The following is a 144179-nucleotide window of genomic DNA, read 5'->3' as shown; positions in this document are numbered from 1 at the left end:
ATAGTTAGAGTGTCTTGAAAAAATGTTCTTTTCATTATGTTGGGCAGATTTAGATAATCCTACTCCTGAATAGAACAGGAGATAGGGAGGCAGGTGGGCTTCATTTTTCAACTAGTAAAATAGGTTAAAGGAAGGTCAGCTTCTATAGTTCTGGAAAAGTCAGATATCATAGACTAATTTCTTTTGGCTTTGAAATGCAGGAGTTAGATCAGAGGGGATTTTAGCCTGGCTTAGATACCCTGCCCAAGTAGATGCAAGTTGTCTGAGTGTCTGTCTGTCTGGGTTTAAAAAAACAAAAGCAAAAACACCCTGAAAACTTGATTTGTCACTTCAAGTGAATACAAAGAAAACTATAAAACAAAATAAATGCACTCTTGAAAGAATAAAACAATAAAGCTAACTAAAATCACAGAATAAAATGGGGGTAAAAAGGTAAATAATCTTGCAATGTTACAATTCAGCTGTCAATTATAAACTAGAATTCTTTCATTATATAGTTATCACCTTCTTGAAAATGTCTAATTCCATGACAATTGCTGTACTTATTATAATCAGTAATACTTATATCAGAGGCCACTTCTGCACATGGAAGGTCTAGTTTCATTTTGGGGATCTCTCATTTCTCTGAATTGTTGCCCCCATAATTCATAGAAATGAGAAATTCCCAAAATGAACCCAGGCCCTTCATGTAGGTAGAACCTAAGAACAGTGCTATCCAGGTTCTTCTCTTAAGCATTTGAGCTCACAGGGCTTCAAACTTAACACAATTTTCTTCTTAAAAAATTAATAGTTCTAGAAAAAATTCAAACCAAAGATCAAAGAATGAAGAGACCTCTTTATATATCCATCTCAATGACTAATAGGATTGCTCTAGGTAGAGCTCTAATTTGGGAAAGTGATATATAATGTATTCTCCCTTGCTTTCTACTCTTTACCTCATATAGGTCCTCTAAACTCGCAGAAAAGGGTCACTCTGCAAGTCTTGCTCAATGTCTTCTATAGCTCTGCTTCCTTTAGATTAATTCCCACTATCACTGTACTTCTGCTTTTTGTAGACCCATTCTTTAAGCATTGTGAGAACTGCTCAATGAAAGGACCAAAGAGATTAGATAGAGTACAAAGGGTGCAGAATTTTGAACCAGGAGATAAGGAATAAAATGCTTGCTTAGCCACTGTCAAGGACACTTCTATGATCTTAGGCTCCCTAACCCTAATTCTTTTATCTGTAAGGTGAGGAAATTGAATGAAGGGATCTGTAGGGTTTTTCTAAAATTCTGTGTTCCATTCAGGTACCAAATACGTAACAGCTATTTTTGTCAATGGTTTTCCCACTCCAAGAGTTGACCCCCTTTTTCCCTTACTCAAATGAATTCTTGCTTTCAAGTCCCAGTGAGCTAAGGGTGTCATTCCCATTTACCTCCTTGCCAACCCAGAACCTAGGCAGCATACCTCCTTTTTTATAAGAGGACCTCTCCCTACTTCTTGAAGTCTAGACATGTACCCCACCAATGGTGGTATGGAATAAGCAGCTCACAAGGTGCCCACTGATAGATTTCAAGGTGAGACTTTATAGTTCGGAAATTGGAAAAGCAACAAATTAGGATTTGATCTATTATTTTCTTGAGTGTCAAGACTTAAGAAAATGATGGAGAAAATGTTATTAATGCAGACTAAACTTAAAAATGTGTCATGGCTACATTTTTTTCTTCCAAAGAGCCAGTTGTTAAACCTTTATCAGAACTTTTTTGTACCCTACCTACTCTCTTCCTCCATGTCTATCTATATCTTATCTAGGACAGCTGGACTGCTTTATTCAAAGTACCCCAATATTGTTTCAGCAAAGATCTCTAAAAGGAGAAGAAATGGTGGTGGTCAGTTGCTCTCTGAATAACAAGATAAAACAGTAACAATAATAATTAACAAGTATATGGTATTTACATTGTGCTAGGTACTTTACAATTATTATCTCATTTGATCCCCACAAAAACTGTGGGATGTAGGCACTACTATTATCCTCACTTTAAAGATGAGGAAACTGAAACAGACAGAAGTTAAAAGGACTAAACTGCTCATTAAGTTTCTGAAGTTACATTGGAATTCAAGTCTTTCAAATCTGGAGTCAGGAATATTCACCTTCCTGAATTCAAATCTGGCCTCAGACATTTACTAGCTATGTGATCCTGAACAAGTCATTTAACCATGTTTGCCTCAGTTTCCTCATCTGTAATGAGCTAGAGAAGCAAGCAACAAACTACTCCAGTATCTTTGTTAAGAAAATCCCAAATGGGGTCACAAAGAGTTGGACCCAATTAAAAAATTACTGTGTATGCACATACATACACAAACATACATACATCATTTTGCTAACTAGCTGCTATATCAAGAGAAAAGGAGATTTTTGAAGTTCTCACTATATATCTTTGAAATGAATATTTTCCAAAGAACCATAGGATTTTAGATCTGAAAGGGATTTTAGAGGTCATTTATTGCAAATTCCTTATCCTACAGATAAAAATACTAAAACCTAAAAAGATTTAGTGTTTGATCCAATGAGATCTTTCTAAAAAAAAACAAAAACATAGCACAATGCCTGGTACCTAGAAGGTTAATAAATGTTTATTCCCTTCTCCAGATTAGCATTATGTAAATCAGAGTAAGTAGTCAAGAGACCTAGAATTCAAATCTAGGTCTTCTGATTTAAAATCCATTATTCTTTTCACAGTATCACATAGACACTTGGTTCATTGTATGTCATTGAAACTTTAGCAATATACTAAATAATGAGCATTTTAAAACACATTGCAAAAGTTTAAATTTGTCCCTTTCCAATAAATCAAAGAAAAAGCATGTTTTTACCCTTAAGTTAAAAATACCGTATTTATAAAATGCTAACAAAATTGAACCAAGAACCAGTTTACCAAGGTCAATTGCCAAGTAGCATATAACAAATACATAAACTTGTAATTCTAGTAGCAGTATGATGTAGTAGAAAGAATACTTGATTTGAATTCAGAACCTGGGTTCAAATTCCAGGTCTTCTTCCTGGAGCCTATATAATCTTGAGAAAGTCACAACCTGCCTGATTCAGTTCCCTCATTTATAAAATAAGGAATTTAAATTAAAACATCTCTAACTTGTTCTCTGATTTATTATCTCTCATTCTTTTTTGAAAAGAAGTATTTAAAATAAATAAATGGAATAAATGGAATATGCATATATATATATATATACATTCTACTGTTTTGTAATGAAAAATTATACATGTATAATATGGATTTTATGCTCACACATGCACACAGTACTAATATGCTGCAGAGCTGCCCAGCATCAAACCCTCAAGGCATAAAGCAATTAGTCCATCAACATATCATTAAGACTTCCTAAGCAGGAAGAAATTTGAAGAGAAAGGGGAGGTGAGGAATGGGGAAAGGGGATGGCAGAGAAGAAATATGACCTGAAGCCAAAAGCACATTGAAATACACAGGAAATCCTGGGCTTTGTAGGGGGTTGTCGCTCAGAGCAAAAAAGGTCCGCATTCTCTTCAGAAAGAACCTACAAGCTGTGGAAATGGGTTCCTTTTAGTAGCTGGGTGGGCTTACCTACCTTTGCCTGTTTCTCAGTGTTGTGGGAAATATGTTTTGTGATCTTAAATCATTATATAAATGACAGTTATTATTATTTGCTGTTCTAAACATAGGACAAGAAAGTCTGAAACACTTTTTTTTTAAATAGTAGGTTATGATCAGTTATGAACTAAATATTGGGGCATATATCCCCATCAAAGCAGCCAGTTTTCCTATTTTCTCTCATTTAATCCAATGCACTCTCCCTTCCCTTAACTATTCAATCTTAATTCAGATTTCTTCTCCAAGGTAATTAAAAACTTATTAGTTTCTTGGAGTTGGAAACTGCTATTGAATTTGGCGTCCTTTGGCTAGTGTGTCTTAATCTGTACCCTCTGGAAGTTCCAAAGTCTTCTCCCAATGTAAGCACTCATGGCTATTTTCTACCATATGGTTAGCTGTTTGAGCCATGATTCATCTTTACTTCCTCCATTCATACCCACAAGCCTATTATTGTTCACTCAATATTGACCCTCTGTTTTCCTTTTTTTTTTTTTTCAGACCAGAACTATGATGTTATTGGCATAGGGAATTTCTGGTAAGGAAATTCCTGCTACCAATGAAGACTAATAATTTATAATCTTAGTTGCATGAGAACTCACAGTGTAAATAATTTGCTCAGAGTCCTACAGTCAAAATATGTCAAATGGGGAAATTGAACCCAAATACTTCTAATTCATAAGTATTATACTATCAGATATACCTCATCCATGTCTCTATTGTGATATAAGCAAAATTCTTTATCATCAATCCAGTCAATGACATTCATTGTTTGCTAGTTTATAAGCCCAATACTAAAGTGTATAGAGTACAGTATACACTGTATTCTTTCTTTAAAAAACACAATAAAGTAGTGATCATTGTACCAAAATTAACAAAAGTTAATAACTTGGAATATGAATGGCAAAGAGAAAGAGAAAGAAGATTAGTTAGGTACTAAGGTTTTGAAAGGGGATAGCTATGCAATTAAAGATTTCAAGCACAATCTTATTAAAATTAAAGCTCCCTTCTTTTTCTTTCTAGCATAATGGCTAACTAAATTGAGACCACAGGGGCTGAATATCTGCACCAATACTTTGTATTTTACTTGCAATTGAAGTATACCTATAATCAGTTCTGGATAAGCCTGACCTCTAATCATGGGAATTGAACTCCCTAGTCTCATATTCATTAGTTTATCAACTTATCTCAGCTTTCCAAGAAAAATGTCTAATTATAGTAATTAGCCAAAAAAGAAAGTTGCGAATTATGGTATCTTTCATTCTATTCTACTATTTCTCCAAAGAAGGGGTAAAGTGAAAAAAAAATGTTCTCAATGTACAAATATGAATTAGATGTAGTACAGGTATACTACTGTCTAGAAAAGGAATTACTATGCATAAAAGAATCATTGTGTGCATTATAGAATGATTAACTTATCACTACTAGTATAATCATTTGGAAAGCTGATATTCAGGCCTCAAAAGGACATGAACAGTTTTGCTTTGTTTTTGAAAGGCTGTTAATTAGCCATTTCACATTTCACCTCTGCTGAGCACAGTGCAACCAAATGCCAGAAGGGATCTTCTTTAGGGTGGTATCTGTCTCTCCAATGTCAATTCTTCCCTTGATGAAAGGCTGCTGCTCCTGCTGCTGTTTCAACTGCAATGGCTCTATGAGACCTGCTGCTTCTTACCACCATTCACAGGCCTTCCAAGACATTTTAAAGACTTACAAGATCTGTGCTAAAGGAAAGAAATACTTAAGAAAGACAAAGGACAGCCAGAAGAATGGCCTAATTAATTACTCCATTAATACTCCATGTGGGGGACTTCTATCACCATTGTTGGGGAAACATTCATTCCAGAATTCACTGAAATTACATTCTGTCATCTGGAAAGTTACAGCCAAAAGAAAACTACCAGCTTTCTTGTTTATCACATAAAGCAACCATCCCTTTTTTTGGCAGAGAGAGACAACTAAAGGACCACTTGGATTTATCACATCTTCCCCAAACACCAAAATGTACTTTCCAAATTGGGCCATCACATACCTGACTCTGGTCAGGAAGTTCATCATACTTAAAGGTCCAAGCAAGAAAACACTTTGTCCTTAGAGTTCCCAGAAATTTCCAAGGGGAATTCTTTTTTCTTTTTTCTCTCTATTTTCCTTTAGTCACTTTATTCATTTCCACGGAATATTCCATTATTCCATTTATCATCTCCATTTATATATCTAACCCTAATCTCTTCATCGAGCTCCGTTTGAGCATAAAAGTTATACATCAAGTTATAAGTCTCATGGGCAAATCAAACAACATATTCAAAGCAGAACTTTTAATTTTTCCCCAAAACTCATCCCTCTTCTGAGCTATTTCTATTTGAGGACACTACCATTCTTCCAATCATCCATCTTCTTAACCTTGTCATTATCCTTTACTCTTTCCTTCACCCTACATATCCAAGTAGTTGCTAAATTTTGTTAGTTCTTTCCCTTACATTTTTCTTCTCATCTCCACTCACTAGGGCAGTTAAATGATAACATGCACAAAGTTCCAAGCCTGGAGTCAAAAGGATTTATTTTTCTGAATTCAAAGCCAGCTTCAGATACTTACCAGCTGTGTCACTCTGGGCAAGTCACTTTACACTGTTTGCCTAAGTTTTCTTATCTGTCAAATGAAGTAGAGAAAGAAATGCCAAATTTCTCCAATATCTTTACTAAGAAAAACCTAAATGTGATCACAAAGGGTCAGACACAACTGAAACAATTGAACAAGTTCATTTACACAAAAACTATCATCATTTAAGAGCCTTCTCACTAGATAGATTGCAATAGCCTCCTTAAAAATCTCCTTGCCTTGATTCTCCTCTCTCTCAAATCTATTCTCTATACATCTATTAAAATAGTTCTGTAAAGTACAATTCTAAATATGCCACTTGCTTATTCAATAAACTATTGATCTTAAGATCAAACACTATTTCACTTTTATTTCATTCTTTTAAAATTTTTATTTTGTATTTATTTTATATGTAAATAAGTATTATTGGAGTGAGTATGCAAAGTTTTTTAGTGCTAGGGTTGTTCAATCAAAATAATTTGAATACCACTGAGAACTGAGTGATTTGATTTTGGGATATAAACAGAGAGGAGTAAACATTCCTTCTTAAACCTACATCTAGCTTCTCTCATTGAATGAATAAACAAGAGCACTTGAAGGAGTAAAGGCAGTATCAATTATAGTAGAGTATAACAAAAAGGAAAAAAAATTGAAAGAAATTAGCATCTTTGAATTGTTCCTTTCCGGGAATCTGTCAAAAGCAAAAAAGAATCATTTACAGATTTAAAGTTTCACATTTCAACCCCAGATTCAATGTGAACAGGTGTGTGGAAAATGATTGCCAAATGAGTCTTTTTTTTTTTTTTTTGAAAGAGAAAACCATCTCCATGGGAAGCATAAGGAGGAACCTAAAAAGCTCACAGCTTTTTTTATCTGAGTGTCAGCTCCTGGACAGCTGCTATATTTTAGGGAATGGGGGCAGTGGTTGATGGCAGCTCCTGCATCATAAGCCCAAGGACAAAGTAGAAAAACTGAGGAAAATCAGTTTTTCTGACCTCAGAGTTCAACAGAGAGCTACTCCTCAAGGGAATTTCATGAGGACTCCACAAAGGAAAAGAAGAACTTCCATCCCACACAAAGTTGTGAGTTAACACCATTGTTATCTGTGTATTCTAAGTTTGAGGCATTCTCCACTGTATTCTATATGTACTTATGGAAACATGTATCTTGAATTTTGGAGGGAAGATTGTTATATTTTTGTCCTTGCTATATGTATTTCAGATATAAGTATCCTTATATAAAAAAACTGATTGATATTAATTAAGTAATTTTGGAGAGATATCAACTGCTAATTCTATTGTGGAACAAATCAGATGGGGGGGGGGGTTGTGAAAAATAGTTTTAGAACTCCACCCTTTAGGGTTACTACTAGAACTCTAAGGAATGGCAGTCCCCACTCTGGGGACTTTCATGTGTTCCCTTCCCTTTCTTAAACAGAAAAATCATTGGACTAATGTCCTTCTTGTCCTGGTTAACAATCTGAGTTTCTATATTCCTACGAAAGGAATCCTCTTTCTTCTATCTTTCTTTCTAAAATCTTTTGGATTAAAACCTGTAATAATTTCACTCTCTTGTTAGGACACTTCATAAATCCTAACTAAATAAATGTGGGCCATTGGGATGCTAATTTTATGATGAGCCAAAAGCTGAAGATAGTTTTGACAGACATCTTGTAGGCAGAGAAGTTTAGAGCAGGAAATATGAACCAGAAGAAGATATAATCAGGAGAGAGAATTAAAATAACAAGGACAGAACAAAGTGGTAAAAATTAAATAAAGACTGAATTTAAAAGGAAGTGAATTAAATCAGAAATATTAGATTGTAGAAGCTGGACCTAGCTGGGTGAGTAGAGAAAGGTAAGTAGAATCTGGCACCAAATATAGTACCTGGAACATAGAGCTTAATCAATGCTTGTTGATTAATTGGCTGATCAAAAGAGCCACAGCAGATAGAAACTAGTTTAGGATTATCAAAGTGTTTCTGGGGAAGACAACTTGATTTGTACTTGGAATGCAGACAATAAGGATCTTATTTTTCTCAAGGATTCAAAGTGATAGCCTATAATGAAGAAGTTGGAAATGAGAATCCATACTTATATGGACAAAATTGACTAACTAACTAAGCTGTGTGCCCATCAAATATGAGGATTTTACATTTCTATAGTGCTTTAAAGTTTATTAAGTTTTTTTTCCTCCTAAAAACCCTCTGAGATAAGTACTGAAATTATTATAAAATATTTTTGGCTATAAAGAAACTTTGGCTCTAAAGTGATAATGTGACTTATCCGTATCAAACAGCTATTTAATTCTAATGCCTTTCTTCTGTTAATTTAGTTCCTATTTATCCTACATTTGCTAGCATGCCTATCCATATTTGCTTCCATGTTGTCTCCCTTATTAAATTGCAAACTCTTAGGGCAGAGACTAATTTTTGTCTCTTTTTTTTTTTTTTATCCCCTTGCTTAGTCCAGTGCCTGACATATAACACTTAATGTTCATTGATTGATAGATTAAAGTGAGAAAACCAGAACTTAACCCTGTCTTTTCACTCTAAAATAACACTTTTCTTCACTGTTGTACAGTCACTCATTCATGGATTTCTTATACATCAAGTTTTTTCTTGATGTAATAGTTCATGAATCTTAAGTAGATGAATGAGATGTTATGCTTTGGATAGTGAGTCTGGGGAAATGAAAGGAAGAAGTTTAGAGAGATCAAAAGAGGAGGGCTCAAGCCCAGAAAACAGGTTCTAAAGAAATGAATTCCCCTTTATCCAGTGAAGGGTGGTGGAGAATGAATGCAGTGGTGAATATTATGAACCTTTGTTTCACTTAGCATCTCCTAGCATCTCCATAACAAAACCAGCAAAAGTTTAAAACTTTTCTTTATATTATATGAGACCCAATTCCATCTAAATATTACTAAAAGAGCACTAGCAATTTCAATGGGAAATTATTTTATATAGACATTTCTGCTTTTTAAGCAAATGAGTACCTTAAGTGGTAGAACTAAGGTCATCCTGGGCAACTGGGTGTACAACCTATTCTAATGAGCCTTGTCACTATTACAAATCACTCTGTTTTATACTACCATGTCCTTTGGCATAGGTTTCATGGAATACCAGCTTCGTTACCACCAACAAATTTTATTTTGAATTGCAATATACTCAAAGATTTCTTCTAATGACTGCCATATGCCCTCAGTCTCATAATTTGGGTGTTATTAGTGGAAGTAGATAGATACTGTACTTTGTTGGATCAAGATAATAGACCTATTTTTGTTAAGCTGGAATAGCTGAAATAATGATGAGATCTGGAAATTACCTGACACCTTTCACCTTGGTCATACAGTTTCACAACAAATTTCTGAGTAGGCAGAAGTCCCCAAGATAGTGAAAGGCAGTGATGGAGTAGAAAGATGAAGTCAGGAGACAGGGCTTTTTTCTCCCACTTGTACTGGTACATTACCAGAAAGGTCTCCCTCCTCATCTCTGCCTGCTAATTTCTTCAAGATTCAACACAAATCAAACCTTCTATAAGAAGGTTTCCTGTTACCTTCCCTGTTACCATTGCTGCTAGTGTAGTCTTCAAGGTCACCTTCCATGTACTTTACATAACTATTATTAAGTACCTTGCTATTTTATATGATCTGCTCTATCAGAATGTAAGATCCTTGGGCAGAATTGTTCCCTTTCTTCATATCCTTAGTGCTTACAGAGCTCCTGACACATAGTAAGTGCTTAATAAATGCTTATTGACTGACTGCTTCCTTAACATAGTCCTAGGCAAACACTTAATTTTTTTTAATCCAAATATTTTTTGCTATCAATGTCAAGCATCCCAGCTCACAGTGACTAGATTGACTGAGGAAGAAACAAAACAAAAAAAGCATTGTGACCAATAAAGAAATTAGTTATGAAGGGGGCTTGGGAGGGAGGGATTATAGTTGAATAATCAAAGAAATAAGCAGCAGAATAGCTAACCAAGGCTTTCAGATTGGTGAATCTCTTGAGCTCTAGAATTACAAGCTGCTATAGACTAAGTCAGTTGGGTGTTAGGAGAAAATTCAGCATCAGTATAGGGAATCTGAGAGTGTGGGCTTGGTGGAGTCACCAGGTTGCCTAAGGAAAATGAACTAATCCATGTTAGACATACAGTCGGTCAAAACTCTTATGATAGTCAGAATGAGATTGGATCAGTGAGTGACCCCTGTACCTGGAAGAGTTAGGAAGACCCACTCTTTTAAAAAAAAATTTAAGTGAGAATCAGAGATTGAGTTTCCATATTATACCAAAATATCTTTTTGTTGATAAATTTTTGGTCATGTATGATTCTTCACGACCCTTTTTGGGGGGGCTTTCTTGGTACAAATACTGGAATAGTTTGCCACTTCCTTCTCCAGGTCATTTTACAGACGAGGAAACTAAGGCAAACAGGGTTAAATGACTTGCCACACAGCTAGATAGTGTCTGCAATCATATTTTAATTTCAGTCTTCTTGACTCCTGATCTGATTCTCTATCTACTGTACTACCTAGCTTCCCTGACATGATATAAGGAATTGACATTTCTAAGTTTTAAATTTTAATAGGAAATATCTTCTTTAGGTTCTGTTAATTTCCCCAAAAAATGCCTAACACAGGACCAAGCACATAATGTCCAATAATTTTTTTTTTTAAATGGTAAGCTAAAGAAGCATGGATTAAGTACAAAACTAGGGAGAGGGAGCTAATCAGAAGCTCCTGGATATTAGTTGCCCTGTATAACACACTGGCAGTTGAGTTGCCCTGTTTTTCATTCAGATGCTGCCTTATAGCCTCTTTAACTGCTGAGACCTCCCTTTAATTATTACACTGCCCAAAGTAAGGGAATATGATATTTATAGGTTGGTAAGTCAGAAGGCCCTCAAGGTCATTTACTTTTAGGGTGGAGTAGATAAAATACAAAATCATACTTTTAAAGTTCTTTTACTTCCCTCAAAAGAGACAACAATTTTCAGTGTCAAGGAAAATACTGTCACCCTCCAAAACTTTTAAGACTCCCATGATTGACATCTTCCCCCTTCACAAAGGTCCTCAAAGAAAGCTATCTGACCTATAAAAATTTTGAAAAGTTGTAAAATGTATAGACATCATAAATAAAAGGTGATGGAAATTTCACTCTAGGAAGTCTAACTATGAGCTCATTTAGAACATTTTGCATATCTAGGAATGTCTGCCATCACCATCACCAAGTACCTACTGAATGTACATAGACATCTCAAACTCAACATGTTTAAAACACAATTCATTATCTTTCTTTTTAAACCTGTCTCTTCCTCTAACTTGCACTAACTCCCCTTTCAGTCACTGAGCTTCATAACCTTGAAATCATCCTTGGTTCTTTCCCTTTGCTCACTATCACTATCCCATAGCCAAGTCTTTCTGATTCCATACTCACAGTTTATGTTTCTTTTCCCCAGTTACAGTCACCAGGCTAATATAGGCTTTTATCACTTCTCAGTGAAATTTTTACAACAGCTTCCTACTTGGACTCTCAGTTTCCAGCTTCTTCCCTTTCCCACTCCATTCCCCTCTCAGTGGCCAAAATAATTTTGGCCTTGGTTTAAAAACTTACTTTCAAAAAGCTCCTATTACCTCTAATTATAAACCTTCAGCATTTGAAGCTTTTCACACTCTAGTTCCAGCCTGTCTTTCCAAGGTTAAATCATATATCCTTCTTGTTATTGTTGTTTGGTTGCTTCAGTCTTGTCCAACTCTTTGTGACCCCATTTTGGGTGTTTTTTGATCAAAGATTAAATGGTTAGCCATTTCCTTCTCCAGCTCATTTTACAGATGAGAAAACCGAGGCAGACAAAGTTAAGTGACTTGCCCATGGGTCATACAGCTAGTAAGTGTCTGAGATGAGATTTGAACTCCCAAAGATGAATCTTCCTGACTTCAAGCTCAGAACTCTGTGCACCACAGTACCACCTAGCAGCTCTATACTGTATAGCAGCCTGAATTGGGGATTATATCTCTTCCTTTTGCCCTTTTGCATAGGCTTTATTTTCCATATCTGCAATGCACTCCTACCTCTTAGAACTCATGTCTAATTTCATTTTAGGCTTAGCACTTGTGCCATATCCTTTCTTTATCCACTTATTGTCAGCGAAATCTCTTAATCAAATGATCCTGTAAATATTTACCTCTTAATATACCGTTTTGACTCAGTAAAATGTAAGCTCCCTGTGGATCCACATTGCTTTTCATTTTGTCTCTGTAGCTTTAGTGCCTAGGGCAGTGCTGTGCACATAGCTGATGCTAAATAAATGATGGATTTGGATTCATTTCCTCTAAATAACGTCAGAGATTATGTAGTGGCTAGAGAGCCTGAGTCAGAAAAGACCTGGGTGTGATTTTTGACAAGCTAGCTATGCTAACTGGACAAGTCACTTAACTTCTGAATATCCCAAGGCAATTCTCTAAGACCATAAATTGCCTTTGCTGTTTAGTTGCTTCAGTCCTGTCTAACTTTTCAATGCCCCATTTGGATTTTTGTTTTGTTTGTTTTAGCAAAGTTACTGGACTGATTTACCATTTCCTTCTCCAGCTCTTTGACAGATGAGAAAACTGAGGCAAACAGAGTTAAGTGACTTGCCTGGGGTCACATAGCTAGTATGTATTTGAGGCCAAACTTGAACTCAGGAAGATGAATCTTTCTGCTTCAGGCCTGGTATTCATTCGATCCACTTCACCACCTAACTAACTGCCTAACAGTTGCCAATCTGCCTTGACAGAGAGATTTTCTCCATAGGAAGTTACCTATATCAGCGAAATCACAGGGAAGAGGGAGTGGAGGGATGTTAAGATATATTATGGGAACAATCTTGTGATATAATTTTTATTTTTTTAAATTGGAATGGGGGTAGTCACAAAATTTTAAATATACATTAACTATAATGACCTTTTTATATAGTGATGGAATAACTACAACCTGGAAAACAAAGTGAATTTGAAGAATCTAAATTTTAGTCTGTCTCTTCTGCAGTGAATGTGTTAAATGCATACAGAAATGAAATGTATTTTCAGAAGCAGTGTTCTAGTGCCACCCCCAGGTTCACTTTTCTCTGAATTTTAATGTAGAGTAGCAAATAGGGTCATTTACATATCAGAAGGGATCTCCATTGGAAATGCATTTATAAAATACACAAGGGAAAAACAGTCCTAAAATTTTCTACCAGTTAAGTGGTTTTATAGCCTAAAATGAGATAAATATGTAAAGAAGATGCTCTGCAACCTTTAAGTATGGTACGAATGCTAACTCTTATTGTTATAAGTAAATCAGTACCCATACTAGATATAGTAAATATAATTGTTCCTAATGGAAACCCAACTTGCCTTTAAGTCTTCTGACTCATTTTCATATTTCTGAGAAATAATTTTGTTGGGTTTTTTTTTTCCGGAGGGGAGGGCTACAATGAGATAGAGAAGGACTCTTGGCTTAGAGTAATAGAAACCAAGACTAGGAAGAAATTTGTTTAAATTACAAAATCACAGAACCTCAGAGAGGTGATACAAGACATGGGCAGCCTATTATATCCAAAAGTATTAAGTGTTGGGGGGGAAGGGGACGGTTCTTGACATCAAAGCAAAAATTCATCCTTTTGCAGCTTCTATCCATTGCTCCTATTTCTGCTTTCTGAGGCCAAGCAGAACAACTCTAAAATGTTTTCAATATTTGAAAATAGCTATCTTATACCCACATTCCCAGAAGTCTTCTCTTCTCCAGGCTAAATGTCTCCAGTTCCTTTAACCAGTCCACATAGAGAATGATCTCTTATCACCTCACCATCCTGCTCACCCTCATCTGGATGCTCCCTAGCTTCTCGATGTCCTTCCTAAGATGTGGTATGCGAAGATCAAGTATTTTAAAATCAGTCGGAGTCAGGAATTCAGATTAGGGGAAAATCGTCAGTCTTTATTCTCAGTGAAGAAAGATCAGAGGTGGAAGGGAATTGGCGATAGCAATGTGTGCAGCTGAGTCAAGAAGCTAGCTAGACCATCAGCCACACGACCAGCAGCTAGGAGTATGGAACCCAGGCCCAATCTCTCCCAGCTTCTCTTCCTGTCTTTCTCTGCCTCCACCCACCAAAATCGTCATTTCCTATACAACACATCAGGACTTGCACAGAGAGTGGGCACGGACCATTCTTTATCCAATCATGTATATTAATAGAGTATAGCCCAATTACTATTTAGCCTCACGTACTTGGGACCTCAGTGCATCAACTCAAACCTCAGCCCATTACAGTGGTACCCAGAAATGAACAAAATTTTCCAGATGTGATCTGACCAGAGAGTATAGAGGAGCATCACCCTCCTAGTCCTGGTTACTGTGCCTGCCTCAAAACAGCCTAATTATCATAGGAAGTCAGTGTTAAGAGTTCAAATGAAAAATTGTCAATGATAATACTAGTAATAACTTACACTCATATATACATATATAATTATCTCATTTGACTTCACAATAATCCTACAATTGCTACAATTATTATTATGCCTATTTTATAGATGAGCAAACTACAACTTAATAAGGTAAAGAGATTTGACCATAGTCTCACAGTTAATAAGTAGCATAGCAGAGACCAGAATTTACTAATTGATTTTACATCTGGCAAATTCTTCCACTATGCATTCCTTAGTTAACAAGCTCCTGTCTTTGTATTTTCCTGAAATATGGAACAGAGAAATATTGTGTTCTAGGGAAATGTGTCCTGGGTTCCACATTTTAGGAAGAACACTGACAAACTGGAAGATGGTTAGGGAAAAGGGGCCAGAATGGTGAAAGGCTACGAGGCCCATAAGGTTTAGTTGAATGAACAGGGAAGATTTAACAGAAAAAAGAAAAGACTTAGAGGGGACATGATAACTGTCTCCAAATATCTGAAAAGCTGCCAGTGAAAGTTGAATTGGAATTGTTCTGATCATTATCAGGTGTAAAAATTAGAGAAATGGGTTAATATATGGAGAGATTTTTAAAAAATTTTTCTAACATTTCTAACTATCCACAAATGAAAAACAGTCTGTTTTGTTCCCCATCACTGTAAATCTCCTAGTAGATGCTGATCTGGTCACTTTCAGGGGAATATTGTTAGGGGGATTTTGTCATATCTCATCCTGGAAAGAAAAGAGTCTAACTGGTGACTCTCAAGCATTGGGCTGGGAGGTCTTACCTGAGGAAACAGATGGAATTCAAGCCAAGGGTCGAACAGTCAACAAAAGACTAGAATGGGTAGGAACCCAGACCTGTCAAAACTATAAAATTCAACAGGCTAGGACAAATAGGAAATCAACTGCAAGAGTATAAATATAGAAAAGAATGTCACTGCCAAGTATGTAGGCAACATATAAGACATGTTGGAAAAGCCTTTACCAATTATAGGATGTGCACATTATGGAAATCAATCTTGTTAATCAATAAATGTTTATTAAGCACCACTATGTTCTAGGCAGTGCACTGAGGACCAGATATACAAATATGGAGGGGGAAAAAACAGACCTTGTCCTCAAGGAACTTACAATCTAATAGGAGAATACAAAACACAAAAGGAAGTTGAAAAGAAGGGGTGAGAAGGTACATTGGTCAGTGAATTCTATGAGAAATAAGCTTCATCATCAGTCTTCTAGAGTCATTACTAGTCCTTGCATTGATCAGTTTGTAAGCCTTTCAAAGTTTCTTTTGCAATGTAGTAACCAATATATAAATCATTCCCCTGGCTCTGATCATTTCACTCTGGATTAGATCATGCAAATCTTCCTAATTTTCTCTTATTCTATCCCTTTTGCCATTTATTATGATGTGATAATATTCCATTAGACTATCATGATTTGTTCAGTCATTCCCCAATGGATGGGCACTTGCATTTACTTCCAGTTCTTTACTATAACAAAAAGTGTTGCTATGAATATGTTGGTAAATACTGTTTCTTTCTCTGTTTTTGATCTCTTTGGGACAAGCTCCCAGGAAGAGTGGTTTGATGATTGGTTACAAAAAGATATCTACACCTGACCCCTGCACTCAAGAACTCTCCAAAGGGATAGCATCATTTAGGGCCCTATTTAATAACCTTTTGGCTGACTATAGAATGTACCTCAAGTCATGTTGGGAGCTCTCCAATTCATTAAGATAGTCATTATTTACATAATTGTAGGGTATGGGATGAGTACAGGAAGACAATGAATAAAAGCTATAATTTGGATAGAAAAACATTTTCTGGGGGGATAAGTAGATTGAATTATAGTAAAATGTCACAATGGGCAGGAGGGCAGTGTATTTATTCTGATTTTAGGAAGAGTAGCACTAGAAGTACTTACTGTTCTTGGATCCAGTTCATGTTCTTTTGTTTGCATATTCAACCTGGGGGTCTACAACCCTGAAGCCACATTGACTGGTAAGGACTCACTTCAGCTAACCACCTCCAGCCATTGTATCCTACTATTACACTATTGTATGATTGGCCACCAATTGCCATGCAAAAATGTAGCTTTTCCTGGAAAGTCCTGAATAGCTCAGTCCAGAAATCAATCAAGTGATGGAAGACAAATGGGAGACCCTTTATAAATGATATGAGCAGGAATTTTAGAGTCAGAAAATTTCCTTCAGGAATAAGCAGGCAGGCTCCACCACAGCACAAATTCCAGAATAAGGGAAGAAGTGAGGTTTTTCAATCATAATCCTGTAATAGGGGCAAGTATAAGACACCACAACCTGAAGGTAGAAGGTTGCAACAAGCCTATTGGCTGCGCCACTGTGTCCTTGGCCCAGGCCCCTGCTTCATCAGACTGGGCATATCAGTAAATATGGCTAAATCATGGCCAAGTCACAAGTGACAGATTGTTAGGTCTGAACAGAAAGGCCCTTGTGGCCTTCTGCCAAACTCTTATGGCAGAGACAGAGCAATATCCATCAAGCCTTGACAAGAAGGATTGAAAGGGGTCCATCAAGAATGACCTTCCTTTAGGTACTGGCATCATACCAACCTGGTGCACAGACAAATAGACCTGAGAATGGGTGAACTCAGTCTGCCTCCAATGGATTTACTTTACAAAATTTTGGAATATAAGTGATAATAAACTTAACCTATCAAAAAAAGCATACATTTACTGGACTGCCAGATGTTCCTCCCAAAGGTATGTTTTTAGAGTTGGGACAGACAATGACAGGGACCAGTTTCCCTAGAAAAGAAGTTTCCATGCTTTAAATGAAGCTCCAGCTGTGAACAGTACCTTCTCCCAGATCAGGCGATTCTTTGGAAAAGCACAGGCAGGGTAGGCGCATGGAGAAGATTGGTGTAGCCTGAATAATTAGCTACTATGACAATATTGGTTTTGCTCAGTTAGAGGCAAGGTCAGAATTTAACTAATTTAACCCATCCTGTTCTATAAAACACCTAACAAATAATCATCAATCTTTTCCCAAAAACTTCCATAAAGGAGAACTCATTAATGCCAAAGACAGTACATCCCACTTTTGGACACATGATTAATATTTTTTTTTTTTACTAAATCTACTTCCCTGCAAATTTTACCAATTGTATTAATTCTGTCATCTGGGGTAAGAAATACAAACCTCATCTTTCTTGATAGTTTTCAAATATTTTAAAACAATTATTGTTTTCTCTTATCCAGGCTAACCATCCCTAATTTCATCAATTAATTTTCATATGGCATTATCTTCAAATCCCTCACCCTCCTGGTCTCCCTCCTCTAGATATTAATCAATATTTATTAAGTATCTACTAAAGTGCTAAGGACAACTAGGCGATACTGCAGATTGGAGAATCAGGAAAACTCATTTTCCTGAGTTCAAATCTAGCTTCAGATACTTATTAGCTGTGTGACCCTGGGCAAGTCACTTAATTCTGTTTGCCTCAGTTTCCTCATCTGTAAAAGAAGCTGGAGAAGGAATTGGCAAACCACTCCAATACCTTTGCCAAGAAACTCCCAAATGGGGTTACAGAAGAATCAAATATGATTGAAATGACTAAATAATGATAGGAGATAAAAAAAGATGCCAAAGAGACTTCCTTTCCTCACAATCAAATGAATTGTCCTTCTACATATATAGATATAGATAAAGATATATATATAGATATAAAACATGTTTTATATCTATATATATATTAAAGTCAGACTATATTTAGTTTAAAATTATACATATATATGGAATAATATTTATCACATTCTTTGTTGTAGTCACTTTGATATTTTAATAAATCCATGTTCTTTTCAATGTGGATACATTCCCAAATGCTGCAGATTTCAATCCATTTGCACCTTCTCCATCAGCATAACTCTTGTCCATGTCCACAAGTCATCCAAAGAAGAACAAGACAATATATAGTGGGAGGGAGACATGGAGGGTTGCAGAACTCTTCAGATATCTTGATGTCATTTGAGTTACATGTATATATAATGAAGCATATGGATGGGCAATCTGCTATCCTTTACAACATGAATGTATTGCCTCCCCTTCTAGGCACAAATTTCTTTCATACAATTTATGCTACTTCTGTTCAATTCTCCATTTATAATATATTGCAGCATACTCATCTTCATGATCGTTTAGGAGACCTGCAACATTAATTTTTCAGATACCATATATTCCATGATTCATATTCATGTCACACTGGGAAGTCATTTAATTTTTCACTGTCCTGGGCAACTCTTTACAAAATAAAAGAATCAAAGATGATACCAAATGAAAAGAGCAAAGTGGAAGAATTCTGAACCAAGATGAGAGCTATGGAATTAAAAAGCAAGGAAAAATGAGGCACAGAACTGTAATTCAACCTGGTCCTTCACTAATAATGTGTATATATTTGGAATATGCAAGTCTAAAGAAAGCATCCAGTGTGTTTTCCTGTTATAGTAGAGACATCACTCAGAATAGCATTTTGCAATACAATTAACCCAAAAGACTCTATAAATCCCAGGGGAAAGTAAAGCTGACCAAAAATGCTGGTTAGTTGACTGTACAGGTCCCTAGGGGAAGGTGAACTCATCAAAGGGAAAGATATTTTAACTCTCTAAGAACCAAAAGTGCTATTCCCACACCAGAACAGTGCTATAACTCTGAAAAATTGTATAAGTGAAATGGATAGAGCTCATCCACAAAAGAAAGGAGAAGATTTTTCACTCAGGAAACCCGAAAGCTGGGGCAGCCATCATAGGAGTCTGAAGGTTGTATAAAACTCACCAAAGAGGTAAGGAGAATTGTTTTAACTGTCTTAAAATCCAAGGTATATCTGTGTGTTTATGTATGTGTGTTATCAAATTAAGTAAAAATTTTCTATATTCATTGTCTTATTAGTTTGAATGATACATGGTAGCCGAGGACCCCTTTTTTCATTAGTTTTGTTTGTACAAAAACTTTTTAACTTAATATAATCGAAATTATCTATATTGTGATTCTTCTTTGGTCACCAATTCCTTCCTCCTCCACAGATCTGAGAGGTAAACTATCCTATGTTATTTTAATTTGTTTATAATATCATTCTTGATGTCTATTTCATGAACCCATTGAGGACCCCTTTTTATGGCACACATAGCAGTAAAATGTACCTATCATGCCAGAGAAACAGTAAATGTTTGTTAATTGATTGACTGGAGACCTAAAAATTACATAGGCAAGGGAAGATAATTCCTGTATCTTCCCTTTTTTTTAGCATGATTAATTCCTTCTTGGAAATTATACTCCATTTAATCCAAATTGAAGAGGCTCTTTCAAGGTACTTAAAAACTTTCCATCCTTGGTTTTGCTACTAGACTAAAATAACTATTTTTATTTTGAGTCTAGACAATGATTAATTTCTATAAAAAGACTAAAATGTTGATTAGTCTACTTATAAGGACAATTATACAAGAAATTAGTTACTGTTCCTACAAGGCAAATTCTAATAGAAATTAGTTATTATTCCATAAGTTTATAAATCTTCAATCTATTTAAAAAAAAAAAGCTGTTTTCTTAAAGGAGACTGGCTATTTGTGATTCTGTGGTGCTTTAATAAACCTCTTCTGCTTGGGGGAAAAAAGTAATCTCTTTGCTATGATAACATGGACTAAATTTTGAACCTTTGCCATCTTCCTGCCATGCTATTCTTGCCTTCTGCTATACACACTTCAAATTTAATCTCCAGTTACCATCTGGGGCTATGCTATCTAGTGAGAGCTCACTCCATCTAGACAACTTCAGACCTTGTACCATGACATCTGCCTGCTAGGCTTCCCAGGGCTGCCACTTATATCATTTTATCCCCAGTAAGACAGCAGACCTTTCTATTGTTCATGTCAGATCAATAACTGGCTCCTCAGAAAAGGAAGCACTAGTCACCACCATGCACCTCTTCTTCTACCCATTACTAATTTTTAACTTCTCTTCTGATTTTACCTGTAGTTCTTCATCATTTCTTAGATCATAAGGGAAAACTCTCCTCAAAGGGTCAATCTCTGCACACCAAAAAGTCTGACACTTTATTAGTATAAGATATCTAATGGCCTTTCTTCCATCTTACCACTTTCTTTGATCTTTCAACACAGGTTAATATTCTCTTCTGCCTATCTTTTTGCCATACCCCTTTTCTTCCTTTTCTTTTAAGTCTCTGCTTCCTTTTTTTCCATGAATGGAAATCCAGGAACACTTCATGCATCCTGATATAATTCAAGAGTGAAGAAGAATTCATTCCAAAAGTTCTTTCAGTTATACATTCATAAGTGCTACTTGCCAATGGCAATCAATCAACCAAGAAGCATTTATTAAGTGCCTGCCTAGCACAATGTTAAACAAGAATAGAAAAATAAGCAATTTCCCTTCCTTCAAGGAGTTTTCATATTGTTGGGGAATACAACATGCACAAATATAAATATATACAAAATACTTATACAATGTATATTATTAAATATACATATAGAATTTGTAAAATTCTATATATATAACTATCAATATACATAGAAATACATATTATATAATACAGTAGAAATATACACATGTATTTTGTAAATATATATCTACGTACATATATCATTTGTAAAATTTTATATATACATATATAGCTATAGATATACATACAAATACACAATATTATATAATACAGTAGAAATAGTATTGATTCTGGAGTCACACGCCAAGGTTCAAATTCTACTCCTGAGGTATACTCAGTGACTTTGGGCAACTGAGCTCTCGGTTTCTTCATCTGTAAAATGAAGGGTTGATCTTGATAATCTCTGGAGTGCCTTCTGGTTTTAAAACTGTGATCTGAGTAGCAAGATAACTGCAACGAGATACCAGCAGCAGCCTGATAGTTCAGAAAAAGCATCATCATATAGGAGATGGTGTTTGAACTGAAGAGAAACTAGAGCTTCTAAAAATTGCATTGAGAGAGTACTATGGAGAGTTAGTGTTGTTGGAAGCATAATATTTGTTTAAAAAGATTGCACATATTTAATCTATCAGATTGCTATATCTTGGGGAGGGGAGAGAAAAAATTTTTTTACAAAATTGAATGTTGAAAACGATCTCTACATTTCCCTAAAAACCTGCACCTGCTCCACCCCATGTTCCTCAGGCTACCAGTCCTTTGGGGATACTATGGCAATCACTTGTTAGCAGGTATGGTCCATCCCTGAATACTTCTTTGGACCTCAGTTTCCACAGCTACCTTTCAGTTCCCTTCAAGTCTTTAATACCCCCCAGATCTGTAGTCCTCTTATTAACCTTATTACCTTCTCTGCAAAGCCCAAGCAGACAGTAGTGTAGCAAATAAAGGCCCAGAAGGCAGAAAGTCAAATGGAAGGGGGAGCATTCTAGGCATGGTGATGGCAAAAAGGTCGCTTTGGCTCAAAGCAGAGTGTGTAAAGGACAGTAGGTAGGTGGGCACCAGCGAACAAAGGGCTTTAAGTGTTAAACAGGAATTTGTGATTGACCCCAGAGGTAAAAGAGAAACATTTGACCAGTTAATAATGCATTTCCCACATTTTTTTCATATTGTGTTGAGATAGTTGACATTGTGCAGAAATTAATAGATTGTTTTCAATGTCTCAATTCAAATAAGTTTCCCACAGCTGCTGTTCATGAGAAACCAGTTCACAGCACATAATCATCTCTTGCTACTCCTTCCCTTTTCATCACCCTCAAAGTCTTCGGGCACTGTCTCCTGACTCTGTTTCTCTCTTCTCAATATTTCTACGGATCTAGGTATATACACACAGGAGCTGAAGTGATTTGGCTCTTCAGATCAGGTTCCATTAGGAAACCTTTCAAGAGAAAGAACTGAGGAATAAAGTATAAATAATCGCCCTAGAACTTGAGCAAGCACAAGGCAGGTCTTCTGTGGGGAAGAGGGTCTCCCATTGCACTATCGCCTCAACAATGCAAGAGGGCATAGGGACCTACTACCATCTGTTACGTGCCTTAGGAGCTCCATCTCTTCCATCTCAAATTAACATTTTTCCAATTTGTTAAAAAGCTGGTCCTTGTAGAGGGGCCAAAGGATGGCTTGGGCCAATTCTGTAATATTAGCAGGATCCTAAGAATAGATGAGGATATTATCAAAATAAACTATCACCCTCTGGCCAACAGAAACACTAAATTAATTAATTGTGGAAACACCAGGGGAATTGCATACTCCAAATATATTCATATAGACCAGACGAAGTCTGGAAGGCTATTTCCCATTCAAAAATTCTTCTTTTCCAGACCAAGTTAAATGTGCACCAGAAGTCCAATTTGGAAAATACTATCCTGAACTTTCATTGCCAAACAATACCAGTACCCTCACAACCTAGCTACTACCAGTGCTTAAGTTCTTTTAGAAAGTCACTTCTCCTTACCAGATTGAATTTTTTTTTTATGAAAAAAGCAAGATTTTTAAACAAAGATTTAATTTTGTCATGCTGACTGACACATCTTTTAAGAATAAAACATTTTAACTCATATTAATGCATGCAAGGTTATTCTATCTGTTCTGTTTGCCAACAGTTGATTGTGACAGCTGACATATGAAGGTGGCATGTTGATAAGAAGCATATTATTTTTAGTGTCTTCCACATGAAAAGCAACTAAAAAGGATTTATTTGAAAACCATTAAATTTCTTATAGGCCTACCAACTGTTTTTTAGGCCTTTTTTAAAAGGTTCTGTAAGATATATAGGCATCTATTTGTTTTTACTTCTAAGTTTTGCTGAGTAAAACTTAAAAAAGAAAGCCAGAATTAGATTTTAGGGTTTTACATTTCTAAGTTGTACTTGATATAAGTGATCTTTAAAATAAATAAAGCAAAATACTTATACAATATATATTATTAAATATACATATATAATTTGTAAAATTTTATATCTATAACTATTGATATACATATTATATAATACAGTTGAAATATACATATTTTGTAAATATATATACAAATACATGTATATATACATACATATATAGTTTGTAAAAATTTATATATACATATATATCTATAGATGTAACATATAAATATACAATATTATATAATACAGTAGAAATAGTATTGATTCTGGAGTCACATGCCAAGGTTCAAATTCTACTCCTGAGGTATACTACCTCTGTGACTTTGGGCAACTGAGCTCTCAGTTTCTTCATCTGTAAAATGAAGTGGTTGATCTTGATAATCTCTGGTGTGCTTTCCAGTTTTTGAACTTGATCTGAGTAACAAAATAACTGCAAAGAGATACCAGCAGCAGCCAGGCAGTTCAGAAAAGGCATCATCATATAGGAGATGGTGTTTGAACTGAAGAGAAACTAGGGCTTCTAAAAGGAAGAGGTAAAAGAAAGAGCATTCTAGGAATAGTGATGGCAAAAAAGAGAGGGAAAGAAAGCAAGAGATAGAAAGAAAGAGAAAAAGGAAGAAAGGTTGGTTAGAAAGGGAGAGAGAGAGAGAAAGAGAGAGAGAGAGAGAGAGAGAGAGAGAGAGAGAGAGAGAGAGAGAGAGAGAGAAAGAGAAAGAAAGAAAGAAAGAAAGAAAGAAAGAAAGAAAGAAAGAAAGAAAGAAAGAAAGAAAAAGAAAGAAAGAAAGAAAGAAAGAAAAAGAAAGAAGAAAAGAAAGAGGAAGGAAGGAAGAGAGGGAGGAAAAAGAGAAAGAGAAAGAAAGAAATCTGTCTAGCCCTGGAGTTTTTTCATATAGTAAGTCTGGAGTCCCTTCTTCACTGCTAGGGGTGCTTTCTAGTTCTTCTTCTATGTATGGGTCTATGATTTGCTTTCAATACTCCTGCATATCTCTCTGGTGAGTTAATAGGTTTTACTGTATGAAATGGATAACTTTGATATTCCCAAAAGATTTCGTTAGTTTTAGGCTCATTTGTTTTCATAACGCTAGCTCTAATAATGGCTGTGGAATTTTTCCATCTAATTAAATATGCCAATAACAGTTCAATTTTATTACCATTCTCATAAATGTTTTTGCTTCATTAAGAAGGGAGCAAACTGTTTTAAATTCCTTTCTAGTTTCCAAGGGAACTTTGCATTTTAAAGAAAAGTTGGCTTTTTTTTTTTTGGAATTATGAATTATACAAATCTTCCAACTTAATTTTATAAAAAAAAAAATTCCAACCTATTTATTTTATAGGCAATGACATTTTAAAAAAACTACCACATTACATGGGTCATGTTATTAAGACATTATATTATGGAAATGGATCATTATGAAGTGTTTTTTCCATGTATCACAAAATCTCTCTCTTTCTCTCTCTTTCTCATAGATACACAAACACACATATTGGTATATAGCATATGGTAACCCCATACCCAATCTGGTGTAATTGCAAGATTTCTATGTAAATAAGAAGTCTTAAATATTTTTAAATGTTTTCAACAGAGATCATTGGAGAAGTCTTAAAGCTAAAAAGGAATTATCTTTTCTTTTTTAAAAACACACATATATTTATTGTGCATCTCCACCAAAAAGATTTATTTTTTTAAAAAGATATGATGGTTATCATATGTAGATATATCATATCTATCATATCAAAAAGGGTCCTTTCTGATAGGTAAGTAGTCAATGATACTCATGAAGGAATTGTAAAAAGCTAGAAGGTATTTATTACAAAGCTGTAGGAAGAGAGAAAAGAAAAATTGGATGGCAGAATCCATACAGAATAAGGATAGCCTTTATAATAACTGATCAGATATTAATAGAAGATAGGAAAAACACATAAAAGAGCTTACACTGAATGATGGAAAGAAAAGATAGAATATACTATTTACTTCAAATAGCCAAAGAAACACTAGTAGAAGTGAGGTCATGTGATATATTGGCAAGAATTGATAGAGACCTTTGACTTTCTTTGCTTTAGTCAGAAGAGACCTGGATTTTTATGCCACTTCTGAAATTTACTAGTCACAAGACCTTTGTCATGACAATTAAATTCCTTGGGTCTCATTTTCTTCATCTGAAAAATAAGAATACCTATCTTACAATACCTATCATCTCACAGGGTTGGAAGGAAAGGGAGAGAATAGTTTGCCCTTAAAACATTAGAACAAGAAGTTATTATTATTGTTGCCTTGGAATAGGTTATCTATAAAGTCAGATCATTTATGCCAGAAAATGCAAGGGATCTGCCTAGAACCCAAACTAAAAAGGACCTTCAATGACAAAAAGGGGAGGATAAAAGGTAGGAACTTGCCCTAAGATTAGAGAGTAGATAAAATATAGATACAAAGCTGAGAGGATCTTAGAAGCCATCTGAAACAAAACCCTCTTTTACTTTTTAATTCAATTTTATTTTATTGTCATTTCCAAGTTCTCTCTACTTCTTATCTCTCTCCTCCTACCTATTGAGTAGATAGAAAAAAAAAAAAAAAAAAACAATTACAAATATGCATAGGCAAGCAAAATAAATTCTTACATTAGCCATACCCAAAGGAAAAGATAGGCTAACTAGGAAAATGAGAAGAGAAATTAAAGAAAAAGGAAGGAAAAAAAGAACATATTTTAACTTGCAGTCTGAGTCATCAGTTACCTATCTGGAGGAAGTTAGCATATTTCTTCACTAGTCCTTTGGATCTGGGTTGTTCATTGTGTTGATTAGAGTTCCTATATCTTTTAAAGTTGTTTATCTTTATAACAGTATTGTTATTATATGAATCATTCTATTGATCTGCTGATTTAATTCTGCATTAGTTCATACAAGTCTTCCAGATTTTTCTTTTTTTATTCTTTCTTAAATTTTTTTTTTATTTTTTGCTTTTTGCTGAAGCATTTGGGGTTAACTACTTGCCCAGAGTCAAATGGCTAGGTGTCTGAGGTCAAATTTGAACTCATGTCCTCCTGACTTCAGAGCTGGTGCTCTATCCACTGTGCCACCTAGCTGCCCCCAGGTTTGTTTGTTTTTTAATTCTTTTTTTATTTAATATTTTTCCTCCAGTTATATATAAAACTATTTTTAACATTTGTTTTTTAAACTGTGAGTTCTAAAATCTTTCTCTTCCTCCCTTCCCATCCTCACCCCTAATTGAGAAGGCACATGAAGTTATGCAAAATATTTCCATAAAAATCATGTTGCAAAAGAAAATATCTATCCCTCAACGAAAAAGCTCACCAACAAAATTAAAATGTTTTTAAAAGTATGCTTCAATTTGTATTCAGACACAATCAGTCTTTCTCTGGGTATGGATAGCATTTTTCATCATAAGTTCTTCAGAGTTGTCCTGGATCATTATATTGCTGAGATTAGCAAAGTCACTCATATATGATCATATTACAGAATTGCTATTACTTTGTATACATTACATTTCGCTTTGCCCAACCTCATCAAAGTCTTTCCAGGTTTTTCTGAAAGTATCCTGCTCATCATTTCTATATACCATAATTAATTCAGTCATTCCCCAATTGATGGACATTCCTTCAGTTTCCAATTCTTACACTGAGAAAAGAGCTGCTATAAATATTTTTGTATATTATATACAAAAATATTTATAGCAACTTCTTCCTTTTTTTCCCCAATTATCACTTTGGAGATACATGCCTAGTAGTGCCATTGTTAGGCCAAAAGGTATGCATGGTTTTATAGTCCTCTGGGCATCATTCCAAATTGCTCTATGAACAACTGAATTAATTCACAATTCTATTAACAATTCTTTTCTGTTCTATTGGCCAATCTAATAAGTATGAAGATTGTTTTAATTTGCATTTTTCCATTCAGTAGTGAGTTAGACTATTTTTTTCATATGGCTATAAATAGCTTGTTACTTCATCTAAAAACTATTCATATCTTTTGAACATTTATCAATTGGGAAATGACTCATTTTTTACAAATTTGACTCACTTCCCTATGTTTGAGAAATGAAATCTTTATCAGATAAACTTGTTTCAAAAATTTTTTTACAATTATTGTATTTCCTCTCATTTATTCTATTCTCTCTCTCCTTTCACCCTGTCCTCAAATGTATTTTGCTTCTGATTATACTTTCCCCAATATGCCCTCCCTATTATCACCTCCCCACTTTTTGAATCACCTTCCTCTCTTACGTTCCTGTAGGATAAAATAGATTTCTATACTCAATTGAATATGTATGTTATTCCCTCTCTGAGCCAATTCTGTTGAGAGTAAGATTCACTTATTCCCCCTTCCCTTTCCCTCTTCCCCTTCATTATAAAAGCTTTTTGTTGCCTCTTGTATGGCAAATAATTTACAACAGGTTTTTCTTAAACCATCTTCCTAAGCATCATACAGCACAATTCCATCACTTTCATATGCCATAATTTATTCAGCCGTTCCCCAACTGATGGATATCACCTCAGTTTCTAATTCTTTGCCACAATGAAAAGAAGTGCTATATTTTGGTACATAGGAGCACATTTCCTATTTCTCTGATCTCTTTTAACATTACTGGTTAAAGGGTATGCACAGTTTAATAGGTTTGAGACTTAGTTCGAAATTGCTTTCCAGAATGTCTACAGCAAGCAGTTCAGAGATCCAATAGTACATTAAAGTACCTGTTTTCCCTCAGTCCCTACAGCATTTGTCATTTCCTTTCTAGATTCCAGGACCACAGTTTTTTTTTTTTTTTTTGTTTTGTTTTGTTTTTAATTAATTTATTTTTTAATAGCCTTTTATTTACAGGATATATGCATGGGTAACTTTACAGCATTAATAATTGCCAAACCTCTTGTTCCAATTTTTCACCTCTTACCCCCCCCCACCCCCTCCCCTAGATGGCAGGATGACCAGTAGATGTTAAATATATTAAAATATAAATTAGATACACAATAAGTATACATGACCAAAACGTTATTTTGCTGTACAAAAAGAATCAGACTCTGAAATATTGTACAATTAGCTTGTGAAGGAAATCAAAAATGCAGGTGGGCATAAATATAGGGATTGGGAATTCAATGTAATGGTTTTTAGTCATCTCCCAGAGTTCTTTTTCTGGGCATAGCTAGTTCAGTTCATTACTGCTCCATTAGAAATGATTTGGTTGATCTCGTTGCTGAGGATGGCCTGGTCCATCAGAACTGGTCATCATATAGTATTGTTGTTGAAGTATATAATGATCTCCTGGTCCTGCTCATTTCACTCAGCATCAGTTCGTGTAAGTCTCTCCAGGCCTTTCTGAAATCATCCTGTTGGTCATTTCTTACAGAACAGTAATATTCCATAATATTCATATACCACAATTTATTCAGCCATTCTCCAACTGATGGACATCCATTCAGTTTCCAGTTTTTAGCCACTACAAAAAGGGCTGCCACAAACATTCGTGCACATACAGGTCCCTTTCCCTTCTTTATAATCTCTTTGGGATATAATCCCAGTAGTAACACTGCTGGATCAAAGGGTATGCACAGTTTGATAACTTTTTGAGCATAGTTCCAAACTACTCTCCAGAATGGTTGGATTCGTTCACAACTCCACCAACAATGCATCAATGTCCCAGTTTTCCCGCATCCCCTCCAACAATCATCATTATTTTTTCCTGTCATCTTAGCCAATCTGACAGGTATGTAGTGGTATCTTAGAGTTGTCTTAATTTGCATTTCTCTGATTAGTAATGACTTGGAGCATCTTTTCATATGACTAGAAATAGTTTCAATTTCTTCATCTGAGAATTGCAGGACCACAGTTTTATCCACTGTCCTACCTAGCTGCCCCTGGTATTGCAAATACTTTACAGGAAATAAAGTTTTTGAAAATACATTTAAAAACTAATTTTTTCATTTCTTATAATTTGCACTATAATACTGTGTAATAATAAAAAACGGTATATCTTTTTTACATTTTTTATTAAAGTTTTTTGTTTACAAAGCATATGCCTTAGGCAATTTTTCAACACTGACCCTTGCAAAACCTTGTGTTCCAAATTTTCCCCTCTTTCCCCCCACCCCTTCCCATAGATGGCAGGTAATCCAATACATGTTAAATATGTTAAAACACATGTTAAATCCAATATATGTAAACATATTTATAATTATCTTGCTGCACAAGAAAAATTGGATCAAGAAGGAAAAAAGAAACTGAGAAAGAAAACAAAATGCAAGCAAAACACAACAAAAAGAATAAAAATGTTATGTTGTGATCCACACTCAGTTCCCACAGTCCTCTCTCTGGGTGTTCTCTTCATCAATGGCTCTCTTCATCACAAGACCATTGGAACTAGTCTGAATAACCTCATTATTGGAAAGAGCCACGTCCATCAGAATTGATCATCGTATAATCTTCTTGTTGCTGTGTACAATGTAAATCAGTATATCTTATATGGACTCATTAATTTTGTAAAATTTTGTTGCATTTTTTTACTAAATCATATTTTATCGTTTTCCAATTACATGTGAAGATAGTTTTCAACATTCATCTTTATAAGATTTTGAGCTTCAATTTTTTTCCCTTCCCCTCCCCAAGACAGCAATCAATCGATTATACATGTAATAATTATGTTAAACATATTTCCATATGAGTCATGTGAAAGAAGACAGAAAAAAGGAAAAAACCATAAGGGGGAAAAAATGCAAGAAGGCTTTTCCTAGGCCTCCTTAAATCTTAGTGTCTTTTTTCAGAGCTTACCCCAATATATCTTATTATAATTTTTTATACATAGATGTTCACATGTTGCCTCCCCTCCCCCCTCTCAAGGGATTATGAGCTCCTCCAGGGCAAGAATTACTTGTCTCCCTTTGTATCCTCATTGCCTCACATATTAGGTACTTAACAAATGCTTATCAATTTGATGCACAGAAATTTGTATGGGGGGTGGGGCAGCAAGGTGGTGCAGTGGATAGAGCACCAGCACTAAAGTCCCAGGAGGACCTGAATTCAAATATGGTCTCAGGCACTTAACACTTCCTGGCTAGTAACCCTGAGCAAGTCACTGCCTCAGGGGGAAAAAAAAGTTGTATGGGAAGAGAAGAACCTAAGATTCTATTATATTACTTAGAGAGAAAGAAAATGTGGTAAAAGAAAAAAAATCAATAAAATATTTTTAAAAGAAGAAAAAAAAAAGCAGCAGAAAGGGCAAAAAAAAAAAAAGGGGTGGGGGTGGGGGTGGAGGGGATATAAGTGAGGAATTAAAGCCTGGGAGGCAGGCATGGACAGAAATACGGATGTTCAGTAAAGATCCTAAGGCTATATTCTCTCACTAACATAGTTCTGGCTATGTGAAACTATTACATTTACCACCCATTCCAGATTTTATAGGGCAGTTCTCATCTCAAAAACAGAAAATATTCTTTTACTGAGGTTTTTGTCAAAGAATATCCTTTGACCACAAACCCGGATTTTCCCTTTGTGAAACACAGTCACCATAGCAATGGTAAATCTATTCTGGAAAGATTTGCTTTTTGGTTTAAGTTTTACTCTATAGACTGTATTACCCAACGCACCATTAAGATATGTTAACACAACACTTGAGAAGACCCAGCCAAAGGGCAGTCTTGGATTCCACTTGGAACACGGTGGGTGAGGGAGGAGACTGAAGCTGGCAGGGCTCTGTCCATGTGCAGCTGCCTTTCTTAGCAATTGCTTCTACAAACCCTTCCAGCTCCAGATCCGATCTGCGGGTCATAAATAACTGCGGGGGAAACTTTTCAGGAACCAGAGGAGTTGCTCAATGCTTCCCTTTTCTGTTTCATCCTTTGTAATAATCCATGGACTTTGACGATCTCAGTAACTATATCAGCATTGTCCTCAAGAGGGCACTAGCTGATTGTGAAATAACCTGTGTAATGCCTTGTGTCAACCTGGAACCACTAGTGGGAGTTCCCACCGAGGTGCCTGGGAAGTTTGGAAAGGCAGCACTCCAAATAATACTGAGAAGGGTTTGGTTTGTTTTTTTTTTCTGTTTTTTATTAGTCTCTTTACCTGCCTTGAGGCAGAAGGAGGACCACTTAAATTTTAGCATTGCCTAGTAGGCTGGAAAAAAAGAGAGAAGGAAATCCCACCAGAATGAACTCCATCCTTCCCTAAAATGAAATCACTGCGGGTGATGAGGTCTTCAATGTTGGGGGTGGTTAGCAGATGAACTGATAGAAATTAATCCCTGAGCTGGCAGGGAGAAGGCTCTGAAAAAGGTCAGTTTAGCTCTGAGGGCACTCTCTGTAGGGGTTTTGAGCAGTCTCACCTTGCCATGCCCCGTAAGAAATCCCAATCAGTCCCTGAAATTAAATTTTCCCCATAAAACCAACTTATGGACCATCCTAGCTTTCTTTTGGGTCAGTCCAGTCCACCATAGCACTCTGCCTCATGGTGTCTTTCCCCTTCCCTTTCCCCCCTGCCATGTGGTATCTCCCCTAACTCCACTATGCCTTCTAACCCCACTTCTCCTTATAGCTAACTCTTTTCTTTTGTTTTTGTTTTTATTAAACTTTTAAAAATCTTTTTATTTTCAAAACATATGCACAGATAATTTTTCAACATTGATCCTTGCATAGCTTTGTGTTCGAAATTTTTCCCTCCTTCTCCCCACTCCTTCCCCTAGATGGCAAGCAATTTAATATATGTTATACATGTTAAAATATATGTTAAAATCCAATATATGTAAACATATTCATACAATTATTTTACAACATAAGAAATATAAGATCAAAAAGGAAAGAAAATGAGTAAGAAAACAAAATGCAAGCAAACAACAACAAAAAGAGAGAAAACATTCAGTTCCCATACCCCTCTCTCTGGGTGTAGATGACTCTCTTCGTCACAAGATCATTAGAATTGGCCTGAATCATCTCATTGTTGAAGAGAGCCACAGTCGAGTCAGAACGAACCTTCCTATAGTCTTGTTGTTTCCTTGTATGCTGATCTCCTGGTCCTGCTCATTTCATTTAGCATCAGTTCATGTAAGTCTCTCCAGGCCTTTCTGAAATCATCCTGTTGGTCATTTCTTACAGAACAGTAATATTCCATAACATTCATAAACCATAATTTATTCAGCCATTCTCCAATTGATGGGCATCCATTCATTTTCCATTTTCTAGCCACCACAAACAGAGCTGCCACAAACATTTTGGCACATACAGACCCCTTTCCCTCCTTTAGAATCTCTTTGGGATATAAGCCTAGTAGAAACACTGCTGAGCCCAAGGGTATGCACAGTTGGATAGCCCTTTGGGCATAGTTGCAGATTGTTCTCCAGAATGGTTGGATCCATTCACAATTCCACCAACAATGTGTCAGTGTCCCAGTTTTCCCAAGCTAACTTTTTTAGAGTGCTAAGTCCCTTTCAGGATTTAGCCTGCCAGGTAAGTGTCTTCCACTGGGTAACTGTGAGTTCCACTGAGGAACTTGTCTTACATAAGCTTTCCCATCTCTATTCCATAGTTACCATTCCAGGTGTCTATTGTATGCCTTCATTTTGTCTGTCATCTCTTTCCTAAATAAATCTACCTTTTCCCAAAGAGAATACTATTATGAATTCTTCACATGACTGAACCCCACTTTTTGGTGCTTACCATCATCTGGTGTCTACATCACCCATATCATTTTGGTCCTGAAATCCCACATCATTTGGGAGGGCTTTAGTAACAATAACCGCTGACATTTATAGGTCATTTTAAACTTTGTAAACACCCTTCATGCATTTCCTCATTTGCTCTTTACAGTAGCCCTGTGAGGTTGATATTACTGGTATGAGTATCTCAGTTATAGATGGGGAAACTAAGGCTGAGAGGGCTTAAGTGATCTGCCTGCATGGCCATTGGCCCAGGCAAGAACATGCTGAAGGACAGAGTGATATCTCATGTTATCTGACGTCAGATGGCTGTGATCACAGATGGTGTCTGTGAAACCATTTTGGAAAATTTCCATTTCTCCCCTTTTATTGCTAAACTTTTGGGAAAAGTAGCAATCAATGCCTCTACTTCCTCAACACCCACTTGTTCCTTAGCCCATTGCAATGACTTCTGACTTCTGTTGAAACTTCTCTCTCTGAGGTCTCCAATGGCTCCTAACCTGAAAAGTAATGGCTACTTGTCATCCTCCTTGACATTTCTTTAGTTGGACAGTTTCTGCTCCTCCTTTAGCTTCCACAGGACAGGATCATAGGACTTAGGTTTGGGAGGGACTTTGCAGATCATTTATTTCACCTAAAAGGAGACTGGGACCAAAGGTTAAAGAGATTTATTTAGTTACAAAGATAACAAATAGCAAAGTGTAACCTGAACGGGCTCTTCCATCTATAACATACCCATTAATATTCTTCTACTCCCTCTCTACTACAAAGAGAGAGCTGGCTCCTCTTCTTCTTCCAAGCTCCTACATCTGGACATTGAACAGGCCTTTTCTTTCCCTCTACTCTCCTTCTTTTGAAAATCTCATATACATCCATGGCTTCAATTATCATCTAGATGATAGATGGGTAACAATAGTAGATAATTCCAAAATCTGCATTTCTAATCCTGATCTCTCCATTAAACGCTATCTCAACAGCCTGAAACTTCAAATTCAACTTATAAAAATCTGAACTTATCATCCTGGAGGAAAAAAACAAAAAATAAAAACCAGTGCCTCCTGCTTACTTCCCTATTTCTGTTTTTGACACTGCCATCCTCCTAGTCACTCCAGCTTGACTCTTTGTCATCTTTACCATTCCTTCTCCTTTACTATATTCGACCAGTTGCCCAATCCTTTCAAATTTATTTCTGAAATATCTCTTGCTTCTCCTTCCTTTCAAATCTTTCTGCTACTACCATCGTGTTCCTCTATATTGTCTTTCTTTACTCCATTTTACCATTCCTTCTTTATATCAGTGCCAAAATAATCTTCCTAATACACAAATCTGATCATGTGCTCAAAAAAAAAAAAAACCCCACAAAATCAAAACAAACAACAAACCTTCAATGATTCCCCATTGCTTCCAGAATAAATATAATGTTTTTAACCTTGTCATTTGAAGCCTCTCATATTTACTCTAGCATTTTTTTTTACATTACTTTCCTTTACATATATTTTGTTCCAGGAAAAGTGATCTGTTTGCTATTCCCTAATCTCATTCTGTAATCTCCTACCTCTGTAGACTTATACATGTAGTCCTTTATGTTTGGATATATTACCCATATTATATATATATGTCTTACCTACTGAAATCCTTTTCATCTCTCATGAAATATATGACCTCTCAATCACTGATTTTATTCTCATTTAAATAATAATAATAATATATAGCTAATTATATGTCTCATCTTCCTACTTATAAGTTCTTTGGGGATAGGGAATATGCCATTTTTAATTGTTAAACTGAATTGTATTAATTTAAATTGAAATGCAGTAACAGACATTAAGCAAATTACAATGTATGACATGATTTTTCAGTGACTTCCACCAGTCTAGGCAAAAATTACAAAGAAGGCAATAACTGTGTAGAGCAGCCTCTCTCCTATCTTTCTTCATACCTCTCCACTTCTTCAGTTCCCTCTGCCCAAACTCTCCACCTCAGCCTTTCAAGCTTTACTACAGATTATAAAGAAGGAGGGTAGAGGGAAAGAAGAGGCCTGTGCAATGTCCGGATATAGAAGCCTGGAAGAAGAAGAGACACCTCTCTTTGTAGAAGTAGAGAGGAAGTAGAAGAATAGTAATGGGTATGTTGTAGATGAAAGAGTTACAACCTGTTCAGGTGACACTTTGCTATTTGTTATCTTTGTGACTGAGTAAATCCCTTTAACCTTTGGTCCCAGTCTCCTTTTAGGTGAAATAAATGATCGGCAAAGTCCATTCCAAACCTAAATCCTATGAAAGCTAAAGGAGGAGCAGAAACTGTCCAACTAAAGAAAAGTCAAGGAGGATGAGGCGTGACAAGTGGCCATTAGCTTTCAAGATTAGGTCATATGGTGGAGCCCTACTATAATACCTCTACAATTCCACAATTCTTTTAGGCATGCCCTCTCAAGTCATGTCAAGTGCTTCAAAATGATGGCTACCTCAAATTAAATTCCCAAGTACCTCATCTCACCAAAATTCACAGTAGGGAGGAGATAACTACTAAGTTTAATATTCCTGTATTTTGTGACAGCATTTTTATTTATTTAATTTTGAATTTAACAAATAAAGAAAATGAGCCTTTCTACAAGTATAGTTAAAAAGAATAAAAAAGATTATATAGTGAAAGTGAACTACAGGTCTTTATTAGGTACAACTTCCAATTCTTTTTTAAATATAGTATATAATAAATCCCATGTGCAACTTTAAAGCTAATCTACTTGCCTGGGATTCTTTCTGTTGGGCTAGTATTTTTATAAATGAGAAATTCTTAACTACTCTGAGAAATAAAGGGGGGAAATATATTATATGCAGGATAACCTTCTTCCTAAAGCTGAAACCCTACTCTTCCACCCCACAGTCTATGCAATTATACAGAATGACTTTAGGATGCTTTATATCATATCTTATTTCCACATTTAATGTGGGTGCTATCAAAACTTCTGTACATGAGGTTACACATGTAATATGCCCAAAGAGGTGTCAGCACTCTGGTACCCCATTTTTGAAAGGTCACCAATCTAGAGCATACAGATGGAAGATATTGCAGTATTACTATTATTATCATTTAGTACTAAAAAAATTTTTTTTGATGTACTCAGGTGCAGCAGGTTAGGATTACTACGTAAAGTATTTTGTTTGGCAAGGATGAATGATTTAAATAAGAATCCTTAATGTCTTTAAGTTTCTATAAAATGAAGGAAATAGAGAAGATGGCTTCTCAGGTTCCCTTTCAGCCCTAAACAATATTCTATTTCAGACACTGGGAGGTATAACAGAATGACTTAAAGCCAGAAGCAAGGCAAGGGATGAAGGATTTATCAAGGCAATCTTGCAAGGGGAAATTTCCACTCAATCTTAGATGACAGTGGAAGATCAGTATGTAGGAAACAACACTTTTCTGCCAAATGAACTTGAAATCAACATATGAGAAAGAAGGTTGCTAGCCAAACATGAGAGAGTTTAGGTCAATGTCCAAAGAAAATTGAATCATTTCTTTACAAATCATATTTCAACAAGGAAACCAAGCTAAAAACAAGTTATTACATTTTGTATTTAAAAGACAATAAGAAAAAAAAAGAATAAGGAGATTAAAAAACCCATTTTGATAATTCTTTTAGAAGTAAAAGCAAAAATGTTAAAGGGAGATTTATTTTATCATCTCTGACTACACAGCCTTGTTTTTCAAATATAAAAAAGAAAGTAAAACCAGAAAATAAAATATATGAAAAACAGGATTAAAGGAAAATGTCTCAGATAAAATAATTTTTGAATATAAATGCTACTAAGTGCAGAGATATTGAGAGAGGCAGTGCTTATTAGAACCAAATGGAAAGGAGATTTACTGATAAATTTCAAATTTAAAAAGAAGATGGGCAATTACTGTGTCACCTATCTAAAAATCCATCCATAATGCTAGGCCTAATTTAATACAGAATATTATTACATCAAGTACATGTGGCTACTGTTAGACAAATCAATATGAATATGAGGAAGAAACTCTCTTCTAGACATTGTAAATAAACTATAAAGATTGGCATTTGATATTGAAGTACTTCAAGCTACAATTGTTACTACTCTTTTTCATGAAAGACCTACAACAGAGTTTATTTTTAACTTGTAGATGGTGCCATATAAACAATCACTTCAACAAATATTTTCTCATCAATGGCTTTGTGGCCAGATTTCTCAAGCCTCTTTTTCACTTTTGTTCCAGATCCTCCTGCCTCAAACTATTTCTCTAAGACCCTTTGATCATATATAAGATACACCTTTACTTTCTGAACCTTGAGAAAACATATCTGACCATTTTTGTTCTCTCTCACATGCACTATAATATGCTTTATACTTTCCATTTATGGTAAGAGCCTTTCTATATTTAAATTTTTACCAAAAAAAGGTGAATATTTAAAATGGTATATAATACTTAAGGCTCACCAAGAGCTCAATTTAGTGTGACTTCTACACGAGGCACAAAATTTCTGGCTTTAATTTTATTGCTAATGACTTTGATACTCTATTCATTAATTTTTCCCACAAACAGAAGAAGTGGTTAGCAGGACTTCTTAATCCAGTTGTATCAGGCAAGGTCCACAGGGAAAGTAGAGGCAAAAGAGTCAAAGGGTTATCTTTCTGCCCCTTCCACCCTCTCTCACAAAAGAGAGAAAGAGAGAGAAAAAGAGGAGGAGGAGAAAAAGGAAGACTAGGAGAGGAAGAAAGAGAGAAAAAGAGAGAGGGAAGGAAGGAGGGAAGGAGAAAGAGAGGAAAAAAAGAGAGAAAGGTGTAGGTGAGAAGGAACTCCTTGGGTAAAAAGATGGCATATATTACAGCAATGTGGTAAAATGCAAACAGTGCTAGAAGAGAAATCAATAAGTCTGTGTTTACATCCCAACTCCTACACTTAATAGCTCTGTGACAATGGGCATATCACTTAACACATCTGAAACTCAGTTTTCTCATCTGTAAAATGTTGATAGTAATATCTGCATTACCTTCTTCACAATGAGGCTGTTGGGCCGACTACACTTTGTAAACTAAAGCACTCTATAAATGAAGAAGCATTAAATAAATATGAATTTTGGAAACTGGAAAACACTATATAAATATTATTCTTACAAACAAAACAAGTTTGTCAGGAGTTTAAAAAAAAAAAAGAAATACCAGGTACTAATTCCCTACATTATTATTGTAATAGGTAAAATTCTCTCACTGGCCAAAGATGCACTTCTCATTTTCCCTACTTTAATTACAAAATGGGTATTGATAAAAACCTGACTTCCTGTTAAATTATTTATAGCCTGCTAAGTGGTTTGATTTCATTGGGACCAGGAGGGCCAAAATCTACTTCCCAAACACCTTTCTGATGTTAAACATAAAAGCAATATATACAGGATGTGAGGCTCTGAGAGAGTTTACCTGAATTCAGTTTTGTGACTTAAGAAAGGCCTACAAGGAGCCAACAAGATAACTCAGTGGATACTAGCACTGGGCCTGGAGTTAGGAAGACCTGAATTCAAATTTAGTCTCAAGACACATACTACCTGTATGACTCTGGGCAAGTCACTTAACCCTGTTTGCCTCACTTTCCTAAACAAATCAAATCTATCAAATGGGTAGAAGGAAATGGTAAATCACTCCAATATCTTTGCCAAGAAAACCCCAAATGGGGTCATAAGAAGTCGGATATGAGTGAAACTACCTAAAAAAAGGTAGTAGATGACAGTTTTCTTTTTCCCCCTCAGAGTGAACTCTACCCAAGCTTACCCTCTTCTTCCTCCCTCAGCTCCCAAACTGAATTTATCTTTTAAGGTTTATTTGAGATTCCTGCCGGTTGTTTTTTTCCAAGTTTCTCTTCCCTCCTTATCTTCATCCCTTTATCCCAAAAGAAAGAAGTTTGTAAAACTAATCATTAAGAGAGTAGCAGGAGGGACTTGGAGAATAGGCTGCTGTAGTAGGAGGATTTAAGGAGGGATTTCAGATAACTAGAAAGAGCAAATTGAAATAAAGAAGAAATACAAAGTTGATAAATTCATGAGAACAAAGGAAGTTTAGGGTATACCAGATGAATTCTTAATCTTTTCTGGTATGAGGGACCTTTTTACCAGATGGAAAAGCTTAGAGATAGCAAACATAAATAAAAAAATAAAAAGATTCCAGAAGGTACTATAGAATTCAGGGAAGTAAGATTTTATTTTTAGTGATACTGGGTTTTAATCACTCACCCAAGTATCAAAATAATCACACACCATCTTGTAAAAAGCTTTAGAAGACTGATTAAAATTTGATGTGTGAAAAAAAAATCAACCACTTGAGAGGAAAAGGAATTCACAAAACTGAAAGAAACCTAACGATGACAGCTGTCCTTCAATGATTATAAAGGACTGGTTAGATACTGTGAGGAAAAGCATTTAAGAACCTGGATAGACCTTTCTGTGATCTTAGTCAAATCACATAGCCTCTCTGATCTCCCTTCTCATCTGTGAAATGATGCAACCTGAATTAGATGGCCTCTGATCCTATGATCTTAAGACCTGGATGCAAATCCTCCAAATCACCTAATAGCCCCAGTGACCTTTGGTCAATAAGAGAAGACTGCCAAAAAATATACACACACACACACACACAGGGAAACCAAGCTGCTTCTTGTCAAAGACCCATAACAGGAGTATTTTTAAAACCCAAATATTTCATACTGCCATCAGTGATAGGTCATCCCGAAGAACCCTATTTTAAGATATTAGAATGTAAGCTCTTTAAGGACAGGGACTATGCTTTATCTTTCTTTATATCCCCCACCCTTAACAAACTGCTTGCCACATAGAAAACATGCAATAAATCCTGTGCAGCCTGCCTTAAAGCACCATATAAACATTAACTATTATTATCTGCTCATGCTCATCTCTATTCTGTCTGTCTCTGGGCTTTCTGCTAACAATAAGGATATGAGATCGGATAGTCCAACCCTCTTACTTTCTAGATGAAGTAAGTAAGGGAGCTTATAAAGCTTAGCCAAAGAGAGAATCAGGCTTCAGATCATGATCTTCTATCCAGAATCTAAACCACTTTTCACTATACTATACTTCCTCACAAGTCTAACCTCCCCAATCCAATCAGTTTTTAATTACACATTTCCTATGTGCTAGATTCTAATACAAACCCCAGTAGCATCCACAGTTATCAGTTCACCCCAGACTAATTGCTCTCTGAGGCATCATAACCTTTTCATATTTTTTATCTATTTCTTTTACTTGTGACTTCCTAGAAAAGTAATTCTCCTATCACTGTTTCCTCACTAAGTTGCCAGCTTCATTGAAGACTTCCCATCTACTAAATGCTATCTTTCCTGAGTATAAAAGGTAAGATTCTTCCTATTACAGTGTCTACTTCATATACACAGTGACAGTGTAAATAAACAAGTAAATATCTTGTTATTCATCCTTTGTTTTCTAAGAGGACGAATGACTTGTGATAAACTGGATTTAAGTGAGGCAGAGTTCACAAAGTTATCAGCTTCATTCCCTCTACCTGAGCCATCAAAGTCCAGTGGCAAGACAAAAATTAGAAAAACTTGTGATGGCTCAAGGGGCAGTAGATAACCTCAGCATCTATGTCTAAGCACAAAGCAGTAGTTGGAACAAATTGTTTTAATCTTCTCATTCCGCCAGAGGAAGTCTTCACATTCTTGGAGTAGACATCTCCATCAGCCATCAAAGTCCAGTGGCAAGACAAAAATTAGAAAAACTTGTGATGGCTCAAGGGGAAGTAGATAACCTCAGCATCTATGTCTAAGCACAAAGCAGTATTTGGAACAAATTGTTTTAATCTTCTCATTCCGCCAGAGGAAGTCTTCACATTCTTGGAGTAGACATCTCCTAACTCACCGATGATTTCAAGCTCTTAGGTTATCTTCAACCTGATTTAGCCCCTCTGCTCAGACAGTTTTACTGTGCATGCTACAGCTTCTTGGAGCCGGTAAATGTCTATTCTATGATGAAACATAGTTACTAACTTGATTTTGGATATATTTCATATTTATATATCAATATCTATTTGACCAGATTTAAATTGTAAATACTTAGAGAAGACAGAATGGACCTGGCTTCATCTTGCTGTTATAGTAAATGTTAAATATTATCTCATAGTGGTGACAATGACAAAGAAAAAACTGTTCTGTCTTGCGGGAATAATTCTTGTTTTCTTGTAATAAGATTCCAAGGATTTAATTATCTTATCTATACAGATGATTCTGATATCTATTATCAGCTCTAATATTTCTCCTGAGAGAGGTAGTGGTCCCACACTACTAAACTAATCATGTTCAAAACAGAACTTGGTATCTTTCCCTTTAAACTTACTCTTCATTCTAACTTTCCTACATCTATCCAAAGAACCACCATCTTTCTAGTCACTCAAGCCTAGGGTGCTATGTGTGCTACTGAGTATGTAAAGTTCATAAGGTTCCAAATTAGTTGAGAAAAACTGAGCATAAAGCTTGAGATCAAGGAAAGCGAATTATTGAATTGATTCCTGTCACTTTTGGAAGAGATACTTGAACAGAAGACACTCCAGAGAAGAAAAGCATCTTTGGCATAGATGCTCTTGTTATTTGGCCTTCATTCTAAAAGATCAGGGAAGTGATGCCAAGCCATGCAAGTGAACTGGGTTTGAGTGAGAAAGGTCACCAGGCTTACTTTCTCCTCCAAAACCACCTGGGCCCAGCGGCCAGACATAGATCAGAACGACTGGTCTTTTCTTTCTAAGGTCTTTAACAGGTCTCACACTTTGGAAGGGCAGGCTTACACGGGAGACTAGCCCATGCAGCTCTCTGGGCTTGCTTGAAATTTTAAGGACTGATAGAATGGACCTTACTTGACCAGATTGTTCTTGCTTTCCTGGTTTAAAGCGAGCTTTCCAAAGGAAGAGTTTATTCACTCATCTATTCTTTGCCATATTTTTTCCAATTTCTACTTGGATAAGTAGATTTACTCCCCTTTCGCTATTTGTGATGAGTATTTGGTAAAAAGTTGGAAATATAAGCTAAGGGCTGGGGGGGAAGAGGGCGGCAACAACCATCCTATTAAACCCAGACCCATGAGCCTGCTATTTGAGAGGGCAGCAGATGAAGCGGATTCTGGCCAGATCTTGCTCTTGGAGACTGGAGGAGAAGCCGGCCAGCTGTCTCAGACTTTGCCCGTCCCTTTCTCCAGCTAGCTTTGGGAAGAGGAAGGCGAGCCCACAGACCACGTCTATTCAAATCTGTGAGCATCTCTGCATTTGTCGCCTACAAGGGGACATGAGTAAACTCCACCAGCTCCTAAAAGGCCTTGCAAACTTAGCCCCAACCTAACACTCTCTGGCTAGCTTCCGTTACACGCGTCACTCTCTCCCTTTGCACTCGCTAAACCTCCCTCCGCGCAGCGGCCTCTCGGAATCCCTCATTTACCTTGCTTTCCAGTCTAAGTAAAAGAGAAGAAGGCCTTCTAGGACCTTCTGGATTCCTTTCCCCACCTGCTAGGTCCTTTTCCACCCAGATCATTTTGTATCTCTGTGGTTTTAATATAGCTACATACGAGCATGTAGCTTCTCCTCCGTTATCCCCCCCCCCCCCCCAGTATAAAACCCTTTTTTTTTTTTTGAGCTTAGGCACTGAAATTTTTTTTTTTTTATTTAATAGCCTTTTATTTACAGGATATATACATGGGTAACTTTACAGCATTGACAATTGCCAAACCTCTTGTTGCAATTTTTCACCTCTTACCCCCCACCCTCTCCCCCAGATGGCAGGATGACCAGTAGATGTTAAGTACATTAAAATATAAATTAGATACACAATAAGTAGTATAAAACCCTTGATAGGCGCTACTTTCATTGCTATTTTTATTCCCAATGCACCGCATGGGGCCTGCAGACAACACTCGCGTGTATCTTTCCGCTCCAAAGGAAGTGCAGCCGCGTGACTTGCAGAGCAGCGCATTAAAGGCGAGAATGAGAAAAAAAGTGAGCGCCCCAGTCAGCGCAAAACATACGGGATGCAAAGTGGAAGCAGCCGGGTCCCTGCCCTTACCTTGCACGCATATGTTTTGAGTGCCTCGGTCAAGGGAAAACAAGCAGGAAATTGTGCATCACGGTAGGGTTCCTGACTTCTTCTCGCAAGTTTTTTTAAGTTTCCCCCCCCCAACACAAAACGTAGGGGATGCAAAGCGGGCCAAGGCGAGATCTCTGCCTCCCCAGAGGAGGCAGGTCGTTCTTTCTAGTCTCCGCCTCCGTCCGCGTCCCACCCAAGGGTGGGCCGCTCTCGCTCGGGGCTCCACCTCTAGCTTCACACGCGGGCCGCTTCCGTCCGGGACCGAGCGCCCGGGGTCTCCCACAGACGTGGGCCCCGGATGGAGTTCCGCGCACGTGCTCTTTGTTTTGGTGATCCCAGGCTTTCGCGCGCCGCCTCCCGGCTCGCCTGCTCCTGGTGCGCAGGCGCTAGAGGGGTGGGAGGTCGGGTTCCCCCGGCTCCAGGGCTGCGAGGACTACCTTCCCTCCTCCCTCCTCCGCTCCTCCCCGCCCCGACCAGCCCCCTCCCTCCCCGCGCTCTCGCTAGGTGGGTGGGCAGTGTGCGCCTGCGCGGAACCCCGCGGTCCGGTCCCGAGCAGGAGCGGCTCCGGGGTGGCTGGCGGTTGCCGTGGGGACCCGGCCGCGCCCCTCCTTCCCCGCCCACCCCGCTCCACCCTCCCAGTTCCTCCCCAGCCCCGGGTAGATCTGGCTCTCGCTGACTGACCCCTGCTCCTCCTCCTCTCTCTCTCCTCCCCCACCCCCCGGCCCCCGAGCCGCAGCCGGAGACCGGGGGAAGAGGCGGCGCCCGCTTCCCAAGATGTCGCAGACGGCCATGTCCGAGACCTACGGTACGGGGAGGCCGGGGGAGCGAGGGGCGCATCCTTGGCCCGGCCGGGGCCTCCGCGTCGTTGGGGACGTTAACGGCCGCCACGGGAACCGTTCCCCACTCCCGGATGGGCTCCGCGGCGAGGGTCCGGCAGGGGCGGCGGGCGGCGGTGCTGAAGGGCCTGGGGGCGTCGGAGGGGGACCCTCCCGGGCTGCACAGCGCCGTGGGGGGCGGGAGAGGCTCGCCCCGAGAAGCTCCGGAGCCGAGGCGAGAGGCTGGCGGCCCCGCGCTTAAGAGGGGCTGCGTTGCCCGCCCACGGCGGCGCTCCCCGGTTTTGCATCCCCAGGTTTCCCTGATGTGGAGTTTCTAAGTTTACCTCTAGTTTTGCTCTTGGCCTCGTGGCTCCCCCAGGTGTCGAAAAGCCAGCCTAGGATTCCTATTCTCCGCGGTGCCCTGCTAGCAGAATACCTGCGGGGGCTTGATGGGCGGGGCATCCTGTACCCTCGCCTAATCAGCAAGAATGAATCCCCCCCCCCCCATTTGTGCTCTTCCTTTCATCCTCATGAAAAGTCTTTCCTTCCTCATAAACTCTGATCTGCTCTCTCCACGTCTCTGAGGTCAGCCCACAAGGTTCTGTTTCAGTTGTGCATCTTGGATGAGTGGATCTCTGGGGTTTAGCCACCTGTTCTGGTAGACGGCCATACTTTGGGATTCGGATCTTGGTCACCTTAGGGGAAAAAAGTGAGGAATGTGCCATGATAAATTGGGGGGGGGGGTCTGTTCTGAAATGGGTATTTTGTTGTTTCATAGGATTATTAGGTTAGTCTTGATGAAACGGCACTAACCTAGTTATCGAGATGTTTTCAGTTTGCTACCTGATGCTTGATGTAGGAATTCGTCCTTAAATCCAGTATCTCTCCGTGTTTCTGCTGCTAGAGGTTGAGCCACTTTGGTCTTGTTGACGGACTGGTCTTAGATTCCACAAGTAAGCTCTGGCTTTTTTTTTTTTTTTTTTCTTTTGCCACCTCGCATTGATTGGTTCTGTAATGCTTAGCACCCTTTCTGTGGAGCTCCACGACTGAGAGCCCTCTGGTATTTTTATGTTTTGTGGATCATGAGATTTAGACCTGGAAACCTAACATCTACTCCAAATCCCTCTATTTACAGAAGAGGAAACTGAAGCCCAGAGGATTTTAAGTAAATTGCCCGAGTTCACGAGTTAAGCTTCAGAGGTCCTTTATCTCTTTTTCTCAACCTCGTAGCCAATCGAAATATTTTCTTCATTTAGAAACCCATCTCCTGATAATAGCTGGACTAGTTCTTTGCAGACACAGAGGAAAGGATTCACTATATTGGAGGGATCTTTTATGCAAGATTTACAGAAAAACATGGACAAGAATTACAGGTGTAGGTTGTGTTTTTGAATGGACACAATCTTATCTCTCTCGAAGTAGTCTTAGCTTAGTTCCCTTAATTCTAAGTACTACATTTTTATTGAATTGGGGCAAAGGATTTTAGTAATAAGAAAGTCAAAGTGAAATAATGTAAATTATGAATGATTCAATGAAGCAAAGATGAAGGGAGTTTCCAGAGGAAATGCAAGGTTTATTTTTATCTTAAATAAAAATTGAATGCAGTACTTCAAATATAACTATTTTACATCTGTTCCTTTACACCAGTCACGTTTAATTGAATTCACACTTAATGTTTGCTGTTTACATTATATACAAATATTTCATCTTATATTCATATTTTCCTTATCTATCAGTCCTTTGTAATCTATAATTTATTCTACTTGTTTGCTTTTTTACATTAGAAAATGAATTTTGAAAGGGAAAATAAGATGGTTGAAAGTATTATCTGGAAAGTGGAAGCAAAAAATGTTAAAAATACTGCCTTGATTTAATATTTCTCTTATTGCCATAGTACTGAGCAAGGAAAGGAGGGATTTATTTTATTTTATTTTTTTGCTGGGAGCTTATCATATATTATAGATCTAGAGGTGGAAGAAACCCATCCTTTTATTTTACAGATGAGGAAACTGAGACCCTGAAGAGCTTAAGTGATTTGCTTCAGGTTTCTAGAGGTTGTAAGCTTCAGAAGTGCTTACTAGGATTTAAGTGCACTTACTGTGTGCCAAACAGTATACTAACTTCTGGAAATACAAAGAAAGGTTAAAAAAAAAAAAAAAAGTTCCTACTCTCAAGAAGCTCATAGTCTAATGAGAAAGTTACAGTATACAAAAGCTATGTATATACAAGATATAAACAGGATAAAATGGCAATTTTCCCATAAGAAAGGCACTGAGGTTAAGGAGGATTGGAAAAGCTTCTGGGAGAAGCCAAGGAGCCTAGAAGGTAGAGTTGAGAAGGAAGAAAGTTCCAAATACTGGGGATAGCCAGTGAAAGCACTCAGTTATATGGGAATGGAGAAAATAATGTGATCAAAATATGAATATTATCATTTTGACAGATGTGTGGGGATATAAGGGAGTGGGGAGAGACTTGGGGCAGAGAGACCAACCAGCAGGCTATTGCAGTAGCTCAGGCATGAGATGATAAAAAGCCTATATCAGGATAATGGTAGTGGTGGAAAATAAAACAGGGTATATATTATATGAGAGATGTTAGGAAAATAAAATGGACAAGCCTTGGTAATTGATTTCGGATATGGGAGGGGTGGTGAGAGTGAATGAAGAGTCAAGGATAACATCTTAGGTTGTGAACCTAGATGATGGTGATACATCATCTTCAGCAATAATAAGAAAGTTAGGGAAAGGGGGTGCATTTGGGGGAAAAGATAGATGATAATTGAACCCAGGGGAATTAATGAGATCACTAAGTAAAACATTATGGAGGAAGAGGAGAAGAGGGCCCAGAACAGAACCTTGAGGGATGCCCACATTGGGGAGGGGGGGGGAACATGAAGATCTAGCTAAGGAAATTGAAAAGGAACTACCAGGTAAGAAGAAACTAATAGAGAGTAAGGTCACAGCAACTTAAAAAAGAAGAATCTCAAGGAGAAGAAGTTGACTGAGGTGTCAAAAGCTGCAGAAGTCAGAAAGGATGAAGATGGAGAGAAAGATAAGAAAAAAGCTTCAGTTGATTGATGAAAACCAAGTTACAAATAGTTCAAATGGCAGTTGTAAACAACCTTCTCAAAGAATTCAGCCACAAGAGGGAGAGAATATGGAATGGTAACTATCAGGGATCCATGGATCAAGTGAGTTTTTTTGTTTTTGTTTTTGTTTTGAGAATGAGAGGACAGCATGTTTGTAGGCAGGAAGAAAGCAATGAGTGGAGAGAAACCAATTGAACATTAGTAAGAGTGGGTACTGTTGGTTGGGCCAGTCTGCTGGAGAAGATGGGATGGAATGGGAAGCACTATAAATGTATAGAGCTTTGCCTTGGCAAGAAAAGGGACCACAGCTTCAATGTAAGATAGGGTGAGGGGGAGGTATTGGCAGAAAGCATCCAAGTGACATAAGTTGCTGAACAGAGAAGAAGAGGATCTTTGGGCTAATGACCTCAGTTTTTTCACTGAAATACAAGATAGTATTCTCCACTGAAAGGGTGAGGAAAGGAAAAGCCATGGGATTTTGAGGAGGGATGAAAAAATTGGAAAAAGCTGTTTTGGTGACTGATAGTGCAAATTGAAGAGGGAGAGTCATCTTGTCATAATAGATTATCTTCCCATAGTGACATCCAATTGAGATTATGCAACAAATTATAGATCACCCATTCAATATGGTTTCCTGATTTTCTCTGGCTTTGTTCACTATCTTGTGGATGGGAGAGAAAGCAGCAGCCACTAGGAGGACATCTAAGAGTAAGCAGTAAAGATCTTCAATAGTATAAAGTATAAAATAGACAAAAGAGTCAAAAGAAAAGATCAGTATACAGTGTAAAATGGTGAGAATGAGAAAGGGAAGAGTGTATAACTAGCATAAGAGTGATGACTTGGGGAAAACTGAGGAGGGGGGAGATTGGAAGTCATGGTCAAGAAGAATAAGGTTTGGAGTTGCACAGTAAAGGCAGAGATATAATGACAACATGATCAAATAAGGAATTTCAAAGTTTATGAGTATGTATATGGCACATTTGTAGATGATAGCAAGATCAAAGGTAAGGCCATTTTTTAATGTAGTTGTAGTGGGATGAAAGAGTAAGTGAATTAGTAAACTGAGGAATTTGGAAGTTTTGAATTGTTTGCTTTTTCTTTCTCCTAATTTTTCCTCTTTTGGTCTGAGTTTTCTTATACAACATGACGATAGAAATATGTTTAAAAGGATTGCACATATTTAACCTATATCAGATTTCTTGCTGTCTTGTGGGAAAATGGAGAAAAAATTGGACCACAAAATCTTACAAAAATTAATGTTGAAAGATATTTTTACATGTATTTGGTACAGTATTATGAAAATATTTGGTACCAACATTATTGAGGGGGGAAAAATAGTCCCTTCCCTCAAAGAGTTTACAATTTGCTGGGAAAAAACAGCACATGAGGTTGCTAGAAAAGGGGATGGGAAAAGCCACTCTGTTTAGAGATGCCTCGAAGTGGCATGGTTGCTTGATTCTTGCCCAAGTAAATTGAAAGCTCACCAATCTTTGTTCTACATCTTAGAAGTGGTATCTAAAGTTCTGTGGAGAAATGAGGTTGATGCCAGAGTTTAGACAGCATGGCATGGCCTTGGTCAAGAAGGATATATGTATGATGTAAGTGTATTGCAGATTATTTTAGCTAATATATTTATTTTCTCTTTTCTGTGAAATGAGGATATTCACAAACTTCATAATAGGATTTTTTATGCAAAATAAAATAATTTTGTTTACAGTGTCTGTATTTAGATATATTTCATTTTTCAATTTTACTTTTAGTAGCCTAAAATAGTGGTGATTGTTTTAGAAGTCGTGTGCAATTACTGTTAATTAAAAGAGCAATAGTCAACAAGTATTAAATGCTCACTATATAGAAAGTATTATATTAAGCACTGGGTATTCAAAGAAAGATTAAAAAAAGAAAAGGTCCCTGTTCTCAAGGAGTACATATTCCAATGGGTAGAGACTGTGTTCAGACAACCATGTATATATAAAGTATATACATCAGAGTTGAAAGGCAATCTCTGATAGAAGGCCCTAGCAGTTGATGAAGGGAACAGAGACTGGATGACCATTTGATCTTTCTTGAAGGAAGGAGAACATTGAAAGATCTGGGGAATAAACAATGTAAATATATAGTCAGGAGATGGAATATAGTGAGAGAAGGATAGCAAGAAGGCAGGTGTTGGTGGATTGTAAAGTATTGGAGGTGAGTGAAGTATAAGGCTACCAGGAAGATAGGTTGTAAAGGGTTTAAAAGGTTGTAAAGGGTTTAAAATGCCACAGAGGTCATTTTATATTTGATCCTAGAGGTAATTGGGAGCCACTCGATTTTATAAAGAGGGTGATGTAGTCTTGGAATGCTAGAGTTGATGTGTGACAGAGCCTTGATCTGGATATTGGATTCAATCTGTGATTTAATTGGTGTAGAGCAGAAGTGTCAAACAGGCCACCACAGCCCAGCATTCCAGAGTGCTTTCTAGAACCAGATTACAACATAATTGGGAAATATCTAACAAAATAAATAAAAATGCAATGAAACACAGATAATGTGTGACTTTTTAAGTCAATATGCTAGAGATGAGGAAATTCTAACAGTGTAAATCTGAAACCGTTTTGGAGCACCAAGAGGTGAAATAACATGCCCAGTCATACAACCAGTATGGAACTCCGATCATGCACTTTCAGAAGCCAGTTCTCTATCAACTTTCATGTTGTCTCTCTGGTCTGAATGTAATTAGCCTAAAATAAGGGTCACTAATTAGTGCTAACCAACAGAAAAAAAAAAAGTTGGGGAGTTTATAAAATTGTAGAGTTAGAGTTAAAAGGGGATTTAGAGTTTATTCTAAACCAACCTCTTTATTTTGCAGATAAAGAGGGCTAAAGGTAGAATTGAAAGAGAATAAGTATTTATATAGCACCGACTTTGTGCCACATTCTGTGCTTTTTAATAATGATCTCATTTAGTCTTAACAATAATCCTTCAATGTAGGCACTTTTATTATCCCCATTTTACAGTTGAAGAAACAGAGGGAAGCAGGAGGTTATAAGACTTGTCCACAGTCAAATGTAGTTATAGCTGTCCAAGACCAGATGTGAACTCAGGTCTTCTTGACTCCAGACCTAACATTTCATCTACTGCACAATCAGCTGCCTAGATTTCCCATCACCTAGTTAAGTGCTAGGATTGGAACACAGGTTCTCAGAGCTCAAATCCAGTGTTCTTTCACTATATCATAATGATGTTAAGATTCAGCAGGTGAGTAGTCTTAATTTTGCCAAAAGCCTTGAGATATGGGACTTTTTCTAGGAGCATTAATACTCTAGAGATCCAGGGGGATCCTGATTGTTGTTGGATAATCTTTGATCCCTACACCCATCAGGCAAATAATAGAATCATATATCTTAGATGTTGAAGAGATCTTAATGAGATCATCTGATTTATTAAGACTAATAGCTCATGTGCCAAGTGTCTAGAAAGGAGCCAGTAAGAACATGATTGGAGTAATTGGGGAATTTAAAAGTGGTTAGGTATTATGAAGCTTCTAGAAAACTCAGCTGTATAGAGTTATCCCTTCCACATCTGACTTGCCCCATTACCGTTTCAGTATATCATGGATCACGTAAGAAATTAAATGGGAATTTTTTGAGAGTTTTACCGAAACTGCAGATAATGCAGATGACACAGGGCCTATGACCAAAGACTTAACCCAAATTTTACAATAAGGTACTGTAAAAACACCCCTTAAAAGAAAAAATTTAGACTTCTCTGGTACAAAGGGAGGGCCAGAAACTCCTCCTCCCTCCCTCCCCCCGAAGTGATGTGGAAGGGATAACTGTAGTTACACTTTATTTAGAGTTTGCTACTTATGGGAATATGTGAAAGAAATGTTTGTTGCTACTATAGTTTCTGATCCTGATTTGTTTTTTGTGACCTGTTTTTATAATTAAGTTTTACTAACATTTTGACTATTCTTGGGGATTTTACCAATTCATTTCAACAAACATTTATTGTCTATTGTGGAAGGGGGTCTACTGTTTTCCTCAATGTAAGAAACTTAATGTAGGTGCTTCCTGCAGAACCTTGATTGAACCTTCTCTGTGATTAAGTCCTAGGGAATTGCTTGAAGCCTACAAAATTTAAGTTATTTGCCAAAAGTCACATAGCTAGTATCAAAGATGAGTTCTACCTATCTTCAAGCACAGCATTTTATCTACTATGCCACTGCAAAAAATTATCTTTTTACAGTGTGTGATTGAGCTGAGTATTAAATATGTAAGTCAGTGGATATTTGTTACAGTTGTCCTGGGCCTTGAAAGCAGGGATTGAGGAAGGCACTTTATTTTGAAAAAATCACGTAGGCCTAGAGACCAACTTGAGCATGTTATGTAGAATAACAAAAAGACTTGTTTGACTAGTGTGAAAGGTGTTATAGGAGAATGCTCCCTGGGTAATTATGAAGATGATCATCTTCCTGAGGCATGTTTCCAAAGCAGAACAAAGAATCCTGAGGAAGATCCTAGGTGACAGTTAAAGGAAACTCCTCTGCAGGAACTTCTCCCAACAGATCTAGAAAATGTACACCATTGAATCCAGGTGAGGAAATCCAGAAAAAGTCACAGTGCATTCTTTGTTCACTTTGGCATAGGGGACCCAGAGACTTGCACACATTGGGAAGTGCATCCGACAAGAAGCATGTAGCTTTCAGGGGGAAAGGAGATATCAGACATCCAGACCTACACTGCGATTAGGATCAGGTGCCAACTGGTAACTTTGTCGTTCACATCTTAGTCCCTAGTTGCAGATCAGTGCAGAGGAGAGCTGTGTGTACCACAATGACATTTCCAGCAGGGAAGCCTGGGGCACATACTTTGGGCAGTGTAAAGGGAAAAGCCATAAGTGTGCAGCAGCAAAATAGCTCAGACCTTAGGCATAAAGTAAAGTCTTAACTTCCAACTTTTAGGTTAACCTGCAGAGGAATAATCAGGTGAAGAATCCTGGACCAAAAGGGAACCTACAGTTTTGCCACTATGAGGCAACAGAACTTTCTACCTAGCAAATAGGAGTAGAATACAGAAGCTCAGACAAGTCCCCTGCCTGTTCCTGAGGGCCTAGAACAATGTAACACTTAATACTCCAAGAAGGCAGCAACAGAACTAGCCCAGACTTCCCTCTAGAAGTGAGACAACCCAAGTGCCCTAATATTAAGTTCAAATTCTGGAAGTAGGCTAGAAGAAGGGTCAATCAAACAAAACTACCATAAAGTGCTCACAATGGCAGGGATACTCAAAACATAAACACAGAAGAGAATGACTCCAAAACTTCTGTAAGTATTGCCTTAGAGAAAAAAAATAGCCTGATCACAAAATAGGATAGGCAAAAGGAAGTCATAGCAGAGTAGGATATATATTAGGAAGGTAGACTTTATAGGAAATCTAGAAACTATTGGAGAAGCAGCATGAGTATTAGAAGGTAGCTCAAAGGATGGAGAATTAGAAGTGACAGAGGAAATAGATAAAAATATATCATAAGCCTAGCACAGAGGTATGATATAGTAGTGATGGGTGAGGGTGGTTATATAAACATTAGTTTGAACTTTCTGTCAGAAAAAGAAGAGCCTTAAGGATAAAATTTCATCCTTCAAATGTTGGAGGAAGTATCAAGAGGAATTCCATTCTGATTCTGATTCTCATATGGAATAACTGGATGCTGGGGTGAATTTAGGAGAATCTTTAGAAAAAGTGACTGCTGCTTCTTAAAGTTCATGATAAAGTAGGAGAGGAAATCTGAACATGGTCTGACATTTGTCCTAGCTTTTGGAAAATATATTTCACAGGTACAGAGGAAAGACATGTAAAATTTCATGAATAAAAGTACTTTAAGGGAAGTCAAATGAAAGTAGATTGGAGATGTTCAAGAATGATGTTCTGAAGACATAAAGGGAAACAACTTTAGAGTGGAAGAAAAATAAAATTTTTCTTAAGATACCAATGTTAATGAAGAGATAACTCCTGAACCAATTTAGATATTTTAAAATGTACAGAAAATGAGAAAAGGACAATTAAAATAGAAGATGAATATAACAATAGCATAATCCTATAAAAATAGTGTCAGAAGTAGCTGGGACTAGCCTAAAAAAAAAAAAATTCTAAGAATGAGAAAAAGGCTTTGATGCTTTGGTTGTTAGTTAGGGGAAAAAAAGGATCAGACAGGGACGAGGCTATAATAATTGACTATGGAGAGATTGCTGAGCTGCTACTGTTTGTTTTCTATGTAAAGGAAAGTGACTTTTTCACTGCAAATGACAAAAATGACTAACAGTGAATTGATACTCCAAGTAAGGAAGCAATAACACTTGGTTCCCCTGATGAATTTGTCACCTGGCAGTATAAACTATATTTTTTCAGGTCCTGTAAAAACTAGTAGATATGATTGCTGACTCATCAGTGACACTAGATAAATCTGGGAGAACATGAGAGTTAACAACATTAGAAAAGGGCAAATGTTCTGACTTAAAAAAAAAAAAAAAAGAAAGAAAAGATAAAAGAATCAAACTTTAGAGCAATGAGCTTGGCTTCTGTTCTTGGAAAAATTCTTGAATAGATCATTGAAAAGGTATTTGGTAAAGAGAAACAGTGATTATGAAAAGCCAGCATGACATCATCATGCCAGGCTAAATTAATTTCATTTTTTGATAAAATTTCTAAACTAGTAGATGAAGAAAATACTGTAGTTGCAGTATACCTATATCAAAAAAAAACTTTTGAAAAATTCACTAATAGTGTTCTCATGGAGAGATGGATTAAATGATAGACACAAAGAGTAGTGGTTCAGTGTCTACATGGTAGGAAAAATCCAGTGCCCCAAGGATTTGTACTTGGACTTGTGCTCTTTAACATTTTTATTAATGATTTGCATAAAGGCATAGATGATATGCTTATCAAATTGCAAACGATATAAAACTTAGAATCATGGCTAATACGCTAGATAATCCTGCCAGATTAAGCATCAGATTGAATCTATTAAGATGAAATTCAAAAGGGGTAAATGTAGAAATCTTGTCTTTGAGTACAAAAATAAGCTTGATAAGTCCGAGTTGGGAGAGACATATTTAAGAAGTATTTTTTCCTGAAAAAGATCCAAGAGTTTTGTTGAATTGCAAGGTCAATATGAGTCAGCAGTGTGATATGACAACCCAAAAGGCCACTGTGATATAAGACTGCATTAAAGGGAGCATAGCTTCCTACAATAGGGAATAAATAGTCCACTGTACTGGGCTCTTCAAACTTCATCTGGAATACTGTATTCAGTACTAGGTTTCACAGTTTAATAAGGACATTAGCAACCAAAGAGAATTCAGGATTATAAAAGTTCTTGAGCTCAAGCTTTGAGAATTAAAAGAACTGGATATGTTTAGCTTGGAGAAACAAAAAAGGGGCCAGAGCTGAGAGCACACAAATTTTTTCAAGCATTTGAAGCTGTCATATGGAGAAGGGATTAAAGCTTTTCCTCTTAAGCCTATAGGACATTTTCAGAAACAATGGATGGAAGTTAGCAGAGATCAGTTTAGGCTAGATATCAGAAAAACTTCCTAACAAAACAAACCTTACTATTGCTTAAATAAATCACATGGAAGAGCGGTAGGCCAGATCTGATCCCCAAGGACTGTGTAATTAGGCAGTCAGAATATGGGAAGATGGGTTTCATCCTACCCTCTTCAGGATAGCCAATGGTATTGCTCATTTCCATCACAACTGCCCTCATTTATCAGCAGTGCCTTTCATCCCTCTGCTGCATAAGTTCCCAATTTGTCTCTTCAGTATGAAACACTGGCCCCCTCAGAACAATTATAACCTAACCCCAGTTTAGTACCATGCAGGTACCCATCATTGACAAAATTTGCCTTTTACCCCAACCTCTCCCCTTTCAATCATCCCATGAGTACAAGAGGTGCTAAGTACAGAAGAGCCCCCTACCTCCACTCTATTCATTTAGGATGAGCAGCAGCTTTCAGATCTCATTAAATTATATTCCTTCTCCTGCCTTTCGGTTGTCCCCTCTTGAAAATATGCCAGTTACCCATCATGGGGAACACCAATGTTCCAGTCACTCCAGTTCACAACCTTAATTTCATACAGAACTTTTTATATTTCAATAGCTCACATATCCTATCAGTTGCCAAATTTTGTCTTTTCTACCTCCACATCTGTTTTTCTATTCAGTTCTCACCTAAACTTTGCAGTAGCTTCTTTAATTGATCTCTCTGCCTCAAGCTCTCTCCTCTCCTACACATATGCTCACATGCATCCTTTACACAGCCAAAGTGATTTCTCCTAATGCACATATATAACCTTGTTATTCCTTTACTCAAATTCCACTGTTTCCTTATTTACTCTAGTATCATACAATATTTCCTCTTTATCTCATTTTTAAAGTTTTTATTTTTATGTTTTATAATATATATATTATGCAATATATAATATACATATAATGTATATTAGTATGTGTATATAATTTGTAAATATGTATATTTTAGGAGATGCATACTCTAGATTTTTTTTAACAGATAAGGTACTATCAAAAAAGTGGCAACCACTAGACTAAAAGACAAGAGACATAGTTCTATCCCTGGCTTGTCAATTGACTTGTTGAGCAGTTACCTTTTCCAATCTTAGTATCTACAACTTTGAAAGAAAGTAGTAACCAATACTTGGCTGAAATTTATATCACAACCTTTATCACGTATGCTGTCCCTGTCAAGCTTGGAAAGGGATACTTTTCAGTATTTAATGAGGATGGTTCTGAGAGTTGTAGACTGGAGAAAGTAGTGTGAACTCTTAGCAGGACTGTTGAAGGACAGTGGATTTTATCTTGTTTTCCTGTTTCTCATGGTGTGAAGATTAATTAGATTGTATTTTCAAAACACTTTTCAAAACTTTTAGCAAAGGAAATGGTAGTGTCTTTTCAGTTAAAGGTAACGTTAGCTACTTTTTCTTTAGGAACAAGTCCTATTTTATACTACCTGTTAAAAAGCTAAGGAGTTGAATTTGCCAAGATTCAACACTAAGGGCTACCTATAACAGAATCTGAGAACTGAGGCAATGTTTTGGAAAGCATGTGCTTGAGAAACTTTTGAAGTGAAGAAAACAGATGATGCTACTTGAATTGCTTCTTCTAGAATTAATCTACTGAACTTCTTATGTATCTGATATCTATAGTAGAATATGTGACATTGATAAGCTTCTATTAAAGATATAAAATCTGTCCTTTTTTTCTAACAGCACTTTATTTAAATGATACACTGAGTCAGACTAATCCCAGAAATGAACTATGACCCAAGTGCTGGAAAAACGCACAATATATTTGCTTTTAGATAACTAAAAATAGAGGTTAAATATTATAATATGTGTGTATACATATACATATATATATAGCTAAATTATCAGTGTATTTTAGGAAATCTTAAAAAAGATAAACTTTTAATTTAATTATCCTATTAACAGAACATTTGGTGCAATAAATAATAAAATATAAAATAAAAGACTAAAAAATTCCAAAATCATAAATTTAGGGCAGGAAAGGAATTTAAAGGACAGATTGTCTTAACCCCTTATTGAAAGGAGAGAAAAGAGACAATTTTTTTCCTTTAATGTCTCTCAAATAAATGAAGTTTTGATTATTACAAATCTATGATGTTACTGTTGTATTATTCTAACTTTAGCTTGCCATTTGTTGTGGGCTGGATCTAGCACACCCAAAATTAAATCTAGACATTAGAATATAACGAGCCACTTCTGAACCATAAATTAGAGGTGGGGAAGGTGGCAAGTTTTGCCACAATTGGATTGGAAGTCATCCCTACAGGAGCAATGAGAATTGCAAAACTTCTAGTATTTTGATTTCATAAAGGTTGATTTTTTCTAAAGTTCTCTATTAACCAGGTCTTGAGGGTGGCTTCCTTGTTTCCTCAAAGGGAAGCTACATAAGTCACTAAGTATTTCTTAAGTACTTACTATATACCTGGCACTGTGATGATAAGTTCTGGGGATAAAAAGAAAGACAAAAAAAAATGTCCAAGTCAGATGGAGGAGACAATATGCAAACAACCATGTACAAACAAGATATAGATAAGATAAATTAGAACCTCCGAGGGGAATCACTAAGATTTAAGGAGGACTGAAAAAAGCTTCTTGGGAAAGGTGGAACTTTTAAGACTTTAAGGATGCTGGAGAAGCCAGGAGGCAGGTATGAAGAGGGAGATAGCTCCAGGAATGCAGGCAATGAAACATTCAATCAAAAGATGAAATATTGTGTTCAGAGAACAGCCAGGCTAGTGTCACTAAATCACAGAGAACATGGAGGGAAGTGAAGGTGTAGGAAGACTGGAAAAGTAAGGGCATATCATAAAATGCTTTAAAAGCCAAAGGATTTTATATTTGATCCTGGAGGTAATGGGGACTCTGGCATTTAATTTGGGGGCAGAAGAGAGGGTGGCAGATGATGAAGATCTGTGCTTTAGGAAGATCAATTTGACAACTGAGTGGAAGACAGACTGAAGTGAAGAGAGACTTGAGGCAAGAAGATAAATCATAAAGCATTTGGAATAGTCCTGATGTGAAATGATGAACACCTACACCAGAGTCAGGATAGCATCAGAGAACAGAAGGGAGCACGTATGAGAGATATTACAAATGGGTGAAAAGAGATTGAGAAATCAAGGGTAGCACCTACGTTGTGAGCCTAAATGACGGTGCTGCTCAGTAACAGGGAAATTAGGGAAGAGAGGAGGGTTGGAGGAAAAGCCTATGAGTTCAGTGGTAGATATGTTGAGTTTAAGATCTCTACTAGACATCCAATTCAAAATATCCCCATGGCAGTTGAAGTGTGTGTGTGTGTGTGTGTGTGTGTGTGTAGAGATCAGGAAAGAAATTGGAGCTGGATAAATCTGAAAATTATCTGCATAGAGATGATAATTGAATCCATAAGATCACCAAGCAAAATAATATAGAAGGCCTGGGTAAAGCCTTGGGCAACCCCATGATTAATGGGCAAAACCTGACTGAATACCCACTAAAGGAGACTGAGAAGGAATGGGCAGATAGGAGGAGAAGCAGGAGTAAGTGGTATCACAAAAACCCAGAGATATGAGAACATCAAGAAAATGAGGATGATGGACAGTATCAAATGCTGCCCAGATCAAGAAGGATGGACAAAAGGTCTTTAAAATAGGCGATTAAGAGGTCATTAGTAACTTTGTAAAGATAGGTTTCAGTAGAATGAGGTAGGAAGCCATTTTGCTGAGAGTTCAGAAGATTAAGAGGCGGGGTAGTGTAGGACACTATAGATGGCCTTCTCAAGAAGTTTGTCCATGAAAGGGATATCAGATATCGGAAGATAGGTAGTAGTGATGGATGGACCAAGTGAAGGTTTTTTGAGAGTGGGAAGACATGAGTTTGTAAGTAGTAGGGAAGCAGCTAAGAGAGAATAATTGAATATTAGTGAGAGGGGGGAATAATAGAACAGGCAGTTTGCTGGAGAATAGGAGGTAGATTGGAATCACTTGGGCATGTATCAGGGTTTGCCTTGGTAGAGAATAATCATTTCTTCATATCATTCATATGATGTTCCACATTCCTCTCCTTGGTGATAAGATCCCCTAAATACTTCAGAGGTACCTTTCTGCCACTAAAATGACTTTAGAATAACTCTAGTCTTGGGCAGAATCCTAGTATAGGTAACACTAAAAGAAGATTTAAATATAAATAAAAAGATTTTTTTAAAAAGTCCTTTATAAGTATATTCCCTACAGGATAGGTAGTATCAAATAAAATTCAGAATAAATGTCTTCATGTAAATACAACCAGAGTAAACAAGAACATCTGATCCAATGACAATAGTTGCAATGCTTTTGGAACAGCGGTGCTCTTCTCAGGTTTGAGTGATCACTTAGCAATCTTGTGATAACAAGGTTGTTGCTGTTGGCAGCCTGTGCTACCACTCAGAGTTCCATTGTTCCCTGACCCAACAACCAAAATCTCCCCCTTCCTTATGAAACCATTAGGGAGTATGGTACCAAATTTGGACCCTCTTTAAAAAGCCTTTACCAAGAAACTATCTTATCAGTGGAGCTTAGATAAAAACTTTCCAGATCTTCACCCAGGGACTTGATTACCCATTTTGAATTTGAATTCCCATTCACCATGATTATGTTAATTTTGCCTCTTTATCACTAAAAAAGCAAAGCACCTCCCAATAATTCCATGCCTTGGTTCTCTAGACTTTTTTTAATAAGAACTTTTTGAGAGGAAAAGAAGCTGCCAATAAAGCGGAACCTGAATAATTCCCCCAGATTACATGTAGTGGGAAGAGAGGAAGGGTACAAAGCGGAAAGTGAATCAACAGAGAAAATTGAATAAAGAACAGATGGGGAAAGTTCTCTGGAATTGATCCAAAAGTATCCATCCTTATTAGATGATGCTACCTAAAAGACCAGATTCAGGATACCCAAGTCAGGGAGCTGTTCTTATGCTAGCATTGGTCTATCAGAAACAGCCTCTGGAATATGATACTCATCTCTTGATAACTGGGGTATATAATGATGAAGCTTTCTTTTCCAGAGTTCAACATAGCACCTGAGTATGATATAAGAAGTATAATGTCACTAAATGTAATAATGATACATCCAGTCTCAGTTTTACTACATAGTAAAGGGAATCCTAAGTAGAGGCAGCAGTGCATTGGGGGGAATATGGTCTCTAGATATGTTCTGTAGAAGTTTTTGACAGTGACTGATGTAGTAGTGGTAGACTTATCTAATTCTGATCTTCACATCCTGAATAAAACATCAACTAGAGTGAAGACAAACCTCTTGCCCTGAAATGGAGAAAAGGTCAGAGTAATTAATTTGCCAGAGACAAACTGAAAAACATATGAGATTATACCGTACTGATTTTCAAAGGTGAATGTCCTGATTGACACAGAGAATATCATCCCTAGAGAGTATATAGTTACTTGCCTATCAGAATATAACATCATAGCCCCCACATTCAGATTGATCCAGTTCCCAATCTCTGGCATTCTCATGAAAGCATTAGTCTTATCATTATTTTCAGCAGAGAGCATATGATGTCTTTGATGGGCACTAACAAGCCCTATTTTAAAATTATACCATGAGAGACATATAATTTCTCTAATTGAGCCTCACTTTAACAAAGTGAGAGTTTAATTGTCCAATACTGTTCTAAGATATAGCCACTCCATCCAAACCTATAACCATAGTCCAGAAATCAGTATAAATAAAAATCCAAAGGAATTTATCCTCATTAGCAACATTGTTCTAGTGATTCATTAATTTGCTATTTAAACTTCTTATACAACTCCCAAATTTCCTTAGTAATCAAAGCTCATGCACCCTCTTAAATCCCCATGGAAGAAGTCACTGCCTGGTAAATAGCATACTGAAAAGTAATAATGGTCAACTAAACTTTCTTACCTACCCCGTCCCCTACCAGTTCCTAATCCTCATTTTTACTCCAATTCTTATTTTTTTATTTTCTTCTCTTATATTCCTGATTTTAACAAAATATAAAGTATTCTCTCCTAAATCTCTGCATCAGATGATCTGGATTCCTATATGCATCCTATCAATCATTGCCCCGCCATTAGCATTGCCCTTTTTACCTGTACTGGTACTAGATCTTTAAGGTATTTCCTCTGCCTTAAAACATGGTCATTAAAAATGAAAACATTCACCTCTACCTCTAATCACCAAATATTTGAAGATATTTTATCTTAATATTCCTTATTGGAGATCCAGATTTTGTAAAACTGTTTATAAGAGCCATGGGATGCTAAATGTTGTTGTTTCCCCTTTACCTGTTAAGGGAGCTACTACTTATTATGGAGTTGTTATATCTACTAAGAGGGTTTCCCCTTAACAACACTACCCACAAAGTGTAGGCTTCCTTACCTGGCCTTCCAATCACCCTAGATTCCTTCTCCATTATCCTTTCCCCCCTTATTCAGTGAATTTAACCGTAGTAATTAAGAACTATCTCCACAAACACCAGATATTTTGGGTCAGGCCTGCCTTAGGCCAAGTATGAAGCATAAAATGCATTGAAAATAATTGCATTTATGATAGGGATAAAAAGAATACAATTCTTAGTTAAATATAATTAAAACACTACCTCCTTCATTGTTTTTCTAGCAATCAGCAATACTCGGAAAGGGTTCCCTCCCTTTAAGAGCAACTGGAATTCTAAAATTTCTAGAATCTTGATTGCATGTAGACTTTTTTTTTTGTTTGTTTGTTTTGGTTTGGTTTTGGTTTGGGGTTTTTTTTGTTTGTTTGTTTGTTTGTTTGTTTGTTTTTAATGCCTCTGACTCTCTAGATCAAGTCCCAAAGATGGCCTTCTTCCTTACAGGAAGCTATCCCATCTTATGTAAAAATGTGTTTTTATCATACTGTTATTGCTAGAAGCAATGTTGCTTTAGTTCTTACTATGGTAAAAGAACCTTTGGTCTTGAATTCAAAAAAAGTGCATTAAAATCTTAGATAACTCTGGTCACAACTTTTATGAGCCTCACTTTCCTATTTTTTTTTTTTAAAGGATAGTAATTATACTTTTTTCTTCAGAGATGTGAGGGAAGTACTTTGTAACCTGTAAATAATATATAGATGTGGGCAATTCTGCTTTAAAGAATTTTCTTGGTATAATCTAGGTGGCTGTAAACTGGCCTTCCCATTGCAGCCCAAAACAATTTAAATATAACTGAAAGATGTTTAACAAAATAAATAAAAATATTGTACAATAGATAATGTTAATTGATGGTTTTCTAGGTAAATAGCCAACCTGCTGGAATCTGTTTTAATGTTTCTTTTTTTTAAGTTTGATGTCACTGAATTAGACTACCTTTCCCTTTTTAAGAAAATAATTGCCTGTAAAGAGCCAGAACTCTGGAGAAGTATACTTGAAACAAGGTGTTAACTCAGTGGAATTGATGAGACCATGGTTCTCTAGTTCACATATATACTTAGTACTTCGCATGGTGATATAATGGTTCTCACATAAAAGTTCACATACAACATAATCAATATGTTGTAATGATGTATTACAATAAGGCATATAAAGGGCTAACAAGGACTGGAAGATAGACATTCTATCTTTGCCTATCCTTGTGGTGGCCTTCCTGCCTCCTGCCCTATGAGTGAGACTGGCAGACTAGCAGAATGCTGGAAAAGACTGGGTCAGACTATGAGACAATTAAGACTTTAGATTCTGTTCGTGTTCATTCTCTTGGTGTTTATCCTTATGAGACCAAGGCCTGTTCAATGGACCTCCAGAAAGCTAGCTGGAACATTACAATTGCCTACTTACCCCTTCCCTCCCCCCTCCCCAGTGGCTTGATTATCAAAATAGTCCAATGTGGATTTCATTGATCTTTTTCCTAGTCTCCAAGGTAATTTGTTCTATTCCCAGTCTGGAAACTGGGGTATGAAGGAGCAAGCCCTGGACCCTTAACATTGCTAAAACAGCTTCTGGGGAAGAGTCATTTTTTCCTTGGGAATAGAACAAATGAGTTTTCTCTTTGTCTCTAAGGCTTTTGCTTTTTGCTATAGTTAGAGAATCCTAATTTGAATCACCTTGCCCACTAAGCTTCTTGTGCACCTTGAAGTCAAAAATATGTCACACCTAATCCATAATAAACTTTTTTTTTTTTTTTTTTTTTTTTTTGCTCATTTCCAACAAAACTTGGTGCTCTGGTCTGGCAACCAGTATCTGTATCTTCATCTTAATCTTGTCACATATTAAAAACTGCAAGAATTCCATTTTTTTATATTCAAGACAAAGAAAATGTACAAATTCAAAACTATTGTACCTTGTTAGGTATGGAAGTATGTAGTAAGGACAACCTAATCCCAAACCAAATGGTACCTAAACTTTCTAACCTAAAAGATAGAAACATCTTCCCTTCCTCATTCCTACAACTATATGCCCCTCTTTCTTACAGTCAGAATGGCTCCCACCATTGGTCCTTTTGGGCACTTTCAGCCAGATTCCTTGGTTCATACTACAATCTAAAATTTACTCTCAGCAAATGAGATGGTCTGCTTTCTACCTAACAACCACCGTCTAGCTTTTCTCTTTCCCCTGCCTTCCTTAATCATATGTTTATAGCTAGAAGAGATATTAGAGATCATCTAGTTAAATGCCATCATTTTAGAAAGGAGGAAAATGAGATCCAAAAATATTTAGCAACTTGCCCAAGATTGAGCAGGTCATAAACAGAACCAAGATTAAAACCCAGTCCCTAGATTCCAGATTAATTTCCTTTCTCTTTTAGGTGGGGGTGAGAGGGGCAGGGAAGTGAGAGAAATACTTGGGTGAGGACATGTACATGTCTATACACAAATGTATTTTATTTCCTACCAGGAAAAAGTATGAATTTCAGAGATTCAAATGAGTTTGCAATGTTTATTATAATGTATTATAATATATCCTTCCACTGCCTTCTAAGGTAGGTCACAGGCATGGCCACCTGTCCTTACTATACAGCCTCTCTTAGAGGAAGGCATGGTACAGCGCAGGAGCAGTGAGTCTGGGTTCAGTGGACATAGGTGCTTAACACCTTGTGACTGAAAGGTCAGTAATCTCCATGGAGCTGACTCCATGGAATCTCTCAAATGGTCTGGTTTGCCCAGCTGACCTATAAGTCTGTGTTCTTGTTCTTTGTAATCCTGATTCCACAGCCAAGATTGGAAAAAGGGAAAGAAGAGGAAGATCCAAATGGGGCACATGTTCTTAGCATTCCAAGTCAGACCAAATGCAATTACTATAGAAACATTCTCAAGGGATTTAAAGGAATACTTTTCCATCTTCTCTTTTGGAGAAAATTCCCACCTAAGTATCCTCATGCTAAAGAAGTCATGATATATGAATAAAAATGGATGGTGATGCAGAGCCAGAGGGAGCATTTATCTTTTTCTCTTTCTCCTGTCTTCCCTTCCTCCATGTATGTGAGAAGTATAGGGCCTTGTAATTGAATAGGAAGACCCTAGACTTAACTGAACTAGCCTAGGCTTGATAGAGTTAAATTAGGGGAAAAGGGAGGTTTACACCTTCCATACAGAATGTAGAATCTCAAATCTCTTTTTCTCTGCTTTCTTCCCAGAAATCTAGAGCACTCTTTCTACCTTCTATTCTAAATTCTTCCACCATAATTAGGGATGTTCTCTTGTTCAACAGTTTCCCCTTTTTGCCTGCCTTTTTAAATTGTATCTCCAGAATTTAGCATGGTGCTTGAAGGCACATAGTGAGTAATATGTAAATACTTTATTCAAAGCTGATCCCCAAAAAAAGACTTCTTAAAATTGCTGTGGCTATATACATAGCCACATATTAGAAATCTTAAGTGAAATGGATGGTTTAAAAAAATTGTTGAAACTAGCAAAATATAAAATTGATAATTTTCCCTTTATTTACCTTTATTTCAGGCCTATTTTGATTTCTAAGATCCTACCTACGAAGTGAAGTTATGGGATAATTTTTTTTTTTCTGATATACTATCTCATTTTCATCCCTTCCTTTCTCACATTGTTCCTGATCCTAATTTAGAATCTCATTATCTTTTTTCTAGACTATTGTAGCAACCTCCAAACTGCTATCCCTGTCTCTAGATTCTCCGCTTTTGAAACTATCCCTTGTAGACCTTTCCAAATAATCTCCCTAATGCATACCTTTCACAATAATCTCCCTAATTCACCTTTACTCAACCCTGCAAAGCTTTTAGTGGCTCCCTATTACCTAACTAATAAAATATGAATTTCTTACCCTATTGATAGAGCCCTTCTTACCCTAGTTGATAGCATTTCTAATAGTATGTTAAATAGAAGTGGTGACTGAGCACTCTTGTTTTTGTTCCTATTCCTAGCTAGCATTTAAGACTCTTTATAATGGTGCTCCATCTTGATGTTTAGAATTTATTTCATACTACTCGCCTTCATTCTGTGCTCCACCAAAACTGTTCTCATTCTTTGCTGCCCCTGTACCTCTGTGCATTGGTTCTGACCGTCCTACCCTTTACACTTAACACATTCTGTGATGCTTAATAAATGTTGAATAGAATTTTTTCAAACTTTCAAAGTGTAATCTTTATATTCCATTAAATATTTCTAAACTTGGGAATAAGATATCCCCAATCATAAGGCAAGTATGGTATTTATTTTTTAAATTTGACACAATACAAAATAGTTTTAGATTTCATATAAAGTAAATAATTTATATTTTTTGGATTCAAATTTAAAGGTTACTCATAAACAGATTTCATCTTATTTATATTGAAAAAAAAAGCCCATGTAGCAATTAAATAATATGAATGAATTAAGTTTTTAAGCTTTTAAATTTATTTATTTACTTACTTAGTTTACGCATTCCTAATGTTCCACTTACATGGGATATCTTGAATAGGTTAGTTTGACCCATTAATGTAGATTAAAAAGTCTAAAATGTTAGGAAATACAGAAATATTTTCTAAATATTTAAAAAGCAATAGTTCATAGGGACAGATAATACTAATCAAATTCCCCCAAAGCATTTGATGAACATCATCTGTTCACCGTTTAAAATCCTTTAAATATAGTGATGAAAGCACTTCTTAACACAATAAAGACTAAGTTCAAACTAGCTTTGTTCTTGATAAAGATAGTGCCATTCCCCTTTAAAACAGGAGCAAAAACAAGAGTGCTCAGCCATTTCTATTTAGCATACTATTGGAAATGCTATCAATTGGAATGAGATTTTTTTTTTTTTAATGAGGGACATAGGAAAGAAAACTATTTAAAGCATCCTTAATGGGTTAACAGAAGGTATGCCAAGAAAATCTAAGGAAATCAGCAGATTTTACTAGATAACGAGTTCACCAAATTGTAGTTCATAAGATAAATAAAAAATTAGTTACATTCCTACCAATTGAAAACTAACAGCTAGAAGATAAATTTTTTAAACCCCCATTTATAATAGCAACAAGCACTAAAATCATTAGTATCAGCATAAAACGTGAAGAAAAATATAAAACTTTCATGATAGAAATAAGGTTCAAATGGAGAGATTTAAATTTGCTCTATTTGTATTTGACTTTGTATTAAAGATGATATTCCTCAGTTTAGTTTATATATTTGATACAATATTAATTAAATTTTTCATTAGGATTATTTATAGAATTAGATAAAATAATAGATTTATGTGTTATAATGAACAGGCAAAAATGTCAAAATGAAAAAAAAAAAAAAGGTAACAGGAGTTTACCCTAATAGACCTTAACATTTATATAATAGGGCAGTGATTTTCAAAAAATAGATGGACTAGGACAGAGTTTCCAATATTTGGTCCAAGCATACGTAAAAACTTGGCATGAATGATAAAATATGTGAAACTCTCACTCCCCGCTGATTGCTTTACCTGCCTGGCCCTTCATTTATTTAATCTCATTCTTATTCCCCTCTCTAGCCACCTGTAACACCACAGCAGGTATTCTATTCCCACTGCCTGATACCCTGTATCTACCCCAATCTGAGGCCAAACTTCGATATCATAAATTAATGTATTCCCTCTCTGTTACACTCTCTATCCATCCCAGTAATTCTTAACCCACATCTGTCATCTTGTACATTCTATTCTCTATCCCGTTTGTCCTCAAAGCCACACCTACACAACAATAATAATACTGTCCCCATCTAAAGCTACTGAACCTTCTTCTGCCCTGCTCCATAGGTAACAAACTTGCTTTCATTTTTCCTTTCCATCTTCTTGCACTCACTGAAATCTAGTTTCTTCCTTGTCATGACTTCCCTGACCATTCTTTCCAGCATTGTTACCTTTTCATATCCTAAACAGTGGTCATAGTGGGGGAGTTGATTCTTATTATCACTTACAGATTCTTCCATTTACTGCTCATCACTTAGTAACTGCTCCTTAGTTCATTTACTCTCTACCATCAACTCAGAATTCTGATAACTATTATCTGCTGGCTCCAGGACACTATCTCTCCTTCCTCAGTGAATTAGGTGACAGGCTCACAGTCTTTCCTCTCCTCTCCAGTTATTGGCTCTTCTTCAAGAACACTTCAGCATATTGATACTCCTTCCAAAAGTTCTTCAACTAATTCATTTTCTATGATTTATTTCTTCAGGCTACCTCAGCTACACAGAAATGATCATTGATGCCTTTTGATCTTGCCATCTCCCACCAGTGTTCCACTGCCATGTTCATGAACTCTGAAGTTCTTTATCTGATCATAATCTGTTACTATTCCAACTTTTCCTCTTTGCAACCCCAGTCCTACTCTTCACCTTTACTTTGACCTCCAGGGACTCTTACTTTTCAGTTCTTTTCCACACTGTCATCCTTGCACTGGCTATCCATTCCTCCTTTCCTCATCATGCATTTGTTGATCTAGTTCATCTGTCTGATATCTTCTCTCCGGTCCCTTGCCTTGATATATCATTGATCTTTTCCTTCCAAGCCTCAGCTCTGGATTACATGCACTATCTATTGCTTTCACTCTTTTACTGAATGAAACTGGAGAAAATGACAAAATCATGCAGGACCCACTACAAATTTTGTTATTTATTATTAATTGTGTCATCAGAGTAGCAAGGTAACCCTTTTGTACCTTCCCATTTAGTTAACCCACCTGTCATAACAGCTTTTCCAGATTTTTTCATCCTTTTGCCCATCAAGTGAGATAAGTAATGAAGCACTTAACACAGTATCTGGTACATAGTAGGTACTATATAAATGCTTATTCCCTTCCCTCTTTTCAGACCTCCCATGACTATTCCTACTTACACTTTCTCAGCTGATAACCTTGCCTTGTATTTCATTGAAATAATTGAGGCCTTTTCATAAAGGCTCCCTTTTCTCCCCTCCTATTCATTTAATATAATTCAGAAAATATTTCTGCTATCTCCTTTATACCTCACATGAAGATGTGGCCCCTTGGCTAAGAAATAGACTAGTTGATCAGTGGAATAGGTTAGGTTCAAAGGACAAAACAGCCAATAACTCTAATAATCTAGTGTTTGACAAACCCAAAGACCCCAGTTTTGGGGATAAGAACTCACTATTTGACAAAAATTGCTGGGAAAATTGGAAATTAGTATGAAGATGTGGCCCTTGTCCCTAGAAGAGAAAAATCTTCTGCATATACAAGTGATATCATTCCATCCTGTTCACACCAGCAGATTGAATTATCATTCCTACTCTTCTGCTAATTTTCCCTGTCTGTTGACTACTTCTGTTCTGTCTGCAAACATGTCTCCTCATTCCCAGAAAACCCTTACTTGATCCATCCTCTCCTTGTAGCTGTCAAGCTGTACTCTCTCCTCCTTTTTAAATAACTAAACTCCTTGAGGAGACATTCTTCAATCAGTGCCTCTACTTGACGTCTCCTTCTCTTCTGAATTCTCTAATCTGACTTCTAACCTCGTCAATCACCTAAAACTTTCTCCAAAGTTACCATTGATTGATCTTTTAATTGCCAGTTTTAATGGTCCTTTTCAGTCCTCTCGTGACTGTCCTATTTAACTACTCCTCAGTCTGAGGAGTAGTTAAATAGACTCTTCTTCATCTGATCTTCATCTGAATCCTGCCTTCTAATCATAATGCTGTTCCCAAGGCTCTATCCTGGGCCTTCATCCTTTCTTTGTACATTTTTGCTTGGTGATCTCTTTTAGTCCCCCTAGATTTACCGTTAATCTTTATGCAGAAGATTCTCAGATTTACTTTGCCTGCTCCAACCTTTTTCCTGACCTTCAGTCTCATATCGCCAGTTGTCTATTAGACATATCAAATTGAATGTACTATAAATACTTAAAACTTAATGTGTCCAAATGTATTTGTGTCCATGATCTTCCTTCCCACCAACCCTTCTTATCTCTTCCTAATTTGCTTATTAATCTTGAATGTATGACCATTCTTTTTCTAGTCTTTTATTTTCAAAATATATACAAGGATAATTTTCATCATGCATCCCTACAAAACCCTGTGCTCTAATTTTTTCCCTCTCTTCCCCTACTTCCTCCCCCAGTCGGCAAGTAATCCAATATATGTTGAACATGTGCAATTCCTCTGTACATATTTCCACAAATATGCTGCGCCAAAAAAATCAGCTCAAAAAGGGAAAAAAATGAGAAAAACAAAATGCAAGCAAACAACAACAAAAAGAGTGAAAATACCATGTTATGATCCACATTCAGTTCCTACAATCCTTTTTCTGGGTGCAGATGGCTTTCTTCATCATAAGACCATTGGAATTGGAGCAGTAATAAACTGAACCAGCTACACCCAGAGAAAGAACTCTGGGAGATGACTAAAAACCATTACATTGAATTCCCAATCCCCATATTTATGCCCACCTGCATTTTTTATTTCCTTCACAAGCTAATTGTACAATATTTCAGAGTGATTCTTTTTGTACAGCAAAATAATGGTTTGGTCATATATACTTATTGTGTATCTAATTTATATTTAAATATATTTAACATCTACTGGTCATCCTGCCATCTGCGGGAGGGGGTGTGGGGGGGTAAGAGGTGAAAAATTGGAACAAGAGGTTTGGCAATTGTTAATGCTGTAAAGTTACCCATACATATAACCTGTAAATAAAAGACTATTAAATAAAATAAAAAATAAAAAAAGCAATAAGCAGAATCAGGAAAACATTGTTCATAGCAAGAGCAAGATTGTGCAGTGATCAACCATGACAGACTTGGTTCTCAGCAGTTTAGAGATCCAAAGCAATCCCAATAAAGTTCGGATGGAAAATGCTGTCTTCATCCAGACAGAGAACTATAGAGACTGAATTATAAATCAACACATGCTGTGTTCATTTTATTTTTCCTTCTGTTTTTTTTTCTCCTGGTTCTTCCTTTATGTTCTGTTTTTTCTCTCTCAACATGATTCATATGGAAATATGTGAAAAAATAAATCTACATGTATAACCAAAATATTGTTGTTTTATATGTAACTGGGAAATATTAAAAAATAAAGAAAAATGATCTGAGAAAAAGTCAAAAAAAAAAAAAAGACCATTGGAATTTGCCTGAATCATCTCATTGTTGACGAGAACCACGTCCATCAGAACTGATTGTTTAATCTTGCTATTGCCATATATAATGATCTCCTGGTTCAGCTCATTTCACTTAGCATCAGTAAGTCTTCCGGGCCTTTCTGATATCCTGCTGATCATTTCTTATAGAATAATATTCCGTAACATTCATATATTATAACTTGTTCAGCCAACATCCAACATCTTCTCAGTTTCCAGTTTTTTGCCACTACATAACAGGCTGTCACAAACATTTTTGCACATGTGGGTCCCTTTCCCTCCTTTAAGATCTCTTTAGGATAAAAGCCCAGTAGAAACACTGCTAGATCAAAGGGTATGCAGAGTTTGATAGCCCTTTGGGCATTGTTCCAAATTGCTCTCCAGAATGATTGGATCCATTCACAACTCCACCAACGTTTCAGTGTTCCAGTTTTTCCACATTCCTTCGTCATTGTCTTTCCCTGTCATTTTAAGCCAATATGAAAAGTGTATATTGGTACCTTAGAGTTGTCTTAATTTGCATTTTTCTGATCAATAATGATTTAGAGCTCTTTTTCATGTAACTAGAAATGGTTTTAGTTTCTTCATCTGAAAATTACCTGTTCTCATATCCTTTGACCATTTATCAATTGGAGAATGGCTTAAATTCTTACAAATTTGAATCAATTCTCTATATATTTTAGAAATGAGGCCTTTATCAGAACCCTTGAATGTAAAATTTTTCCCAGTTTATTTCTTCCCTTCTAATTTTGTCTGCATTGGTTTTGTTTGTACAAAAACTTTTAACTTAATATAATCAAAATTATCCATTTTGCATTCAATAATGATCTCTAGTTCTTCTTTGGCCACAAATTCCTTCCTTATCCACATATCTGAGAAGTAAACTATCCTTTGTTCTTCTAATTTGCTTATAATATCACTCTTTATTTCTAAATCATGAACCCATTTTGATCTTATCTTGGTATTGGGTGTTGGTATAGGGTATATGGGTCAATGCCTAGTTTCTGCCAACATATGACAATTTTTTTAGACATGCAACCTAGGAATCATCCTTGACCCTCGCTCCCTATATTTAAACATTTGCTAAGTCTTGAAGATTCATGAAATCTCCTCAATGGATTCCCTTTCCTCCTTTGACATTGCCACCACTCTTGTTTAGGTCCTCATATCTTACATTAGATTACAATAGAGCCCTCTGGTTGGCTTTCCTTTCCATGGCTCTCCACTCCTATCCATCTTTTACACAATTCTTAAATGTTTTCTCTAAAGCATAAATATGTCTATATCATCTTCCTATTCAATATATTCCAATGGTTCCCAGTTATTTCCAAGATCAAGGATAAAAATCCTCTGTTTGATTTTTAAAATGTGGAGCCTGCGGGCTTATCCATTGATTATCTCTTGTTCTTGTTATGTGGCAGCTTACCTCTTTTCTGATCTTATATCTTTTTTTAATTATTATATTTTTTATTTTTATTGTAATAAATTCTTCACTGTAGTATGTTTTAGCCATGTGCTTCTCCATTGTCTTGTGAATGACCTCCAGCTTTAGTTTTTTGGAGCCTGTGATATTATCTCATTTCTCATATCACTAGAAGAACATTGATTTTTTTAAATGGGTGTTTATTTCAGGAAGAAATATAAAGTCCTTAAGAGCATTGTAGTTTTCCCAAGTGCAATCTAGCCCTGGGATCAGTTCCTTTTCCATTTGCAGGATCCTTTTAAAGTATGAATACTGATAGAATTGCCACTGTATGGGTTATTTAAATGAATATCCAAACGTATTAACTTCAGTTGATTAATCATTTCATACAAATAATTCTGGAAACTCAGAGGTTGCTCGTAGAGAGCAAAATGTATATACCATGCTAAAAAAAAAAAGCTTCAAGGATGGTCCTGGCAACAGATTTTCTGCTTTCCAAGGACCAACATGTCTAAATATATACATGTTGTTCACCAGTATGCAACCCTTTTAATTGATAAATTCTTAGGCCATGACAACCCATAAAATTAAAAAAATAATAATAATAATGTGATAGGATAGACAATCTATAAATTCATTAGAATTATAACACTCTAAATGGGAGATACTTAATGACCACAAGCGGATTAATGCTAATTGACCTGAACCATATCAGTCTTGACATTCTTGTTATACATGAAATAAGAAATATATGAAATAACTAAAATGTAGTTAAATGAAAGCATACTGATAGGATTTCTTCATAGAAGTCTATAAAGGAGTTGACAGGTTTATTTTTTTTTTTTGTACAAACAAAAACAAGATTAAATATCACTTAACACATGGAGATTTGGTAGTCTCAAAGGACTCAAAATAAGCATTTATAAAAAGACCACCATGAAAATAATAATTGCAACTTTTGCATCAACGTCTGTTACAGAGAATGAGGAGGGAGAGAAATTTTATGATGAACTTAGATTACAATACATACCAATACATACTTTAATACTCAGGAATTTTGAGACAAAGATGAAATCAATGAGAAAAGCATTGGGAAAATGGGTTAGGAGCAAGAAATGACTGTAAAAATTTTGTTAACTATATAAAAGCGTGTGTGTGTGTGTGTGTGTATTTCATAAATACTTTCTTCAAGAGAGGAGGTTCTAAGCATGATAAACACCAAAGAAATCACTAAAAATGAATGGTTATGTTCTTTTTTTTTTTTCTTACATTCTTTTTTAAAAGTATTACATCTTTTTATTGACAAAACATATGCATGGGTAATTTTTCCACATTGACCCTTGCGTTTGTTCCAACTTTTCTCCTCCTTCCTTCCACCCCCATCTCTAGATGGCTGGCAGTCCCATACATGTTAAACATATTTGGTTATATTCTTATAGACAAGAAGTTTATTGGACACTGATAATGGGAATATGTGATCAGACCATTGATTTGTTTTTGTGAGGAGAAAGGTTAGTCTGGCATGGCCTGATCTTAACTTTTTGGATCTCTTTTTCCAATTGATTGACTTTTAATAATTTTCTTGATTTATTTAGATTGCTCTTATTTCCCCCTATTTTTTTTCAGTCTTTCTTAATTTGATTAATTTGAATTTGATTGACTTTTTTAAGGTCTTCCAAGAAGAGCTTTGGACTTGTAACAATTTGATATTTCTTTTTCTTTTTTTAACATTTGTTTTTAAGATTTTTGAGTTAGGAGATCAATGTACACAGCAACAGCAATATTATATGAAGATCAATTCTGATGGCCATAGCTCTTTTCAACAATGAGATGATTCAGACCAATTCCAATGATCTTGTGATGAAGACAGCCACCTGTACCCAGAGAGAAGACTGTGGGAACTGAGTGTGGATCACAACATAGCATTTTCACTCTTTTTGTTGTTGTTTGCTTGCATTTTATTTCTCATTTTTTTTCCTTTTGATTTGATTTTTCTTGTGCAGCAAGATAATTGTATAAATATATATGCATATAATTGGATTTAACATATTTTTTTTACCATGTTTAACATAGATTACTTGCTATCTAGAGGAAGAGGGGGAGGGAAGGGGAGGTATTGGAATGCAAGGTTTTGCAAGGGTTAATGTTGGAAAATTAAAAAGCTTTAATTAAAAAAATAAAAGATAGAGAGACAGAAGTAGAGAATGCTTTGATCTTTATTCAGACACAGTCAGTTCCTTCTCTGGATATGCATAGGATTACTCATCATAAGTCCTTCAGAGTAGTTGTGCATGATTGTACTCCTGAGAACAACAAAGTAATTTACAACCGGTCATCTCAGAACATTGCTTTTTATATACAATATATATTTCTTTGTTTATGGAGGACATTCCAAGTTTTTTTTTCCCTGAGAGCATCCTTCTCATAATTTTCCAGAGAACAATAATATTCTATCAAAGAAACTTGGCTTTGAAAATTTTTTTACAATTACTATTGCAAATGGTATTTCCCCCCTCACACACACACACCCATTTATTATACTCTTCACGTTCACCCTGTCCCTCCTTAAAAGTGATTTGCTATTGACCACTCCCTCCCCAATATGCTCTTTCTTTTATCACCTTCTCCCTTTTCCCAAATCCCATCCCCCTCCTATTTTCCTTCAGGGTAAGATAGAATTTCTATATCCTTATTTGAGTATGTATGTTATTTCCTATTTGAGTCAATTCTAATGAGAGTAAGGTTTACTCACTCCCTCTCTCCTTCCCTTATTTTCCTCCACTGTAAAAGCTTTTTCTTGCCATTTTTTATGGCAGGTAATCTGCATCATTCTACTTATTCCTTTCTCTTTTCTCCCTGTACATTCTTCTCTCAACTCTTAATTTTATCATCTTTTTTAAAAAAAGATATTATCCTTTCATATTCAACTCATACCCATATCCTAGGTATATACTCCTGACATCATAATAACATACTAATGAATTACAAGTATCATCCTTCCGTATAGGAATGTAAACAGATAAGTCTTATTAAGTCCCTTACTGTATCACTTTCCTGATTACTTTCTTATGCTCTTTCAGAGTTCTATATTTGAAAATCATAGTTTCCATTCAGATCTGGTCTTTTCATCACAGATGCTTGAAAATCTTGTGTTTCATTGAATGACCATTTTTTTCCTCTGAAGGATTATACTCCTGCTGGGTAGGTGGTGATTCTTGGTTGCAATCCTAGCTCCACTGCTCTTCAGAATATCTTATTCCAAGCCCTCCAGTCCTTTAATGTAGAAGTTGCTAAGTCTTGTGTTATCCTGACTGTCTCCATTATACTTGAATTGTTCCTGGATACTTGCAGTATTTTCTGCTTGACCTGGGAGTTTGGCTATAATATTCCTGGGAGTTTTTATTTTGGGATCTCTTTCAGAAGGTGATTGGTGGATTCTTTCAATTTCTATTTTACCCTCAGATTCTAGAACATCAGGACAAATTTCCTTGATAACTTCTTGAAAGATGATATCCAGGCTCTTTTTTTGATCATGATTTCATCTACTTTCATATATGCTTTTCCAGAGTTCAAGGTGAATATCAGGCTATAACCAGGTTTCTTCTCTTTTCTCACAAATTCCAAGAGGTAATGGTCACTCAAAGGAACTTATATTGTATTGTATGCACTTATTACCTGCATGTTCACAAATAAGTAAATATAAGGTAGATACTAAGTTTTATAAAGAAATTTCAGGAAGAAAGCACCAGCAACTAGAACAATCAGAAAAGACCTCAGGTAAACAGTGATATCTGAGTTTTGCTTTAAAGGATGCTAATGACACTAAACAGTGGAGGTGAGAAGGGGATACATTCCATACATGGAGTATCACCTGTGCAAAGGCATGCAGAAAAGCTACAAAATGTTAGAGGGGAGGGCAACAACTATCACGCCAATTTGACAGGAATGAAGAATGAGCAAAGAAGAGTAATATGAATTGAAACTGGAACTTGTGTAAACCAGATTTTAAAGGACTAGAGATGCCACACTTAATATTGTATATTTTTTTCCTAGAAATATGTAGCTACTGAAAATTTTTAAGTAGAGGGCAAACCAAGTCAGATTTGTCTTTTTAAGAGATAGTTTTAACTGAGTGGTCTTTGGCAGGGATTCCTGTGTGGCTAAGAAAGTGGTCTTGCACTGTTTTGATTTTTTTGTTTTTCATAATAGTTATGTTACCATGAATTCTTTGTTAACTTTTTTTTTTTATTTTTTTATTTAATAGCCTTTTATTTACAGGATATATACATGGGTAACTTTACAGCATTAACAATTGCCAAACCTCTTGTTCCAATTTTTCACCTCCTACCCCCCCACCCCCTCCCCTAGATGGCAGGATGACCAGTAGATGTTAAATATATTAAAATATAAATTAGATACACAATAAGTATACCTGACCAAAACGTTATTTTGCTGTACAAAAAGAATCAGACTCTGAAATATTGTACAATTAGCTTGTGAAGGAAATCAAAAATGCAGGTGTGCATAAATATAGGGATTGGGAATTCAATGTAATGGTTTTTAGTCATCTCCCAGAGTTCTTTTTCTGGGCATAGCTAGTGTTAACTTTTTTTGTTGTTTGTCCGTTCCTTATAGGGTGTTTGTTTGGAAGTTGGTTTAGAGAGAAGTAGATTTATCTGGAAGCCTTACCAATAATGTGTAAAGTTAACAAACAATGCAATATGTATTTTTTAAAAAGTCATCTTGTGTGCTACATTCATTAAATTTTATCCAGATTTCATCATTTTTTCACAATGTTTAAGTTTTAAAAAGTTAGAATTAAACCTCATTCACATTTTCCCCCCTTTTAATTTGATTTCATTCTATATAATCATATCCAAAAAACAAATTGATAAAATAATTTTCTCATATCATCCTTTTTATCTTTTAGATTTTTTATTTAAGTTCCTGGTAATTGGAAATGCAGGAACTGGCAAATCGTGCTTACTTCATCAGTTTATTGAAAAGAAATGTAAGTGATTATCTTTATATCACCTATTCACATATGTACATAGGTTTGTGTTTTATACTGTTTTCTGACAAGTATTTTATTCATATATATTTAAATTAGAACATTCAGAATATTTTCCTGGAACCATAGTTGTACTCTAAAAAGGATTGTGTTTTGGTTTTCTTTTAAATTGCATGAAAAAAGAAATTTGATTTCTGATATTTGTTGTGACATTTGGTTTGTGACTTACAAAGTAAATGTTACAATTCTGTAAGTAAAGTTTCATAAGACAAAATTGTGTTGAACACATATAATAAGGTATTCATTTCATATGTATTGTAGATCATTACATTTTAGAGCTGGATTGAGATAACCAGATGTGGGAGATAATATTGTATTTTGGCCCTATCTGGCTCAGTTTTATAGAAGAATGGAATTTTAGAAGATTGGAATCTTCTAAATGGTGGTTTGGGGAGATAGGTAAAGATGTGATACATTTGGTAAAAGTTGGTGATAACTCAAAGAAAGAGATGGTGTGTATTAAAAAATTGGGTTCTGTTTTTTAAAATGAGAAGTTGTAAGCTGCAGTGTTAAGTTGGTTTAGAGTCTTTGGGAAATGGCTTTGAAACTTAACATTAGAAAATTTTTTCCTTGATCCTGCCACTTAAAAAAAATAACAGAAAAATAATTTAATAGTAAACTTAATAGAAATGACATCTCCAGTGAGTATATCCAAAATTTCCTGAATTATCACAACTTCCTCTGAAAATCAAACAAGCATCTCAAGGTATATTTTTGCTTCCCAAACCATTAATTTTGGGAGCCCCTCAAGGCTCACTCATGAGCCTTTAATTTTCTCCTTTTGTATTCATTTCAGAGCAATTGCTAGTTATATTACTTCAGCTTTCATATGAATATGGATTATTCTCAGATTTCTGATCTACAAAGAAGGTTTAAAAATACCTTTGCAAGATGTCACATCTTGTTTGTTCACATGCATGATCAGTTTAAGAATATCTAAATAATTTTTTCAATAAACAAAGAATTGAGTTAGAGTCAGCTACCTCAAACCTAGACTTGCTAACAAGTAATGATTCACTTTGGCCAAAATAATGTTAAGGAAAAGATAGATCAAATCTTTGAAGAAGTACCAACTGTGTATTCTTTTTTAAAGTATAGCAGAACCTTGATAAATTTTATTGATTGTTTAATTTCATCAGCAATCTGTTGCCTGATTTTTGATAACTTAATTTAAAATGTGGGGACAGAACTTATTTTGAGAATAATGAATAAGTAACACCAATTTTCTGTACATGGAATGAACTTAATGAAATAATGTGAAATGTTTCTTTTTTTGTGAAACCTGAAAAGTATATTTTCTAAATTTACTTCTAAATTTCTAAATTTAAATTTTTTGTCTTTGTTCTCTTTTTTTTTTTTTTTTTTTTTAGTCAAAGATGATTCAAATCACACTATAGGTGTGGAGTTTGGTTCAAAAATAATAAATGTAGGTGGAAAATATGTAAAATTACAGATATGGGATACAGCAGGACAAGAACGATTCAGGTATTTAAAACTTTTATTTAAAAGTGATTTTTTTTTCTTAGAATTAAAACTATTACTTTTCTTTTCCAATCTCTCACAAATATATAATCAGCTATATTCTTTGAATGCTTAGTTAACTTCCTTGAAACAAGTTTAGAAATTTCCACCTTAGAGAAACTATTTTAACTTTTAAAAAGTTCCTGGGGTGGAAATCGCAAAAATACTGAAGTTATTTGTCTTTTCTTTCTCCAGCTTATTTTAGATGAGGATGAGAAATGAGGGTTAAGTGACATGCCCAAGGTCACACAGGAAGTATCTGAAGTCAAATTTGTTCAAGAAGAGTCTTTTTGACACCAGGCCCGAGGTTTAGAGAGCATCTAATTCAAATTCCTTATTTAGCCCAAGTTCCATAGCTAGTAAATGTTGGAGCTCGGATTTTGAGGTCACAGCCTTTGACTCTGAATTCAGCCCTTTCCCCAGTGTTCCATGTTATTACTTTCCTAATTCAAATAAAGTTTTATTTGTTTTTATCATTAATCCTTTCTTCCTCTTTATTAGAGTCATTGTTTTCTTATTTCCTCTTTTTTCAAAACGTGAACAAAAACTTGGGAAAGGTGGGTTGTCAGTATTGAGACCATTAAGTTCATAGTTTCAAGAAGTATTGAGCCAGAAAATTCAGTTTTACAAAGTACTGTGAACATTTAAGCTAATTTTTAATTTTATTAAACAAAACTATGAATCAAATTATTTAATCAAGATACTGGTCTTGAAAGTGTTATTCCAAGTCTGTGGGTTTTTTGTTGGTTTTTTTATTTGTTTATTTTTTAGCCTCCACTAAAGTCCTATTCTAGTGTTTCATCATGACAAATGATCTTCATTATTGAAGATGTTAGTAAAATAAAATATAACTTTTCTCACTTGCTACCAAGCTGAGAAACTTTTTGAGTACAGATTCATTAACAAAATATTCAATGGTAGACTATATCTCTACTGTCTGAGGACCAGACTAGCCATGGTGGAATCTCCTCAGCAATGAGTTTTTCAGTCATAACCACTCTTAAAGACCACCTGTTAAGTTGTACTTGAGTTTTAGCCATCATCAATGAAGAGACACACTAATAAAACCACAGAATCTTGGAGCATTAAAGTAAGCTTTTAAAAAAAAAAAACTCAAATTTAATACATTATTTAAAGATGAAATATATTATTACTAAATAATTGCAACCTAATAGCTATAATTGTATTGCTGAAATTGGGACAGAGTATTTAAAAGTAATACTACTTATTTTTGGCTAACGAAACAATAGAAAATGGAAGTTTTCTAAAGTATTTCCAAGATAAATCTTTTAATATGGGTCAAATGATTTTAATCAAGAACATAACCAATACATTTGGTAAAAATGAATTAGATGAAAAAACATAATAATCCAAATGATTCTTTTCCCAGAAATCATTAATACATTAAAATACGACATCCTGGGGACTTACATTTTTGCCATAATGTAATGAAGACTTGTCAACTATAGATTATGGAATTTTTTAATGAAAATAATTTTAATCATTAAAAGAAAAGTTTTTTAATGTTGAAGATATTGTCATCATTCTTTGTAGCATCTAATTTCAGCAGATATTATTCTTTTATTTCTAGAATATTAATGTATTTTCCACTACTTAAAAGCATATCAAAAGTATCTTTTTTGGCATTTCCTGGCATATGTTTGCCTAAATAGTTATTTATATTAGTAGTTTATTAATCTATTGAGTTTTTTTTAAGTGTATTGTGTCATTTGTCATTGCTGAACTTACATGCCATATATATGTAATAATATACCATTTCTTCAAAATCTTTTTTGTATATTACCATAAAAATAACTAACCAGACTTTCTAAACTAATGTCCTTTACAAGTTTAATAAATATTTTATTTATAAGTTAAAAATGTCATATAAAAACAGTTATCAGAAAAATGTCTGTTTCCTTTTTTGGAGCCTATTGATAATCAGTCTTTTGATTTTCATATAAAGAGGCATAAGAAAATTTGAGAAGGGAGAGATAACATTCATCTGACATGATTTGTGGAAGGCTTTGTAGAGATGGAGATTTGTAGAGAAGTTTAAAGGAAGAGTACAATTTTAGGAGGCAGAGAGCTAAAGGGAGTATACCAGACATAAGAAATAGCCACCTTGCAGCTACTGAGACAAAATAAGATTGGTGGAGATTAGGGAACAACTAAGGTAGGAGAAGTCAAGAGATCCAGTAGAGTGAAATAAAAATGTAAAGGTAAGGTTGTTTAGAGCCAGCCGCATTTTATTAGATCTCAAAAACCAAAAAAAGAAATGTTTATTTTAACCCATAGGCAGTAAGGAACCAGTGAATATTTTTTGAGAAGAGAAAAATGGTGATACTTGTGTGATATGAAAGTTTATTTTTGACAATTGTTGTAAGTATGGGATTAGAGTGTGAAAAGATTAGAATTAGGAAGACCATCTGGGAAGCTATTATAATGGGCCAATTGAGAAGTGAGGGCCTTTAGAATAGTGGTAGCAAGGTGAGTATAAAGGAGAGAACAGACAAGACAGAAATTGTGCTGATAGAAAAGACAGGGACAATTGGATGTGACAAAAAGGGAAGAGTCCAAGACAACTCTAAGGTTCCAATCTTAGGTGATGAGGAAAAAGGTGTCACCAACCAAAATAAGGAAGGGATAAGAAACAGCTTTTAATAAAGGAATGATGGGTAATACTCCTGCTTGTTATTTAGTTTGTGTCTTTCCTTTTTGGAAAGTATTACAATTACAGGTAAGGGACTTTTCCCTCTCTCTTCTTGTAAAAACAGCTTGATTCTTATGACATGAAGAAATAATGGGTACAACATTTAGCCTATTTTTTATTGCCATAGCTCTGGTTATTTTAAGAGAAGCTTTGAATAAGACACTTTTTTCCTACTTTCTCACATCTCCATTTTCTATGGCTTCTGTACTCCAGTAGCACTATAAAAATTAGGAAAGATTTAATTTCCCTTCTACCTTAAATGGTATATGAAAGGTGGGAGAAGTCCCAAACTCCCTGCCTCTTTTGGGGCTTAGGTGTCTAGCAGTTAACGTGATTAGGAATTGTTTACAATATTCTGAACTATATTTTTTGCTGCATATCTCCTAAGGATTACACCTAACATCTAGCTCTTCACTTGATTCGAGTTGCTCGATCTTCCTAGTACAAATACTTTAATCACTAGCAGCTTTACTTGAATTTTTTTTTTTGGCTAAAGCAATTGGGGTTAAGTGACTTGCCCTAGCTGCCTTTTAATTTCTACACTAGCAAAATGAAAGCATTAAAAATGGATTGGATGTGAGGAAGAAGAGTCACAGATAATTCTGAGGTGTCGAGCCTAAATTAACTGAGATTGTGCTATCACCAAATAGAATTAGCCAAGATTGGAAAAGAAGAGGCTTTTGGGAGAAGATGGCCACTATTCTCAAATGTAATTTCTGGTTCTATATTGCTATGACTTCTGTGATGCCTGTGAATTACCAAATTCAGACATTGAATCAATCATTGGTTGTAACCAATAATATGAGCTTAAGGCTAATCAAATTTTGAAAGTCTACAATTTATGTCTCTGCTCGAAGTTAAGAAACTAATATTTCTTGCTCTTTGCCTAAGTACAATGTCTTCTGCTCATTTTAGAAGGAATTTTAATTGGTCTGACATAGTTTGTTCTTTTTTTTTTTTTTTTTTTTTTTTTAAATTTAATAGCCTTTTATTTACAGGATATATACATGGGTAACTTTACAGCATTAACAATTGCCAAACCTCTTGTTCCAATTTTTCACCTCTTACCCCCCCACCCCCTCCCCTAGATGGCAGGATGACCAGTAGATGTTAAATATATTAAAATATAACTTAGATACACAATAAGTATACATGACCAAAACATTATTTTGCTGTACAAAAAGAATCAGACTCTGAATTATTGTACAATTAGCTTGTGAAGGAAATCAAAAATGCAGGTGTGCATAAATATAGGGATTGGGAATTCAATGTAATGGTTTTTAGTCATCTCCCAGAGTTCTTTTTCTGGGTATAGCTAGTTCAGTTCATTACTGCTCCATTAGAAATGATTTGGTTGATCTTGTTGCTGAGGATGGCCTGATCCATCAGAACTGGTCATCATCTAGTATTGTTGTTGAAGTATATAATGATCTCCTGGTCCTGCTCATTTCACTCAGCATCAGTTTGTGTAAGTCTCTCCAGGCCTTTCTGAAATCATCCTGTTGGTCATTTCTTACAGAACAGTAATATTCCATAATTTTCCTATACCACAATTTATTCAGCCATTCTCCAACTGATGGACATCCATTCAGTTTCCAGTTTCTAGCCACTACAAAAAGGGCTGCCACAAACATTCGTGCACATACAGGTCCCTTTCCCTTCTTTATAATCTCTTTGGGATATAATCCCAGTAGTAACACTGCTGGATCAAAGGGTATGCACAGTTTGATAACTTTTTGAGCATAGTTCCAAACATAGTTTGTTCTTAACAAGAAAAACGTCTTGGTTATTATTAATAATTCTCATTATGATGTTTTAAAAATTGGCTTTATTTCCAGCACTTGCCATCATTAGAGTAAGGTTTCTTTCCCATTTTTCAAGGTATGCATTACTCTAGCTCTTTGTCTTCAAAGAACTTCAGAAGCTTAGATGTAGCTTCTTGAAATATCTAGCTACTTTGAAGTAGCTTTCTATTTCATAAACTACAGAGAATAGGGATGCTAATTAACTCTCCTAATGTAGATAACACATGCATTGATTCGCTTTTAGAAAACTTATAAGTGTTTTTGTAGTTTATATCTTTATAATTTATAGTTCTAGGGGTAAAAGGGATACTTTTTTCTTTCATTAGAAACATCTTATTTAGAAGAATGTAGTGAAAAGGAGGGAGAATAGAATAAATGGAGGGAAATATAGTTAGCAATAGTAATTGTAAAAGGAATTTCAAAGCTAGTTTCTGATAAGGCCTCATTTCTTAAATAGAGAAAACTGAGTCAAATTTAATTTAATTAAAAAAAAAAAAGAGCCATGCCTCAGTTGATAAAGAATCACGAAATATGATCTATGCCCAAAGGGCTGTAAATTATTGCATATCCTTTGACCTAACAATACCACTACTAGGCATGAATCCCAAAAGAGATTTTTTTTTTTTTTTTAAAAAAAGGAAAAGGACCTATATATACAAAAATGTTTATAGTGGCTCTCTTCTCAGGGCAAAAAATTGGAAATTTAGGGGATGCGCATCAAATTGGGAGAATGGCTGAATAAATTGCGGTATGTGATTATGATGGAATATTTGTGTTCTATGGGAAATAGTGAGCAGGATGCTCTCAGGAAAAAACCTTGGAAAGTCCTTTATGAACTCAAGAAAGTAATAGTAATGTTCTGGGATGATCAGCTGTATATTAAGTTTGCTATTCTCAGCAATACTCTGACTTCTCTGAGGGACTTATGATGAAAAATCCTACCCACACTCAGAGAAGGAACTGATTGTGTCTGAATACAGATTAAAGCATTCTCTGACTGTCTCTGTCTTTATCTCTGTTTCTCTTTCCCTCTCCCTCCCTTCCTCCTTCCTTCCCTCTCCTTCTCCCTTCCTCCTTCTCTCCTTTCCTCCCTCCCTCTCTCTTTTTACAGGGTGGGAGATCTATGTTTTCTTTGACAACATAACTTTTATGAAAATGTTTTGTATAACTTCACACATGGTTTCATAATAGGAGTTGGAGGTGGAGATAAGGGAAAGAATCAGGAACTCAAAAGTTTTTTTTTTTAAAGTAAAAATTTTGTTTTAAACATAACTAAGAGAAAATATTAAATTAATTGGTTAATTAATTAAAAAAGAAGAGTAGTGAAAAATCTTTTGAATCTGTTGATAAAGCCAATCTAATTTTTTCAGGTCTGTGACAAGAAGTTACTATAGAGGTGCAGCAGGAGCTCTATTGGTCTATGATATTACCAGGTAACACAAACTTTACTTATAGGAAAAGAAACTAGTCTTCATGTTCTGCTTCCTGTAGTCTGAAATTACGAATTTTTAGTTTAAGGAATTTGTGATTCTTTTTTTTTTTTTTTTCACTTCAATTTGCATGATTTGGAACTTAATAAGTATACTTGACTCTTCCTTTGGTAAGTTACATTACTTTTTGATATCTGTGCCTTCCTATGAAATATAACATTATTTCAGAATGCATGGTATTCCCTGAATTTCTATTCATAAAATGCATTTAGGTTCATATACATGTGCTTCTAGATGAGAAAAGTTGAACAATTTGTAAAATTCATTTCTTAACATGCTATTTTATGGTTTCCATAAGTGCTCAAAAAATTGACAAGTTATGCCTTATGAATGGTTTGCTAACAATAAATATCCTCCTTTGAGAGTCAATTTATTTAGAGTGCTTATAGAACAGAATGGGTACTTGATTGCTACAGGAAGTGGGTTCTTGTCATTCACTTCCCTCAATTTGCTTTCTGAGTAAGGCATGCTGCAATAAAACAATTAGTAATGTAGTTAAGACTCCTTACTTTTCAGTACCAATCAGAGAAGGTAGTATACCTGCCCAAATAACTCTACTTAAAAGGAGACAATTAAATATGATTGTTTAAATTAATTTTTAGCATAGAATTGATGACTTGTATGGAATTTTTTGGCCCAGACTGGACTTATATTAGCATATTGGCAAAAAAAAGCATTGAAATGAGAAGAAATCAGATCCTTAATGCTAAAAGGATCAGTTGCATTAATTGATACAAAAATCTTCTTGGGTGTTTTAATTTTTCTTAAATTTCCAGTCTTTCTTTAAATCTATTAACTTATGAACCAAATTCTCCCCTTAGATGCACAACTTCTTATTGTTTTATATTATTCTTAATAATGATTGAAACTGGTTAGTGATGACAAAATGTCAACATATCAGATTTTCTTTTTCCTTTTTGTTTTAACAAATTCCTGTTATGGTTCCTGATTGTTTTGGGGATATTGTTGTGATAAGAATATTGAATAACTAAAACATTTCTAAATGAATAAACATTTTTTAAAATTTTTAATAATTTGCTTGATTTAAACATTTAATAGTTTGATTTAAATTAAATTATATTTTACAGACTGTATGTATTTTATCATCTTATATCTTGCAGCCGAGAAACCTATAATGCACTTACTAATTGGTTGACAGATGCAAGAATGCTAGCAAGTCAAAATATTGTCATAATACTCTGTGGGAACAAAAAAGATCTAGATGCAGATCGTGAAGTTACTTTCTTAGAAGCTTCCAGGTTTGCCCAAGAAAATGGTAGGGGAACTATTAAATCTCATTTCATTGCCATGTTATATTTTTTATTAATATGATATTTTTGAATATACTTGAATTATTTTTATTATATTTTAATTGTGATAAGTTTTTACTATATTATTGAAAATGTAAGAAAAGGAAACAAGGTTCCTGATTCCAGTGCTTTACTGCATAGTATCAGAATCTAAAAGAAACTCATTAACAACTAGGAGGATGGGAAAAGGGAAATGCTCAACCAGCCTAAGTGTATTGCTGTTTGTGAATAAATCTAACTAAGTATTTGATGAGAAGATAATAATATAGAATGAGAAAGGATATCTTGGGTTTGGATATTCTGAGCCGAGTTTGAATGTTGAGATAGGGTTAAAGCTGATTTGCACCTACAATAAGTCTGACGTTGATTCATATGGTGAGCCCCCCAAGAGGGGGCTATCACCAGACTACCTACCTAAGGAAGGGTAAACTGGCTCAGATATAGAATGGAGCAGGTCAAAGCTTTCATCCCCGTCATCAGGGAGTTGGACCTCTGGGTGGTCTCTCTGTACTTCCAGCCTGCGAGAGATAGGAAGCCCTAGTCTTAAAAACAGACAAAAATTCTAAGCTCTGGAGATAGAAATGGAAAAGACAGTTCCTGCTCTTAAGGAGTTCATATTCTAATAGGGAAAGGCAACATACAAGAAGGGATGTCAGCTGTAAATCAAATGAGAGGGCCCTATGATCTTTTATGGTACAGCAGCAAAACAGGTGATAATGCATCTTCCTCATTGTTATTTTCAGTAATAAACTATATCCATTCCTGGTGCTAAACCGTTAAACAGGAACTTCATTAGCTTTCTTTTTTTGTCTTTAGTAGTTGTGGCTGTTGAGAAGGCAGGAATTGAAACCCAGACTGAAGCTGCTATTTTGTCACATCTCCAAAAGGGTTAATTTCCTGGATGATAGTTGTAGGACATGGGACTGGAAAGGCAGCCAATGGTCTGGGGGACAGCTATTTCCAAGTCTCTTTGACATATCTGCTGGTCCCTGGCAATTAATCACCAAATGATATTGGTAGTGACAAGAATGATGTTCTCAACAAAGGCTGTTCTCAGTGGTAGCTGCACAAGGATGGCGGCCTGTTTTTCCCAAGTTTCTTGTACTAGGGTACTAGACTTTCTCCATTGAGATTTAAAGGGAGGTGGTAATCAAGGTGGTGATTATATAACCTTCCCTGACAAGGTTAAGAAAAGAACAGGAAGGAACAAGAGAAGAAGAATCAGATGTCCAACCTAGCCCTCTTAGATCTGGATCCTATACACTGGTTTATAACAAGGATATGGCTGCACATCCCTTCCTGAAACCCTTTAATATTTGAGTTGTGAAATATATTCTACATCACTGAAGTAAATATTTAAACCAGTGGTGACTGACTGATGAATGAAGAAGGAAAAAAATCTCACTCTCCTCAACCACTAAGTTAGGTGCTAGATTATCTAGCCTGACAATATATAGGATCTTTATCAGAAAGTATAGGGATATATGAAGCAGGTTGATGATGATAAATAATAAAGTAAAAAGTAAAGCAGTATAGGATAATGGTAGGTTTGTTTGCTTTATTTCTTACCTAATTGAAGTCATAGGATGATAGCTTGAGAAGTGGAAGAGATCTTAGAAATTAGCCCAGCTCCATCTTGCAGATAAGAAAACAAGGTCACACTAGGTAGTAAAATGGCAGAGTAAACATTTAAATCTAGATCCTTTGACTCCAAATCCATTAATGGTTTTCAGTATACCAAGAATGACTTTTGGCACTCTACTGACTACAAATAGAATAAGTGAATACCATGTTTGAAACAACCATTAATGGTGAGATAAGGAATCTATGAAAACTATAACTTGAGAAATAAAAACTGTTGTACTATATGTACTAACTCTCTATTTTCAGTATTTTCTTATACAAGACCTAAAAGAAAAATAAGTTTATTATTAAAATTATTTGATAATTTGGGCCATGTTGTTGCTTACTTCAGGTGAACTAGATTGTGAAATTAGTATAATTTGTTGGTTAATTTTGTCACCAAATTCTAATGTGCTAACCAAAGGTGATAGGGATTTCTTTTTTATTATATTCACAATACAACAGCAAAAAAAAATTGCACTAAAATATTTTTATGCTTGGATAATTTTAAGTATTAAGTCAGAAATTACCTTTCTGTTGTTCTTTTTAAGAGTATATCATACCTATTTGATAGTAGCTCAGCGAGTACCATTATTCTAATTTAGAGCTTGTATTTTGTTTTTGTTACATCAAATATAGAGCTTATGTTTTTGGAAACAAGTGCACTAACAGGGGAGAATGTAGAAGAAGCCTTTGTTCAGTGTGCAAGAAAAATACTCAATAAAATTGAATCAGGTAAAAAATGTTCTGTTAATATTGTTTGACAAATTTTGCTCTATAACTCTTCTCTTACAAAGTTATATATTATGTAGACATGTTATGTGTATATAAAATATATATACATCATATATATTTATATAATATGAAAGCTATGAAAGCATTGCTTATCAATATTTTCAGGAGAAATTTAGGCAAACTGTACTCACCTAGGATGTTAAAGAAAAATTGATATTAGTTAGTTAAATGTATAGGATTTTGATCCTAATTCCTTTTTTGTTCTTATAATAGGTGCTTTAACTTTCAGCTGTGGTAAAGAGGAAATAAGCCCCCTCAATTGTGGAGAAAAGTAATAGCATTATACTACCCATCTCCACATAGATGATAGAGTCAGGATATGAAATGAAATATGTTTTGGACATGACTAATAGAGACATTTGTTCATTTGACTATGCAGATATCTGTTATAAGGGTTTTTTTTAAATAGGTAATAGGGAGATAGAAAATAAAAATGATAAAATTTTACTTTCTAAGTTTCTTTAACTTTAAAATTTTAAAAATAAAATATTGGCATTGTAAGTCACAAAAATCTTTGGGGTTTTGTTTTTTGGATTGGTTGGTTGTTGGGTTTTTGGGTTTTTTGTTTGTTTGTTTGTTTTTTCTTTTGTTTTTTTACTTCAGAGCTTTCCCTATACTTGTTGGATAGAAGAAGAAAATAACTTGGTATATTCTTCTCTCAATCAGGACTGATTCTATTAAAACTAGTTAAAATTGGTTAACTCTATTAAAAACTATTCTATTAAATTATATGGCAGTTTTATGTCAGGGAACAATTTCAGGAAAATCATTTTGTGATAGTCAAGGAGTTGCACATTATATATGATGAAAGCTGTTTCTAACTGGGAGGCCATGCTTGTATATATGTGTGAATGTGAATGTGTGTGGCTGAGTATAGATGTAGATAGATAAAGATACAGATAGATATATATCATATTAGGTCTAACTTCTGACCTATGAGGCTACTCTACCTGTATTGTAGACTTAACTTATTGATCATTATTTATTGCTTCATTCAAATCAAACTAAAAATAATTCAGATTTAGCCTACTGAATCTGTATTCATTTTCCATAAAACAATGATCTATTTTAAACTGGTACTTTTGAATAGATGTCCTATTCAACCTTTGTAATTAAAACTACCCATATTTGTCCATTCAGCTTTTGTAATTAAATTTTAAAACCAGAAATTTTATCTGGAGTTAGTGGTATTAGTGTATACATGTAATTTTAATCTTAGTCATTCATACTATAAAAATAAGCACTTATATTAGTTTAATGCTAAATGACTTTGAACACATAATATGAAATTTTGTATAGGATATTTTATTGCTTTACTATTCTTAGATCATATCAGTTTGTTATTTTATAAGATATCTTTGAAAATTAATTCCTTTTGGATGATTAAATAGAATCTTAATATCATCTTTGTATATAAATATGTAAAGAGAAAATCCGGGGTTCTTAACTGTTATTGATAATATGTTAAGTGAATAAGTCATTACAGAAACATAATTAGTGTTATTTCTTTTATGTCAGAGACTTTGCTTTATCAAAATCATTCTCTTTCTCCTCCCTTCCTCTTTCTTTCTTCTCAGTCTGTCTCCATTTCTCCTTGCTTTCCTTCTCTCTTCTCTTTGACCCCTGTCTAATCAATTGCCACAGAATCCTATTGGTTTAGTTTCCACAGTAATTTTTATATTGGCACTTTTTTCCATACCCAGTGTCAATACCATAAGTATTTCAAGACCAAATTACTTTTCGTCTGGTTTTTTGCAGTTGTAATTGCAATTGCAATTAACTGGTTTCTTTGCCCCCAGTTCCTTCCCTGTCCAATCCATCCTTGTTATAGGATGTATAATCCTATACCAATGTAATCTTTTTAATATACAGATTTCATAATTTCAGCTTCCTCAAAAATCTTCAATAGCTCTCCATTGACTAGGAAACAAAATAGAGACTTCTTAAAAACTAGCATTCAAAGTATTCCACGAGTTGTCTCCAATTTTCTCTTCCAGTGTTATTTCAAAGTAGCACTCTAGCAAAATTGGACCACTTGTCAGTTTTTAATTTCATTCTACCCCCTCCCACCACCATAGGTTTCTACATATTACTTCCCATGCTTGGAATGCGCTCCCCTCACATCTCTGCCCATTGAAATCTTTCTATTTTTTTCATAGCCTAGATTAAATAATACCCTTTCTAAGAAATCTTTCTTAAATTATTCTCCCATCTCCCCAAGCTAGAAAGAATTCCTTCCTCCTGAACTCTTTTATGCCATTATGTTTGATCCTGCTCCTAAGCATTTAGTAATATTCTAATTTGTATAATAATTATTTGTGTACATGGTTTCTCCCAATTCTTCATAGTTTATAGAAAGTATATGAGGGATTGTGTTGCTTTATCACCTTTGAATCTGCAAGATTAAAATACGATAGATTGAATTTTAAAAGATTTTTCAAACAAATATTGGTTGATCCTCAGGTGAACTGGATCCAGAAAGAATGGGCTCAGGTATTCAGTATGGAGATGCTGCCTTAAGACAGCTCAGATCACCACGTCGTGCACAAGCCCAAAGTGCTCAAGAGTGTGGCTGTTAAAATTTTTGACAATATAGAAAACTAAGGTAAGCTTTGGCAAGAAAATAACTTTATTCATTCTTTTGAATGCTATATATCTCTACGTAGTTGACTGCTTATGAGCGTGTTATGACTTCTACAGCTAAAATGTGAAAAAGAAGTCACATAGTAGAGAGCTTAGAGAATCTCACCTCTGCCACTCAACTGCATTCAGCCAATCTTTTCACCTGTTTCTGCCTCAACTTCCTTAGCTATTAAATGAGATGGTTAAACTAAGTAACCTCCAAGGTTTCTTCCAGCTCTGTTTCTGTGATCTTGTGCTCCTATTCTGGTAGAAATATATCTTAAATGTGTGGGAAGTTTATTTGCCTGTTTATTTCTATTTCCCCAAATTAAAAAAAGGTGGGGGGGGGGAGGGGGGGGCGGAGGGAGGAGGGAGATCTTCCCTGATGCTTTGTCCTAGAAACTTACCATTAACATTTTATATTTTTAAAAATAAGCATTTTTAAACATTTTTGATTTACATACCATACAAAAACTTTGGGTTTTTTTATGATTTTCACTAAATAGTGAATCTTATGTTTTAATTTCAAGTCATAAATTGTTCTGAAAAATCTATTTAAGCCAATTGATATCTTTATCGTAAAACACAAATTTATTTTATGTCTCATGGCCTAATGAAAATCTGATAAGATCAAATATCTTCAGCAAAAAGAAACCTAGTGTGTATAGTCTTAAATGGAAATCACATAATTTTTTTATCAAAAGCTTTCCCTTTTTTCTTTCCTATTGTCCACAAACAGTTTCTACATATTTAGTTCTTGCTATGGGACACATGCTAACCAAAATCTGTTTTAAATGCATAGTCATGATTTGTTTTGTTCTTAATGTTTTCTAGCTCTATATACAAATGATATTTGGGAAGCAACTGATGAAGCTTCAAGGTTCTGCCGTTTTTATCACGATCTTTCCACTCTGTGTCTGAAGTAGACCATTGCTGGGGGAAAAATAAAAGTACTTCAAGGTGTTATGCAAGATAGTCAATATGGCACAGCAGATTATATAATAAATCTAATTCAATGGACAATACAATTAGATGTATACATAGATGTAAAAATTTTCTGTTCTACATTTTCCCTTTCACTTTTCATTTAAACATTGCTGTATCCTGCCTGTATATACTGTAGTGCAGTAAGTTTCCAAAGCATGGTATATGATGTACGATATAATAGAATGTTGCACTAAATGCAGTTTAATATTTTTTTTAATCATATGAGCTAAAATTTGTTAATTGTGAGGAGTGCTTTTTATCATCATGTTTGTGTTGTATTGCACATTTGGTTATATTTATGACCTGAAATACAAGCTATTGGCATTAATGGCCAGTGCATTTCCTATTTAATTTTTTTGCCACATGCTACACAATGTTTACGTGATTTACACTTGAAATACGAGGTCATTACTTTAAAGTTCACTAATATAAGACAATAAAATTGGAAAATGATTTTTCCATTGAAAATGTACTTGTACAGGTTTCTGTTGGTTTTTGAAGTATTTTCCACTTAGCCAAACAAAAATATCATACTCCTTTGAACTCTTCATTTATGTTTCCAGACTGCTCTTTTTTTTTCCATCTAGCTTAATGACTAAAATCTGGATCATTTTCTTGGTTTGGGGGTTGGTTGGTTTGTTTAATTAACACCATAGCATCAGTGTCCCTACTTTGTTATGTTATTATGTCTTTATAAAACTATTACACTGGGCTACTTTGAAGAAATTTTTAGAGTTTCCCCAGATATTTAAGCTTACATTCTTCTATTTTTTTTCTCTCATGGCATGCATTTAAAATCATAGTGAATGGTATATGATAGTTATCTGTGTATCTCAGGTATGAGTCAAAAACTACATCATACAAACATACATGAGTTCAAGCTAAGATGCCTTATTGCAATTATCACATTTCTGTAGTTTTTATCCATAGTATTATCAAAGTGTAAATTATATTTTTATTTTCAAAAAAATAATTGTTCTAACATTTTAATATATCATAATTTTAAAGGAATCTGCATATATATGTTTATATAGGTATATATTCATTGGAATATTTCTTTATAGTTAAATGGAATATTATTTAAATCTGGTACTAAAGTACAAAAAAGCATTCGTCTTATATACTTCTTGTTCTTTCCTTCTCAGGTGACTTTTCCTTCTTGTTAAGTTATTGATAGTAGCCACTCAGTTAATCTCATTTGATCTTTCTTTAAGTCATCCACATGCTGATTTAATAAGGAATAGAGATTGAGGATGTTTAGTTTAACAAAGCAGTAGTGTAGGGAAGTGAAGGAATCAGTGTGTATTTTTTTAGGCATTTTTGCTTTTAGTGCCTTCATAATCTTGTTTTGAAAAATCCATAAGCTGAATGAGATTCTCAGTTTAATATGTTCCTTGACAATTTAAATGAAATAAATTTCACTTAAAAGTATTCTTTTCCTTTCACCCCTCACTTTTAAAGGATCTGTCAACTTGGATTCACTAATTTTTAGATAGCTTTTTGCATGGAATTATAAATGTATTTGACAAGATCGTATGTGGGGGGAAGGGGAACAAGAGCTTTTTTAGTTTTGATTAAACTTACAACTTTGGGGTGGAAAGTAGACTGTATTTGCTAAACCTTGGCTACCACGTGCCTCATTGCAACAATAAAAGTTTCTAGCAAACTAAGCTTAGGGTGATTTTCATTAAGAACTTTTGCTACTGAGAAGCAGGAATAGGAGAGAGAAATTGTTCTGAGTTTCTTTATTCCAGTTATTGAATACTGGTTATGAAACTGTCAAGAAGCATTTGCTTCTGGATTATTTAAATGGTAGCAGGATTAAAATTTTAGAATTCTTGGGAAAAAATTTCTGAGATCTGTTTGGAATTTGAATTGTGGATTAATTTTTAAATTTTACTTTTTCATTGTTAAATTAATCTTAATACAGGAATCTTAGAATTTTGCTTCAAAGAAATGTATAGTTGTCATGGAGGATAAATTTGGACTCTTAGAAACCTTGCTAAGAAACCAATATTTTCATATAATGGTATTCCAGCATTCAAATGATGGAATTAGAAACTCAGATGATGTACTTCATACAGCAGTATACTGCATCTATTTTCTGTCTAGGTCAAAAGATTCATGTGAATTCTGGACTCATTCTATATCGAGTTATTTTTTTTTTTGCTAATGTAACTATTCTCATAAACAGCTAAATGTTATCCTTTGTTACTCTGTAACCTTTCCATTGGATTAATATCTAGTGAAGGAATTCATGCCAATAGTGGTCCTGCCACAATTACAATGAAGCACTAAACATCCTCCCTCTAAGGCTAGAAAACACTGCTCAGTGATGTAAATGTAGATAGGAAAATTTTCTAATAAAACTAAGAACTAAAATACTTCTCCTCCCTTATCTTGCTATTAAAAAAGGCTAATTTTTCAATCACAGAACTGAAGGAAAATTTGTCTTTTTAAAAAGTAAGACATTAGTATTGATGGCCCAGTAATTTAATAATGGCATTTCATGAAAACCTACATGGTTCAAATGTTTTGTATTTTTAAGGCATTTACATTCTTAGTGAATGCCATTTTTGCTTAATTTTCCCTTGACCCCTGTATAATAAGTAATAACTTAATTGTTAGAATGTTTTCTTGTGTTTCTTGTCTCTTGTAATTACTATATTGTATTTTATTTATAAAGGAATTTTGTAATGGTATGCATGTATCTTGAATATGTGCTTATTCAGCCAGTTTTAAGGCAAGAGTTCAGTCATATCATAAACTCATTAGATTCACCAGAATTTGGTCAGATTCTAGGATTACTACTATATGGATACTCATAATGTAGTTTATTATTTTCCAGGCTTAAATGTACAAATGATTCCTCTTTATTCTGATCTACACTAAAACATTTGTGGAGAACATGCCATATTTTTCAGTCCTAGAAAGCTTTTATGAATTTTGAATAGTACTGGAACAGTAATTCATATACTTTGTACTGGACCCACTGCAAGAAAAACAGAACATCTGAGGCATCTTAAGCGTTTCCACTGAGTTTAAAAAAAAAAAAGAAAAAAGTCTTCTTTTTTAAGGTAGGCACCAAGAAAGATATCACGAGAGCCACATTTCACCCAAATAATAGAGACGCCTTTTGTTAATAATTTCAGTTTATCTTCTTTCCACAAGTTAAGGTTCTGAGATATAAAGTTGGTATTTGCAGTTAGAATATCTTATAAGAGGGAGGAAATCAAGCTGTTCATTTAATTAGTTCAGTGCTCCAAATAGTCTGAGAAGTTAGTTAGATCCAAAAAGTTTGATTCTTCACTTGGCAATTTTCATATCATCATTTAAAGAGAACTGATAAAATAAAAAAATTGCATCTGCTTATAGCCCCAAATCATTTTAAAAATATCTTATTGCTGTCTTTTCCTTCATATCACCTTGAGTACTTCCATTAATGGAGAATTCACTACCTCACACAGAAACCTGCCTCCCCTTTCTTTAAGGAGCTTCTGTTTACCCTTAGATTAGGGTTTTTAACACTTAGAATGAAGTTTCATATAAAATATGAAATGAGGTACTTAATTTCACATTTATACATTTTAAATTTATTTTTAATTGGGCCATATCTATGATGCTATCAATATAAGAAGCTCTGTGTGGGATACTTGACCACTTTCCTGACCAGGCCTGAGAGACTCTGTGACTTGCCCAGGGTCTCATAACTAATGTACCAAAGGTACTAAAGTACCAAGACCAGCTCCCTGTCCACCACACATCTGTTGGATTTTAATTGAATCATATGCACCATCCTGAGAGTTTATGGCACTTTTTGAATGATATTAATCCAGATCTCAAATGAAGGATATTTTATACCTTGTTGGAAATGACGGGCCTTCTTGAGACAGAGGCCAAAAATGTCACTGACATCATAGGATTTAGAGCTGGAAGTGACCATAGAGGTATTGGAGCTCAACTACCAATGGTTAAAGAAAGATGAGGGAACTGAAGTGCACAGAAGTTAATTGACTTTGGTAAAGTTCTAAAGCTTGCTTCCAGACTAGACTACCTTAAAGATCATCTTATTTAGGTTCTGTGGAATTTGTTTTGTTAATGTTTCCCAGGTGTTCATGCCAGGCATGCGTTTGACACATTTCATCTCATTTAATCCCTTCATTGTATAAATGAGGAAACTGATACCCAGACAAGTGAAATGACTTCTACCAAAGTCAAAGAGCTTGTTCTCATGTCCCCTGGGCTAGATCCAGGCACAAGGACTCACTATCCAGAACTCTGAGCATATACTAGATTGTCTGTACCACATCAGAGGGATACTGCCTCTTCAAGCTACCACAAGGAAAGTCAAATGAGCACTTTCTTACTCATATTCTGATGAAATTTTCACTAATTTTTAAAAATAAAATCAAGTCAATCACGTTTTTTTAATCATTCTTTTCAGCTTTGACCCATATGCAGTCATAATTGTTCTTTTACCTTTAAAGCAATCTTAGTTTGAGAATCTTCATGGTTATGAAAGATAGAAACCTTTTTCAATTCAGTAACTCTTCTAGCAAGTTTCTGACCCAATATGAAAGTATAAACATCCTTTTTTCCAGATTGTTTGGTTTTTTTTATTCTTATAAAACAATTATTCATTATTCTTTTAACATGGAAGTTTATGGATAGATCAACTGAAGATAATTATCTTTTAGGTTCTGAATAAACCAAATCATTTTAAAGGTTTTTAAATTAGCTTCTAGTTTCAAAATTATCTCTAATTGACATGCCAAAGCCATCATAGGCAGTTGTGTAGGTATCAACTTAAAAAAAAAAAAAAAAAAAGCTGGTTGTTTTTAAAAGAATTTTAAGAGTGATTCATTAACTAGTCTTACACACTGGAATTTGTATATAAACCATTTGTCTCACACACAAAGACACATACATGCACGCTACATTAAATGTATTAACTTGGGCGACAATACTCTTGTATGATGTCTTGCCAATAAAGGTATTGCTATGGACTGATTCCTGCTTGTACTACTTTGTCACCCCAAGCTTTAAGGGGGGAGGAGGGAAAGATGGTAGGAATTGTCATGTTTACCCTTTGAATACAAAGAAAATTTACATTATAATAAATTTTTTAAATTTTAAGTTTTTTAGAAACTTCGCACTATCTCAAAAGGCTTTTTTTCTTGCCCCTATCAAATTGTATTCTTAGGATTATAAATCTAGAATTAGGAGGACCTCTGACACTTGGCCCACTCATTTTATAGATAAGGAAACTGAAGCCAAAATACAAAGGAAGCCTCAGAGATGGGATTTGAATTCAGGACCTCTTGACTGCAAACCCCTATCCCCTATCTTTTGAGCACACAGCTACTAACTATTTTCATTTTTAAAGTTTAAAAGCATTTATTTAGCAACTTCAGTTTAATTTTTAATAGTACTAAAGAACAGTGATTGATAGAGAAAAAGACAAGCATGCTGCTGAGGTCCATTGCTAGAAGCTAAGCAATGTAGTCAATGCTTAAAACTGTAGAACCATTTATTCTTCTCATTGAAGAAAAGACCTCATGGTTTAACTAGAGAATCCCAAGGGAGCATCAAAGGAATATATTACCATTATTATCAAGGGAAGGAATATTCTTGGGTATTCGTTTTGGAATACGTATTCTCCAAAGTGGGGAAGCAACTAAATCTTTTTTCAACTAGGGAAATATATTAAGCTCTCTTCCCCCTTGCCAACACATTCACATTGGACCTAGTATGGATAACTCTTGAGAGTAATATAATCAGAGATTCTGGGTCACAAGACACAATGGACTTGAAGTCATGAAAGGAAGGAGTCTGTTTTCAGGGTTTGGGTCATCATTGCACTAAGCGTCCTCACACTTAATGGTTTCATTGGATCTTGAGTTTAAATAATTCAAGACCCTTTTAGGCCAAAAGGAAGCCCTAACAGTTTTGTTTATTAGGTAGTTAGGGCCAAACAACATATATTTATGTCCTGACAGCTTGGCTATTTGGAAAAAAAATAATATACTTAATATGAAAGAAATGCTTTATTTCATTCTTAACCATAATTGACGTGTGTATACCTATTGGGCACTGTGCACAGTTTCTCAAAGCTTAGAATACCACCATCCTCATTTGCTGTTCTACATTAGATTTTCATATGGTACTTTTTAAAGCAGCCCCATTTAGCAAAGCTACAACTTCACAAATGAGAAAGTCCAAGAAGTTAATAGCCTAGGCAAAAGTGCAAGAAAACAAAAATAAATGAAACATTTGAGAATGTGGAATGTAGCATGATCTAATATTGAAGCTATGAACTACTTAAGAGTTAGTAGTTCACATTCAGCTGCCAAGAATAATTTGGGAAGTGAAGCACTAAACTCTTGCTAGGAGACAGAAGCCTATATTTAATCCATGCTTCAGGGCAGTTTAGATATTCTGTAGAGAGATGTATAGGTGAAGCTCCTTGGTTTTCCATGGGCAGGAAGGTATTAAATTAGTGAAGAAACAGGAAGCTTTGACTGGCAGTTTTCAAATGTAAATGATAGAAATGTAGGGGGTTTTAGAAAAGGATTAGGTCAAAAGGGAAGGGATTCACAACCACTCCGTGGTTTCAGTTTCAACTACAAAAAGGATAGCGGCACCTACATCACAAAATTGTTATGAAGACCAAATGAAATAAAATGTAAAAGGCTCTTTACAAACTTTAAAGCAGTAAATAAATGAAAATTACCATTATCATCATGATCATTACTATTACTGTTAACAAAACAGGAGGAAGAAAAGTGTCTAGGGCTGATTGTTGGAAGAGAAAGACTAAGCTTGAAACACCTACATTTTTAAAGACCATGACGTCAACCTTAAAGATAAACATATCTGGCTTTTGATATATTCAGTTTAATTTTAGAGACTATGATAGCACCTGCAGTAAACTGTGTAACTAGATATTGTACATAATAGATTTCTACTTTCATCATGTGGAGGAAAGTATGTTTTGTTATGACTCAGTTAAAAGGAGCATGTTTTATGTAGAGCAAGATGGCACAGGACCTTATTTCCCTTTAGTTCTCATATAGCTTAGATTGTTCTAAAGAATGAGGACCAAATAGCTAATGTATGTATGTTCTGTTTTTCATGATATACTGTAAGAATATCCATATAACACCCTTCTTGTTCAGGAAGGCAATCTCAGATATGCAATCACTCAATTGGAAAAAAATAAAAGTAACCCTTCATTGACAAATTGCTACTATATGTATTATAGCAAATATGCTAATAATGCAAAATTGTGGTGGAAGTGAATTCTGCAAAATGAATTATTTCAAAAGAGGTAATACCAAAGGGAGAAAGGTGATTCAAGCAAAATTCACTTGTGAAAATCTCATTTCATTGGGAGGGGAGGGGGGTGTTACAAAATAAAGTGGTGAGGGAGTTAATAAGGATGTCCTAGTGGCAAAAGTATATTTTGTTTGAACTTTTCACCACCTCCAACAGTTTAGAACATTCAAGTATAGGAATTCCCCTTTTCTACCTTTTGTCAATTTGAGAATCCCAAATAGAATACATATAGTTTTTTAATTTTTAAGATTATACTTGGGCATTTTTTACATATTTCCATATGAATCATGTTGGGAGAGAAAAATCAGAACAAAGGGCAAAAACCATGAGGAGGAAAAAAAGGTGCAAATAGTGTATATTGATTCATATTCTGTAGATCTCTCCCTGGATGTAGGTGGTTTCATTTTTTGGTTTTTTATTTATTTTTAAATACACATTGCTTTATAAATCATTTTGGAAGAGAAAAATCAAGAGCAAGAGAGAAAAATCATGGGAGAGAGAAAAAAATAGTAGTGAACCTTCTGTCTCCATAGTTCTTTTTCTGAATGCAGCTGGCATTTTCTGTTCAAAGTCTATTGGGAATGCTTTTGGATCACTGAACCACTGAGAAGAACTAAGTCTTTCATAACTGATCACACATTCTTGTTATTGTGTACAATGTATTCTGCTTGTTTTGCTCAGCATCAGTTCTAAAACCAGCTTGTTCATTTTTTATAGAACAATAATATTCCATTACCTTCATGTACCACAACTTGTTCAGCCATTCCCCAGTTGGACATCTACTCATTTTCCAATTCTTTGCCACCACAAAAAGAACTGCTACAAATATTTTTGCATATGTGGGTCTTTTTCCCTCCCTTATGATCTCCTTGTGATACAGGCCCAGTAGTGGCAGTTAGTGCAAAGGGTGTGCCGTGTTTTAGCCCTTTGGGCATAGTTCTAGATTGCTCTCCAGAATGGTTGGATCACTTCACAACTCCACCAATGCTGCATCAGGGTCCCAGTTTTCCCACATCCCCAACATTCATTATCTTTTCCTGTCATCTTAGCCAATCTGAGAGGTGTGAGGTGGTACACCTCAGAGTTGTTTTAATTTTCATTTCTCTAATCAATAGCGACTTAAGAGCATTTTTTCATATGACTATAGATGACTTAATTTCATCATCTGAAAATTGTCTGCTCATATCTTTTGATCATTTATCTATTGAGGAATGACTTGTATTCTTATAAATTTGACACAATTCTTTATATATTTTAGAAATGAGACCTTCAGAAACACTGGCTATAAAGATTAAGGGGGCAGACAGAGGGAAGTATCATATACATGGATTGAGAGTGCAGTTGGGAGACTGATGTGATATCAAAGAAAAAGACATTAAGGGTGGAAAAAGAGGAAAGAGGAGGTATAATGGGACTGTTTGATCACATGAAGAGGCTTAAAAGACCTTATTACAAAGAAGGGAGGAGGATGAGCATTGTCTGAAGCTTGATCCCATCAGTTTGGGCTCTAAGAGGGAATAATAATCATTCAGTTGGGTATAGAAATTTCCCCAACCCCATAAAGAAATAGAAAGAGAAAAGAAAAGAGGGAGGGAGCAGGACAGAAGAGAGGGGAGAAACAATTAGGGAAAAAAGAGAAAGAGGAAAGGAATAAGAAGATAAGGTAGTGGATGATGTGGGTTAAAAACCACTAAGGACAGTGTAGAAAGAAAGAACAAAACTATACAGGAGAAAATAGGATGGAGGGAAATAGAGAACTGGGTAATCATAATTGAATGTAAATAGGATAAACTCTCCCATAAAACAGAAGCAAATAGAGTGGATTAAAAAACAGAATCCTACAATATGTTGTTTACAAGAAACACATTTGACACAGATGCATAGAGTAAAAGTAAAAGGCTGGAACAAAATTTATTATGCTTCTGCTGAAGTAAAAGCAGGAATAGCAATTCTCAATATAAAGCAAAAGTAAAAATAGATGTTATTAAAAGAGATAAGGAAGGAAAGTACATTTTGATAAAAGATAATGTAAAAAAATGAGGTAACAATACTAAATGTTTATGCATCAAGTGGTAGAGCACTCAAATTCCTAGAAAAGATGTTAAGCCAGTAACAAGATGAAATAACAGAACTATACTAGTACGGGACCTTCAACTTTCCCCTCTCAGAATCAGACAAATATAACCACAAAATAAACCTAGGGAGGTTAAGAGAGTCCTAGAAAACCTAGATATAATAGATCTCTGGAGAAAATTGAATAGGGACAGAAAGCAATACACCTTTTTTCTTGGCAATACATGGCACCTACACAAAAATTGATCATTAGGGCATAAAATCCTCACAATCAAATGCAGAAATTCTGATAGAAATAGTAAATGCTTCTTTTTCAGACCATGATGCAATAAAAATTATTTTCAATAAAGAGGCAGGGAAAGATAAATTAATCTAATTCTAAATGAGTAGGTTAATAAATCACAAAAAACATAATTTCCTCCAAAAGAATGACAATAATGAGACAAGATACCAAAATCTGTAGGATGCAACCAAAGCGGTTCTTAGGGGAAATTTTATATTTTTAAATAGCTATATGAATAAAAAAGATCAATGAATTGTGCATGCAACTAAAAAGGCTAGAAAAAAATTAATCTCCTCCCCCCTCCCCGTTGAATACCAAATAAGAAATTCTGAAACTCAAAGGAGAGATTAATAAAATAGAAAACATTTAACTAATAAAACTTAAAAGTTGGTTTTATGAAAAGGAACACAGACTCAGAGGGTGCAACTGGAGTTTAATAAGAGGATTGATTGAGAAAGTAGAAATATTTAGCCAGGTTGCAGGTGGGATTTGGTACATCCCTACATCCCTCTCCACACCTCTTTTCCTTGTCCTCTGCCTGTTTCTGCAGGTTCCCTTCTATTCTAGACCATTGTGCTCCTCTTTCCTTAACATTCCTCCCCACTACTCTTCTGGCACATGATCTCTGGCAATGTTTAGCAGATCTTGGAGAAGATATATTCTAATTATATCTCCTATTAGAGTGGAGGGTATGAGAGATTTTTTCCTTGACAATTCATTTCCCAATAGATTACCATTTTCAAACCACCCAAAGTTGTACTTGCACCAATAATTTACCATCCAAATATTAACAGTAATAACATTTGTCTGGATATTCTATAGCACTCATTTTTTTAAATCTTGTTTTCTGTTGGGTGATCTCAATCTAGATGATCTTTTAGTGTTTTGGGACTCCAGGGGTCCACACAAAAGGAAAAACAAAAAATACAACAGAAAAGTTCAGGAATGGACTTAGAAGTATGCCGAGCTATTTAAAGAAATTGGGGGGTAATTTATATAAAGATAGGGAAAGTCCTTTGGATTTCCATTTGTCTTATTTCTAAGTTTATACCTTATCTTTCCCTGCCCATATCTTTACATTATCAGGTAGTAAAACCTTGCTGCTTTCTGTAGCAATACTTGGAACAATGAAACAAATATACTGAACTTCTAGTACCAACATGAACTCCCAACAAAATTGGGGGGTAAGGGAAGGAAGGCCAATTCTTCTGTCATAGCCTAGTTACCAGAATAAAAGTTTTACTTAATGACTTTTGGATAACAGCACAAGGTCAGGGTGGGTGATTGTGTGGTTTATGATGATATGGGATAGGGAAGAACAGTTCACTGAACTATGTTTTTTTTTTAAGTTGATTTTTTTAAGTTGAATCATTTCAAACTCAAAATAATCATGAAAGCAACATGAAGTGTGTCAAACTTTCTGCATTAATTTTATTCTAAAACTCCTTAGATAATTGTTTAAACCAACAAGATTGAACAGTAGCCTTATATTTAAAATCTGCAGTGTTATGGGCAGTTAGAGGATAGAGCTTAGCGTCAGGAAGATATGAGTTAAAATTCAACCTTAAACACTCAGTAGCTGTATGACCCTGGAGAAGTAAACTTACCTACTTACCTCAATTTCCTCATCTGTAAAGAAGGCTGGAGAAGAAAATGGCAAACCCTCCGGTATCTTTGCCAAGAAAACCCCAAATGGGACCACCAAGAGTCAAACATGACCAAAAGACAACTGAAAAAACAGTTGATTTTCTAAATCAATACCACTCCCAATACTTTTTTTGTTTAGATTTAACTTCTCAATACATAATAACTCTTTGTATTTCTTTTTTAAATTTCTTAGGAGCAAAAATTCATTTGACAGAAATCTGAGTATCTAAAGAGTATCCAACTGCTCCTCTGGAGTTTGTTCAAGAATTCCAAGAATAAGTTGGGCCTATTCTGAATAATGATCAGTTAAGAAATGAACAAAAATAGTGTTAACATCTATTGTTGGTGAATATTAGTTCTTCGATTAATTTTAAAGTAGTCGCACAAACATGGGGGGAAATTGTTGATTTTAGAAAGTGGTTCTTGATTCTTAAGTTTGAATATCCTTTAGGATAGTCAATCCAAACATCTTGGCTATTGTGAAGATTTAGCAGCATGGTTCTAGCACAGGAATTGGAAGTAGTTTGCTTAAAGCTTTCCTAAAAAATCATTAATTTGTTCATCTGCATTGATGTCATTGAACTTCAACTCCTACTTTGCTTTCCATACTGTTTCAATTCACCTTTTCAAATGTATGTAGCTTATAGGTAATTTGTGATGATTTAATTATGTGATACTTTATTCACATTCAAAAATCTGCTTTCAGTCTTAAAATCAGTTTAATTGCTTTGGGTAATTAAATCAAGGATAGAAAGGCTTAAGTGATGCACCCTTGTTAAGTGCATAGGTGAATAGCAAAGTCCCAGCAAGAAAAAGGAGTTACAGGAGAGCAGAAGAGGTAGCAGAAATAAAGGGCTGAAAACTGGAGTCATGAAAGAGAGGGGTCTTACCCTAACAAGAGGAAGGAAGTCCCACTGAAGAGCACTCTCATGGGGGAAGTTTTGTACCTCCAATAGGAAAAGATGAGCTTAATATTTGTATTTAAAAGGGGGAAATGGTTCTCTCTTCATTTGCAAGCGAAAGTTCAAATACTTAGAAGGCAAATTGAACTTCCCACTGCTCTTGCAATTTTTTAAAGTCTGTTATTCAGAAGGAAAGCTAGGAGTGCAAAAGAGAAGCAGAAAAAAAGCTGTACAAGAGTGCTCTGGGAAATAAAGAAGCTGCTACAGACAGTTTCCTGAACAGATTCTGAGACAAGGGCCTGTTCTTGGTAATCCTTTTGAGACAATCAAAAAGGTACCAAAACTTTTTATTCCTAACTGAAGTTTCAAGACATTTAAGCAATTTCTAATTTTGGATTATATTTCTATATTTGGGAAAAAAAACAAAAAAACAAAAAACAAAACTTTGATCAATCATAAGTGCCTTTTGATGCATGCTTATATACATTGTGTGCAGGAGGATGGCAATGGAAGACACTAGGATAAGAGGGATATACAAATCTTAATTAAAACAAGAGGGTTGATTTTTCCCAGACTTAAAGGCTCCAAACTGCTAATGTGAGACCTCCCCACCCACCCAAGTTTCCTCTTACACAGGTTAAATATTCTGTTCTTTCACCCAATTCTCATGGCATGACTTTAAGGCCCCCCTCACCATCTTGATCAGCTTCTCTTAGAAACCTTAGTTCAAATCCTACCTTAGAAACTTACAAGCTATGTAATGAAACAAGTCACTTAACACCTCTCTATGCCTCAATTTTCTCATGTATAAAATGATGATGTTGAAAAAGGCATTTTATGAACACCAAAATATGTATAGCAGCTATTTTTTGTCAGTTGTAGCAAAGAATAAAAAACAAATGTAGCTATGAATTAGGAAATGGCTAAACAAATTATATTACATCAATGGAAGGTAATATTACAGTGAAACAATGAATATGATAAATAAGCATAGAAATACAGAGCCAAGAACACATTATACATGATAACAATGTAAATGGAAAACGCCACCAAAACCATTGAAATGGAACATTGTAAAATTAAAAAGGCCACATGGAATATACAAGGTATCTCCTTCCCCCATCTCCACTCCTCTGTAGAGAAAGGGTTCACAGATGTGGAATTTTTCAATGTATTTATTGGTTTTACTGAATTATTTTCTTTTTTACAAAGTTATAAAATATAATGCTGTGGGGGTTGGGGTGATAGAGGAATGCAGGAACAACTATAGACATGTAATAACAAAAAAAAATAAAAAATCCCCCCCCAATATCTTATTTTTTAAAATGAGAGTATCAGATTTGATGGCAGCTAAGATCCCTTCTAGTTCTAAATTTAAGATTATACTTTTCTGAGTTCATCAATATTTTTCTAAGATGTAGAACCAAGAGCTAAATATAACTTTTTATATATCTGAGTAGGATAAAGGATCACAAGAATATCACCATCATTCTAACCTATGCATCCTCTAAAAAGAATACAGGATTTTATTTGTTTTTGACTGCCATTTATTTCATCTGGATTCATACTGAGCTTATAATCCACAACCTGAATTTCTTTTTTTTATTTTGTTTTGTTTTTCAGATAATGTGCTGGGCATGTTTCTCTCATCTTGGTTTATAAAGGATTTTATAATGAATTTTAACTTGTGTAAGACTTTGCAAAACACAAAAAAAACATTTCCTCCATTGGCCATGTCCAAAAAATACTTTCTTTGTTTTGCTTAATTATGTATATGTTATTTGGTTTTGTTTTTTTTTTCCTATTTCCTTCATTCCCCTGCCATTGGTAAGAGAAAAATCAATTTTTGTCAATTGGAGAAAAAATTTAAGTTTGAAATTATTTTTAAATTTATCCAGGAAAGGGAAGGGGTGAAGGGTGGGGTGAATAAGAAAAGCAAATCAAAGAGAAATAAAGAAATAAACAAATGTGTAACCCATATACAATTAGCTCACACCTAAAAGGAAAATAAATATATTAACTAGTTCCTCTGTAAAATTCATGTGAGAAGTTGGATAAAAATTGCTCAAATAGGAAGATAGAGGTGAGTAGATTTTTAAAAAATCTTTCTATATATAGTTCAATGAAGCCTTCAGGGACAAACAACCCTATTATACAGACAAGCTGGGGAGGGGAAAGATGAAGCCAAGAAGATTGGTATAAAACAGTCAAGGATTGTAATGTATAAAAAATAAAGCATCAATAAACAAACTTTACCCTTAAAATAAAAAAAAAATTCTGATCCTTTTTAATAATCTGTTTTGTACACCAACTCAATTATTTTTCACAAAATTATAATTTCTTTACCTGTAGTATTTTATTCACATTTATACAAGTAAATACAACATTGGAGAAGCTAAAAACAATACATACTATACATACTAGTCTCTTAGAAAACTAAAACCTGAAATTCACATTGCCAGAACCATGTCTAGCCTATACTTCTTAAAATTTAAAGTGAATGCAGTGCTAAAATAAATGTATACATCAACATTTGGCAATTTTCCCCAACCCTGGTTTTGTTCATTAAAAGACCACACCTAATGCATGGCCTACTGAAATTGAAATGGGAAATTATGCTCATAAAAATTATTTGAATGCCCTTGAAATAGTTAAGAGCTTTTTGTCACTATTACCAATAATAAAATTATCATTCAAAAGGCCTCTTAAGTATGTATAAGCATTTCTTTTTTCTTTCCTAGAAAGAGTATTGGGACTTAGAATGTTTTCATTTCTTGAACAAATTCCAAGCTGTATAAATTATAGAAAAATAACAATTTGGAATCAAAACCTGCCCACATTCCTCTTCAAGTGTTAAGGGAGTCATGGTTGGTCTTAAATCTAGATAGGTACTTCCCATATATGGTTTAATATTGAGCATAATCATGCATTTAAATGTCCTATCCTGTGGCATTTTAAAAACAAATAGTGAAAAACAATTTTCAAAAGCACAAGTCTGAAGCAAGCATGCTCATTTCTTCTACAGAGTTTATCTGGTACCAGAGACAAATTGTAACAGTGTCTTTATACAGGTCGTATAAGATTGGCAGTATGACACCAAGCAAACTAGAGATTTAGGTTATGTAAACACTTATCTCACTCTTGTGTTGGTTTTAAATCTAATGAAGTGTAAAACTATTTTTCACTGAAATATTTAACTAAACAAGATTTTCACTTCTGACATGTACTTTGTGTCTCTATGTTTGTCCATTAACACTTTGGGTATTTATAAATATGACTGTATCACAACACTTAGCTAGGAATTTTTGTTCCTAGCTATCCAAGAGTTTGAATTGGTACAGCTCAGAAGTTGAAAGGAAATAACATAGTAAGAAATAAAATAGTAATAACATTTGTAAATAAATCATAATTTGCAGTAGCCAGGCTATCACTCCAAACCTTTCCTTAACATTACTTAGCTGCCCATGACGGGAAAGGAGCCCCAGTGCAAAGACACTCTGCTACTATCTCCTTTCCAGTTTCTGCAACTTATTTTGGATGTAACCCAAGCACATATAACCTAAGTAGATTCAATATGGAGCATCAAAGTCCTTAATTCTACCTTTAAGCAAGTTATAAACCTGATCTGAGTCTTCTATTCATTATTTTCATTTTTAAAAGGGAATCAAATTTCATTTCATTAATACTGAATAAGAAAAATAATAAATCATTAAGGAAAATAGTACACAAACATTTCTAGAAGGAACTAGAAGCACAACCAACTAAATGAGAGGTTTGTTGCTATTGTTTTTAATATGTTACTGAATTGTTCTTTTAAATAAGTGTTAAGGAACATGGAAAGAAGGAAATAGTCGTTTTTATTTACACAAACAGCTGCCATTACTTTGAAAATTCTGTTACTACTTTGAAGGTGAAGGAAAAAAGCTTGACAAAAGGATCATATTCATGATTTTAACTATGATATTAAAGCTAAAATTGGGGAAGGAAAAATCTCAGCCACATTTCATCATTTTAAATGCCTTTTCAGTCTAGATTTTAAAAGATCACATTTTCAGTCTCAGACTTCATTATAAATAATTTATACTACCTTATTTTCTAATAAGTTATCACAGAGAACTTGTAACAGCATTATGAGAAATTATATGTGCTCATAAGAAAGGGAGTGATCACAGAACCGTTTCATGGCCTAAGAAGTTTCCTAAGTTATAATCTTATAAAAAGAGGATTGAATCAGTGTCCTCAACTCTAAAAATAATTGACAAGATTATTACAGTCACTTTTAAAGAAATCGATGTAAATTATCAGTACATATTAGAAATAGGATTAAAATCTTATTTATGTTATACTTCTGGTTGTTTTTAAACATAATTATTTTGATCATTTTCAGCCTTTAGCTTTCTTTGGGGTTATATGGATTTTCAGTTGTAAGTTAGTTACATGCAAGTCAGTTTTCTAACCTAGAAAAAGGTTGGCTTTTTAAAAATATTGAATTGAAAAAGAATTTTCTAAGGCTATTTTAGACATTATAAGTATAGATATTTAAAACCTACCTTATTTCACAGTGCAACTTTCTGATTGTCAGCTGCAATATGAAAAGTTTAAGCTGCTTACTAAATCTAACAAGGTGAGAATTTGTCTGGAACACTGAATTTTATATCCATTTTTATAACTATCATCCTGCCAACATTCATTTGGTATTTCCTGTGTCTACAGCTTAATTAATTACTTTAAAGGATTATCACTAGAAGTGGTAGCATGCATTGGTGATTTGCTTTTGGTGATGATATTTGGAAGAAAGATATTTCATTTAACTCATGTGGTTAATGGTTCAATGACTAGTACAGACAGCTTTTTGAACAAAAGAATGAACCTCAAAACTATATAAAGGTCAAAAATCACAGTTAAATAGAAAGGCTATTACTATTTAAGAAATCAGTTTTCAAAGCTTAACATATTTATAACTAAACAAGTAGAATATACTTAAAGTCCAGATGAGGAGGGGGTAAAAGTAGTATGAAGAGTGAATATATACACTACAATTCTTTCCACAAACTAAAAATAAAAACTTGGAAATGTAAAAGCACCTGTTATAATAACACATAATTTTTGTTCCAATGGTTGCTAGAGTTACATATGCAAGATTTCCCTTTTCCTCTTAAAGATCTTTAGAATAAGATTCCACAATTAAGTCCCCATCCCTAAATAATGGAGAAAAAAAAGTCATTCAGACTCAGCTGGAAACCATGTTAACGATATATTAGAGCCCAAAAGAAAGATAATTGCCCCTGAATTATTGACACAAATCAGGGAAACATTCACTCATTCCCTGAGACTATGTCCTGCCATAATAATATCAAATAAAGAATGCCAGTGAATTAGGAAGTCTGCTGAACACTGCATAAATCCAAGATTTGCTTTGAAATTAATTCTGGGGAAAAAAGCAATGACAAGTGAAAATAAGGCCATTCCACTGATATCTGCCATTCCTGGTAAGTCCTAGAACTTCAATACTTACAAATTTATTCTAAGTTTGAGTACAAATTCTAAAATTTACTGCTTTGAAGCTCATTTAATCTTAAAAACCAACTGGTACATTACAAAATGACAAAATACATAATTAAATAGGACCAGCAAGTCTAAGTTACTTGGAGTGTGCTCTGAGAGGAAAAGTTCCACAGTAGAAAACTTGTGACAGTCTTTGATTCAAAAGAAACTTCAGTCTTACCCTAAAAATATTTATTGCATGGATCTCTCTCAATTGGAATGTACTTGGATTATTAAACAGTAAGTCCCCAGACCAGCCAGGAGAAAAAGTGAAATTCATCCCTAGAAAAATTGTAAATATTACTGTCCATATGAAATGGATTTTACAGAAATGGAGTAAATTTAACTTTTACCAGAATTCATTCCCAAATCGGTAGGGATTAGAAGAACAGCTATCAGAAATGACTTCTCTTTTGCTATTCTTCCATTTGGTAAAATTTCACATAATTGAAAAAGAGTTAGGTACAAAATGGAACCATCTTACTTCCTACAGGGTTTGCTAATTTCAAGAGACAAAAAAAATGGGACTGCGTCTATGATTATGAAATACTGATTATTAAGCATCTTATAAAACTTGTCATTTAAAAGTCATTTGGTGTCATTTTCTCCAAAGATTAAGATGCTTCAAAAAATTCAAGAATACCAAAGACTTAAGGGTATTATCATCATGAATAATTTCCAATGTCTATTGCTTCAACTATCTCTATCTGCCCCTACTATAGAGGTAGATTACACCAGAATATATTTAAAAAGCACTCTTTTGGAAACTCCCTAAACAAACCCTTATATAACCATTTGGTTTCCTAAACCAATGTCCTGTTGTTTTTAATGAGGTTATCTAAGCACATTTTTCTTTCATCAAGCTCTTGCTGAGTAGCATCTCATGTACTCTGTCATCCATGGATTATCTGCAGAGGAAGGCTTGATCCTTCTGGGTTTCTGCACATCTGCAGAAGAGGCTCTCTGCCTCAGAGTGACCAGTTTCCTTTTTTCCACTTGTCTTCTATTCTTGGCTCGTAATGCTGACTCATGAATCTGTGAAGGTTTAAAAAAATTGAGGATCATAAATCAAATTGCCCTGGCATTGACAAGGTACTATTTTAGTTGAGACTTTTTTTTTTTTTTTTTTGTGAATCCAGCCTGCTGATTCAAATAAGGATTTAAATGTGTTAACAAATGGAGAGAAAGACATCATAAAAATAGTGGACAGTTGCCAAAATACTCCATTACTAAGGAAATCACAGGTCTAAAACCAAAGAGAATTTTTACTTTTACACGTCCAAATTTGTAGAGATACAACTAACAACATGACTTTTGGTGGACTTATGATAGAATTACTAGCATTTATCATGCCCATTTGTCTGACCTTAAATAAATTCAGAGAATTTCAGAACTGAAAGGAATCCTATTAAAACTGGTTCATGAAATTATTTACATGAAGTTTTAGTGGGAATAGTATTGAAAATATTTTACTATGATAATTTATATATCTGTGCATCAGACTACATATAAAGTGGCATGACAGTATGTATTATAAATATATTGGGAAAATCTGTTCTCTGAATCTTCTTCTGACTGCCTTAGTCCCAAGAGATCTAGCTGTATATGTATGCTTTTATTGGAAATGCTACTCTAAAATAACCTAAAAATTGTTTGCCACTTTATGGTGAGATGTGAGATCAGATACTTGCTACTATCACCACAAATCTTAAAAGCAAAATTTCCTGAGATTCAAAGTGGGTTCAAATAACCTGCAAACAAAATCTGACACTTTGGATGGATTATATTCAGGACTTTGCCTACTCTTTCCAAGTCAATTTATATTTATTTTAGACACAGTGTAAGATGACCAACTAAATGAATTATTTCATAGACTATAAAACATAAGTCCAAAAAATTAGCTAGAAACGTCAGAATACTAATTAAAATCTTGTTGCATTATTAAGTACACTCCAAATTATTTACCAAAAGGCCCAAATATTACTTTTAAAGCAATAATTTAAGCATTTTGTTAAGCCAAGACTCTTGTTGCTGCTAATGAAATTTGACCTAAATTAAGAATTTGCCTTTTCATGCTAAAAAGAGAAAAAAGTTATGAACTTTGTTCTGAGCTATTAATATTAACAATAATATTGTTTCCCAGAAAATTACTTAGAAACCTGGACATTCAAAAATCAATCTTCATGGCCCACTCACATGGTGAATAAGGTACTAAAGTATAAGGGGATGATGAATTTACTTAGGAATGTCTAAAAGGAAATGTGATTATGGTGTGGAGAAACAAGTACATGATATAATGGATAAGGAAAAAAAGACATTTGGGCAAAAACTAAAAAGCATTCTATGAGTTTCAGTAACTACTAATATGAGATTTATAAAAATATATTACTATTTTGACACAAAGACTCCACATACAAAATAACTAGCTTAGCAAAGCTGAAGAGGAGAATCTCCTAGGAGGTTCTGTTCCCAGTGTCTACAATAACAATTGCTGTTTTGTAAGAAACAAAGTATAAACACACACACACACACAAAATTCACCTTCTCATCTTCCACCCTTTTAGTCAAAAAATTGGACAAAAAGAGATAAAGGAAATCTAGCATTTTTTGTGACACCAAAGACAACTTCACAGCATGCTTTTCCTACTTGTAACTGAATCCTTAGAAAGTCTATATCTCATACCATACTCTAATAAGGAACTCTTGGAACCAACAAAGGTCTCTCTATTTTTGTATACAGACACTTGTGGCCTGCCCCTGGACTATCCACATTCAGCAAGGAAAATAAAATCAAAGCAGAGAATCTCACAGTCTCTGTTCTGGAGTCAACATTACTCTTATCTACTCATTGCAATTTGCTTGTCCCTTCTTATGCTACTGCAAATTCTAATTGGGTCTTACCATCTGGAATCTATTACCTGTTTGTTTTCTTTGTTTTTCTGCACCCGAAAGAGTCTCTTTTTCCTGGATTTATGATATTACTATATTCTTTTCCTATGCTAATTACATAGGGAAAAGGAAAAGAAATAATGCCAGTAGAGCAGGAAGAAAATGGACTCAAAATCAGGAGTCCTGGCAGGGCTGACTATAGGCAAGTCATCTTATCTCTTAGGAGTCTTAAGTTTCCTACCTTTCAAAAGTGGGAAAAATACCTTACTCTGCCTTACTCCACAGAGTTGTTGAGAAGAAACTACAACCTTAAAGCACTGAATAAAACTAAATTATTAAATTATTAACTGACCTTCTTGACTGTGAACCTTTTCTGTATAGACCTTATGCACACACATACACACACACACATCCTTTGGAGCCTTGGACATTGCTGAACCGCTTCATCCAACTGCATCCCAAGAGGCAGAACTATTAATATGGAAATGTCCCAGCATGCTGGATGGAAAGTAGTGCTTTATGGTATAAATGTCAACCTCGTATTTCTTTCAGATGAGGAGGAAAGTGAGCTGAACTCCCAAGGGAACTTACCTGTTGTGCCGAAGCAGAAGCACATACATTATGTGTTTTTTGGCTCCCAGTATCTGTTTGTCTTTCTCCCCAGCCATAAAGAGCAAATGGATGTTTGATTTCTTTTGTTTTACTGGGTCTTTGAGGACTTTTAGCTGGTTTCTTCTCTGCTTTAGCAAGCAAGGCACGTTGTTGAGGATGCTCAGTAGTATCCAGTAACTTATCTTTCACTTCTCTCTGTTGTTCTTTTGCTTCCCTCTGCTGTTTATTTTTTCCTTGTATATCTTTCCCAGGTGTTTCTTTAAAAAAAGAAAAAAAAAACATTATCACAATTAGGGATTTAAAGAAAAAGGAAAATAACTAGCATTTGTATAGTGCCTGTTATGTGCCAGGCACCACGCCAGGCACTTTACAAATTTTATGTCATGCTATTTGATCCCAGTTTTACAATTATAGAAACTGAGGTAAATAATTAAGTGACTTGTGAAAGATCTTATCTCTAAGTATCTGAGGTTGGCTTTGAATTTAGGTCTTCCTAAATTCCAGACCCAGCACTCTATTCACTGAGCCAAGTGTATATGTGTGTGTGTTATGTTGTGTGTATCTATACTTTCACTAATGAAAAAAATATAGGCACTATTGATTTTACAAATAACTATTTGAGTTTACTGTAGCTAGATTCACACCTCCTCTTAGAAAAAGAAATTTAGTAATACAAAGTGAAGTGAGACCAAAAGAATCATGATTACAATGTCATTATAAAGAAAAGTAACTTTGAAAAATTTTAGAACTCTAATTGATACATGACAAACCACAATTCTAGAGGACTTTAGATAAAGCACAGTATCATCTCCCGACATACAGATGACAGAGACACTCAAAATACAGAATAATGAGACTTGTATTTTTGGACAAGGCCAATGATGGAATAAATTTTACTTGACTGAACATATTTGTTATGATGATTTTAGTTTTCTTTTTTTTGTTGTTCCTTAGAGGAAAGGAAAATGTAAGAGAAAAGAATGTATGTTATTGGGGAAAGAAATACAATATTTAGAATCTAAAAAATTTTTTTAACATTTAAGCTTATTTCATTTTTAAAAGAAATACTTGAGGAATGCACTAAAGTAGAATAGTATGTTCAAATAATCTAAATTGGATATGTTATAATCTCTGCATAAAATGGAAGGAACTGGCAAGAATGAATGCTGAATGAGAATCAGACTTTCCAAAGCTGAAAATGAAATTAACAACTAAAACAAACATTTAATTTATTATGCATCATCCACTTATACCAGAAGATTTAGGAAATACATAGAAAAACAAGACAGTCTCTCTGTCTTCATGGAGCTCACAATCAAACGAGAATTGGGTTACAGCACATAAACAGATCACTAGAACACCAAATGGCACATAAAACCAAGTTTGAGTTTCAAGGAGGGGGAAGAGGAATGGGAAGAAATCAAGAATCAGGAAAGACTTCTAGAGGAAGCAATATTTGTTCTGGATCTTAAAAGGAGGATAGGATTTCAACTGACATAGATAATAGGGAGGATGTGACTCCTAATTATTATTAGGAAACACACAAGCCAAAGCAGAATAACAGATGGAACAAGCCTAGTTTGTCTGGAACATCTATTGGGGCTAAATAATCTGAAAGACCAGACAGGTAAAATAATATATACCACAATCATGGAGAACACCTTGCCAGGCTATGGATTTAAGGCAATAAGAGTTTTAAGCAGAGGAGACATGATCAAATCTATGCAGAAGATGAAGCTGGAACTTATGTGAAGAATGAATTAGAAATGAGAGAAAATTAACACATTTCACCTGTGGGAAGACTACAGAGGACTGAAGATGGTTTAAATTAAATTAAATTAGCAGTGAAAATGGATGAGAAAGATATGGTAGAATTAGAAGTATCATTAGGGGAGAGGGTTAGTGGTGAAAAGAAAACAAAAACCTCTATATTTCTAACATGGAAGATTGGCTAAATAGCGGCACTCAAGGTAGAAATAAGAGAAATCTCAGTCCAGTACATAACAATCATAACCCCCCCATTTAGATAGATACCACTTGCAGTGTACAAAAAACACTTAATAACTACCCCTGTGCAGTAGTAAATGGTATATTACAGAATCCTGATTTTAGAGATGAGGAAGCTGGAGCTTAGAAAAAGGTTCTGGCAAATTTCCCATAGTCACACATCAGAGCTAGAATTGATACCCAGGGTTTCTGACTCCAATTGGGTCCAGTGCTTTTTTCTTTGAAGCAGCCCACTTCTTTCTTTGCAAATACAAACAAAACAAATACAACCAGAGAGGAATTACTTCATGTTCAATATTGATATTGCTCAAGGAGAAGCATGTCCTATCTTAGTGCCTTATTTTAGAGAAACTTTCATATCTATTTATCTTAAAATATTAAAAACAAAATAATTTGCAGTTTCAGTCCTCCCCCTGAAAGATTACTGAATGAAATTTACATAGCTTTGTTAGCTCCTTAGTTTTACAACTGTTCAAATCATAATAATGGATGCATTTCCATGGTTACTTACCTCAGCTAACCAGCTGTGAATTCCCAAAATAAAGAAACCAGGTTGGAAGTTTATCCTGTTATCTAAATGCTAGTAAGCTATACAACAGAGCATTTTCCAATAGATGATTATGAGGGATTGAGTCCATGGTCTATCCAAATGAGTATTCAGTCTCTAACAGTGGTATAAAGGAACACTCTTTATAGACATCATTCCCACTGCAATCACCACAGTTGAGTCCTTAAGCTCTTCTCACCTAGACTCCTGGAATAGTATCCTAACTGGTCTTCCTTCCTAGAGTCCATCCTCCATGTGTGCCTGGGTAATCTTCCTAATGCACCACTATGATCTTCTTACTCCCCTACTTAAATACCTTCAGTGACTCCCCCTTATGCCTACCATATTTGGTATTAATACCATATTTGGTTTAAACTACTGATGCTGGTAATTCAAAGTCCTCCACAATATGACTCAAACCTACCTCAGTGCAAGCTGATTTCAAATTTGACTACTCTCCATCTCTCATCCTCACCATTTTTTGTCTTTGAAAACAAGACTCCCTTCATCTCCATCTCTGGACTTTGGTGGTTTGGGTTTTTTTGGTTTTGTTTTTTTTTAATCTTTCCCTTCAAGGTCAATGACAAAGACATGTACCCTTTCCAATTACAGTTAATAAAGAGATATGAGTCTATCTAACCTAGGTAAGTTCGTGCTGACCAAGGTTAGATGTGAAGTCCAACTCAGATGATTTAATAAATATGGTGTTCAGAATTTAGCACAAAACCTCATTCTTGCCTAAAGACTCCACCTGCCTCACATGTCACTCACTACCTGCTGGCTTTTTACCTGCTGCTTTTTTTCTTCTAAAACCATTTTGTAGTTGATAGGCTGTATTTTTTTTTAAGTTTTGCCGCTTTTATGGTTTATTACATTGTGTTAACACCGTTTGTAGATTTTTAAGTCTAACAGGTATAGCTTAAATGCTATGCCTCTAATTTTTGGGGTGACCTCTAAACTTCAAAAAGTCACCTGTGCAATTACTATTGCTGCTGCTGCTGTGAGATGGGGTTAAGTTATAATCTAACCCTGAGGAGCCACCAAATCCATAAAGGGGAAGGTTGGGACCCTGGCCAGGAGGGAGGAGAGTGGGAGTGAATTGGATGGTAATAAGTGAAGGGTAGATGTGGTTGTGCTGCAAACAAAGCCCATGACTATCTGTTGCAGAAAGGGTGAGATATAAACTTATCTTTGACTCTCTTCCCCTTGGCGGATGACACATCCCTTGGTTTCAAGCTGGCTCCTACTTGGGAGAACTAGGTTAATACTGTTATTACAGATAAAAGTTATGGTCTAAAGAAACTGACTTGCCTAAAGTCACAAAGTTTGCATAATTTGGGATAGAAACTAGGTATTATGACATTTAGACTAATGTTCTTTTTATTAAATATAATTTTGCAAAATTACCTATAATACAAATTCAGATTTCCCAAAATGTGTTCCTCAAGATCAAAGGTGATTTTAAGCTAATCTATTTTCTTTTAGATTATTAGCAATGAAAACAAATAAAGTCAATCCAAAATAAATGCCAGTTAATCAATCTTTGGCATGTGACAAACTTCCAGCTCTCTGCCCAAGGATATGAGAGGGGACAAGGCATTGACCTTAAGGAGTTTAAAAATCTGGCTGAGCTCTAGGTAGAAAACAAAGAATTTGAGTTTAAATGCAAGGAGATCTAGTTTCTAACACAAGCTATGCTAACTGTGACTTTGGACAAGTCACTTATATTTTTTTAGACATGAATATTCCCATCTGTAATTATGTAGAAAATTATGTAGAGAAAAATACAAAAAAAAAAAAATAATAACCCAAAGCAAGACTGATGATTCAAATTATTAATAAATAAGACAAGATGAAGTAGAGAAGCCTTTCTTCCTCTCTTCAATTAACCCTAAAATAAGCAAATGGGGTGAAAATGTCATTTAGTATTTCCTTCCAACAACATTAGTGAACTGAGCAAATTAGAAGAGTTAAAAGGGAGAAGAGAAGAGAAAAAGGAAGAAAGAAACAAAGAGCACTATACGTAAATTTTTGAGCTAACCTCCCTGTTTCTGTGCATTGTACACCTCCATTCAGGAAAGCAATTTTACTTTTTACTCCCCCTCCAGCCATAAATGTAATAAATTACAAAGTCTTTCAGACTCTTTCTCCATTTCTCCTGACTCTTCTCCATCCATCATTGCTATCCAGATTATTTCAATATCCTCCTAAGAAGGTCTCTCTAACCTCCAGGCCATCCCCTCCCTCTCTCCAAGGTGCTAAATTATTGCTAAAACATAGGTCACTCCTCTTCTCAGCAAATTTCAGTGACTACCTCTTTACTTTTAAAGAACAATTTTTGATTAGCTCTTAAATCTTCACACAAAATGATAAATGGCAGTCTATTGGGGAGGACTAAATAAATCCATGGTATCTTAATGTGAGGAAATATTCCAGGGCTTAAGAAACACAAATATGAAGAATTCAGAATCATAGGAAAACATGAGCTAATGAAAAACAAAGAAAGCAAAACCAGGGGGAAAAATCACGACTATAAAAATTTAAATGTGCCGAATAACAAAAATAAACTAAATTCTGTGTAATTTTATAAATGATCAAGCTTGAGCTGAAGAAATAAGCCATCGAACTCTTTAACTCCACCCTCCCTCCCTTTGAAAAGATGGAGATTTATGGATATGGAACACTACATAGTTATATTTAGTGGTGTGTTGTTTTGTTCCCTTCCTCCACCCCCACTCTGCCTCGCACCCTTTTATTTTGTATTCTTTGCTACTGAGTGAGTAGGGGAAGATGAAGGGACGTATTTGGAAAGGAGGCGATGTAGAAAATATGAGATAAAGGAAAATATTTTTTTGATAATCAGGCTTCAGAACCATTAACAGAGATCAAGGAACAAAATGCCTGTTCTAAACAAACTTGTTATTGTTCTTTAGGACATAACAGCTGAAGAGTTTAAAGGAGGTAACCAAGCAACAGCCAAATTAATAAGATGCCAATCCAAAGCAACCTTACTAGGGCAACAAGGGGGGGGGGGGCGGCTGATCCCCTATTTTGCTCCAGAAGAGTGCATTCTAGTTAACAGAAGTGTGAGGCGGGGACTTGACTGGGGGCGGGGGAAGGTAAGTCCTGCGTGCAGGGGGTGACTAGGCTTGGGGGCGGGGAGCCAGTAAAGGGTGGAAGAGTCCCCTCTCACCCTCCAGACCCGACCTCGGACAGCAACTTGCCAAACATGAGCGTACCAACCAAACTTCCAGGAGAAGGGCTGGCCCGCAAATCCGGCGCGAGCCGACATACACTCACCTGGGAGGCTGGCAGCGTCCTCGTCCTCAGAGACCTCGGACCCCTTATCCTCCACTCCCGACTCCGCTCCCTCTCTTAGGGACTTGGGTGGGGACGGAGGTGGAGACAAGGCCGAAGCTCCAGGGGGGCACAGGGGCGAGGAGGCCCCGCCACCCCCGGAAGACGAAGAATCGTCCGAGTTGGTAGACGGTCCCCAGCCGTCCCATAACCAGGGGTTGTGCGTCTGCTCCAGCAGCCGCCGGCTCAGGCGATAGTGCAGCAGCTCCCGGTAGCACGAGCCCCACGTGTCCCACTTGGGATCTTTGTAGCGCTTCATATATTCGCTCTTCACCTTGCTCCCGGAATGCATGGTCCTGGCCCGACCCAAGCCGGCGGGGCAGGGCAGGGCAGGCTGGCCCCGGACCGCGGCTTTCCCTCTTCCTTTTCCGCCTCCTTCCTCCTCTTCCTCCTGGTCAGCTTTATTCCCAGGTAAACTCTTTACCGCAGCGGCTTCCTCGCCCTCCTGGTTCACCTGCGACGCACCCCCGCCCCAGGACCAAAGATGAAGCTCCAGTCACTATTGGGCACAAGTCGGCCCCTCCCCCAAGTCAACTCACCACCATCTCCCGCCGCTACATTTAAAAGTGCGGGACCCCGCCCCCGAGAGGCGGGGACCAGGGCTGGACTGGGCCGGGGCCCGGGCCGGGGGAGGAGGACATGGCGGAGTAGGCCGGGGGAGGAGCCTCGGAGGGGAAGGAGAGGGAAGAAAAGACATTCGCCACCCAGGACTCTAGCTGGCTGCTCGGGCCTCCTTGGAGCTGGGTAAAGGAGGACCTGGGGAGGATGGAGCTACGGAAGCAGGGGAAAAGGAAGGGAATTGCGCTGGCAAAGGACATGTCTACGGAAGGGCAGGAAAAGGTCGGGGTATCGGTATGGAGGAGGAAGCCAGGAAAGGGAAGCGGGGGAAGAGAAGGGGAGGAGAAGCGACTGGCTGTTACTTGGGCACGAGAGGCGAGGTTTCTTGGGTAAGGCACAATCTATAGGGAACAAGATGCTGGAGGGAAGATCCGAGGGTGATGCCCCAGGAGCTGGGGAGGGTGACAAACGGGGGGGGGGGGGGGGGGGGGGGGGGGGGGTGGGGGGGGGGGGGGGGGGGGGGGGGGGGGGGGGGGGGGGGGGGGGGGGGGGGGGGGGGGGGGGGGGGGGGGGGGGGGGGGGGGGGGGGGGGGGGGGGGGGGGGGGGGTGAAGAGGTGGAGGGAATGGGCGGAGGGAACCGGGAGGCGGTGACATCTCTGCGAGACAGGTGTCCGGCAAGATTCTGAGGGAATCTGGCTTAGCGACCAGATGGGGTCTTGGATATAAGAAGCATTCCATAGAGTGGAAGATATGGGGCATGGTTATTTGGGTGAGGATGGGGGGATGGGATTGGGGGAGTGAGGGTTTTGTTGTTTTGGGTTTGTCTTTTTTTTTGAGGGGAGGGTGCATTTTACCTTCTCCACCCGAACCTTCCTGGATCTTCTCCCTTCCTGCGACTCGAGCTTAGCCCCTTAGGCCAAAGGCAGAGCGAAGTGGATGGTACCAGCGGCGGATACCCGCAGCAGCCAGTCCTCCAAACCTTTCCACCATAGCAAGATGTCACCGACAAATGGAGCGGCGGCAGATGTTCTCGAAGCAGATTAGAAGCGAAAGCGCCGCCTAAATCCCTCCCGGAACAAACGCCTCCCTCCATACGTTTCCCCCAACCTCCTCCAACCCCCCCCCCCCGGTCCTTCTTGGGGGTGGCAGTGAATCCATAGCTGGTTTGCATAGGAAAGATAAAGAAAGGAGGATATTTGTGTCGTATTACGGGGAGCCCCAGCTCTAAAGCCACTAGTCTCTTCTTCCAGGGCACCCCATAAAGAGTTTCCAGCTCTCCCCATACCCTTGCTAGAACCTCTTCCTTCAACACTTAGATGATGCTGGCTGAGTGAATAACAAGGGGGTCTCATTCCCTGAGCTCCCATGCAAGTACTCAAAAGCACCTTGTCTGTGGTCCTCATCTGAGTTAGGTAACCCCCTAAACTAGGACCAATCTAGTGCACTACAGATGCTACTCTATTCTCGATTTACAATAGTCTAGTGACAGAGAATAAGCCTGAAAGTGAACATTTCTCTGTCCCAGTCTTGGCTCTGCCACTTAACCTATTGTGGGAACTTGAGCAAGTCACTGACCTGAGGTCTCTGAATTTTCTTAGCAGTAAGATAGTTAAGAGGCACTTCACAGGAGATAGAAAAGACCTTAGAGCTCATCCAGTCATTGTATTAGATTAGATTTTAATCCAGTTCCCTCAATTTACAGATTGTATTCTGGCCCAGAATGTCACCATTAATGTGACATTATTTAATGTAATTAAAATAGGTTTCTCCTGCCTTCAGGTTCAGCAGGTTTTTCCTAGCTTAAGTCAACACTGATTGGAGATCCATTCTAGAATTCTGATATTTCTTCTCTATTACCATTCATGGCACCTGTTCCAAATTAAACCTGCTCTCTCCAAAGTTACTCTTAATATCTTAATTGAGGAATCTAATGAACTTTTCTCAACTCTCACCTTTCTTGACTTCTTCCAATCCTGTGACACTGTCAACTACTCCCTTCTCTCTAGGATTTCCATACCCATACTGATACCTTCTGGTCCTCTTCTTTCTTCTCTCACCACTCCCTTCTCAGACTCCTTTGCTAGATCATCATCTAGACTAGGGATCCTCAAACTTTTAAAATAGGGGGCCATTTCACTGTCCCCCTCAGTCCTGAGTCCAACTCAGACTGTTGGAGGGCCGGACTACAGTAAAAACAAAAACTTTGTTTTGTGGGCCTTTAAATAAAGAAACTTCATAGTCCTGGGTGAGGGGGATAATCATCCTCAGCTGCCTCATCTGGCCCGCCGGCAGTAGTTTAAAGACCCCTGAGCCTAGACCATGGAGGATAAGCAAAGCTCTATCCTTAACTCACTTTTTTTCCTTTATATTATTTGACTTGGTGGTCTCAGAACTTATGAATTCAATTATCATCTCTAGGCAAATGATTCTCAGCTCTATTTATTGAGCACCAAATCTTCTCGCCACCTTTAATTTCATGTCCAGCTGCCTATTACACCACTCCAACAGAATATACTTTACACATTTTAAACTCAATATAGACAAGGCAGAATGGATTATCTTTCAAAACCCTCATCTCTTTTTAACTTCCGTATTATTGTGGATAACATTTCTATACTTCCAGGTATCTAAGCTTAACAACCAAGATGTCACCCTCAACTGTCCCTTCTTTCTCATCCTACATATCTAATCTATTCTGTCAATTCTACCTTCTTAACATCCCTCATATACATGTCCTTCTCTCTAAAACACACAATCACCACTGGCTCTTATTATCTCATTTCTGGGCTATTGAAATAGGTTGCTGATAGGTCTGTCTGCTCAAGGCTCTCCCTTCTCCAATCCATCCTCCATTCAACAATCAAAATGATCTTCCCGAAGTGCAGATCTGATCATATCACTCAACCCACTCTATTCATTTTCTTCCTAATACCTCCAAGATACACACACACACACACACACACACACACACACACACACACACACTCCTGTGTTTGGGCTTTTAAATCTCCTCATAACCTGACCCTCTCCAATTTTTTCACTCTTCTTATACTTTATCAAGTAATCTATGATCCAATCACATTTCCCTTCTTGATGTTCTTAGCACATTTTGTTTCATTTTCCAACTTTGGGCCTTTTTCACTTTACCTGGATTGCTGTCCTTTCTCATGTTTGCCTCACGCCTCCCTTTGCTTTCTTCAAATCTCAGCTAAAGTCCCACCTCCTGCAGAAAGTTTTTCTTGGTCAAGCAAGTGACTTCTCTTTGAGAATATTTTTATGTTATATAGATTTTCTTCTCATGCTTCCTTCCCCAAAGCCCCCACTGGAATTTGACCACTCCTTAAGGGATATTTTTGCTTTTCTTTGTATCTCCAATACTTAACACTGTACTTGGCACATAGTAGACAATAAAATGCTAGATAACCCAAGACAATTAGTTTTTTTTTTATTTTGTTTTAGTACCACATTCAAAATTACCTGTTCTCTGTTCCTAAGTCAATAGTATCATCATTATCATTTTATTAAGAGATTCAAAGATCACTAAAGCAGTAATATTAGGCTATTTAAGTGGGTTGAAAACCCACTTTTCTATTCTTTGGGTGTTAAACAAGGAAACCCAGGGAAGTTTGGTACTGTATAGTTTCAATAGTTACATACAAGTATACAAAGTTACTTTATCTTAACAGTTTCAAAGCTCAAGGCTGACTTTTTTTTTAAACTCAAAACACTATGCAAGCATAAAGTAACTGGAAACAAGCAACTGTTACAAAGAAATCTATAAAAAAGATTTCCATGTAATGTTACACTGTCACTTCAATATAGGTCCCTTTTTTCTAAAATATTGATCGTTATGCTGATTCCTCCTTAATAGGATAATAACATTTGATATTTTAAAGAAAAAATGTATTCTGTATTTTGCCCTTAGAAATGAGATAGTTCTATTTTAATTATTGGATAAGGAAACTGAGGCCCTGAGAGATCAAGTAATGAACCCGGAATGACACAGGAAGTAAATAGCAGATCCTGGTTTAGAATTCTAAGTCCAATGATTCCAAATTTCATATTCTTTCCACTGTCATCTTACCAAGTTGTTGGAAGGTCCCATTATACAATGCTTCAATTCTGTGCACAATTGTTATTGTGCTTTTTATGTTATTATGCTTTTTAATTGTGCTTATGTGTAATTGTGCATCCACCACTACTTGAATAATATTCTGAGAGAGAAGTGACTAGATGATCTTTCAGGTCTTTTGTGCCTCAAGAAACGTGTGTGTGGCAGAAGGGAAGTAGGTAGTTTTTAGGATCCCATAAAATACTAAGCAGAGTGGCTTCCTCCCCTCCCCCCAGTAAATGGACCAGGTAAACAATATACTCCCACTCAGGGCTTTCTAGATACTTAATCACTTGAGCTACTGATTATATCAATTCTTCTATAGACATTTAATAAATGTTTATTGGTTGAAGCTAGACTGGAAATGGGTAAGTGTTCCAGTTTTTTAAAAGGGGGAAATGTATTTGACAAACTACAGTAACAATTGTAAACTAGAAATATAAGTAAACTTGTCATTGATCAACAGGAAAACTCTAAAATATATTATTTATGAGCATTTAGAAAAGGTTGTAGCAATAACTGAAACTCAGCATAAGTTCATCAAAAGCAAGTCATGTCAGGCTGACTTTATGATTTTTCTTTTGATAGGGTTACTGATACATCTACTACTTCTCCAAATTGTACTACTACAAAACAAAGCTTCGTAATTGTGGATCACAATCCCATATGGGGTCTCATAACTGAATGTGGAGGTTGTGAAATTATGATTTATTGTCAATAAATGTTTGATTTGTATATCTATTTTATAAAGGCTATATATCTAGAATTGCATAAAAATTTCTTAGGTGAAAAGGGGTCATGAAAGGAAAAAGTATAAGAAGCCCTAGTATAGAATCTTGGGTTCCTAGAGAAAGATAAATTTGTGAATCTACATTCTCAAAGCTCAGAAACCCCACACTGGTGTACTTATTTTAATAATCAGCCAGGAGACATAATTAGTTCAAAAGAAAAGTATAGTAAGAACAATACCAATGTAACATTGCTCCCAGAAACACAGTTTTATTCTTCTACAAATACACAAAGTATCACTATGAAGAATGGGCAGAAACTAGTGTGCTAGTAGTGAGACACAGAGGGAATACGAAGGCAATTAATTTATAACTCCAGAACTAATGTCCTTTCTCTACTTGTAGTCTTATTTTCATGCTGATCCCTATCTGGGGGGTTCATTGTCTTTGCTGTATTGTTCAGCTAATCAACTCTCAACACCCATAAATAATTCTCCCTTGAATTCATTATTGGCTCTCTTCTCTGCTGCCAGGGTTTATACTTCATGGAGCTGTCTCCATTGGTCCAACTGTTTTCTCTTTATGTTACATGATGGGTCTCCTAATGGATGAGTAGTTCTGCTGCCATGGCCAGTGGAGGATGGGGAGAGAAGTCCCCTCTCCCCTGCGGCCATCTGATAGAGGAACAGTTTTTCTGCAAAGCTGCTTCTGTCCTCAATGACCCTCAGTATTGTCAAGCTTCTTTTCTAAAGATGGTCAAGAACATGGCTACTCTTCAGCCAGTGGCACACATCCCATCTAATTCCATTGGAATTAATAATTCCATCTAATTCCCCTTTTGCAAAGAGATAACTTTTGTAAAGAGGTAGTCATAGACAAACCTTTATATTTTGTTAAACAGATTAACAAATTAACAATTGATTGCTCTCCATTTTTATTTCAACAACTGACATGGATGGGGCAAGAAAATAAATTTGGAATCAGCTTTCCTGTAGTTATATATATATATTAAATACTGTAAGATATCTTTATTTTAGTTTTATTAATAACTTGAATAAAGAAATAGAAGTTTCACCAAACCTATGAATTTCACTCTAGCTAGTGCTATAGAGATAGCTATGCTATAGATGACAGAATGGAAATTCAAAATGATTTTGGCAGATTGGAATGCCTTAATGCATTATAAGAGACTTAAAATAAGGTGTGAGACTTAAAACAAGGTGATAAATTTAACAGAGATTAACAGAAATTCATACTTTCAGGCTCAAAAGCTAAATTGAAGAAATACAAAAGAGAAGGCCTCAATTGACAAAAATATCATAAGATCATAGATTTTGAAATGGAATGCACTTTCTAATCCAACTCCTTCAGTTTACAATTGAGAAAACAGAGGGGCTACATGATTTGCCTAAGTTCTAACAGAATGAAATACTGAGAACTATAATTTAAAGCAAGGTGTTCTAATTCTAAATCTAGTACTGTTTCTATTGCACAAAGTTGTATTTAGCAGCATGGAATAAAAACACTTTTTTTAAAAGACTCCTAAACTTGGAGTTAGGAGACAGATTTGTATCACAGGTTCCAAGTTTACTGGCTGTGGTCAAGTCATTTAATGCCTGAGAGTCATCTGAACAATGTGGCTAATAATTATACAACCAACCTCTTAGGGTTATTACCTTAATTACATAAATGTTAGTTATTCTCATTAGCTACGAATGTATGGCATATAAACTCCATTGCCTCCTTGTAGCTACTGACTGATTTTTCTGCTCTTCCTTATTCACTCCCTATCTCATTCCCTAGAGAATCTATTCCAACTTTTTTTCTCCTTGTCACCCTGAATTTTGCCTTTACCATACATGCAGTAGATGAAAGCCTATTTCACTAGAACAATATGAAAAGAGCAAAATAATTTTTAAATAGTAGTAATAATTGACCTTTCTATAGCATTGTATGTGCATTATTTTCATTTAATAAGAGAAAAATCACCCAGTATGATCTCTCCCAGCTCCTCATTCTTCAAAATATCTTTGCATTTTCACTTTCTCCTCTCTGAATATTATTCTCTCTCACAGAATAAAAGATTTCCCTACTTCTCACTAAAATGAATGCTATCCCAGCATCCTTAATCCCATTGCTTCTTTCCTCTTTCAGGATCCGATTTCAACAATTATCACATTTCTCAAAACAACTTTTATTAATTCCTTTCTGATTTTTTTTTAATCTGCCTATAAGTATGTTCAGGTCTTTCAGTTCTAAAAACAAACAAAAATCTTTCTCTAGATTTCTATCCAACTTGACTATTACCTTCCCTTCCCCCAGCATCCTTTATGATGCCTGAAAGAAACAGTAGGAAATGTAATAAATGAGCCTAATGATTCACCCAAAAAGGATCCCTACTCCAAACAAAAGAAGGGAAAACTCTAATTATTAGGAAACTTGCTCATCACCTAACCTCTGCTGGAAGACTATTAGGGAGGGAAAGCTCTAATAAGTGGTAAACTTGCAAATGAGCTTAAACTTACCTTTTTGTATTTGCCACCTATTGTTCTTTCTGTCTTCTGAAAGAACTTGGTATTATCTCTTACTACTCTCTCCCCTCCTCCATTCATACTATTCCTGTCAAATCTTCCTTTGCAATATTTCTCACATTAGAATCCTCTCACTTTTAATTAGCCTTATACATACCCTAATACCTGGAGAGAATATTTCAATAATGTTCTAACAGGTTGTCCCACCTCCACAGTCAGCTTTGATCCATCTTCTATAGTGCTGCCAATAAAAAGGGGACAATAACTTCATCTACCTTGAATGGTTGTAGTGATGATCAATAATATATGTGAAGTGTTTTTGCAAACTTAAAACTCTACATAAATTTTAGCTATTATTATGCTACATATTGAATAGTTGCTCTGGTCAAATATGGGAGCCTACAAAAGGTAGTACCTCTGGCAGAAATAATGGAGCTGAGCTTAGTACCCTTCAGTTTCCTACCTCTTTACTTTTGCTCATGCTGGTCCCTGGGTTTGGAGTCTTTCCTTCCTCTTACCTTTTTTCTTCCCTCACCCCACTTGCCTCTTAAACTCCTAACCATCCCATAGACTCTAACTCAAAAGCTACATTTTCCAATAGTCTTCTTGGATCTTTTTTTGGCATTAATGATCTCCCTTCACCCCTAAACTAATAATAGTTCTCTATTTTACAAATTTCATATCAACTAATTAACTTATAAGGTGATCTATTGCAATTAACAGTGTTTCTCCTGCCTCTACTACTCTTCTACTATGAAAGCAATGAAAGTTGAATGATCATATTAAGTAAATTTAGATACTGGTTAGGGAGCTCCTTAACTCTCTAACTCCTCCTAAACTTTGTAACCACTTCTCCCAACTATTTAATACCTAGTGCTTAACACAGTAGACCAAAAAATGTCAAAGGGACAGAAGGATTTTTGGTGGAAAAGTATATTCTACCAACATCTAACAATGGCATTTGTTTCCTTGTAAGGAATGAGCTTCCCATTACTGGAAGTGTTCAGAAAATCACTAGATGTTTACCTACAAGAGACGCTGTATTAGGAATTTCTATTCTGACTGAGACTTTGGACTAGATAAGACCAAGACTTTGGACTAGATAAGACCAATGCACACCGACTTTTCAACCTTTGGATGGCAACAATTTACTACTAGCCTTCACCTACCTCCATTCTATTATAGGTGCTGGTATCTGCCAGGTGGGCCACTCCCCAACAAATTCTACTACATGCAGAATGTATAAGACATTAATTATCAGGTTCATTTATAGAACATGCCAAAAATTAATCTTAGGGGAACTTGCCAAATACATAGTATGTACTCAATATGAATTTGTTGTTGATAATAAATTAACCACAATTAAGAAAGAAAACTAAAAAAAAAAATCTCATTGGATACCTTTAAGGACACTAATGGCAATAAGAACTATCCTGATAAATAAGATATTTGTAAAGTGCTTAGATTAGCAAATAGTAGGTGTTTAATAAATGCTTGTTCCCCTCTCTTCCCTGCTTTAACTGCATAAGATCATAATTTTAGAACTGGGAAAAATAATCTACTACAACCTAATCATTTTTATAGATGAGATAACTGAAGCTCAGAGGTTTATTAACTCATTCAAGCTCACAGATGCAAATAACAAATCTAGGGCTTCATATCTACATCCTCTAATGCCAAATCCAGTGTTCTTTTCAATGCTTTGACTTGCTTTGACCAAGATTACAATGGCATCGTTAAGTAATATCTACACCTTGAAATCAGTGGTATAACTTTTAATTCTGGTGTCTCAAAACTTTTAGAAAGGAATCTTTATTATTTTATGAATTCAATATAAGATCTGCAACAGAGAGGACTTTGCCATAATTCAGAGGTTGTTTGGACATTATCTGTATTTCATATCTATCTGGCAATGATATCCAAGTGCTAAGCAACTCATGTAAACACTCACAGAATTTCCTTTTTCCTTTTTTTTTTTTTTTTTTGACGAAGTCACAACACTAATGGAAAAGGGAAATACCATAACTAGTAATATTTAGAATCTAGCAAGGCATTTCACAAAAAATCTCCCATGATTTCTTGATGGATAAGATGTAGTGATGAAAACTAAATAATTGGTTGTTGTTTAGTTATTTCAATTATGCCCGATTCTCTGTGACCCTATTTTGAGTTTTTCTTGGCAAAGATACTGAAGTGGTTTGCTATTTCCTTCTCCGGCCATTTGACAGTTGAGGAAATTGAGGCAAACCAGGTTTAGTGCCTTTCCCAGAGTCACATAGTAAATGTCTTAGGCTAGATTTGAACTCAGTCCTCTTGACTCCAGCCCCAATGCTCTATTCACTGAGTCACATTACTGCTTCCTTATTATCATTTTTTGGATATTGCACTGTACCTATCCTTTCTTTGTATTACTAAGTAATATTCCATAAGATTCCAACAGACTGGAAGAGTGAGCTGATGCCATAAGAGTATATTTACTTACACTAATACCTACTTAAAGTCCTATGAATTCCTCATTATAGGTTCTCCCTCTGTTCAAATAGATCATGATAATTCCATGTGAGGTCCTTTACCATACATTTCTATAAATATCCTATAATGGATTTCCCCAACATCCTGGAGGTTTTTCTCTGGTTTTTGAAAGTGCTTCAAAGGTACTAGCACAGCTCTACCTGTCCATCAGTCTCACAGCTTGATTATACCTTTTTTATGTATACCTTCTTCTCCAGATATACATGGCCTGGTTGATGTTTGCAGATTCATTTCTTGCACACAAGTTGTGGTAGGCTCAATAACCTGTGGTTTGGGGGAATTCTCTGATACCCATAAGACTCATAAATAATTTACCTGTTCCTTTGCCTGGCTCACCCTCTCTATTCCTTTTCTGAAATCTTCCCTCCTGGAACTATTCATACTATAAACTTCCATACTGGAAACTTCTAGCCCCATGTTATATTTAATGAGGCCTCCCTAAGGATCCTGGTTAGCCTGTGTTCCTGTAACCTTTTTTGCTTATGACATCAGAAATAGGTAACCAATGGACATGCCTGAGTGAGAAACTACCCCTCCCCCCTATAAAACCCATGGCCCTCAATAATATAGCTGTCTTTAAGGGTTAATTTTCAAGTTCTCTCAGATTCCTTCCAACTGTGAAATGCTATTATTCTATGATTCACATTTACAAAATTCAGTGCTTTCTGATCAGATCAGAAATCTAAGAGGTCTTCCCCAATATATAATCATAGAGAAAATTCTGTAGACTGTTCATCAATATCATATTATCATAACAGAATTGGAAAGCCTAGGTTCAAATCACTTCTCTGATACTTATTCTATGGGAAAAGTTATAGTCTTTTTTTTTAACCTCAGTTTGCTGACTTATAGAATAGGGAAAATAATACTATTGTCTGTGTCAGGTTGAAGAGAGGTTCAAATGAGATTATATGTGTAAAGCACTTTTCAGACTTTCGAGCTCCATATAAATGTCAGTTATTATCATTAATCCTGGAAGACCTAGAATAAAGTGTTATCTTCCAAAACAAGAATAAGGGCAAATCACTGAACCCCTCAGGCTCCAAAACCCATATTTATAAGACTCTCTACTTACTTGTAGAGATACAATCCCTGTTCTCTGAGTGGGGTTTTTGAGGGGCAAAAGCTTCAGTTTTCAGATAGTCTCCTTTTGGGGAACTCTTTGGGTCCTTGTCAACTTCAAGTTTTCTTTGAGTATTGAGTTGGTTTTTAGTTTTGAGAAAGAAGATGATAGAGGCCAATCCTACTTCAAGTTGCTTAAAGAAAATATTCTGGAGGCATGATTTGAGTTGTTTTCTTTCTTTCTTTCTTTTTAAGGAAGTCTGGGGATGTGAATGGATGCGAAAAAAATAGCACATTCCAGATAGGCAGGAAAAACAGTACAAAAGCATAAGAGTGTCAAGTTCAAGAAAAAAAAAAGCAAGGCATCATGTGTGGAGCTTTAAGAAGTGGTCTTTGAAGATCTTTGAGAGAATAGTTTCTGATAGAGTGGGAGAACTGGGATCCAAATTGCAAGCATTTAAGGAAAGGATGGGATGGTAACATATCAGAGGCCATGAGGATAGTTCACTACTTATAGGAGTTTAATGATGAAAAGGAATTTTATTGTAGGATTATAGCTTATGAAATGGTGGCCATAAAGGGAAAAATAAGTATAAGTAAGATGTGAAAATGTTTGCAGACAAACAAGTGTAAGACCCAGTAGAAATTGATTGGAGATGAGAAAATAAAAGAGACATGCAAGTCAGCAGCATTCAATTAGAAAGATGGCAGTGTATGGAATAGAGAGAGATAAGGTGAAGAACTTACAGGGATGTATGAATTCTTTTTCTGTATTTTATTTTCATTATTTCTGTGTTTCCCCTATGACCTGTATAATATGTGCAGGCTCATATCTACCTGAGCCTTGGCCAGTTAGAAACATATTTACTTAACTTGAGCTGATGACATTTATTGGTATTTGACATTTATCGATATTTAGTCTATTAGCTGGACCACTGTCGCTTGATTAAGCCTGAAGGCCTGACTTTCTGTTTCCTTGAAATAAGGAGATTTCGGGAAACAGAAACCTTCCATTCCAATCTCCTCAAATAGGAACAACCAATTAGATGCTTCCCCCTCCCCTTCTCAATGCTCTCTTACTTGTGATGTAATTTCTTGTATAAAAGCTATGTATCTTTACTACTTCTTTAGCCCTCTTACCGCGAGCTTTCTCTTTCTTATCTCGCAATGGGACGGCTCATCCTCCGGAGGTTTTCAATAAACAACTTTTCTGCCTTCTACTGAGTGATCTCTGAGTAGTCATTTTGGGTAAGGGTTTTCTACATCCCTCACAGCAGTAACTGTGTAATATATGTTTACACACACACACACACACACACACACACACACACATATATGCACACAGAGAAAATGCTTTTGTGTTTTATACATACCTATATATATTCATATATACATATAAATTCATGTACCTAAACTGATGCTAAGTGAAGTGAGCAGAATTAAGAGAACACTGCACACAGTAACAAAATTATGAGATGACCAACTGTGATGGGCTTGGCTCTTTTCAACAATGAAGTGATTGAAGGCAATTCCTATAGACTTGTGATGGAAAGTAACATCTACATCCAAAGAGAGAATTATGAAGACTGAATGTGGATCAAAATATAGTGTTTTCACCTTTCTTTGTAGTGGTAGTGTTTGCTTTTTTTTTTTTTCCTTTTCTCATTTTTTCCCTTTTGGTATGATTTTTTTTTTTTTTGCACAGAATGACTAATATGGAAAAATGTTTAGAAGAATTGCACATGTATTGGATTGCTTGCTGTCTTGGTGAGGGGAGAAAGGGAAGGAGAGGGAGAAAAATTGGAATGTTTAAAAAACAGTTTTTTTCCATATATTTGGAAAAATAAAATAATATTAAGAAAGAAAAAAAATATTCTGAGACAACATATGATGAGCAGGAGGTCTCCATCATGAACCTATCCCCACTTTGTTACTCTAGAGACTTTGGGTAGTTTCCTCTAGGATGAGATCCAGAACACCATCTCTTATTTAAGTTGAGTTATCTTGCTCCAAAAGGGAAAGCCCCTTAGCTCTATATTGTCTGCTATATATTCTCCTATGTAGTTGTTGTTATTATTGTTCAGTTATTTCAGTTCCATCTAAATTTTTTTGACAAAGATATCAGAGTGATGTGTCATTTCCTTCTCCAGCTCATTTTAGAGATGAGGAAACTGAGGCAAACAGGTTAAGTTACATGGTCAGGATCACACAGCTAGTAAGCATCTGGGACCAGATTTGACTCAGAAAGATAAGTCTTACTCCAAACCTAGGACTTTATCTACTGTGCCACCTAGCTGCCCATTCTTCTATGTATATCTTCTCCAATTTCTGAATTGCTGTGCTTTGGTATCCCTGTGTGTGTTCATTGTGGAACTGGTATTAGATGGAGAAAGGGTTAAGCCTCAGATACAAAACTTGTTGTTCCCCTTCCCTCCAAAAATGATAAAGTGTTCAAAAGTTAGATAGAATCTGATCATATTCCTTAAATTAACAATATTTAAGGGAGCAGATAGCTTTGCTTTTCTACTAATACACCTTCTGTCTGAGGATAGCAGAGTGATAGCCTTTAGCCCCAATTTCCTGCTTTTTCTCTTAGCAGGAATAATAGTATCCCTGGGAGAAGGTGGGGAAAGAAGAGGTTAAAGATGTCTTTTATGCTGTGGAGACTAAAATTGTCTTACCTACAATGAAAGAGACTGAGGCAATGTGTTGAGCCAATGGTACTTTATTAAAGGGTCCATGGTCCCCTCTAAATAAGTGGACTTCATATTTTCCTCACAATCTGAAATGCTCCCTTCTTTCACAACCTTGTATTTATAAAGGTTGATACCCCAATCTACCCAAAAGAGGCATGGTGAAATACAGAATCTCATTGGTTAATAGATCTTGCTCTTGAGGGTCAAAAATGACATATTAGCAGGAGGGAGTGAGTCACAGATTGGGTGAAGTATGGGGCATCTCTCCTGACTAAGGAGTCATGAGATGGTTGGCCATTGGGTCATGTTGGACAAGAAAGAAAGGTCTGAAGATATGCAAATAAATTGAAGGATTTTCCACTTCATTAAATCACCTCCACCACACTGAACTTGGTCACCATGACAAGGAAAAACAAGAGTGGAGGATCTCTCATTAACTCCCTATGATTAAGCAAGTAAACTTAGAACCTACAGGTCACAACTCTGGGACCTAGTAGGCAGAACTGATAATTGCTAACCCTATAGAATTCTATCAAATTGATTAATACCGATTGAAATAGAGTAGGGTTCCAAATTAATTATTTCTCACCCTGCCTCCCTTGGAGCCCCACACATAAGGACAGCAACCCTCACTACAGATGGATTTACATATATATATATATATATATATATATATATATAGAACCCTCTCCTCTCTCTTGTCTCTACATATGTATGTTATGTGTGTATATGCATATACATATGATGTATATATATATTTCATGTGTGTGTGTTGTATATGCATACATTTGGGTACATACATGTATATGTATAAAGATTCTTTGAAAGGGATCTAAGTTTCAGAGAAAATCCTGACCTGCATATAAAAGGAGTTTCCTCCACAAGAATTCCCTGTATCAACAAACCAATGAAATCATTCAGGAAGGGAGGGGAGGGAGAAGGGGGAGGAGTGGTTTAAGAAGGAGAAAGGAAAAGGACTAAGTCCTCAGATATATTGCCATCATCTGAGCAATAGAAAAATGGGTCAACAAAACCATTCAATGGAAATGGTGCTGCTACTGAAAAGAGAAATGCTAAAATGATGGCAAGTGTGCAAAACTGAGGGCTGGTGATGGATCATGCAAACTGGGCGAATGCCAATATTTTCTTTTCCACTATCTTCTGAGGCAGAGCAGTGCTATTCTACAAGAATCTCTGCTTCTATGTAATCTCTCTGCAGGACAGGAGAAAATGAGGATTAAATGATCACTTGGAGGCTGGTTAGTGACATAGTCTTTTTAAAATGGAACAAATACAATATAATAGAATCTCATTTTAGAACGGGTGTGGGAAAGGGAAAATGTAATTAAATTCAATTTAGTACTGACTTGTTAAATACTTAGTGTGATGCTTAAGACTGAGATAAAATTTGTCTCATAGACTTTTGTCTTATAGTGAGAAATGACCCCTGTTGAACAAAGTACCCAAGGGAACATGCTTTGAAGTTTTCAACAGCAGCAATCCTTTTTTAAAATGAAGCTGTTTATAAAAGTTTAGGTATATTGTTTGTAAGGGGTAGGATTGATCACAGGTGAAATCAGCTTGATGAGATAATGAATATGAACTTTTGTTTGGAAACATCTGAGGGACATATTTTTTTCGAGGGTAGTGTGTGTGCTGATGCTTTGCTAAAAAGCTGTAGGAACTCCTTTGACTAGCACCTAGTAACTGTGGTCCTCTCTAATATGATTTAGTGACTGACAAGTTGATAAACCCTTCATTAAGGAATCACAACTCTGCTTGTATTCTATATAAAGTTCAGGACTACCCTTCTCCTTTCTCCTTGCACCTTCTTCTGGACTAGAGGGGTGGGGAGGAGTAGTTAATGATAACAAAGTGGCCTGATAGGAGTTTCTAGACCTTTAAGTTCCTGGATGCCTTTAGCTTCTTCCTGTTTAAACATCCAGAGTCTAGATTGATTAAAAGTTCAGAATCTAGATTGTTGAGAACAAACTTCTCTGCCTAAGAAGTGACAGCAAGTCAGGGCATCGATAGGTTCGTATTGAAATTAAGCCATCAAAAAGAATTTTTCAATACTTTGAATGTGTCAAACATTGTACTAAATAATAAAATAAATAGAAAAAGCAAAATAATCTCTTCATTCAAGGACCCAAGATTTTAATGGAGACAGCACATACACATATATACATGCCCTAAATATATGTACGTATATATATTCACACAATATATATACATGCAATGTACATATGCATATATGTATGATTGTACATATATGTGTGTGTAGATAGATAGATGGTTCACAGATGATATACAGAGAATATATAGATGGTAACCTTAGAGAAGTTTATAGCAGCTGGAGAGGACAGGCAAGCCAGTGGTGGTGGCTATGTCAGTGAAGGGGACATAACTAAGGGATATAGTGAAAGTAGAATTGACAAGATTTAACAATTGATTGGTTATATAGGGCAAATGAGAGTATGGAGACAATGATGACAATGGGGTTGCAAACTTGGGTGACTAAGAGGATGATCATGGCCTAAGTAGTAATAGAGAAGTCATTCAATCAGTTAATAAACTTTTCTTATGTGTCAGGAACTTTACTAAGAGCTAGAGATACAAAGAAAGGTAAAAGCTAAGCCTTGCTCTCAAGGAACTTACAATCTACAGGAGTAGACAACATTCAAACAACTATGTAGAAAAATGCTACATATAAAAGAAATTAGAAATTATCAACTAATGGAAGACACCAGAATTAAGGATTAAAAAGAAGCTTCCTATAGAACCAAATTTCTTAAACTGTAGATTGTGACGCTATATGAGGGGTCATAGAATTGCATGTGGAAATTGCAAATTTATGATGTATTATCAATAAATGTTTGATTTGTGTGCTTTTTATATACCTATATATATGGAATCACATAAAAATTTCTCAGGTAAAAAGATATTACAAATGGGAAAAGTTTTTTAAAAGTATTATTATCCATTTAATTGTATTTTAATTCATTTTATTAAATATTTCCCAATTAAATTTTAATTTGGTTTGGGCCATACTCACGATGAGTGTTGCAGGCAATATATTGGACACATCTGCTTTAGAGAGCAAATAAGAAGTACACAGAGAAGTGTTTATACATGGCCTAAAACATAAGATCCCAAGAGTGCACTTTTTCAGACTTGGGAGAAACCAGATGTCTAATCAAAAATTTAAAAATTCAGACATCCATCTCCTAAAGGGAGTAAACATCTTTAATGTTTGATTTCCTGTTTCTCCAAGAAAATCATGACATCAGGGAGATATCATGACTTGCAATTGAATTGGATTTAAAATGAGGGAAGTCTATGCAAAGTTACCAGCCCTACTTTCTCCTCTGATCATCTGGGTCTGTTGGAAAGATATAGATCAGCAACACTGGATGCAGTGGGAGATCTTGGCCTTTTTAAACTAAGGTCTTTAACAAGTCTTAGTTTGACTGAGGCAACACCCAATCTGTGTTTAAGATTAAGGTGAGAAATGAAGCAGAGAATGGCCTTTTACCTAGTACACACACACACACACACACACACACAATTGGGAGAAGACTCAGGGTTTCTGGGCAAAACAGAAACAATTACTATTTGCATTCACTCTGAGTCAACCAGGATCCAAAAAATAACCAAGTCAGGCTTGACCTGCAACCTATTGGTCAATCAATAAGAGCCAAAATGATTTGAGGGTTTAAAGGAGGGTCCTAGCCAAAAATCCCCATATTATCTCACTAGGTTTTAGTGATCAAATAGATAGAAGAGGTTCATTAATGGGAGAATTCATTGTCTCCACTTCTGAACAGAATTGAGGATGGTTTTCAAGTCAAAGAGAAAGCCATACCAAAATATCACATTAATCACTTGCTATATATGGATGATAACAAGTTATAAGCACCATTAAAATCATATTCAATAGATATTTAATCTCATGGAAGCTTTCTCCAATAATATCATTTGGATTTCTCTTCACAGCTGTAAAACTGAAGCCATCAGTGGAGGCCTAAATATCAGGACCTTACCACCCTTCCCCCCATTTCAGTGAGCTATTCAAACTTGGCAGATCCAACAGGAAGGGAGTTAATTGCTTATTGAACACTGTTGCCAAAGTTTGTTTACTTTCTAGGACTCTAAATGAGTTATTTGAGTGCCTTAAATTTTTCTGTATCTCTTTATTGGGTTTCTATGAATCTTCTACATCTTATGTACTTTATGTTGAAAAGAAAAGCTGTCTCATACGTGATATGCGGGAATTGAAGACATTGTTACCCACATTTAGAGAAACACATACATAAGATATACTATGAGCATAATTAAAAATAATCCTGAAGTTGTGAGCAATGAACAAGAGAGGAAAAAAATGACTTGTTGCAGTCCCCAGAATCAGATCTGGCTCATGTGAATCAAGGGCAATTGGAGAACCTTGGTCCTCAGACCTTTCATTTTTTCTTCATCTTTTAAAAGCCTTTGTAAACTTTTTCAACCTCTAGGACAAATTTACAAATTCAAATCAACCATATTCTTTTGAAAAATAAAAGCAGTAAGTCTCTTCCTCATTTGTTCTTGGGATGTAGCTTTATTATACACCAGAGCACAAAACATAACTTCTGGCATATAAACATATGACAAAACACTAAAGACTTTTATGTTCACATAGAAAAACTTTCAAGTAAGAAGAGTATCTGCCTCTTGCACTCCTCTCCAAATAATTCCATTTAATGTGTGTTGTTTGGATGACCACACCTTCCTTTCTATAGATTTCAGGTTAATTGATAGACTCTATAAAGCTTTTAAAGCCCTTAAAGCCCTGGCCCTTCCTAACTTTCCAGTCCTTTTACATTTTACTCTTCTACATGTATTCACTGATCCAATGCCCTCATCTACTTGTTCTTCCTCACACAAAAAACCCCATCTCTCATCTCCTACCTCTGTACCTTTTCTCTTTGTCTCCCATGCCTCAAATGTTCCTTGTCCCTCACTCTGCCTCTTACCTTCCCTAGCTTTCTTCAAGATAGAACTTAAAACTCAACATCTGCAGTAGGCTATCACTGCCCACTGATAGTTCCTTCCCTCTGAGATTATTGTTCAAATATCCTGCATATAACTTTAATGTAACTGGTTATTTACATACCTCTCCTTTGTATCTCCAGCATTTAGCACAATACCTGGAATATACTTTGTTTTTGATTTGTAAGTTTGTTTATATTTGCCCTGTTAAAACAAAATGTGTCAGGAAAAATAACAGTAACAACTTCAACTGATATAACTTGTCAACTTCAACCCATATATGTAAAAGGTTGTCTGGATCCCTAACAATAAACAAAATCAAAATCAAAAGATCTCTGAGATTTCATCTCACACCCTGCAAACTGACAAAGAGAATAAAAGATAGGAATCATCAATATTAGAAGCATTGTAGAAAGATAATAGACTAAGCTGGAAATTTTTCCTCCAATAGGACCCCCACTGGGAAAGCAATTTGGAATAAAGTTTAGAATAAGACACATGGGAAGACTTTTTTGAACTGATACAGAGTAAAGTAAACGGAACTATGAATGCAAAATGCACAAATGACTACAATGATAGAAATGGAAAGAGCAATAGTAAATGAAATCAAAATTGAATGTTATGTAATTATAATGATCATGATTGGCATAAAAAAATTTAAAAATTAATTCTTGTCCTTTCCTTTTAGAGATAGGGAAATATAGACGTGGAACACAGGATAAAATGTCAGATTTGGTGGATGTTTTAAGTTGGTTTTCCTGAAATACTTTTCTTTCTCTCTCTTTTATTCTTTATTATAAGGGCTAGAACTCTGGAGAAGTATACTTGAAACAAGAATACTTACAAAAAGGCATTAACTCAGTGGAATTGATAAGATAATGATTCTTTAGTATACATATACTTAGTAGTTAGCATAGTGATATAATGATTCTCTAGTTCACATATAATCAGTATGCTGTAATGATGTAATTACAATCAGGTATATAAGAGATAAGAAGGACAAGAATAGAGATATTCCACTTTTGACAATCCTCCTGGTGGCTCTCCTGCCTTTTGCACTCCTCCACTAAGATCAAGGTTGGTCCTGAGGTCTTCTAGAAAACTAGCCCAAACATTACAAGAGATAAGCTCCTGGGAGAGCGAGAGGATTGATGTATGATGAAGACATAAGAATAAAACACATCAGTAAACTTTTTTTTTAAAACTCATAACACAATTTGAAACATAAATACAGTCTTCCAAAAGCAGACATCAGTCTCAAAAATCCTATTTCATTACAACAGAATGTATCTGTATTCTTCTACAGTAAGTCACAAATTTCAGTCTGTCTCTCACCAGATAAATATGAGGGGGGGGGGGGAGAATGGGGAATTTTTTTTAATAATAACTCTCACATTAACTGAAGGGATAATCAATGCATTAATATAGTTGTTGCAAACGTGTGACTGATCCCCATCAATATTTTGCTAGTGATTCAACATTTTCCAAAAGATTCTTTTGATTTGAATCATTGAAGTTACTATTCAAATTATTAGCTGATAGGCAATTTTACCAATAAATTTGAAACATCTAAACAAATAAAAAGCACACTCTAATAATTGGTTACTTATCTCATTTGGCAGTACAACAAGTTCAAGAATCTAACCATTAGTTCCATGAAATTATCCATGAAGATAATAGTAACCTTTTCTCTCTTTCCTCCCTTTTTTCTTTCTTTTGTAGTTAAAAGAAACAATCTTTTGTAATCATCTATACCTTTTTTGCTCATGAACTCTTTTATTGTTGTTGTTCAGTATTTTCCAACTCTCTGTGACCCCCTAGATCACACTGTACATGGAGTTTTGTTGGCAAAGATACTGAAGTGCTTTGGCATTTCCTTTTCCAGTGGATTAAGGTATACAAAGGTTAAATGACTTGCTCAATGTCACATAGCTAGTAGTGTCTGAAACCAAATGTGAACTCAGGTCTTTCTGACTCCAGAATTAGGTATAGATGATTACAAAAGAAAAGATGGACAATTTTGATTATATAAAATTTAAAAGGTTTTGCATAAACAAAATTAATGAAGCTAAAATTAAAGAGAAATGAGTAACTGGAGAAAAAATCTTTGGATCATTTCACTGATAAAAATCTTATATCCAAAAAACATATATTATTCACTTAAGTTTATGAGAATAAGAACCATTTCCCAATAGATAAATGGTCAAAGAATATGAATAAGTAGTTTCAAAAGGAAGTCATCTAATCTATCAGTGATCACATAAAAATGATCCAAATTATTAATAATTAGAGAAATGCAAATTAAAGGAACTCTGAAGTTTCATTTCATAGCTATCATATTGGAAAGATGACGCCCCCAAAAGGGATATAACATCACCTATATTAGTGACACACACAAAAATATAGAAGATACAGGTATATGGAGACTCCTGGACTTTGAACAAGAGGACTAAAGTAGTAAGCCAAGAATCTATGAGAAACTGTTTGTATTTATTAGTAGAGGACTTACTGGTAGTAAGCCTCATTATGGCATACATAAACTAGAATTACATAGTATCATAGATTTAGAGATTAAAGATTTTAAGATCATCTAATTTGATCTTATTTTACAGTTAAGGAAACTAAACCCAAGAAAGGTTGTAACTTGGTGAGATTTCATAGTAAGTGACAAAAATTCTCCAAGCAGCAGATCTGTCTTTTACCGTTTTTTTCTTTTTCTGCCAAATCTAGCTTAAAAAACAAAAGCAAATCTTTTTAATTAAGAACTCATGATCAGAAAAGTCTCTTCTGATGTAGGAGTGGGATAGTCCCTTGCCTTGTTTACTTAGTCTCTCAGTTATCCCAAAAGTATAAAGTGAACATAAGAAGGTAAGCTTTATTTTACCATTATTTTCCAAAATAAAACATATAGTCTTCTTTGGGAAGGAAACATAATATGCAAAGAAAAGAGAGAAGTTTCTCTGTCTCTATGTTTCTCTCAATTTTTCCATCTCTCTGTGTCTGTTTTTCTCTTTATCTCTCTGTGTGTCTCTGTCTGTCTGTCTGTCTGTCTGTCTCTCCCCTCCTTTTCCCCCACTAATTTGCCATTGCAAAGCCAGGTGTTTCCAAATTCACCCAGCTGGGGTCCTCAGGGACCTAATTTTCCAACTAACACCATCATTGCTCCCAGTTTGCTTCAGAAGGAATCCTTTGGGCTATTGGCCCACTGGGATTATAGTGTAAATGATACAGACACTGGGCAGGAGAACCAGGACTGGGTATCTATTTCCTCTTCACTGAATTTATAGTAGTGTATTATCTACCTAGCAAGGCCATCAGGACATCATTTATCATGTTTATAAATAGATTAAGCATCTGTGTATTCCAAGTACTCTTCAGAATGGAAAATACAATCATAATAAAATAAGGGAGAGAATTATTGGGGTTTGTTTTTTTTCAGTACTTGCTTCACATAACAGGAGAGGGGATTTTCAGATGCACTTTGAGGGGGGTTAAAAGTTTGGGATTTTATGATATCAAAATCTTAAAAGCCAAAATGTAAGACATTTTTTGGGGGAAAAAAGAATGTACAGATCCATTAAAATACTAAAGTACATGGACTGCATTTAAAGTATAACAAATACCTTTCTCTAATAGATAAGCAATCAAAAGAAAGGAATAGTTCTTTGGAAGAGTTGCTCCTAATCACTAATATTAAGAGGAATAAATCAAAACAACCTAGAGGTTTCACATTATATTTAGTAAATTGCAAAAATGAAGATGAAAATTTGAAATAGTTAGTAATGGAGGGTTTATGAGAAGACAGGTTACCAGATTTATAAACTGGTGAATTAGTGCAGCTATTTTGAAATAAATGTAGAATTGTCTGAGAAGAGTGACTAGATTGTTCATGCCTTTTGACTTAATAATTCCTGCTATTTGAGTCTATTGCTTCCCATGTGGTCAGTGACAGAGAACTGTGCCACAATAATGGGATTGTCTATGTGATTGTCCTCTATGAAGTAATTGTCACTTAAATGGATAATATCCCAGTGAATTATGGCATAGGAATAGAACTGAATAATATTGTATAGCAAAACATTCAGAAAAATAATGGAAGTCTTAGATGTACTGAGTCATAGTGAAGTAAAAAAGAACTAGAAGAATATCTTACACAATGATGGTGATGTGGCAACAAGAGGTAGCAATAAAACCTTTTAAAAAGGGAAGCAGCCAGTAGGGGCAGGGTTCTCAGACCTGTACTAGTATGCCTTAACTGTTTCCTATCTGTTTAAAAGAAATATTTTAATTGTCCGTGGGCACCAGAATTAAATATGTGTTCAAAAGGGTCTTGAAGAGGAACTTAACTTCTTTCTGTGTCTAAATAGTAAGACAATAATTGCAGTAAGCCTCTGGAGGGGAAAACAGTCTCAGTGCCATACCCTCCATACCAGGCTGCATGGGGCCTTGAAGGCATGATATTGCTATTTCTTTTGTTCTTTTATGTTTCTTCTATCCTGTTCTTAAATAAATGAGCTTTTGGGGATGGAACATGCCAATCTATGATCTGGTGAGCTTCAAAAAGTGAGAACAGTTAGTGCTGAAAAAGACCCCAATTGTGCAAAAACGTTTGCAGCAGCTCTTTTTGTGGTAGCAAAGAACTGGAAAAAAAGTGGATGCCCATCAGTTGGGGAATGGATGAACAAGTTGTGGTACATGAAGGTAATGGAATATTATTGTTCTATAAAAAATGAGGCCTGGAAAGGCCTGGAAAGATTTACATGAACTGATACTTAGTGAAACAAGAAGAATCAGGAATACATTGTACATAATAAAAGCAAAAACAGGTGATAATCAACTATGAAAGACTTAGTTCTTCTCAGTAGTTCAGTGATCCAAAGGAATTCCCAATAGACTTTAGATAGAAAATGCCATCTGCAACCAGAGAAAGAAGTAAGGAGACTGAATGTAAATTGACACATGCTATGTTCACTTTTTTTTTCATTTTTTTTTTATCTCTGCCATGGTTTTTCCCTTTTCCTCTGATTTTTCTCTCCCAACATAGTTCATAAAACAATGTGTATGAAAAATAAATAAACTTTAAAAAAAATTCTACCAGTCAGTAAAATAGCAGTAGCCAAGCATAGGAATGAGCTAGCCTCGAAGAGCAATGTCAGCCCAGCAAGATATCAAACCAGTAGCCAAGATACTTACCACAACCTAGAAGCAAATCCACACCTATAAGTCATGTTTTGAAATCACTACTTTAAAAGTTTAAATCTACATTGCCCAGGGCCTAAAGGAGATACTTAATAAATATTTATTAACTGGTTGGAAAAAGCCCTAACCAAGGCCTACAAGAATTATTACTACCAATCTTATTGATAAGGAAACTGAGGTAAACAGGGTTAAGTGACTTGCCTGTAATCACACAGCTAGTAAGTGACTATTCATTGGAGCACCAAGCTGCTTGGAGTTAGGCAGACCTGAGTTTAACTCCTGCCATAAACACTACTAACTGGGTGACCCTGAGAAAATCACTTAATCTTCTTCAGCCTCAGTTTTCTCATCTGTATAACGAGTTAAAAATAATAGCACCTATCTCACAGGTTCTTGTGATTTTGTTAGCTATTATTATTTAAGATAAAACAGACATTTTGAAAGCAAGGATCTCATAGTACATCTAGATATGCTCATAAAATAATATTTTTTCTATAATTTGCATACGCTAACATTTGTAAATGAGGTTGTAATTCTTTCATTCCAAGATACCTTGTGCTATTCCTGGGTTAAGTAGGGGTAGGACAGGGCAGGGAGAAGAGGAAGGAAAAATATTCTGTTCATTCCCTTATTTAATTCAGTTCCTACTTTCTGTTCAGACATATCACCAGGAATCAAGCATATAATTGAAGAACACTACTGAAACATAATTATCAAGGAAGGATATCATAAAATATATCTTAAACTTTGATAAATGAATGGAAAATAATACTGCTTTTCCCCATACACGCTTTTGTGAATGGACAAAAAGAAAAAACATTTTGACTTGATTTCTCCTTTGAGCCTATCCTTTTATTGTCCTGTATTATAGTTATTTTCAGAAAGTTAAATCTTTTTAATAATCACCCTCTTCT

General features: G+C 35.7%; 2 protein-coding genes across 3 annotated transcripts; one reads left to right on the top strand and one right to left on the bottom strand.

Moving 5' to 3' along the window:
* The first annotated feature begins 43790 nt into the window (after positions 1-43790).
* RAB4A (RAB4A, member RAS oncogene family) lies at positions 43791-96630 on the top strand. The gene is made up of 8 exons (XM_031966899.1): positions 43791-44071; positions 76614-76694; positions 78125-78239; positions 84164-84226; positions 85405-85559; positions 87856-87951; positions 90475-90616; positions 91468-96630. Exons 1-7 carry the CDS (start codon positions 44041-44043, stop codon positions 90588-90590), a joined length of 657 nt encoding a protein of 218 aa, XP_031822759.1. The 5' UTR covers positions 43791-44040; the 3' UTR covers positions 90591-90616; positions 91468-96630.
* A 13571-nt stretch (positions 96631-110201) lies between these two features.
* On the bottom strand, positions 110202-129705 carry CCSAP (centriole, cilia and spindle associated protein). Of its 2 annotated transcripts, none has more exons than XM_031966897.1 (7): positions 129596-129705; positions 126906-126989; positions 122526-122601; positions 120233-120288; positions 118763-119273; positions 112888-113165; positions 110202-110442 (listed from the first exon to the last, which is right to left on the bottom strand). In XM_031966897.1, the coding sequence occupies exons 3-7, from the start codon at positions 122545-122547 to the stop codon at positions 110266-110268; spliced, it is 1044 nt and encodes a 347-aa protein (XP_031822757.1). In that variant the 5' UTR covers positions 122548-122601; positions 126906-126989; positions 129596-129705; the 3' UTR covers positions 110202-110265. The 2 variants fall into 2 exon arrangements, with proteins under 2 accessions (XP_031822757.1, XP_031822758.1); XM_031966898.1 differs by having other exon boundaries at positions 129451-129704.
* Positions 129706-144179: the final 14474 nt, after the last annotated feature.

The sequence above is a fragment of the Sarcophilus harrisii genome, chromosome 4, assembly GCF_902635505.1.
Source record: "Sarcophilus harrisii chromosome 4, mSarHar1.11, whole genome shotgun sequence".
In the NCBI taxonomy this organism is placed as follows: Eukaryota; Metazoa; Chordata; class Mammalia; order Dasyuromorphia; family Dasyuridae; genus Sarcophilus; species Sarcophilus harrisii.
Note: the sequence above shows the minus strand (reverse complement) of the source record. Positions and strands in the feature narration are given on the sequence as shown.

Coding starts and splice junctions, on each gene's coding strand:
- RAB4A (XM_031966899.1), top strand. CDS start 44,041: ATGTCGCAGACGGCCATGTCCGAGACCTACG. Junction 44,072..76,613: donor GGCCATGTCCGAGACCTACG/GTACGGGGAGGC, acceptor TTTATCTTTTAG/ATTTTTTATTTAAGTTCCTG. Junction 78,240..84,163: donor GCAGGACAAGAACGATTCAG/GTATTTAAAACT, acceptor TAATTTTTTCAG/GTCTGTGACAAGAAGTTACT.
- CCSAP (XM_031966897.1), bottom strand. CDS start 122,547: ATGAGAAAGGACAGCAATCCAG. Junction 113,166..118,762: donor GGACGCTGCCAGCCTCCCAG/GTGAGTGTATGT, acceptor CTTTTTTTAAAG/AAACACCTGGGAAAGATATA. Junction 110,443..112,887: donor CTTCTGCTTCGGCACAACAG/GTAAGTTCCCTT, acceptor AAACCTTCACAG/ATTCATGAGTCAGCATTACG.